Here is a 144179-nt window from a genome sequence, read left to right on the forward strand (position 1 = left end):
TCTGTTATTTCTTTGCTCATTTTCTGTCTGGTTGATCTGTCCCTTGGTGTCAATGGCATATTAAGGTCTCCTGTTACAATTGTGTTACTGATAATTTGAGTTTTCATTTCTGTTAATAATTGTTTCATATAACTTGGTGCTCTGGAGTTTGGTGCGTATATATTTAAGATAGTTATCTCTTCCTCTTGGAGTTTTCCCCTTACAAGTATGTAGTGACCTTCTTTGTCCTTTATGGTCATTGTTGGTTTAAAGTTCACGTTGTCTGCAAACAGAATGGCTACTCCTGCCTTTTTCTGGATTCCTGCTGCATGAAGAATTGTTTTCCATCCTTTGACTTTCAGTCTGTGAGTATCCTTCTGGGTTAGATGGGTTTCCTGTAAACAGCATATGGTTGGATTTTGTTTCTTGATCCATTCTGCTAGTCTGTTTCTTTTGATTGGTGCATTGAGACCATTTACATTAATGGTTATTACTGTTAAATGCTGGTTAATTGTAGGAATGTTATCTCTCTGCTGTTGCATCTTTATCTTTCTGTTCTGTTTAATTATTTGCTTTGCTTAGTGGTTTTTTCCTTTGTGTATCTAAACTGTCTTTCAATATTTTTTGCAGGGTCGGTTTGGTGTTCATGAAGTTCTTCAGCTGTTCTTTGTCATGGAAGTATCGTATTGCACCATCTATTTTGAATGATAGTTTTGCAGGATATATCAGTCTTGGTTGGAAATCATTTTGCTTTAGGATCTGGAATATTTCACTCCATGCTCTTCTTGACTATCGTTTGTGCTGAGAAGTCTGCTGTGATTCTGATAGGTTTTCCTTTATAAGTGATCTGTCTTTTCTCTCTGACAGCTTTTAGTAATCTATTCTTGTGTTGGATTTCTGGGATGGTGATTATTATATGTCTGGGTGTAGTTTTATTTTGGTTATGAGTGTTTGGAGTTCTATATGCTTCACTGATCTTGATGTCAGTTTCTGATCTCATGCTTGGGAAATTTTCAGCTATTACTTCTCTAAATATCCGCTTGACATCCTTTATGTTGTCTCCCTCTCTTTCATTAATCCCTATCATTCTTATGTTATTCTTCTTTGCATCGTCTTGCAGTTGTTGAATTGTTGTTTCCTGATTCCTTGTTATTTTCAAAAGATCTTTCCTTTCCTGTTCACTAGCTGCAATCATGTCTTCAAGGTCTGAAATTCTATCTTCACTTTCATTAAGGCGGTTTTTACAACTTTCAGTGGAGTTTTTTATTTCCTGTATATCTCTGTGCATCTGCATTATGTATTCTGTTTGTTTCTTATATTGCTCGTCTAGGGATTCTATCTTTTTGTTTAGTTCCTCCAATTTTTTTATCTGTGTTTTCTTTAGATATATTTAGAATCTCTTTCATTTCTTTTATCATTTCTTCTTTTATCTGGGAGATTATTTCGAGTTTGAATTTCTTTAAAGCTTCCTGGAGTTGTTTGTCAACTTCAGTAGCTATTATGTCCGATATATGAGGTGGATGGGATATATTTTCTTCTATATACATTGCTCCTAGGGTTTCCTGAGATGGGCTGGAGGTTTGAGGTTGTAATTTGGTCTTTCGTTTTGTCATTTTGTATATTTCTGTGTTTCAAGTGTTATTTGAAAGCTTCCTCAGGATCTGTTGAAAATCCCCTTCTATGCTTGGAGCTACTGAGCCTCTGACACCACACTACCCCAAGCCATTGGGCCTGCAGAACCAGTGTCCCTCCTCTGCCTGCTCAGAACTCCGCAGTTCCAGACAAGCTGGGCCTCAGGGACACTGTGCGCCCACCTGCCCCTTGGAAGATCCACAGCTCTTCAATTGCAGCCGGGTTAGGGTGCTCTCCACAGGCCACAGTGCCTCAGGAGCCTGTGATCCCTCCCTGCTTGCAGAGATATCCACAGTCCTCTAGGCAAAGGAAGGGACTTCTGCAGGCACTCCAGATCCGCCCAGCTCCTCCTCTGCAGGCAGATGGCTAGGAGCGGCTGGGCTCGGGGGTTAGTGTAGGGCCGCCCATCCGTCAGGAGCTCAGCAGACTTCCAAGTGTAGCCGGGGGGGGGGGGGGGGATGGGGAGGCAGCTGTAGTGGCCTCTAACCCACTGCTCCACTTCACTGCACCCAGAAGCCTGGGGGGTCCGGAACAGTCTGAGATTTGGGCAGACTGTGCTGGGCACTCACCACAGGCTGAGGTGCCTCAGGAAGCTGCGATGCCTCCCTGCTTGCAGAAGTATTCAGTCCTTCAGACAAAGGAAGGGACTTCTGCAGGCACTCCAGATCCGCCCAGCTCCTCCTCTGCAGGAGATGGCTAGGTGCGGCTGGGCTCGGGGGTTAGTGTAGGCCCGCCCATCCGTCAGGAGCTCAGCAGACTTCCAAGTGTAGCCGGGGGGGATGGGGAGGCAGCTGTAGTGGCCTCTAACCCACTGTTCCACTTCTCTGCACCCAGAAGCCTGGGGGGTCCGGAACAGTCTGAGATTTGGGCAGACTGTGCTGGGCACTCACCACAGGCTGAGGTGCCTCAGGAAGCTGTGATGCCTCTCTGCTTGCAGAAGTATTCAGTCCTTCAGACAAAGGAACGGGCTTCTCTAGAAATACGCTGCTCAGCTGTGAGAACGTCTTGAACGATTCACATCCACACTCATGCATAAGCTCAGCTGCTTGCAACTCACTGCAGACTAAGCTGGGTTTCAAACAGTGATTCAGGATCTAGGGTTTTTTTCCTTCCTGTGGCACCAACATCTTCAACGTGTCCTCCAATCCTGTGAGGTCGTTTGTCGTCTGAGGGATGGAGCACATCCGAACGACCAAGGTACCCGGGTGCAGGAGAGCATTCGCCGCTGGCTGGGGTCTCTGCATTAAACAGTTGTTAAGGAGAAAGTGTGAGGTTATTTATCACATGATAGTGGTTTTCTTTCCATAGAGTCACTGTGTTTGTTCCATTCTTCTCCTAAAGGAATGACCTCCAGGGCCTCGTAAACAAAAAACTTGATTTTGATTTAAGGTTCCCCCGAAGAATGGTGTTGACTCCAACTTAGGATACCAGCTGGTCCATCTTTCTTTACTTCTCAGAACACATTACTCATATCTTTCTCTTAGAGTAGTTATCTTCAAACTTTCTTGCTCATGGACTCCCTAAAGGAATTTTGGAGAATTGTACTGTTAATCACTGACATTAAAATTTCTTGTCTTAAAATATTGGGAAGAGATTTGATATATATATATATATATATATATATATATATAATCATTTAAGAATACGTTCTTCAAAATATATGCAACAGTATACAAAAGTGATATGATATACATATCCAGAAGAAATGAGTTGAAAATATATGAGATGCTTCGTTATATGTATACCTATTTTAGTTTTCAGGATATTGATGTAAATGATAATGTGTTTTAATTTCAATTTCCCTTTGTTCATTTTTAGGGTTATCGGTTGGATGTTGAATGACACCCAAAGGTCTGTGTGTTAAAAGGTTTGACCTCAAAAGATGTGTTATTATTGGAAGACAGGAGAACCTTGGAGAGGTAGGGCCTAGTGGGAGGTCCTTAAATTATTAGAAGTGTACCGAAAGGGGACTATGGGGCCCTGGCCACTTTATTTTTCTTTTTTGCTCTGTGGCTCATATGTAAGTGGGTTTGCTCCAAAATGCAATCCCTGCCATTGCAATCTGTCAGCACCCCTGTCAGAGGCCCAAAGCAATAGGCCACCCAATGTTGGACTAGAACTTCTAAAACTGTGAGCCAAAATAAATCTTTCCTTTTATAAGTTAAATAGCTCAAGTAAAGCTTGCTAACACAGCTAGTATGTTAATCTTACACCTCTAGCCTTACTCATTGACTAGTTCCAGAAGTTTTTGGTGGTGGTGGTGATGTGATTGATTCTTTGAGATTTTCTGCAGAGCTGAGCTTGTCATCTGCAAACAAAGATACTTTTATTTCTTTCTTTTTAATCTCTATATATTTACCTTCTTATTGTATAAGCTAGGACATTTAGTGCAATGTTGAAAAGAATTGTGAGAGAGGACAACATGGCTTTGTTCCTGATTTTAGCAATAAAGCTTCAAACTTTTGTCATTAAGTATAATAACTATAAGGTTTTCATAAGTTCTTTATGAAGTTGAGGACGTTTCCCCCTCTAATCTAAGTTTACTGAGAGCTTTTGTCATGCACGGAATTTGAATTTTGTAAAACACACTTTTTTCTGGGTCCATTGATATAAGGGTATGATTACTCTTTTTTTTAGCCTGCTAATATGATGGATTTAATTATTTGATTTTTAAATATTGAACGAGGGATAGGGAGGAGAAGGGAAGGGGATGAAAAATGAATGTATTACGTACGTGTACCAATTTACCACCACGAATGTAATCATTATGTATTGCAAACACGCACTAATAAAAAATTTTAAAAAAAGAAATCAGGTCACAGTGACACATGACTGTACTCCTAACTACTTGGAAGGTTGAAGCAGGAGGATCACTTGCATCCAGAAATTCCAGGCCAGCTTGAAATATCTGACGAGACCCAGTCTCTAGAAGAAATAAATAATACCAGCCATATGGATTCAAACAAAAAATGAGGCTTTCTATTTTTAGAAGAAACACATTTGTTTGTATAAAAAACAAGGACTCTACATAAAAGCACACAAAAAAGAACACCTTGAAATTTTTAACTGAGCACAGTATGCCAAAGGTCTCACAATAATATATTAATATGGAAACCTCAATCAGATTTCCATATTCTAAGAATGATCATGTGGGAACCGAATATTTTTAAAATACCACTTATATGTGGGCACAGTGGTCCTTGGGCGTAATACCAGCTCTCTATGAGGCTAAGGCAGGAGAATTCCAAATTTGAGCCCAGACTAGGAAACAGAACCTACCCAGACCACGTGTGAAAATGAAACAAAATCAAGATGTAGCTCAGAGTGAAGGACATAGGTCCAATGCCTGGTATACCCCTCTGCCAAAAAAAAAAAAGAGACAAAAGTACACAGAAAGACAGCAGTTTAGTACTAGTTGGTCAGGGTGGTCTTGAATTCCTGGACTGAAGCCACAAGACTTCCTAAACCTCGATAGTAGCTGGACTTGGCAGGAGTGTACCATCATGCCTGGCTATATTTGATTTTGATCTTTTTTGGTGTTTTTTAGAACCCAAGATCAAATCAAGGGGGTTGGGCATGGTTGGCAAGTGCTCTACCACTAAGCTATACCACCCAACCCTGGTTATTTATAAATGACCTTTCAAATTTATTAGAAGAGAACTCAAGGAGCCAGGTGTGTTGCTCAGGAGTACAGTGCATGCTTAACATGCGAAGCCCCAGGTTTAATCTTCAGCAACAAAAAGAAAACTAAGAATGTAGTACATGTCTACATCTACCAGGTATAATGTTATGCATTATCAAAGTTAGCTAAACACAGAATCTATCATCAATGTAATTTTGACTATGGCCATCCTACCCTGAATATGCCTGATCTCATCTGATCAATATCATTTAGGGATGTTGAGGCTACCAAACCCAGCCAATCACGGAGTAACCTCAGAAATTTGTCCCATATCTAAAAGTAGACACAACAAAAGGGACATGAAATGATGAAACATTGTTTATTATTTTATTCATAGTTTTACAAATTACATGGTAACTTAAGACTACAGGTTAATGTTTGTATACATATATACAGGAAAATCCTCCGCAGATTCTTTTCTGGGGATTAAATTTAGGTCCTCAGGAATCCTAGGAATGTGTGGTTACCTCTAGACTACACACTGCCAGCCTTTCATCAGATTTTTGACAAAGGTGTAACAAAGGCAATTCAATGGAGGAAAAGGTCTTTCAAACAGTAAAGCTAGAGCAACCGGAAATCCAGAGGCAAAACCAAACCAAACTACCTTTGGCCAAAAAACAAACACTTTATACCAATATTACCTGAACTCTCTCTCTCTCTCTCTCTCTCTCTCTCTCTCTCTCTCTCTCTCTCTCTCATATTTTGAAGTACTGCAGGCTGAAGACATGGCCTACACATTGAGCTACATCTCTAGTTGCTTTTTAGTAAATTTCTTATTCTGAGGCAGGGTCTCTAAACTGCCCTGCTGGTTGGAACTTGCATCCCTCAAGGTCAGCTTCTCAAATGCTGGCAGGGCAGGCATGTGTCACCATGCCCTGACTGAGTGTTTCCTTAACTATTTAAAATGTTCATCTCAAACCAATGGCCAGCCTCAAATTAATGGTTAGGCACATCCAATCCATCTCTTAAATTTAATAAAAAAGTCCAGGTTGGCTCCTGTCAGAACACAATACCTGCCAAAAGAGAGAGCCAATGTTAGTTAAAAATTTAGAGATTGGGACTAGAGGAGCAAATGGTAGAAAGCAAAGTACCATGTAAACTTGTGAAAAGACACATGTCCCTGCAGACTTACAGATACTCAATAAACTCGAGTTGCTGTTGTACCTGAAAAAGTTAATTTCAGAAAAAGGATTGCATTTGGCTATTTTACAAATCTGGGGACAAGTGTCCTAGCCATGTTATTCTCTATAAAGGATGTGGCAGTTATTTCAACAGGAAAAGTACCTTGTAACAGAGCAAAGACGCCAGGACACAAACCAAAAGCATCCAACAGTGACCTGAAGCCCTAATGTGATCCTTCACCCCACAGACTCCCTACCATCACCCTCAGCCCTTGTCCTTCATCCCTCGCCCTCACCGAGTGCTCTCCATTCCCACCCCACAGATCTTGGCAACTTGCCTTGCAGCCCAGTTCCCACCACTAACCAATTTTGCCATCCCTGAGACAAGCAGCTGTCCAGGCAAGTTGTCTCTGGGCCTCCTTCTGTCTAAGGTCTTCAAACTTCCTTTGCTCATCGTGGGTTGCGGAGTGACTCCTTAAGGACTCTGAGAGGAGTTCCTACACCACCTGCCTGGCCCTCCAGAAGCAGGACTGGGCCGCTTTAGGGAGGTGAGGGGGAGGGGAAGGGTGGGGCTGCTGCCATCCACCCCCCTAAGGGAGACCTGAAGAGTCAGTGGGCAGTGGGAGGAGGTGTTTTTCAGTAAGGAATAGAATGTATTAAGAAGGCACATTAACATGCCTAGGTGCAAAGTAAATAGTTAAACACATGCTACTCTCAGTGAACTGTAAAGCAAAAAATAACATGAACGAATAATTATTTTCACAAAAACTTTTCCGTTTTAGAACTATCACTTGTTTATTTGTGTATTGTAAGTTGTTAGCCTTGATATATAAACTAGTTTCTCAATCTTACATTTAAATCTTTTCGAAGTAAGTTTTAGCAATGTGAAGTTCATGACATAAAATTTGTATTGAAGTTTGGATGCAAATCACACACTTTTGCAAACCTTTCAAAACGGAAATGTGAGTGAAGATTTATATTCCCACATGCTGCTTACAGCAGCTTCCTTTTAAGAAATGAATTGCTATGGGGAAGGGAAGCAACAAAAAAGGCTCCTCGACCCCCAATCCTGAGAATCAGGCAATAGTGGACACTGCACCAATATACATTAAGCGCCATTTAGAGAGCCTCATAGACCAATTCAGGAATGAAGTTATCAATGACCTGAAGCTAGAAGTATGCAGAATAGTTAGAGAAATGCTAAGCACCACCCAGGAAAAAGCAGATGGTGGAAGGGAAGAACAGAAAAAGAGGGGAGAATTGCTTGATGGAGAAAACAGAGAAAGCATTGAGTATGTGAAGCAGGTGCAAAGGGACTATCAAGAAATCAAGAAGTCTACCCAAGACTGGCATAACAGCTTGAAAGAAACTAAGGACAGACTATCTGAATTGGAGGGCAGACTTGAAACATGGGAGAATGAAATGAAAAACTTCTTAAAAATAACAAAGAAACACACAGCAATAATACAAAGACAAGAAGATGATAAGAGGAGCCATAACTTAAGGATTAAGAACATAAAAGAAGAAGTAGGGACACAAACAAGTGAACTACAAAAGCTACTCACAGAAATAATCCAGGAGAATTTTCCTAATTTAGCAAAAGGTAAAGATACTCAAATGTATGAGGCATACAGGACCCCAGCTACCTACAACCCTAACAGAGAAACACCCAGGCATATAATAATAAAAATTCCAGAAATTCAATACAAGAACAGAATATTAAAAGCTGTAAGAGACAAGAAACAGATCACTTACAAGGGAAGACCCATCAGAATTACAGCAGATTTCTCTTCACAAACCATCAAATCACGAAGAGCATGGGGAGAAATAATTCAAGCTTTGAAAGATAATAATCTACAGCCAAGATTGAGATATCCTGCACAACTGTCCCTGGAAATTGATGGAAAAACGAGGTGCTTCCAAGATAAAGAGGAACTGGGGGAATTTGCAACCACCAATTCAACCCTACAGAAAGTATTGCAGGATATTCTAAAAAAAGAAAAATACAAAGAACCCAGAAATAGGGGAGGGGAGGCCACAACGAATGGAGCAGAGAACAAAATGAAGAAGACAAACTGACAGCTACTGACAGAAAAAGAGCTCAACAGAAATGAGACAGAGAAGATTGGATGATAGGAACAGCTTTTTTTGGAGAAAATGACATCTTAATAGGTAATGCTGATTTAGTACCATCTTGTTTTGAAGTCTCATCTAGCTTTTGTTCTTCTGTCTCCAATGGTCTAAACAGGTTGTATCTTATTGGATTTTGCTATGTACGATAGTATAAGAAAAAACCTTTTAAAGACAAGGAGATTATACAGAGACCATTGTTCATTTTCTGTTAGTCGATTCTAAATACTCTATAATGCTGTCATTCTCTTAAATGGATTTACATTGTTTTGATATACTTAATGCTACAGTATATGAAGTTGTACTCAAGGACTTCAGGGAGGGAGTCAATATGGTAACTATTTTTGGGTCAGGATTAGCTGGTGGTGAAACACTATTCTGCTTAAATGGTTATGTTTTGATCTGCCCTGTTTCGCTGTTATGCCCTCTTTTTTCTCAATCTCCACTCCATTATTTACTTTTTTATTTTTTTATCCATTTAATTAAAGGGAAAAATATAGCAGGATATAATATAGTAACCCACTTTGACTTTCTATTATCTCGATTTGAAGCCCTGTATTACTCTCACCATCTTGTTTTTGACTGAGGTTCCTATATTCTGTTTTGCTGGATAGTATCAGGTTCGAAAGTTTAGGCATCAGCTGAGAAGATAATGAGATTCATTATAACGCCCATTCTCGTTGACTTTTATCTACTTTTGAAGACCTACAATATCTCCAATGTTTTGGTTTTGTCGGTTTTATTCTTTACGGTTTTGTTCAATTGTATTACAACTAATGATATAGGCAATTCTATTAGAAATAGCGGGAGGCATTATGGTAACCATTGTTGATCACCTTGTATTATGTTTTTATATTATCTATTATGTCCACCCTTTTGACTTGACCGATTCTGTTCTGTTATGTCACATTTGGTTTTACTCTCTTCCAAAAAAGCAACAAGAACCGTTGGAGCAATGAAACCCAAAATGTGTAATAGTCACTGTACAAAAGAGAGGAAAAGAAAGTGCTCTAAACTATATAACTGCATGTATATTTAAATGTATAAGATAGAAAATGATATCACAGAGTTTTATTGGATCATTGAACAGAACTGTTTGCAGTATCATTGTTGGAATGTCCACTCTACAAGCTTTAATTTTGTGACTTGAACAATTACTTCTAAGATGGCAATATGTAATCCATTAACTAGTGATTTCCTACTGCGCATTTTTTTATTCTGTAAATCTGTATAACTTGTACCCCTTCACTGTTTTTTTTTTCTTTCTTTTCTTTTCTCCTTAAATAAAAATTAAAAAAAAAAAAAGAAATGAATTGCTGAGCTGGAGACGTAGCTCAGCAAGCGGCACAGCAAATGCCTGGTAAGCGTGAGGTCATGAGTTAGATTTCCGATACCTAAATAAATAAACAGAAAGAAAGAAAGAAACTAAACGTTGTTCGGCATGGTAGCCCATGCCTGTAACCCCAGCACTCAGGAGGCTGAAGCAGGACAATCAAGGCCATCCTGGGCTACAAAGTGAATTCAAGGCCAGTCTGAACTGCATAGTGAAACCTTGTCTCAAGAAAACCAAAATGAAAAGGAAGGAAGGAAAGAAAGAAATGTTCTTCATTACTACATGATAGAAATTAAAAAGGAAATCTTTTAGAGTAGATTTATTTTTGGAGAGTAGTACAATTTTTAGTTAATATGAGGAAGTAATTTCCATGTAAATCGTGAGCCACTAAGAATTTCAGCTGTTCAGACAGCATATTTTCTTATACCTAAAAATAAAATTCTACTAACTTCACATATTTTGATAATTAATTGCAGAAGTCTAATAAAATCACCTGAACAGTAGTAATGACAACTACTCCTTATTGGGCACCTATTCCATACTAAGAACCAAGCTAAACACTTTACAAAAATCACCTCATTTAATTTTTACAATAACTCAGTTAAGTAGATATAGAAACCCCATCGTGTAAAAAAAAACTGATATGTATAGAGGTACATCAACACTCAAATTCAACAATAACTGTGTAAATTGTAGTACCAAGACTTTAAGGCAAGTCTGTTTTACTGTGATTCCAATACCTGAGTGCTCACTCCCTGTAGCATATGCCACGCATTAGACCCCTGAACTACTGTAATAAAGGTACATGCTGAATCACTTTTCTCTTACACATTTGCAAAAGTATCATTTCATTGGCAGAATAAGAAATAAGGCCAATTCAAGTGGAACAAAAGAATACTGCTCATTTTTCATACCTTTTTCCATCATCGTTACTCTAATAAGATTATAAATACATAGGTGTCAGAGTACATGCAACACATTACACCAAGGGAGAAAAATGCACAGAACTATTAAGGAATGCACCCAAACTGTTGATACAAACTGCTTTGAAAAAGACCTTGTGAGACATTCAGACCATATTTATTTTAATATTTTCCAATAATTACCAAGGGGCACAACATTTATAAATAGCATCCAAAGTTCCCTATTTTCTTTGATAAGCCAGAATTTGCTTATTTCTACTAATCATGCGAATGAATACTCATTCCAGTGAGTAATATTAAAGTCAATTCACATAGCATCAAAATGAAATGGATGAGCTTCTCGTTTTTCTGTAGCGTCTTCTTTCTTTTTCTGCCAGCCCGGTATGTCAATTACTGCCAAGATGAAAACAGACACCAATGAGAACAATAGCAGTAAACAGATCAGTGTTTGTCGATGGAGGATATAGTTGGCACTCCAGCTTGAGGGGCATTGTTGGGGTATGGAATGCCAATTAGCTGTGAATTTGGAACAACTGCAGTTCATTCTTGTTTTTGTATAGAATTCTCTCCTGGTGTATGAGACATATGACATAAAGATGGTCAACAAAGTTCACACTTCAACCTAAACCAAGTCCGTTGTATGGTAGCTGGTGAGCTAAACGTGCTGATTAGCTTAGTTGTCCAGCTGAGCCATTCTTCAGATGGCCATTTGACTCTACTGCAGTATACATGATATAAGGTCCAGACTGATTTACTCTGAAAGGTATTGTCTTACAAGGATAGTCATTGCAACACAGACCACTAAAAACAATGACTTTCACAAAACAGGTATCTACTTCAAAGTTATTTTTTAGTATATCGATGGCAAAGGCATTCTTTGTATATCTCCTACTTAGTACAATAATGTCCAAGATTCTGTCTTTATAAATGTGAAAAGAGGTGGCAACCACAACATCTTTGATTTTATCTGAGTTCAGTAAGTCCCAGTAGACTTTAAACAGCCAATATATTCTTTTGTATGGCTAGTGTGTCTGGATAGCCATTCATGCCGTACTCCCAAGTATGAAGGTTAATTGGAATTGGTATTTCATTTGGTGGTTCTTCATGCACAGAACCCAGTGTGCCCTTAATATAAAATCTTGAAGGACTGGAACACACAATTTCATTAGAGATCTTAGTATATAAATGGTGGTTTTTTCTGGCAGTTTTTTTTTCTTCACAGTCTGGCAGTACATGATCCATTTGTCCCTATCAAAATGTGACAATGATGACTCTCCTCACAGGCCTAAGTGACTCGCTTGATTAGCTAGTGGCTGGCATGCAGAAACAGAGCTCTGCATGCCAAAGATCATAGTAGAGGCCTGTAGTGTCCTGTGACAGTGAGATGTCTCTGAAGGCAAGGTGGTGCCACAGCTGAGGACACTAAATCTCACTGAGATTTCCAGGGCAACAGCTGCCAACCTTAGAAATTGGCAGTTATTGCCCATTCTCTCATTAAGCAAAGATTTACTGTTCAGAATGTCTTTGTTCTATTTTCATAATGAATTTCTCCCTGTCGTGCCTTTTGCTTCAGCTATTCCTCTCCATACCTTCTGATATGGACACAATAAATAGTTTCAGTTCACAGAAGTCAGGGTCTTAGACATAATAGCTATGATGTTCCCAGACTCCCCTGTAACATAATTCTTTTGACTAGTGTCTTTTAACCTTCACCATACACTTTCCCAGGGGATTGGGAGACTGGCCAGCTCCTGATAGCCAACAGCACTCACAAACTTGGCAGCCATCCTGGCAGCTGGCCCCCCACCTCTGCGGCAGCCTGGAGGCCTCCATTCACAGCCCTAACCTGGAAATTACACAAATATTTTTGGGCATTAGGGATGAAGGTTTAGACAAGTGGTGGTACATTCATACTATGAAGAAATGTGCTGCAGTAACAAGGAACAAGATAAATACATAGATTTTTCTGGAATTATGTTGAGTGAAAAATCCACTCTTAAAAAATCACACACACACTTTATTTTTATAATAATCTCTAAGTAAAAAATAAATAGCCACTAGGCACTTGCAGAGACTGGGGTGGTGGGAAGCTTGGGCCTGTTTTTCTGTAAAAAGGGAGAACAAGGCAGCTTTGGGCGATGGAACCATCTTGCATCTTGAATGTCATAGTGCTTACATGTGATATAACTGAAGGAAATACATTCAGACAAGTGAGTACACAGGAAACTGTTGAAATCTGAATAAACTGTATAGATTGGACTCGTAAATTTCCTGGCTTTGCAATTGTACTATTCAGTTAGGCCACATCTTATCATTTCAGGAATCAAGGAAACAGCATACAAGACCTCTCTGTACAATGTTTGTCACTATGCAATGTGAATCTATAATTATTTTTAAATTTAAAATATCAAAATAAATAGACATTATAACTTAATACATAAAAGAGGAAACTATGAGTTCATACTAACATGAATAAAAGGAAAAAATAAATGGAATCTTAATGAAGAATGGGATATTTATATAATATCAAGTAGCTCGCCACTACATATCTTTAGATTACACAGGGAAAAATAGTCTAGAGTGGCATTCATGCTGCCACTGAAGATCAGAACCATGGAAAGCAAATGACTGGCAATACTGCAGGAAGAGGTGAAGTTCTGCAGGTTCCCACGCAGGTGGTCTGCACAGCCCTCAACAGCCACATCTTTTGGGTGGTGACCCAGTTCAGGAAGATGGTTACCCTGGAAAAAGGAAAGAGAAATTGTGATGGGGGAAATGGGAAAAGGAAAAATATAGAAAAATATAGATCTATATATAATTATCTTAACTATTATATATAGTTTCTTTTAGTTCATTGAAAAAGTTTGTGCTAATATTGTTTGGACAATATTTCATGTCTATATCTTGTGTTCTGAATAACTACTATGAAGATAACAATACACAATGTATTCATTATTGTTACTTTCCTACCAGCCTGGTTTTATTTTTGTCTTTTTTTTTGAGATGGGGTCTCAGTATGCAGTTCTGAGCTTACTTTGTAGCCCACACTAGTCTCGAACTTGCAATGATCCTCCTGCCTCAGCCTCCCGAGTGCTCGGATTACAGGCGTGAGCTACCATGCCCGAACAGGCTAACCAGCCTGTTTTGAAACTCTGTTTTATTACTTTATTTTTTTCTCTTTAAAAAAATATTCAGTTTTTTAAAGACAATATCTCACTATGTATCCAGACTGGCCTCAAATTTGTAGTGATCCCCCTGCCAATCAAGTGCTGAGATTATAAGGTAAGATTTTAATTTCAAACCAATGGCCAACATTGTATCATAGTAAGAACACAGAAGTTATGTAAGAAAGTTAGGAAAAAACACGAAGTTGGTTATTGTCAGAACCTAACACGTCCTAAAGAAAGAGCTAGTGGTAGTAAAAGAAATCAGAGACAAAAATAGAAGAGCAAATATTAGAAATGCACCATTTTTGAAAAGGCAGGCGCTCCACACACACTAAAACATCCAAATAACCTCCAGACACTGTACAGATGAAAGAAATCTTTTAAAAGTTAATGTTAAACCTGAAAAAGACAGTTAGAACGATATTTCTATAAATGTGGAGACAGGCTACCTCACCACAGTACTCTCTAGAAAGAAAAGATAGTCATATTTCAATAGGAAGTACTTTATGAGGAAATAATCCAGAAAATAACAAATCTTTATCAAACAGTGACCTGGTCTCTGATAAGATCCCTTACCCTACGGACTGTCCATCACTCGCTGCCCTTGTCCCTCACCCAGGTACTCTCCATTACTGACCCCACAGATCTCCATAACTGGGCTTACTGCCCCTGCCTCCACACACTAACCAATTCTTTATCCTTGAGACAAACAGGTGTCCAGTAATTTGCTGTTGCAAAGCACCTTTCTGCCTAGGTCTGTTCCCTTTCTTTCATCTCTCCTAATTGCCACCGACTTGCACCTTCCTTAAAGGCTGTGAAGTGTATTTGTATATAGCACATTCGGCACTGGTGAGTGCAGGGTCTTAACTTTCTGAGAAACGGTTTTCAGACCCTACTGGGCACGAAAATTGCGGTCAGACTCCAACCGTATCGCCCAGGAGAGTGTAGGCGCTAACCGGACGTCTCCCCTCATTCCACTGAACTGGCCTAGGAGAAGATTGTACCACTAGCTGAATGCGTTTCTTAGGAGAGCAGAACATATTTCCCTGTGCCTCAGATGAGACGGGAGTTTTTGTTTCAATAAACTTTATCTGGATGTATAGAATTCAGTTCCAAAGACCAGCTTTTCCTGGAAGCTTGCTTTCAGACGGTTTCTTTCGGTGGACACCCCTTTGCCCTTTTCTTTTGTGGAACAGCCCGATGTACGGAATGAGCATTATTATGGCGGCTTTCTGGGTAGAGTATAGGGAGCGGCCATGTCTTGCTGAGGACGCCATTCCCGGCCAAAGTCTCTGCGGATCCGTAACATCACCTTCTTCAGTGTGAGTATACTGCAACCTCTGTGATTGTGACTGTATGCAAAGCCAACATCAACTCGAAGGTGTCTTGTCAGGGAACTAGCACTGGCAACGGAAATGGTCCTCAGGGGCTATTTAAGTCTAGTAGGCACGCTGTGCTAAAGCTGTCCAAGAGGGTTTCTGTCCTGATAATCGCTCAGGTAATTTATAGGTGATGGCTTTGTTGGGTTTGGGGGATGATAACCTGGCAGTTTAGGATGTCAGTTGATGGTGAATGAAAGAATCCAGTGAACGAGACTGTCATGGGCAGGGGTGGCAACCTCTGAAGGAGTCAGATTTACCTTCGTGGCAGCATCTTGTCAAGTCTTAATCCTGTGTTTAGATTTTTCCTTAATCAGCCAGTATCCTCAGAGCTTGTTCATTTTATTAGTTGTTCCAAAGAGCCAACTTTTTATCTTTGTTCATCCTCTTTAATGTGCTTTTGTTTTCTATTTTGCTTAATTTCACTCTTATGTGTATTGTGTTATCTTTTTTCTAACTTCCTAAATGGGATGTTAATTCGTTAAGTTCAGTCTTCCTTTGTTAAAATTTAAGAACATAATTTTTTTTTGCCTCAGTCTCCTGAATAGTTGGGAATGTAGGTGTTTGCACGTACACCTGGAAGTGCATTGACATTTTTTTAAAATTTTATTTAAGAGAAAAAAGAGAAAAACACAAAACAAAACAAAGCGGTGTAAGGGTACATGTAATACAGAACTACAAAAAAAAAAAAAAAAACCATAATAGTAAGAAATCACCTGCTAATAGATTACATATTATCATCTTGGAAATAGTTGCTCAAAGTGCATTGACATTTAAAAACAAACAAACTCCTTTGGAAGTCCTGTAATGTTCACAATGCCTAAGTTTTATTGGTCTTGTTCTCCACTGTTTTGTCCGGCTTTATAATATCTAATGAGATGGACAATTCCTTTTAAGGAAACAAGAGACAATGTTGATAACCATTGTTGATGACCTTGTACTCTGTTCTACATCATGTGCTATGTCTATCCTTGGTTTGGACTTACAGCTTTGTTTTGCCATATTTGACTTTATTCTCTCCCCCCCAAGAGAGTAATGAGAACTGAGGAGTAATAAAATCCAAAATGTATAAATTTTGTTATAAAAAAGAGAGGGAGAGGAAAAAAAAAAAAGAGCTCTAACGGATATAACAACAAGTGTGTTTAGGGATGTTAAATAGCTGACTATATTAATGTTTTTGGATCATTGAACACAGCTGTTTGCAGTCTCTCCGTTTGAATGTCTACTTTGTATTCTTTGATACTGTGATTTGAGCAACTATTTCCAAGATGATATTATGTAATCTATTAACAGGTGATTTCTTACTGTTATGTTTTTTTTTGTAGTTATGTATTATGTGTAACCTTACACTGCTTTGTTTTGTTTTGTGTTTTTCTCTTTTTCCTCTTAAATAAAAAAAAATAAAAATAAAAATAAAAACAAACAAACTTATCCAGGTATATCATATGTCTGTGTAACTATTTTGTATTTGTCCAAAAAAATTTAGGGGTGGTTCTCACTATTCAGTCCAGGCTGCCCTTGAACTCACTATGTAGACCAGGCTGGCCTCAAAGTTGTGGCAATCCACCTGCGTGAGCCTCCTGAGTGCTGGGATTGCAGATGTACGCCACCATGCCAGGCTCACACCTATAATTTTAAGAACTTTTCCAGTCATATAAGCCCGTGTGTGTGTGTGTGTGTGTGTGTGTGTGTGTGTGTGTGTGAGCATGCATGGACGTGTGTGTGCACACATTAGTGAGGATCAAGCCCAGGGGCACTGTACTACTGAGCTACATCCCTAACCCTTTTATTTTTATTTGTGGTACTGGGGATTGAACTCAGGGCCTTCACTCTGAGGTACATCCCTAGTCCTTTCTTATTTTTTGTTTTGAAACAGGGCCTTACTAAATGGACTTGTAATTCTCTTGCCTCAGCCTCGCAACTGCTGGGATTACAGGAGTACACCATTGTGTGCCATTTAAGTAAAGCTACTTGGACAGGTACAGTCTATATTCTTGCATATTTTAATTTTTGTTATAATTACTAATGGATTTTTCCATTTCCATTTGCTCATTGCTTTTATAGGGAAAAACTATCTGCTTTTAGAATTTTATCTTGTATCCAGCCCCTTGGTAAGGTACCTTAAGAATTTTAGTGACCTTTTAACAGTGTCTGAAGAAAAAAAAAACAGCCTCTGGTAGGTTTCCTATGTCCAAAATCTTATCATTTGCAAAAAGCTACAATTTTCATTTTTCCCCAATATTTACTCTGATTATTTCATCGAGAGCTCACAAAAACAATTTTGAGTTATACTGAACATCCTTGTCTTTTTACTTATTTTTTTTCCTTTGTGATGCTGAGGATGGAACCTTGGGTCTCAGATGTTAAACATACAGTCTACCACTGAGCTGTATCCCCACCCCTTTTTGCTAATTTCAGAGGCAATAGGTCTGTCATTTTACTTTTGGGCTTGGTATTTGGCATGGCTATGTTTCATGAATGAATTTTAGAACTTTTAAGTTATTTTCTTCTTTCCTAATTTTAGCATACTTTTATTATTAATGGCTGTTGAAAAAATGACTGGTGTATTGTGTTAGATGCTTTTTCAGTATAAATTAATAGCATGTTTCTTCCCTAATTTGTTGATATAATAAATGATAGTATTAATATGAAATCATCATATAAAAAGAAGAGCCTAAAATCATCTCCATAGAAGAATTTAAGAGGGATTTTACATCTTAAAATGAAAAAATAGCAAAATATGACAGAAGAGACCATTTCTTTTCATTCAGATTACTTGGTTTCCTACCTGCAATGTCAACCATCAGGCCAGGGACAAATCCTTGCTTTCCCCAAGGAATATCACCATTCACTGCCCCAGTCTCACCCTCTCTCCAAACCTAAATCTGGTTTTGAGAGGTACACTGGTTTCACCCAAGAGTAATGAACTCCTACCTCATTAATTCAAGTCCAGATACCATGATCATTTCTATACTCTACCCTAAGTAGTAGAGTAGGGCTTTTTGAACTTTGTGGTGTGAACTGAAAATGATATTGATAACACGGATACTGCCCTTTTAGGATTTCTTGGAGTCTGTGGAGCCATTGAACCTTAGGCCTTACCGGAAGCTGCAGAATCTTCTGCATTCAGACCCCTCTACAACTTTGAAAGGGAGGCTGAAGCCTAGGGTGAACATGCCAGCTAATGGGAAATCACCCCAGAGCTTCCCTACCCTGATTCCAGGAGAACCAGGCAGATCACTTGAGGTAAGAAGGAGGAGCCTACTTGTATCTATTTATTTTTTCACTCATTTTTCTTAGTATGCTTTGATTTTTGACATCAATTCAAATGCAATGGAAGGTTTACCACATTTCCTTTAATAGTAGCATATTGTAAAATCTTGGAACAAGATCATGATCAGGATATTAACATACAGAACATTTCCATTACCACATGGATGTCTCATGTTAGCCTTTAATAGCCAAGACCACTTCCCTCCCACCCTACATCCTGCTTACCATCTAGCAACCACTAGTCTGTTCTGTAATGCAATATAATTTTGTCATTTTGAGAATATTATATAACTGGAATCATTGAGCATGTTAGCTTGTGGGATTGGATTTTTTTTTAATTTAAAGAAAAGGAAACAAAAAATACATGGAGATAAAAAAAAGGGTAGAAATAATACAAAATTACAGAAAAATAAACAGTAAGAAATCACTGGTTGATAAGTTACATATTGTCATCTTAGAAATAGCTGTTCAGGTTACAAAATTAAAGTATTTAAAATGACATTCAAAAAGTGACACTGCAAACAGTTCTGCTCAATGATCGAACTAAAACTTAGTAATATGGTTATCAGTCCTACACACTTGTTTTACATCTCAAAGAGGGTAAGATTAAACATATCAAAACAGAACAAAACAGTTAAAAAAACAATTTAAAGAATACAGATTTCAAAGCAAGTCCACTGGAGATCTTCACTGTCTATCTAACTGTCTCTAGTTTCTTACAAATAGTTGTCCCCATCTTCACCCACATTATATACATATTGCATATTATAGAACTAATCAAATCATTACAGGATGATGAAGGCTTTTTAGGTCTTCAAGATCTAACATTGGGGAAGACAATAATAACTACTATCGCATCTCTCATTCTCTTCGTGGTAGCCGTCCCCATCTTTACATATGCTGAAATTGAATTTAAGAGACTAGACTAATATCATTCTGATCAGTGAATAATAGTATTGCTAGAATTTATATCATAATGCTACAAAATTAGCATTGGGTTACTTAGTGTCTCTTCTTCAGAGTATCTGTTCATTACATCTTGCATTATTTAATCTGTTCCTGTAAATAATTTTTTTTAAAAAAAAACTCATGTGTGAATTTCTACATATATATCTATCCTCTCTGTATTATAGGGAAAAACAAGTCATAACAAGACAGCAAAACAAATTCCTAGAAAAACATGCAATGGATAAGACATATAAGACCACAATATAGGTGATCTCCCATAGTTACTATGTTTTCTCTTGTTATTTTCAATAGATTTGTCCACATCATCGGCTTAATATAGTTAAATATAGTATTACCTATTTTTATAAAAACACAACTTTGAAAGCATTTAAGATTTGAGAGCTGTTAATAATTAATACCAGTATGGATATCCTTTATATCTTGTCATCTTCAGAGTAGATGCCTCTACTTTTAGGGTTGATACTAACAAGCATACCAAATTCAAATAAAATCAGCCAAGGCAAACCCGTGGTCTTATGAATCGGATTCAATTAAGATCAGTTAGTAAGACAATGTAAGTAATACAGGATTTCAGTTTAAGTTAATAGGAAAGTAAGGATAGTTATCATGGTATAACCTGCTATTTTTGGGTCAGATGTGTGTGCCCTCAAATCTGACATGAGTGGACAGACCAGAACAAATTAAATTCAAACTAGATATGGCGATAAGACTACTGTGTCTTTTAAATCCTGATACACTATTAACAATGACCTCTGCCTTTTTTATAGTGTTTCAGAGCTGTCTATACTGAAGACTATAGCTTACCGTCTCTGCCTCATGTCTGCTACTCCACTTTTCTGCTATAATTTGTCCACCTTATTCCCTCACTCCACTGTCTGCCCCGTTCATTGAGGCCTCTCTGCCACTGTTGCTGGAATCCTGGTATCCCTTCCTCTCTTTCTCTGGATTGTCCTTCAGCACTCTCTGTAGGGTTGGATTGGTGGCCACGAACTCCCACAGTTCCTCCTTGTCTTGGAAGCATCTTATTTCTCCATTAATTTTGAGAGAGAGTTTTGACGGGTATATGAGTCTTGGTTGCATATTATTTTCTTTCAGGACTTGGAATATTTCTCCCCACTCCCTTCTTGACTTCAGAGTTTGTGTTGATAAGTCTGTTGTTATTTTGATAATTTTCCCATTGTAGGTAATCTGCTTCTTTTCTCTGGCTGCTTTTAATATTCTGTTCTTTTGGTGGATTTCTGGAATCTTGATTATTATATGTCTAGGCATAGATCTGTTTTGGTTGTAGGTAGCTGGTGCTCTGTATGCCTCTTTTATCTGGATATCATTTCTTTTTGCTATACATGGGAAATTTTGTTTTAATATATCTGTGAGTATTCTTTGTATTTCATTTTTGGTTGCTCCTGCTTCCTCACTCACATTCTTATTCTTAAGTTATGTATCCTTTTGTCATCTTCTAGCCTTTGAATTGTTTCTTTCTTTTTCCTTGTTATTTTTAAGAGGTTTTTTCTTTCACAATCATATGCCATAAATCTTTCTTCAAGTTTCAGAAGGCTGTCTTTAATTTTTGTCAAGGCATTTTGCCAGTGTTCAATGGAGTTTTTAGTTTCCTGATATTCTCTTTGGATCTGTTTCATGTATTCTAAGTTATGTTTAAATTCTTCTTCAGAAGTTTCTCTTTCTTTTCTGATTTCCTCAGTTCTTCCATCTGTGTTCTCTTGGGCGGTGCTTGTCATGTCTTTAATTAATCTCTTTATTTCTTGCCTCACTTGGATCAGGAGTACAGCTTTAAATTCATCTATGAGGTCATGGAGGTATTTTTTAATTTCAGCTGATGCTGTCTCCAGTATTGGATGGTTACTGTGCTTGTTCTCTTCAGTGTTTACTTCTCCTGGGCTTATTTTCTCATGTTGGGCAGCTGGAGATTTTTTTTTAATTTTTATCTCTTGTCATGTTTCTGGTTTCTTTCAGACTGTAGTGTCTTGGGGGTCTCTGGCCCTCTCCGTATTGCTTAGGAGCTCTTAGAAGCGTGCTGACTTGAGTTTTTGCTGTCCTCCCCAATTTGTTGTTATCTGGGGTAGGCAGGGATGCAGGGACGGTACAGGCTAGCCTCCAGCCTCTGTGCCAGTCAATCCATAAATTAGGCTGTATTTTTTGGATGTCACAGAGTTGCAACTATTTTGTATCTGCTTATTGGGCCCCAAGCATAGGCTTGGTTCAGCCCCAGCAGTTCCTGCCAATTCTCTCTGTGCCAGAAGCAGCTGAATAATGTCTCTGTGGCACAGGGTTCTGCCCAAATCCCAGCTGTTCTCTTCCAGACCTCTCTGTGCCAGTAGCACCAGGACAGCGGGTCTGCCCAATTCCAAGATGTCTTCCACTAGTTCTCTATATGACTTTGAAGCCAACACGGTGCCAGGCTCTTCCCAATTTCAAGATGTCCTCCACCAGACCTCTCTACACCTGGGGCGACTCGGTGATGTCACCGAGCCGCAGGTTCTCCCCAACTCTAAGATGTCTTCTGCCAGACTTTCTGTGTTATTGATGTTACCGTGGTGGCAGGCTCTGCCCAGTTCCAAGATGTTCTCTGGCCAGTCACAGCAGCCACGGGACCCAGTGCCCAGTACTCACCAGGGCTCGGTGCAGGTCCTCCTCTTGAGTCTACTGCTTACCACGCTGCGTGCCCTCACTCTGCTCCTGGCACAGCGTGGAATGGTCAGAAAACTGCACAGCGTTCAGCTTTGGAGCTCCAGAGCCTTTCACAATCTCCTCTGGTGCAGCCGGGCAGCCCTGGCTGCTTCGTGGGGACCCGGGTCTCAATTACCAGCAGTCACCAAAAGCCAACACAGCTTTTCCTGTTGGGTCCACTGGTCAGTTTGCCGCATTAAAGGCACGGGATTTGCAGCCTCCCGTTATCAGCCTTTGCAGTCTCAGCACGACTTTAAATCCTCTAGCCACGCTGTCTTGGTTAATAAGAATTGTTATCCATTCATCTGGCCCTCTCCATGTTGTCATATTCTAGCATCTAACATGATTTCTCCGGAGAGACTCTGCCCAATCCCCTAGCAAGCTGCCATTTTTGAAACTCTCCCAGACTCACTCTCTCCAGGATTGGATTTTTTTTGCCAAGAATAATTCTCTGCAGGTTCATCCAGGTTGCCGTGTATAACAATAATTTGCGTCTTCTTATTGCCAAGTAGTATTTCATGATGTTGATATACCACTGCCAAAAGCAAAATGAAGCAAAAAAGGACTATTATCTCTCCACTGAATGGCTTTTGCTTTTTTGTCAAAGATCTATTGACTGTATGGCTCTATTTCTGAGTTTTCTTGTCTCTTCCATTGATCTTTCTATTCTTTCACCAAAACAAACCATGGCTGTCTTGATTACACTACATTTTTATTTTATAATTTTTGGGGTACTGAGGATTTAACCCAGAACCTTTACACTGAGCTATATCTCCAGCCCTTCTTAAATTTTTATTTTGAGACAGGATCATTCTAAGTCACTAAAGTTTGCCAGTCTGGGCTCAAACTTGAAAGTTCTCTAGTTTCAGCCTCCCAGAGTGCTGACTATGGGCATGTACCAACATGCCTGGTTTATAATAAATCTTTTTCTTTATTTAAATGAGAAAAACTAAAACAAGATAATAGGAGATTAACATTGTATATTGTTATCTTCAAAGTAGTTGCTCAGATTACAAGATACAGGCATAAAAATTGATCAAACTGTAAGTGCAAAGCTTTCTTTTCAATGAACTAATAGAAATTAGTAGTATAATTATCTTAGCTACCTTGCATATGTATACATCTCTCTCTCTCTCTCTCTCTCTCTCTATATATATATATATATATATATATATATATATACTTTTCCCTTCTCTCCCCATACCAATTGTTCTTTCCTTTTAAGCAATGTCTTCCCATTTCACAATTTCTGTTGTACATTTCGGGTCTTATTTATTTATTTATTTATTTATTTTAAAGAGCAAAAAGAAAAAAAGAAACAAACAACAACAACAAAACCCCCCAAAGCAGTAGTGATATAGGATTTCAAGACAAATTGACAGGAATTTAACAATGGTTGTTATATTGCATATTGTTATCTTCAAAAGAGTTGTTCAGATTACCAGATATAGGCATGACACATTGATCAAAGAACATGAGCCCTAACTGTTACTTTCCTTGAACTAATAGAATTAGTAGTACAATTATCTTAGCTATCTTGTATATATAAGATCTTTTTAATATCTATTTATATCTTTATATATACTTTTCTTTTTCCTTTTCTTTTTTCTCCTTTCTTCCATGCCAGTTCTTCATTCTCTTCGAGCAGTTTCTTTCCATTTCACAATATCTATTGTACACTTTCAATCTTACTTTCTCTTTCAGTTTCTTACACTAGGGAGACAATATGGCATTTACACATATGAGTCTGATTTGTTTCACTTATAAGTATGGTGTTAAGTCTTGAGTCTATCTTTCTTTATAGCAGAGTAGTACTCCATTGTATAAAAATACTATGTCTTTTTTAGGCATTCCTCAGTTGATGGGCATTTGGATTATTTCCAAGATCTGACTATTACAAATTGTGCTGCTATAAACATGGGTGCACATGTATTGCTGTGGGACGTTTTCAGTTCTTCTGGGAAAAAAAAAACCCAAAAGGGAATAGCTGGGTTGAATGGGCCCTCTAATTGTTCTTTTTGGGGAACCTTCACCCTGTACCAGTCTACACTGCCCACAACAGGGAGAAGAGCTCGTTTTTTCCCACAACTCCACCAGCATTTGTTATTGGTTGATTTCTTGATGATAGCCATAATTTATGGTGTGAGGTATAATCTCAGTGTTGTTTTAATTGGCATTTCTTGAACACCAATAATGTTGAACATTTTTTCATATATTTGCCATTTGTATTTCTTTTTAAATTTTAAAATAAAAAAGGACAAAAACAATGATACAGAATTCCAAAACAACATAATAGGAGATTAACAGTGGTTAATATATTGTGTATTGTTATCTTCACATTTGTATTTCCTCATCTGAGAAGTGTGTGTTCATTTCAGATGCCCATTTTTGGATTGAGTCTTTGAATTTTTTTAAAAAAACCTTCATATGTTCTAGGTAAAAGTCCATTGTCTGAGGAAAAGTTGGCTAAATTTTTTCCCACTGTGTGGGGTGTCTTTTCACTCTGTTGGTGATTTATTTTGATGTGCAAAAACATATTAGTGAGATAAGATCCTACCTACTGATTCTTTAAAGTACTTTCCGAGCAGTTTGATCTCTGCCTTGTCATATGTCTTCAAGATTTCTACCTACTTTCTCTTCCAACAGATTTAGTGTTTCTGTTTTAATATTTAGATATTTGACCCATTTTTACTTTATTGCATGGTGATATACATGGGTCAGTTTTAGTTTTCAGCATATGGAAAGCCAGTTTTTCTAACACCATTTAATAAAGAAGCTATCTTTCTTCCAGTGAACACATTTGGCCCCTTTGTCAAAGATAAAGTAGCTGACTTTATTTGAACTTGTGTATGCATCTTCTAATCAGTTCTACTGATCCTCAGGTCTGTTTTTTTCCCAGTACTATGCTGATTTTATCACAATAGCTTTGTAGTATAATTTCAAGTCAGGGATTATAATGCCTACTGCCTTTCCTCTGTCGTCCAGGACTGCCTTTCTATTCTATGTTTTTTTTGTTTCCAAATGAATTTTTGGAGTGATTTCTCTAGATTTGTGAGGTATGCTAATGGTATTTTGATTGGGATTGCATTAAATCTGTATAACAATTTGGAGAGTATGGTCATTTTCACCCTGTTGGTTGAGCAACATGGTGAGTTATCCATGAGAAAGGGATATCTTTTCATTTTCTAATATATGCTTCAATCTTATTTTACAGAGTACTGTAATTTTCATTGTAGGAGTCTTTTACATTCTTTGTTAGATTAATTCTTAGATACTTCATTTTTTTGAGATGCTATTGTGAAAGGTGTTGTTTCCTTAAATTCTCTCTCAGTAGCTTTTTTGTTTGTGTACAGGAAGGCTACTGATGTTTGAGTGCTGACTTTGTATCTAGATATGGTACTGAACTTGTTTATTAAAAGTAGAAGTCATAAATTAGGTAAATATTTTGAAGACATAGGGGTAGGTAGAGAATTCATGAACAGGAGTCAAACCGCATGAGAAATACTTCTCAGAATCGATAACTGGGGTCACGTCTTATTAAAAAGTTTCTGCATGTCAAAAGAAATCTTCAGCATAGTGAAAAGAAAACCCACAAACTGGGAAAAAATCTTAGTGAACTGTCCCTCGGACAAAGGACTTCTGTCTAAAACATATAAAGAATTAAAAAAACTCAGACCCCCAAAATTCAAAGATCCAATCCAAAAATGGGCATCTGAGATGAATACGCAATTCTCAGATGAAGAAATGCAAATGGCAAATAAATATATGAAAACATGCTCATCATCATTAGTCATTAGAGAAATGCAAATTAAAACCACACCGAGATTCCATCTCATTCCAGAAAGAATGGACAGGATCAAAAAAAATCTAGCAACAACAAATGCTGAGAGGCTGTGGGAAAAAAGGGACTCTTCTACACTGTTGCTGGGAGTATAGACTGGTACAACCACTGTGGAGGTCGGTCTGGAGATTCCTCAGAAAATTGGGATTGGAAGTCCCATTCGACCCAGCTATTTCACTTCTGGCCATATTCCCAGAAGAACTGAAAACATCATACCCAGTGATATATGTGCACCCATGTTTATAGCAGCACAATTTGTAATCGCCAGATCTTGGAAACAACCTAAGTGTCTATCGACTGAAGAATGGATAAAAAAGTTGTGGTATTTTTATACAATGGAGTACTACTCAGCTATAAAGAATGATCATATTGAGATATTAATAAGTAAATGGACGCAACTTGAGACCATACTCATAAGCAAAATAAATCAAACTCACATTTATAAATACCATATAGTTTCCCTAGTGTAAGAAATGGTAAGAGTACATAAGAGTTTATGGTAATCATGATTCCCCATTACATTGCTTTGAAGCCTTATCATGTTTGCATTCATTAGTTGGAATGGTTTTATCCTGGTTTGATTTTGTTATCTGTGAGAGTATGAACAGCTATTTTGAAGAAAACAAGACACCATAATAGCCAGTGCTGATTTAATATCATTTTACACTGAAGTCCTACCATGCTTTTGTTCTTCTGTTACCATTGGTTCTATCATACTGTGTCTTACTGGATTTTATTATGTGTGATAGTATAAACAAATTTTCTATGGAAAATGAGATAATATAGTAGCCATTGTTTGTTCTCTGTTATTTGGTTCTGAATTTCCTGTAATACCTTCACTCTCTTGAATGGTTTTGTACTATTTTGTTATGTTTGATACTACTGTATATGAAGTTATGGTCAACTATTTCAAAGAAAGAGACATTATGGTAGTTACTGTTAATTATGGGTTGTCTTGTGGTAAAATACTGTGTTGCTTACATTGTTCTGATCTAATCTGCTTTGTTATGTCCTCTTTTGTCTTAATCTCTTTAAAATAAAAAAAATTAAAAAGTAGAAGTCATTTGATGAAGTTTTGGGATCTTCTATATAGTGTATCATGTCATCAGATAATGATAATTTAACTTCTTCCTTTTCTATCCTTATTCTTTTTATTTGTGTCACTTGTCTAATTGCTCTTGCTAACATTTCCAGAACTGTATTACATAGGAGTGGCACAGTGGACATCTTTGTCTTGTTCCTGATTTTTAGAGTGAAATATTTCAATTTTTATCCATTTATTATTATGTTGGCTGTTGGTTTGTCATAGATGGGTTTTATCAGATTGAGGTAAAGACATTCTATTCCAATTTTCTGTAGCTTTTTTTTTTAAATTATGAATGAGTGTAAGAATTTATCAAAAGCTTTTTTGCATCTATTAAGATGATCATGTGACTTTTGTCTTTGGCTCAGTTAATATGGTGTATTATGTTTGTTGATTTATGTATGTTGAACCATCCCTGAATTTCTGGGATGAATCCTACTTTGTCATGGTTTATGATCTTGTTGATTTGCTACATTATATTTGCTAGTATCTTACTGAGGGTTTTTTATATTTATGTTTATTATGAAGATTGGCCTGTATTTTTCTTTTTGGTTTCGTCTTTCTCTTATTTTGGCTTCATGGTAGTACTTGCCTCCAGGAATGAGTTAGGGAGAATCACTTCCCTTTCAATTTCATTAAATCTTTAAGGAATATTGGCATTAAATTTTCTCTAAATTTGTTGTAGAGTTGACCTGCAATCCATCAGGACCCAGGCTTTTCTTTGTTTGTAAGTTTTTAATTACATTTTCAATTTCATTAACTGGATATTGGGTTATTAGAATTTTTATATCTTGATTCAGCTTTGGTAATTCATATGTTTCTAAGAAATTGTCCATTTCTTCTGTGTTTTCCATCCTATGCAAGTAAAGATTTTTGAAGTAAGTATTGCTGATCTTCTGAATTTCCACAGGATTTGAGGCATTTTCACCCCTTTCATTTATTATTGCATGAATTTGAGTTTTTTTCTTTTATTTTTTGATAATTCGGCTAGGAGCTTATCAATTTTATTTATTCTTTCAAAGAACCAACTATTTAATTCATTCATTCTTTGTATTATTTTCTTAGTTTCAATTGCAGTAATTTCTATTCTGCTCTTTGATTTCCTCTATTGTATGGCTTTGGGCTTGACTTGCTTGTCTTTTTCTAGAGGCTTGAAGTATAGCATCATGTTTATTTGCACTCATTCTGTTCTTCTGATGTGAGAATTAACCACTATTAATTTCCCTCTTAGGACCGCTTTCATTGCATCCCAAATGTTCCAGTATGTTATATATGCATTTTTGTTTGATTATGGATATTGTTTAATGTCTTCTTTCATTTCATGTGTGACCCATTGGTTGTTCAGGAGGGTGTTGTTTAAATTCCACGGGTTTATGGAGTTTTTGTGGTTTCTTTTGCCATTAATTTCCAATTTCATTGCACCATATTCAGATTAATTTATATGGGATAAATTTTTTGTGTCTTTTTGAGACAGGGTCTTGCTATGCAGTTCAGGCTGGCCTTGAGCTCACTTTGTAGCCCAGGCTGGTCTCAAACTCGCAATAATCCTCCTGCTTCAGCCTCCTGAGTGCTGGGATTACAGGCATGAGCCACCACGCCCAGCTTATATGGGATAATTTTAATTCCTTTGCACTTACTTAAGCATGTTCTATGGACTAGTATAAGGTCTATTATAGAGAATGTCCCATGTACAGCAGGAAGAATCTATATTCTGATACTGGTGGGTGGAATACTCTGTAAATGTCTACTAAGTCCATTTATGCACAGCTTTAGTTTTGTTCTGTTATTTCTTTGTTGATTTTTTTGTCTGGTTGATCTATCTCTATGTGACAGTGCAGTATTAGTGTCCCTTGTTACAATTGTGTCATTGCTTATCTGATTTTTGTTGTCTATTAATATTTATCTTATATAGTTGGATACGCCCATTTGGTACATATATATTTGTGATTGTTATCTCTTCTTCGTGAATTTTCCCTACTAAGGATATAGTGACCTTCATCTCTTTTGACCATTCTTGGTTTGAAGTTCACATTGTCTGCAAACAGAAGCTTTGAGAATATGGCCATTTTCACAATGTTAGCTCTTCCTAATCAAGAGCAAGGAATATCCTTCCATTGTCTAATATCCTTTTCAATCTCCTTTTTTAGAATAGTATAATTTTCAGCACATAGATCTTTTACATTCTTGGTTAGGTTGATTCCTAAGTATCTCATTTTTAAGCTGCTATTGTGAAAGGTGACATTTCCATAATTTCTCTCTCAGTGAGACTTTTGTTTGTATACAAGCATGTTATTGAATTTTGAGTGCTGACTTTATATCCAGCTACACTGATCAATTTATTACTTCTAGTAGGCTTTTAATGGAGTTTTTTGTCATCTTCTATATAGAGTATCATGTCATGTGCAAATACTGATAATTTAACTTCTTCCTTTCCTATCTTTATTCCTTTTGTTTCTCTATCTTGTCTGATTGCTCTGGCTAATATTTCTAGAACTATATTGAATAGGAGTGTGATACTGGACATCCTTGTCTTGTTACTGATTTTAGAGAGCTTTCATTTTTTTGTCCATTTAGTAAATATTTGCTGTTGGTTTGTGATAGATAGCCTGTATCAGATTGAGGTAGATACCATCTATTCTGAGTTTCTATAACTTTTTAAATCATGAACAAGTGCTGGACTGTATCTAAAGCTTTTCATGTGTCTATCAAGATGATCATGTGGTATTTGTTTTTGGCTCTGTTGTTCCAGGTCACCAGATCTCCTTGTCCATAGTTTTTTGTCTTGGCTGTGACTTTACTTTGTCACTGGGTGTCTCATAAGCCATTTTAGTTTTCTCCAGGTTGGGGAAGGCCTTATTGGCACCTTTCTAAACCCACCTGGTATTCTCTGTGTGCAGGAAGGACTCTCCCACACTCTTGCCAAGCTCTCTAAGGTCCCATAGCTGGGAGGAGCTTCTCTACTGCTTCTATTTACCCACTGAAGACCTATTTTAGGGGCAAAGTCACCATACTGACAGAAGCCTGATGAAGTCTTCTGTTTGGGTGAGGGGTTACTGAGACTCCCATCAACACAGCAAGGTTAATCCACTGCAGTTCATAGTTCTGGGAGAAAGAGTGGGCGCCAAAATTCAAGAGCAATACTAGGTCCCGGAGGTGAGCAGGCATCCCCGAGGGTAGTGGGAAGGTGGGGATGCAGGAGCAGCGTGGCCAGACCTGGCCCTGCATGCTGGTGGAGGCCCAAGGGGTCTGAGGGAAGCAGCATTGTGGGGGCACCTAGATACTGTTTCTTGATCTGTTCTGCCATTCTGTTTCTTTTGATTGGTGAATTTAGACCATTTCAATTGATAGTTATAACTGATATGTATTGTTTTATCTTTGTTATGTTATTTTCCTGTTGTTGTTTCCCTGTTTCCCCTCTTGTTTAGTTGATTGCCCTGCATAGTGGTTTATTCTTGATGTTGTTCTTGGAATTGTGGTCATTTTAATCTTCACCTAGATTATTATTCATTACTCTTTGTAAGGTTGGTTTAGTGGTTATAAATTTCTTCAGTTCTTTGTCATGGATATATTTTATTTCTCCATTAATTTTGAAAGATGCTTTCCTACGGTACATCAATTTAGGTTGGAAGCTGTTTTCTTTCAGGACTCGAAATACTTCACTCCAAGCTATTCTTTTTTTTTTTAAAGGAAAAAGAGAAAAAAAAACCAGAACAAATAAAAACAGTATAAGGGTACAAGTAATACAGAACTACAAAAAAACCCCAGTAAGATATCACCAGTTAATAGATTACACACTATCATCTTAGAGACAGTGGTTCAGGTCACAGGATTAAAGCATACAAAGTGAACATTCAAACAGTGAGACTGCAAACAGTTATGTTCAATGATCCATTCAAAAACATTAATATGGTCATCTATTTAACACACCTAAACACACTTGCTGTTGTATCCTTTAGGGCACTTTTTTTTCTCTTTTAATTACAACAGAATTTACACAATAAACCCAAAGGTTTTATTGCTCCCATAGATCTTACTACGTTTTTTTTTTTTGGAAGAGAATAAAATCAAACATGATAAAACAAAGCTGTCAGTCAAAACCAAGGACAGACATAGCACATGATGTAAATAAAAAGAGTACAAGGTTATCAACAATGGTTACCATAATGCCTCTTGCTTCCTTAAGAAGAATTGTCTATCTCATTAGGTATTATAAAGTTGAACAAAACAGTAGAGAACAAGACAAATAAAACCTAAATATTGTAAACATTACAGAACTTTGAAAGAGGATAATAGTCAAACCAGAATGGGCATCATAGTGAATCTTATTGCCTTCAAAGTAGTTGCCTATACTCTGATACGTGATACTATCATACAGAGTCTAATCAGTCAAAATAAGTTAGTGGGAGTATTATAGGACTTCAAATCAAGTTAATAGGAAATCAAAAAAGTTAGTATATTATATCCTGCTAGTTTTTTAAAAATTTTCCCCTTAGTTTAAAAAAATATATAAAAATAATTAAATAATTTTTTAATGAATAGGGGAGAGATTGAGATAAAACAGGGTATATCAACATAACAATACAGGTTAAAGCATGACAGTTTCAGCAACCTAGTGCTTCACCACCAACTAACCCGACTAAATACTAGTTACCATAGTGTCTTTTTCCTTGAAATATTTGAATATAATTTTGTATACTATAGCATCAAACATATCAAGACAGTGTAAAACCATTCAAGTGGATGAAAGCATTGTAGAGTATTTAGAACCAGCTAACAGAAAAACGAACAATTGTTTCTATATTATCTCTTTGCCTATAACAATTTTTGTTTATACTGTCACAGATAATAAAATCTAGCAAGATACAACATGATAAAACCAATGGAGACAGAAGAGCCATAGTTTGGTGGTACTTTAAAACAAGATGATATTAAATCAGCACGAGCTATTATGATGTCTTGTTTTCTTCAAAATAGCTGGTCATTGCATCACAGGCAATAATATCAAACAGCCCAGAATAAAGCCATTCCAATTAAGAAGTGAAAACTTTATAAGTCTTCAAGGCCACATAATGGGGAATCATGGTTACCACATACTTTTATATATTTGAATCATTTCCTACACTAGGGAAACTATTTGATATTCACAGATGCGAATTTGATTTATTTCACTTATGAGTATGGTTTCAAGCTGTGCCCATTTATTGATAAATATCTCAATTTGATCCTTCTTTATAGCTGCATAGTACTCCATTGCATAGAAATACCACTACTTTTTTATCCATTCCTCAGTTGATGGACACTTGGGTTGTTTCCAAGATCTGACGATTACAAATTGTGCTGCTATAAACATAGGTGCACATATATCACTGTGGTATGATGCTTTCAGTTCTTCTGGGAATATGCCTAGAAGTGGTATAGCTGGGTCATATGGGGCTTCCAGTCCTAGTTTTCTGAGAAATCTCCAGACTGACCCCCACAATGGTATCACTACTCTACACTCCCTCCAACAGTGCAAGAGAGTTCCTTTTTCCCCACAGCCTCTCCAGCATTTGTTGGTGGTGGTTTTCTTGATCTTGGCCATTCTTTCAGGAGTGAGATGAAATCTCAGTGTGGTTGTAATTTGCATTTCTCTAATGACCAATGATGACGAACATTTTTTCATGTATTTATTTGCCATTTGTATTTCTTCATCTGAGAAGTGTGTATTCATCTCAGATGCCTATTTTTGGATTGGGTCTTTGAATTTTGGGGGTCTGAGTTTTTTTAAATTTTTTATATGTTTTAAACAAAAGTCCCTTGTCTGAGGGGGAGTTCACTAAGATTTTTTCCCAGTTTGTGGGTTTTCTTTTCACTATGCTGGAGATTTTTTTTGACTTGCAAAAAGTTTTTAATAAGAGGTGGTCTCAGTTATTGATTCTGGGAAGTATTTCCCATTCAGTTTGCGTCCTGTTCATGAATTCTCTACCTACCCCTATGTCTTCAAGGTTTCTACCTAATTTGTCTTCCAATAGATTTAGTGTTTCTGTTTTAATATTCAGATCTTTGATCCATTTAGATTTTAATTTAGTACATGGTGTTAGGCTTCACTCCAAGCTATTCTTGATCTGGAGGTTCATCTTGAGAAGTCTGCCATGACTGTATTGGGCTTGCTTTTATAGTTGATCTGTTGCTTTTCTCTAACAACTTTTAGTCATCTGTCTTTGTGCTGAATTTCTGGGATCTTGATAATTATATGTCTGAGTATAGATTTAGTTTGATTAGGGGTAGTGGAGTCCTATATGCCTTGTTTATCTGGGTGTCATATCCTGTTCCCATTCTTGTTACATTTTTGCTTTTACTTCTGCAAATATTTTTATGTGTTGTTTCATTTTTGTTGACACCTATCATTATTATGTGGATTTTCTTTGGATCATCTTGCAGCTGTTGAATTATTCCTGGTACCTTGTTATTTTCAAAATCTTTCCTTTTGTGGTCGCTAGCCATGATCTTATCTTCAGAGCCCGAAAGTCCATCTTCAGTTTTATTCGTGCAGTTTTGCCATCTTTCAATGGAAGTTTTTAAATTTATTTATTGGTATGGATGATTGAATTCACAACCTCGTGCTTCCCAGGCAGACGCTTATGCCACTGTGCTAAATCCCCAGCCGTCAATAGAAGTTTTAATTTCCTGGATATCTCTTTAAATCTGTTTCATGCATTCTTTTTCTTTCCTATATTGTTCATTCAAAGTTTTCTTAATTTTCCTCTGCTCCTCTGTTTGTTTAATGTATGTCTTCTTTAGATAATGCTGAGTAATCCCTTCATTATGGTTGGTGTTTCTTTTTTTCTTTTTTTTTTTTTGCCTGACAGATCATTTTTGAACCAGTTTTCTGTATAGACTCATGGAGCTGTTCGTTGACTTTAGTTGCTATAATTTCAGAAATTTGAGGTGTGTATGATCCAATGGAATGTTGATGTCTCCTGGACTTGTTCTGGGTAGGCTGAAGGTTTGAGATTGCATTTTGTTTCTGTGTCTTGTCACTTTTTATATTTCAAAGTATTTTATTTTGTTTTCTGGGTTGATCCTGGTGAGTTTTATAGTAGGTAGCTGTATCACTAGTATCTAGGCCTCTCTAGGAAAAGTCTGTTTTTCAGGGATATCTTCAGTGTGTAGGAGATTCTTGGTTTGTGTCTGTCATGAGATCCTATCTTTGCAATTAAGCAGGGATATTGGTGTCTGTTTGGCTCAGTCTCTATACTCTGGTTAGATTATTACCTCAGAGCTTCCCAGTACTTTTTCAGAAGGGAGAATAGAGGGAACTTCACAGTTTCTGGGTGCATTAGACCAGTGCGGCGAGTCTTGAGTGGGCCTGCAACTGCCTCCCCGCTTCAGGCCATGCTTGGTGGACTCCGGTGTTCTAAGCAAATGGGCGCCATCAGTTTTAGAGGCAGGGCTGCCTGGGATGAGTGCCCCCTGCACCTTTCCCAGAGCCCAGCTAGTTTGGGACCCTCGCTCGGCCCCGGACAGGGAAGTTCGCAGCTTCCAGGTGCACTGGACCAATGTAGCAGATCTTGAGCCGGGCTGCCTCACCCCCAGTGACTGTCTCTCAATCCAACAGAGTCCCAGGAGCTGAGGGCATAGAAGAGGATTTCCCACAGACCCTGGGAAAGTCTTGGAATAACACTTGAAACACAGAAATATAGGAAAATGACAAAATGAAGACCAAATTACAATCTCAAACCTCCAGCCCATCCCAAGAAACCTAAAGAGCTATGTACATAGAAGAAAATATATACCATACACCTGAAATATCAGACATAATAGAAACTGAAGTAAAGAAGCAACTCCAGGAAGCTTTAAAAGAATTCAAACTAGAAATAATCTCCCAGGTAAAAGAAGTAATAATAAAAGAAATGAAGGAGATGCTGAACAACTCTAAAGAAGACACAGTTAAAAATTGGAGGAACTGAACAAAAAGATAGAATCCCTGGATGAACAATATAAGAAGCAAACAGAATACATAAAGCAGATGCAAAGAGATATACAAGAAATCAAAAATTCCATTGAAAGCTGTAAAAAACCACCTCAATGAAAGTGAAGATAGAAGTTCAGACCTCGAAGACAAGATTGCAGCTAGTGAACAGAAAAGGAAAGATCTTTTAAAAATAACAAGGAATCAGGAAATAACAATTCAACAGCTGCAAGATAATGCAAAGAAAACCAACATAAGGTTGATAGGGATAAATGAAAAAGAAGGGGACAACATAAAGGATGTCAAGAGGATATTTAGAGAAGTAATAGCTGAAAATTTCCCAAACATGATACTGGAAACCAACATCAGCATGAGTGAAGCCTATAGAACTCCAAATAGTCATAACCAAAATAAAACTATACCCAGACATATAATAATCATCATCCAGAAATCCAACATAAGAATAGAATATTAAAAGCTGTCAGAGAGAAAAGACAGATCACTTATGAAGAAAACCTATCAGAATCACAGCAGACTTCTCAGCACAAACAATAAAGTCAAGAAGAGCATGGAGCAAAGTATCCCAGATCCTAAAGCAAAATGATTTCCAACCTAGACTGATATACACTGCAAAACTGTCCTTCAAAAATTGATGGAGAAATAAGATACTTCCATGACAAAGAACAGCTGAAGAACTTCATGATCCCCAAGCCAACGCTGCAAAGAATACTGAAAGACAATTTAGATACACTTAGGAAAAAAACCACTAAGCAAAGCAGACAATTAAATAGAACAGAAAGATACAGATGCAACAGCAGAAAGATAACATGTCAACAATAAGCCAACATATAACAGTTATAACCATTAATGTAAATGGTCTCAATACACCAATTAAAAGAAACAGACTGGCAGAATGGATCAAGAAACAAAATCCAACCATATGCTGTCTACAAGAAATGCATCTAACCCAAAAGGATACTCACAGACTGAAAGTCAAAGGATGGAAAACAATACTTCATGCAAAAGGAACCCCCCAAAAAGTGGGGGAGCTATTCTGTTTGCAGACAATGTGAACTGTAAACCAATAATGATCAGAAGAGATAAAGAACATCACTACATACCGGTTAGGGGAAAACTCCAGGAGGAAGAGATAACTATCTCAAATATATATGCACCAAATTCCAGAGTATTGAATTATACAAAACAAGTATTAACGGAAATGAAAAACCAAATTATCAGTAACACAATTATAACAGGAGACCTTAACACACCATTGACACCAAGAGCCAGATGAGCGAGACAGAAAATCTGCAAAAAAATAACAGAACTGAATCACACCTGTGAACAAATGGACCTGATAGACATATACAGAGTGTTCCATCCAACAACATCAGAATACACATTCTTCTCAGCAGTACATGGGTCATTCTCTAAAATAGACCATATATTAGCTCACATAACATATTTAAGTAAATGCAAAAGAGTTGAAATTATCCTTTGCATGTTATCAGATCATAGCACTATGAAATTAGAAATTAATGATAAAAGATATTGCAAAAATCCCACAGACACATGGAAACTGAATAACACACTCTTGAGTAGTCAGTGGGTCACAGGGGAAATTAAAGAAGTAATTAAAAAATACCTCCAAGCAAATGAAAATACAAATACAATTTACCAGAATCTGTGGGACGCAATGAAAGCTGTTTTCAGAGGAAAATTTATTGCACTGAGTTCCCACATCAAGAAAACAGAACAAATACAAATAAATAACCTGATGTTACACCTCAAACGTCTAGAAAAAAGAAGAGCAAGTCAAGCCTAAAGCCAAAAGAAGAGAGGAAATTATAAAAAATCAGAACAGAAATCAATGCAATAGAGACTAAGAAAACAGGCCAAAGAATCAATGAATCAAAGAGTTGGTTCTTTGAAAGAATCAATAAAATTGATAAGCCCCTAGCCAAACTTATTTTAAAAAGGGAAGAAAAAGATCAAATTCATGCAATAAGGAATGAAAAAGTTGAAATCACTACAGACTCTATAGAAATACAGAAGGTTATCAACACCTATTTCGAAAACCTCTACTTTCAAAGGTTTGATAACACAGAAGAAATAGACAGTTTCTTAGAAGCATATGCAATACCAAAGCTAGGTCAAGAACATGTAAAACTAAAAGTAATAAGAACTATGGGAGTAATAAAACCCAAAATGTGTAAATGTTATTTTAAAAAAAGAGAGGAAAAGAAGGTGCTCTAAAGGATACTACTGCAAGTGTGTTTAGGTGTGTAAGACAGATTACCATGTTACTGAGTTTTTGTTGGATCACTTAACAAACTGTTTGCAGTCTTACTGTTTGAATGTCCACTTTATATGCTTTAGTCTTTTAGCTTGAACAACTATTTCTAAGGGAACAATATCTAATCTACTCACTAGTGATTTCTTACTGATTTTTTAAAAATAATGTATTACTTATACCCTTATACTGTTTTAGGTTTTTTTTCCTTTAAATAAAATTAAAAAAGAATATGTAAAACTGTGGAATAACCTAATTTCTATTAATGAAATTTAAAATGTAATTAAGTCGTTACCTACAAAGAAGAGCCCAGACCCAGACAGATTCACTGCAGAATTCTACAAGAAGTACAAAGAAGACTTAATGCTGACACTCCTCAAACTATGCAATGAAATTGAAAGGGAAGCAATCCTTCCTAAGTCATGCCTAAAAGCAAATATTACTCTAGTACCAAAACCCGAGAATGACCCAACTAAAAAAGAGAACTACAGACCATTCTCCCTAATGAACACAAATGCAAAAATCCTCAATAATATATTAGCAAATAGGATGCAGCAAATCATCAAGATTATACACCATGACCAAGTGGGATTCATCCGAGGCATGCAGGGATGGTTCAACAAACATAGATCAATAAATGTAATCCACCATATCAATAAAGCCAAATGTAAGAATCACATGATCATTTCTATAGATGCATAAAAAGCTTTTGGTAAGGTCCAACATTCATTTATGATAAGAAACATACAGAAAATTGCAATAGATGTTCTTTATCTCAATATAATAAAGGCCACCTATGACAAACCAATAGCCAGTATCATACCAAATGGCCAAAAACTGAAGGCCTTTACCTTAAAATCAGGCACAAGACAAGGATGTCCCTTATCATTTCTCCTATTTAATATAGTACTGGAAATACTAGCCAGAGCAATTAGACAAGAGAGAAATAAAAGGGGTAAAGATAGAAAAGAAGAAGTTAAATTATCATTATTTGCAAATGACATGATACTCTACATAGAAGACCCCTAAATCTCCATTGGAAGACTCTTAGACATAATAAATAAATTCAGCAATATAGCTGGATACAAAATCAATACTCAAAAATCAATAGCATTCCCCCTTATGTTTCATGTTCTCTTGAGAAAGCGAAATGGTGGGGTGTGTATCTAACCTAATGGTGTGCAACCTGGCCTATAGTGGGAAACTGGAAGAGTTAAAGGAGAGCATCCAGGCCAACAAGTCCTTGGCTACTAGAACTGACCAAGACAGCCGAACTGCATTGCATTGGGCTTGTTCAGCAGGACATACTGAGATTGTTGAGTTCTTGCTCCAGCTGGGAGTAGCAGTGAATGATAAAGATGATGCTGGTTGGTCTCCTCTTCATATTGCTGCTTCTGCTGGGTGAGATGAGATTGTAAAGGCCCTTCTGGGAAAAGGTGCACAAGTGAATGCTGTCAATCAAAATGGATGTACTCCTTTCCATTATGCTGCTTCCAAAAACAGGCATGAGATTGCTGTTATGTTACTAGAAAATGGAGCTAATCCAGATGCTAAGGACCATTATGAGGCTACAGCAATGCACCAGGCAGCAGCCAAGGGTAACTTGAAGATGATTCATATCCTTCTGTACTACAAAGCATCCCCAAACATCCAAGACACTGAGGGTAACACTCCTCTACACTTAGCCTGTGATGAGGAGAGAGTAGAAGAAGCAAAACTGCTGGCATCCCATGGAGCAAGTATTTACATTGAAAATAAAGAAGAAAAACATCCTTGCAAGTGGCCAAAAGTGGCTTGGGTTCAATACTCAAGAGAATAGTGGAAAGTTAAAGCAACTTGGATTTATTCTTGCTTTATTTGTTTGGTTGTCCTCAATGGCCTGGAAACTAATATACTTGAGCACAAAGCATCGTCTACAATGGATGAAGTTTTCTTAACTTCAGAATCTTACTAATATGTTGTATTGCTCCTGCTGAGATGATTAGATTGTTCTAAACTTGCCATACAATCTGCTTTCCAGGCATTGAATAATTATTGATATTGTTCTGTTGTCAAATATTGTTTTCTAATATTGAATTTTGGTTAATTTTGAGCGTTTGTGTGACTGTTGAGTCTTCAGCACCTTCCTGTGTACCTTCTTTCTTCTGAAGCACAGTCACCCCAGTAGCAACAGGCATGTTGCTCTGTTGGGTGATTCCAGGTAGAACGTGTATCATCATATAGTTAAAACACATCCTAATACTCAGAGACCTGTACCAAATGTTTCCTTTTTTTCCCAACTATCAGTATTTTGTTCTAAGATAAATATATATATATATATATATATATATATATATATATATATGACCAAATTTTAAGTTGGAGGATACGTTCTAAAATAATGGAGTACTGGGACTTCTGGGAGAACATGGCAGACAGATAGCAGCAGCTATGGAGGCTCTCTGAAAGACTCGGCTTAGAATTCAGGAATGGTGCGGAATAAGGAGTCATAAGCAGGTGGAGATATGTTCTGCTGACCCAGGAACGAACTGGGCTGAGAGAAACCAACTTGGAATGCAGTCCTGGTGCTAGAACAGGTACAGAGGGGCAGAAGCCGCAATTTGGGTTTCCCGCCTCGTGGCGGCTGCGTCTACATCGGCTCGGCAGGGAGAGAGACACGCGGGAGCTCTGAGAACGGGAATCGGCGAACGGAGTTGAAAACAGGACGGGCGGGGAGCTGTTCATTGACTTGCGGTGAGGTGAGTGAGAGAAACTGACACTCTTCCCATGGTTTGGGAGACTCCAACAGAGGACATTCTGAGACTGGGCAGACTTGCGGGTGCGGGGCACTGCAGCGACTTCAGCCACATATCTCCCTCTCAAGCGGGATTGGTGAGAAGTGCCTAGCTTACGTGACGCTGCTGGTGGAAACCCAGTAGGCTAACACAACCCAGATCCCAGAGCCTGAGGGTGGCCTGGAGGGGCGGGCCCCCCATAGGCTGCCTGGTCTACAATTTCCTGCTGTGCTGCGGTGGGCGGAAACACCTAGCCGGCGCAATTCGATCAGGCTGTGGCTGACAGGGAGGGAAGCTGGGACTTCTATATAAGCTTGCATATATAATGAACAAAGAATATGGGAAGAAGCAGCAACAAGAAAGGCTCCTCGGCCCCCAATCCTGAGAAACAGGCAATAACAGACACCACACCAATAGACATAAAGCGCCATCTAGAGAGCCTCATAGATCAGTTCAGGAATGAAGTTATTAATGACCTGAAGCTAGAAATAAACAGAATAGTTAGAGAAATGCTAAGCACCACCCAAGAAAAAACAGATGGTGGAATGGAAGAACAGAAAAAGAGGGGGGAGAATTGTTTGATGGAGAAAATAGAGAAAGCATAGAATACGTGAAGCAGGTTCAAAGAGACTACAAGGAAACTAAAAACTCTATCAAAAACTGGCAAAACAGCTTGAAAGAAACTAAGGACAGACTATCTGAACTGGAGGGCAGATTTGTAATATGGGAAGATTAGATGAAAAACTTCTTAAAAGTAACAAAGAAACAATCAGCAATAATACAAAGACTAGAAGATGATAAGAGGATCCATAACTTAAGAATTAAGAACATAAAAGAAGTAGGGACATGTAGCCTCATGTTGCTCTGTTGGGTGATTCCAGGTAGAACGTGTATCATCATATAGTTAAAACACATCCTAATACTCAGAAACCTGTACCAAATGTTTCCTTTTTTTTCCAACTATCAGTATTTTGTTCTAAGATATATATATATATATATATATATATATATATATATATATATGTATATATATATATATAAAACCAAATTTTAAGTTGGAGGATATGTTCTAAAATAATGGAGTACAAATGAGCTACAAAAGCTACTCACAGAAATAATCCAGGAGAATTTTCCTAATTTAGCAAAAGGTAAAGATACTCAGATGTATGAGGCATACAGGACCCCAGCCACCTACAACCCAAACAGAGCAACACCCAGGCATATAATAATAAAAATTCCAGAAGTTCAATACAAGAACAGAATATTAAAAGCTGTCAGAGAAAAGAAACAGACCACTTACAAGGGAGCACCCATCAGAATTACAGCAGATTTCTCTGCACAAACCATCAAATCACGAAGACAGTGGGGGGAAGTAATTCAAGCTTGGAAAGATAATAATCTCCAGCCAAGATTGATATATCCTGCACAACTATCCCTGGAAATTGATGGAAAAACAAGGGGCTTCCAGGATAAAGAGGAACTAGGGGAATTTGCAACCACCAATTCAACTGTACAGAGAATACTGCAGGATATTCTAAAAAAGAAAAATACAAAGAATCCAGAAATAGTGGCAGAGAGGCCACAATGAATGGAGCAGAAAACTAAATGAAGAAGACAAACTGACAACTAATGACAGAAAAAGAGCTCAACAGAAAAGAGGCAGAGAAGATTGGATGATAGGAACAGCTATTTTGGAAAAAATGACGTCTTAATAGGTAATACTGATTTAGTATCATCTTGTTTTGAAGTCTCATCAAGCTTTTGTTCTTCTGTCTCCATTGGTCTAAACAGGTTGTATCTTATTGGATTTTATTATGTACGATAGTATAAGCAAAAACTTTTAAAGACAAGGAGATTATATAGAAACCATTGTTCATTTTCTGTTAGTTGATTCTAAATCAACAACTGTAATACTGACATTCTCTTAAATGTTTTTACATTGTTTTAATATATTTGATGCTACAGTATATGAAGTTATACTCAAAGATTTCAAGGAAAGAGACAATATGGTAACTACTTTTACGTCAGGATTATCTTGTGGTGAAACACTATTCTGCTTAAATGGTTATGTTTTGATCTGTGCTATTTTGCTGTTATGCCCTCTTTTATCCCAATGTCTACTTCATTATTTACTTTTTTATTTTTATCCTTTTAATTAAAGGAAAAAATAAATAAAAATAGCAGGATATATTATAGTAACCCACTTTGACTTTCCATTATCTTGATTTAAAGCCCTGTATAGCTCTCACCATCTTGTTTTTGACAGATGTCCCCCTATTCTGTTTTGCTTCATAGTACCAGGTTCGAAAGTTTAGGCAACAGCTGTGAAGATAGTGAGATTCATTATGATGCCCATTCTTGATGACTTTTATCTACTTTTGAAGACCTATAATGTCTCCAATGTTTTGGTTTTGTCAGTTTTGTTCTTTACTGTTTTGTTCAATTTTATTGTGACTGATGATATAGGCAATTCTATTAGAGATAGCGGGAGGCATTATGGTACCCATTATTGATCACCTTGTCTTATGCTTTTACATTATCTATTATGTCCACCCTTTTGATTTGATTGACTCTGTTCTGTTAGGTCACATTTGGTTCTACTCCCTTCCAAAAAAGTAATAAGAACTGTGGGAGCAACAAAACCCAAAATGTGTAATTGTCATTGTACAAAAGAGAGGAAAAGAAAGTGCTCTAAATGGTATAACTGCATGTATATTTAAGTGTATAAGATAGAAAATGATATCACTGAGTTTTATTGGATCATTGAACGGAACTGTTTGCAGTCTCACTGTTGGAATGTCCACTTTACAAGCTTTAATTTTGTGACTTGAGCAATTATTTCTAGGATGACAATATGTAATCCATTAACTAGTGATTTCCTACTCTTTATTTTTTTCTGTAAATCTGTATAACTTGTACCCGTTCTATGCTTTTTTTTTCTCCTTAAATAAAATTTAAAAAAAATAATGGAGTGCGGTAGCCTGTGTACTCATGTGTCTCTTTGATGAGCTGTTTTCCCCTCAAAACAAGATGTTTTGTTTTTAAAAAGAAAATTTTGAAGTACCTATATTGACTCACCTTGTATAGAAAATAATGTCTAGGTTATTAAAGTGATTGTAACAAAAAGGTATTTTGATTTGTATTTCCAAATTTAAGAAAAATGTTAGAATAAAGCCCATTTTTTTCAATTCAGACATTGACTTAAGGTTTAAAATTCTGAGTAAAAACATCTCTCAGCTGTGGGTAGCTCTAAAATCAATAACATTAGTACAGCTTGAACTGCAACTAAAATCTTAGAATTGGTAACTAAGTATAGAGCAAAAGAAAATAAGTGCACATTCAAACTCAATTTAGGGAAGCATCTTAAATGATTGTTATAAAATCTAACATACTCAAAGTGACTTCAAATTCTTTTTGGATTTGAATGTTAGACTGCAAATATTGTTTGAAATAACTGATCCAAGTGAGCCCACAAACCTGTGTTAATTTGAGGTCAAAGGCTTAATGACCAATAATTTGTTTTGTAAATATGAACTTTGTTGTTTATAAACAAAACTGTTTTGCATAAGTTTATTTTTGTAGTCCTAAAGATTGAAACCAGGGATATTAGGCAAGTGCTTTACCATTAAGATATGCCCCCAGCCCAGGGAAGCATATTCTTATGGAATAAAAATGTTGCTTTACTGAATGCTAGAGATAGAATAAGGTGATAGGGAAAATTAATTTTAATTCCAATACTTTCAATGTGATTAAACAGTAAAGTTTTGTCTAATAGGATCTGTTAAGACTAAAGGCCTTTAAAGGATTTAAAAGAAACTCATTTTAATTCCTTGTATGAGTTCCTTAGTGAGTAATACAGATGGGATAAAGACTGGGGTAATTTGTAGACTTAAGTAACTTGTTAATATTTGAATCACTGATTTGTATAAACTAAGGCCTCAGATCCTAACCAAATTGTTACCTGTGGGAAATCTGACACAGATGAAGCTGATTCAAGATCAGCAGCATGTTTTAATTACTTCCAAAGCAAACTAAAAAAAGACAGTACGATTTTAAAGTTTAACTGAAATTCTTGGTGTTAATATTTTTCTTTGAAATTCTATATTACTTTTACCTTTTTTCCTGTTATGTCTTGTTTTTCTTTTTTCTTTAAATAAAAAAAAGTAAATAAAGTTTAACTGAAAGTATAACTTGAAAGAAATGAGTCAATAAATACTGGAAAATTTACATTCTTAAGTACCGTTTATAGAGAATTCCCAATTTAAATGAGATTCTATGAGATTCAAGGTAAACCTGCATTCTGCTCTATAATCTTTGTCTTAACAGTTTAAATCTGTGACCCTAGTGTTTTGATTTACCATTTCTCAGTTACACCACTGACAAAAGAATTTTTTTTATGCAGCTCTACCTCCAGTTTTCTGCTTCCATATTCTGCTATGGAATATTAGTCTGTTAGCAAAACTGATATATAATATGGGGCTCTTTATTGTGAGTTATATGGATTTAGTTTCAGAGGGCTATTGACTGCCTAAAATTGAATGAAGAATGTCTTATGTGCATTTTTCTGGAAAGAAAGCTCATAGATTTTTGTGAAGTTCTCAGAAGGATCTGTGATTGCTCAGAAAATTAAGAATCACTGGGTAAGAGAAAAAAGGATACTGAATCAATTGTCAGGAGGTTGAGTTCTAGAACATTGTAATTTACCACACTTGATAAACTTTACATATATTCTTATTTTTGCTTTCAAAAAGACAAAAGTCATCTCCATTTTACACATGAGAAAATACTCAATAACAAAATACAGTTATCTTGGATTCTAATACATTTTTTCTGTCTATACTTAAAAACTCTGAACCAAATGTAAGGTACTCTGGCATTGATAATAATCTGTTCTAACACCTACCCTGTGCTTTTCTTCAGATTGGCTATGACATAATAAATATATATTTGGTTTCAGTTCTGAGTTAAAAAAAATCAATAGAATTACTATACACTAACAACAAAATCACAGAGAGGGAAGTAAGACAAACCACACCCTTCACACTAGCAAGCAAAAAAATGAAATATTTAGGAATTACTCTCACGAAAGAAGTGAAAGACCTATGCAGGGAAAATTATAATACACTGAAAAAAGAAATTGAAAATGATCACAGAAAATGGAAAGACATCCCTTGCTCATGGATATGAAGAATAAATGTTGTGAAAATGGCCATTCTCCCAAATCTGTTATACAGATTCAAAGCAATCCCAATGAAAATACTATCAACATACCTCATAGATCTCCAGAAATCACTCCTAAAATTCATCTGGAGTGAGAAGAGATCTAGAATAGCAAAGACAATTCTAAGCAGTAAAGGCAAGGCAGGAGGCATCACAATCCCTGACTTGAAGTTATACTACAAAGCAACCGTAGTAAAATCAACATGGTACTGGAATCAAAACAGAGCCGAAGATCAATGGAATAGATTAGAAGATACAACCACACCTACAAATGCACTCAACCACCTTATTTTTGATAAAGGAGCCAAGCAGGTTCACTGGAAGAACGACAGTCTCTTTAATAAATGGTGCTGGAAAAACTGGCTCTCCATTTGCCGAAAACTAAAACTAGACCCATGTCTATCACCATGTACTAAATTAAAATCTAAATGGGTCAAAGATCTGAATATTAAAACAAAAACACTAAATCTATTGGAAGACAAATTGGGTAGAAACCTTGAAGATGTAGGGGCAGGTAGAGAATTCACGAACAGGACTCAAATCGCATGGGAAATACTTCCCAGAATGAATAACTGGCATCATCTCTTATTAAAACGTTTCTGCATGTCAAATGAAATCTCCAGCATAGTGAAAAGAAAAGCCACAAACTGGGAAAAAAATCTTAGTGAACTGTCCCTCAGACAAAGGACTTCTGTCTAAAACACATAAAGAATTAACAAAGAATGAGACTACCAAAATTCAAAGATCCAGTCCAAAAATGGACATCTGAGTGGAATACACAATTCTCAGATGAAGAAATACAAATGGCAAATAAATACTTGAAAACATGTTCATCACCATTACTCATTTGAGAAATGCAAATTAAAACCACACTGAGATTTCATCTCACTCCTCAAAAAATGGCCAGGATCATAAAAAACCAACAACAATAAATGCTGGAGAGGATTTGGGGAAAAAGGAATTCTTCTGCACTGTTGGTGGGAGTGTAGACTGGTGCTACTACTGTGGGGGTCAGTCTGGAGATTTCTCAAAAACCTGGGATTGGAAGTACCATTTTACCGAGCTATTCCACTTCTGCTTATATTCCCAGAAGAACTGAAACATCATACCACAATGATATATGTGTACCCATGTTTATAGCAGCACAACTTGTAATAGTGAGATCTTGGAAACAACCTAAGTGTCCATCAACTTAGGAATGGATAAAAAAGTTGTGGTATTTGTATACAATGGAGTACTACTCAGCTATAAAGAAGGTTCACATTGAGATATTTATAAACAAATGGGCGCAGCTTGAGACCATACTCATAAGTGAAATAAATCAAACTCACATGTATGAATACTGAATAGTTTCCCTAGTGTAAGAAATGGTAAGAATATATAAAAGTATGTGGTAATCATGATTCCCCATTATATTACTTTGAAGCCTTATAAAGTTTTCACTCATTAATTGGAATGCTTTTATTCTGGGCTGTTTGACTTTATTGTCTGTGATGGTATGAACAGCTATTTTAAAGAAAAAAAGACATCATAATAGCTAGGGCTGATTTAATATCATCTTGTTTTGAAGTCCCATCGAACTGTTGTTCTTCTGTCTCCCTTGGTTTTATCATGTTGTATCTTATTGGATTTCATTATACTAGGCAAAGAGATAATATAGAAACCATTGTTCGTTTTCTGTTAGCTGGTTCTAAATACCTTGTAATACTTGCATCCTCTTGAATGGTTTTACACTGTCTTGATATGTTTGATGCTATAGTATAAGAAGTTATCCTCAAATATTTCAAGGAAAGAGACACTATGGTTACTACTATTAGATCGGATTATCCTGTGGTGAAACACGACATTGCTAAAATTGTTCTGTTCTGACCTGTGTTTTTATGTTGTTATATGCTCTTTTATCTCAATCTCCCCCTTTTTAAAAATTAATTATTTTTTTATTATTTTTTAATTAAGGGAGAAATAAATTAAAAATTAGCAGGATATATTATAATAACTTTTTTGATTTCATATTAACTTGATATTAAGCCCTGTATTGCTCGCACCATCTGGTTTTGACTGATTTTACTCTATTCTGTTTTGTTTGATAGTATCAAGTTTGAGGGTATAGGCAACTACTTTGAAGGCAATAAGATTCACTATGATGCCCATTGTGGTTTGAGTATTACCTTCTTTTGAAGCCCTTTAATATCTCCAATGTTTCAGTTTTATTGGTTTTGTTCTGTACTGTTTTGTACAATTTTATTATATCTAATGATATAGGCAATTCTTTTTAAGGTAGCAAGAGCCATTGTTGATTACCTTGTATTCTGTTTTTACATCATGTACTATGTCCATCCTTTGTTTTGACTGAGTGCTTTGTTTTGTCATATTTGGTTTTATTCTCTTCTTAAAAAAATGTAATAAGAACAATGGGAGTAATAAAACCCAAAATGTGTACATTTTGTTGTAAAAAAAAAAAGAGAGGAAAAAAATGTGCTCTAAAAGATACAACTGCAAGTGTGTTAAGATAGATGACCATATTACTGAGTTTTTGTTGGATCATTGAACAGAAGTGTTTGCAGTCTCACTGTTTGAATGTCCACTTTGTATGCCTTAATTTTGTAACTTGAACAATTATTTCTAAGATGACAATATGTAATCTATTAACTAATGATTTCCTACTGTTTATTTTTTTGAAATTCTGTATTATTTGTACCCTTTTTTAAAAAGGAAGGGAGAATAACTGATTAAACATATATGATATCATATCTAAAGCAGTATAATTAGCAATAACAGTGGTATCAAGTGCAGTTTGGAAACTGACAAGCTGTGGTAGAGACTGATTTTGTACTTTAGACCATAGGAGCAAAGTTCATAGCTATATAACAGAACCAATCATAAATTAGGAGTTTGTATACAAAATTTTTCCCCTTGCTAGAATGGTTTTACCCTGTGGTGGGGAAATTTAGGGAGGATGGTGTATAAAATAAAGATAACTGGTAAAGAAGTAGAAGCAAGACTGGAGGACAAAGGATGATGAAGCAAGGTTTAGGAAACTAGAGAAAAGGATGGAGAAGAAAACTGAGACAGTGTTTGAGGGATTATCTGAAGTTGGCCTCTGGGTTTGGGGGATGGGATTAGATTTCTAGATCTAGAGTGCTCCCCAGCCATTTAGAAAAGAAAGAAGAAAGATAAAGAGGAAAAAATCAAAAGAAAAAAGGCAAAAGGAAAGAAAGTAAGATAAAAGCAAAAATAAGATAAATTTAAATTAAATTAAAATTTTTAAAAGGGGAAACACTCCCCCACTGACCCGTTTCTTTGTCCCTAAAGTACTATGCTGGTTTACCATCTGTTGGCTCTTATTTCAGACTTTTCCGTCCTGCCCATCTTGCCTGTACATTGTGTGTGTGCTAGTCATGGTCCTACTATATGGCTGCCATTCCCCCAGTTTCCAGGTTCCACTGATACAGGAGGAGGGGCTAAGAACCTAGATTCCTCCATTGGTGCTGGTTGCCAAGTCCTTGATTGTTCCAGGGCTGATTGCTGGTCCTGCGATGTAGGGGGAAGGGCCAGTTACTTGGGTTCCTTAGATAGGGCCAGTTTCCAAGCCCTGGATTCTTCCCAGGCTTGTTGCTGATCTGGCAGTCTATGTATGGTAAGTCTTAATGCCAACTAGTATTTATTACTATGACTCACAGAAACATGTAGTTTGGGAATTAAAAGACTGAAAATAGTAGGGTTTAGGAATCTTAGATTCCCAGATGGTGTCATGGAAAACTTGCTAGACCCTGGTTGAAAACAGCAAGGAGAACTTTATTCAAGACATTTGGAATAGGAGAGAAATTGAATTCAATCCTATATACAATAGAAGTATTTTATACCCACTGGGCATAAATGGCAAAAGGTACCAGTGAAATTCAATGATAGATCCAATTCCTGAAGAGTTCAATCACTGGATTCATAAGTAAATGTAAACCAATGAGAAAAAAACTAAAAAATGTACAGACTCTTAGTTCTTGTTATCTAAATAGCTAAAATGAATGTAAGAGTGGTAGGTCAGATTTTGTTGCTGGGCTAGGTAACATTAGATTTTGGTTAGTTAGAATTTCTTCTTAGTACTGGGGATTGTACTGTGACCAGCACAGCTCTTGAAGTTGGGGAGGGGGGCAGGGCAGGACAAGTAGAGTACGTGAAAATTAAAGTTGAGATCAAGTGGAGCCCTCTCTAGGGATAGGAGCAAAGGAACTGCTCAACCACTGTAGTGTTTATTTATACATTAGCAGTTTAGTGTCATGTGACACCTGTTGCCTGTAATCTGAATCCATGACAACCTAAGGGAACACCTGTCTGACTGGGGCACTCCTTGTTTTCCAACTGTGCTTGCTTCACCCCAGCATGTGTGATTAATCCCCAGCTTCAGCCACTCCATACAGGATTGAACACAGGGCCTTCACATTTCCCCAGCTACATCCCCAAACCCTTTTTTACTTTTTATTTCAAGAACAGGATCTATATAAGTTGCTGAGGCTGGGCTCAAACTTGTGATCCCCTGCCTCAGCCTTCCAAAGTGCTAGGATTACAGGAGTATGCCACTATGTTCAGGCTCATTAATTGGAGCTTTGACTACTTGCTCCTCTCCCTTTTTACATTCTTTTTGTCATTCTTGTTTTCTTTTAATAGGTAACATTTCTTTTCCAGTTTTCCTCTCCAATTCCTTTTGATGATACGGGTATGGCTCAGTGATAGAGAGTGCATGTTCATGTTCTAGGTTTAGTTCCCAGTGCACAAAAAAATCATTCTTAATTTCTCTTTGTTCTTTCTTTGTTATTCCTCTCTTCAGTGTTTTAGTTAGTCTGTTCACCATGATGGTGATATTCTCTGTAAATCCTTGATTTGGATTTATATTAGGTCTCAAAGAGGGATAACTAATATGGTCTGAACTGTCCCCTCCGTACCTCACCCAACTGAAGTATCTTACTTGCTCTCAGGAGAGGGATAATGTATTTAAAAACTACATTATTGGGCTTAGAGTTTTCAGAAGTGTTGTTGGGTTCCAACAAGGGGTGAAGCAGAGATCAAACTTTGTAACTGGCTTCCATTGGCAACCAACTTTAGCAAGTATACGTTGATACTGATTTTAGTAACAGTAGTGTAGGAGGTTGCTTCTGTCATTTTCTCATCTTCCCAACTTATAGCCATCTGTGTAGAATGCTCATCATCATGTGCCATGAACACCACGCTGTTCTTGGGCACTGTGATAGTAACCTGAATGGTGCCCTATCACCATAGCACCATTCCCTTGTCTTCTGTCCGTTAAAAGGGCACTTGTCTTTGGATTTAGGGCCCACTCAGATAATCTAGGATGATCTCAACTCAAGACCTTTGATTGCATGTCCAAAGATCCTTTTTTTAAATAACATGACATTTATAGAGTCTAGATGTTAGATTTATAGACACGTCTCTTGTCTCTCTCTTTTTGTGGTCCTTGGATTACTCAGTCATGCCCTACCACTAAGCTATACTCCCAAACCATTTTTAAAAGAGTCTTTCTGGCCCTGAACCTAAAACCATGCTGCCTCAACCCCTCAAGTAGCTAGGATTACTGACATCCACCACTGTGCCCAGCTAGCCATAACTTTTAATGAGACACTTTTCAACCCACAGGTGTTCATCTTTTCCTCTCCAAGTTTATATCCATTTCACATATAAAATACATTTGCCCCCATCCTGACATTTGTGAAAGGCTTAACCCATTGCAGCATAAATTTTCATTGTGGATCTATGAAAATAGAAAACAAGTTATCTCCTTCCAAAAATGGTGGGAGAGATATAGAACAGACTCCCATTATAAAAGAAAGAAATTAGAAGACTTTAAGGAGTTACTTATCACAGGAAAGTTCTAAATCTAGTGGAAAAAATTCTGTTAGGTATCAAGGCCTGAAAATAATACTCTGTGACTTGTTGCAGATAAATTATTTGGTAACTTAGCAAGACCCTGTCTCAAAGTAAACAATAAAGAAAGGCCTGAGGTTATAGATCACTGTGAGGGCCCTAGATTCAGTCTTCAATTCTACCAAAAAAGGGGGTCCTCTTTCTACCCAATATGATATGATTATCATGTGTACAACTGAAAAATGCCCTTTCTTCAGAAAAGTATAGAAGTCATTGGATACTATTCATACTTCTCTATGGTAACCCGTAGCTTAAGTAAATACTGTGGTGTAAAGTTCATCATCATTGATAGATGTAATGTGAGAGGATAAGAGAGGGAGCAAAACAAAAATTGTTTGTTACATGTATGTTCACACATATTCATGACAAGATAAGGAATAAATACTTATAACATTATAATTCTGGTTTCTGCATTATAGTTCTAGGTCCCTTGGTCATAACTAACATTCCTAACTAACTACTTCTACTACCTCATACACCCTTTGCCCTCAGCAAGCACCTTAACTGTTTGTGTACTTTACCTTGGAGTGTGTGAGGGCGTGACCCAAAAGTCCATGGCTACAGAGTTGGCTTTATTGTTAGTCTTGCCTGAATTGGATTACTGTAGCTTTCCACCAACTTTATTCACAAGGCCTGGTAAGTCCTTTAAGTCACCTTCCTTATTGTAGACATACCTTTTCTTACTTCAGTTGTGGAGTAGTGTCAAATCTTCCCTTGGGCAGTTATTCCTTTTCTTATTGATGCAGAGGCATGAGTAGATCAAAGTGGCTGGATGACAGTATTGACTGAGTGGCAGTGGGTCACTTTGTTTCTCTTGGTAGAAATATTCCTCCCATTGGAACCCAGACCTCTATAGCAACAGAGCATAATGTCGTAGTGACAGGAAACAAAAAAATTGTTAATGGGTCAGTAGGGATAAGAATTCTGGATATGGGGAAAATAACACAGTGTTTCAGATGCTGAGAGGATATGCGCCCTCCTGGAGGATTTTTTCCCTAGTTCTTCAAGGTATTACCACCTAACTGGGACTGGACTGAGTCTTCAAAAGACTATTTCACTGTTCTATCGAGTCAGCTACTTTAGGAAAACATGGCACGCCCAGGGAATTTCTTGAACCTGGGTCTACAGTTTGCTTCCTTGGCTGCAAAATGTGTTCCTCATCAGATGTGATGCTTTAGATGGATGAAGTACAGATGGTAGTTTTGGCAGAAGCATTGTGCACAGGGAAGGCAAATTCATATCTGGTAACTGAGAGTAACTGTCTCTTCCAGTAAAGATAATGTGCTACTCCTTCCATGATGGAAGTGGTCTGGTGTAATCGAACTGCCACCAAGTAGCTGACTGATCACTTTGCAGAATGGTACTATGTTGGAAACTCAGTGTTGAACTGTGGTGCTGGAAGTGTGGACACTCTGTCGTGGGCATAGCTGGGTCAGCTTTGGTGAGTGGAGGGGGCATGTTGCTGAGCCCATGCATAACCTCCATCTTCTAGAAGCACTTGTGGTACCAAAACCTGTGTCTAGGGTTCTATTAGACAGAATTAATAAGGGACATTTGTTTCCCAGAGAACTCAGACCCACTGTGTGGTGCCTTCTACTTGAATCCCATTAGAAATACACTGCCCTTTTCTATTCTGCTTAATCTCTTTCCACAAAAGAAGGGTGATACAGTATGTGTTTGTACACAGCACAATACAATATGTGGATTATGTGAGAAGAATATATTTCATCAATGACAGATATGACCAATGACATTTCTAAGTGTTCTGTCATCAAGGTTTATAGTTGTGGGGAGTCGTATACCACAGGGCCAAATGATCACGTAAGGAGTAGTTCCTGGAGGTTCCTTCCTAGTTGAAATCCTCCATAGATCTAACCTGAAAAATCAGATCCAAAAGATATTGATATCTTACTAGCATTCTGTTTAGTCAACAATCTTTGCTGGGCAGGTAGCTCAGTGGTAAAACACTTACCAAGAATGTACAAGGCCTTGGATTCAATTCCCAGCACTATCGAAACAAACAAAACAAAAACAAACAAACAAAAAAAAACCAATTAACCTTAACAAATACCATCAAAAACCTCCAGGAAACCTCCCACTGATCCAATTCTTCATTATATCATATAACAAACATGTCTCTCCGAAATGATGTCACACATGTTTGCAGTTTTTCATTTGACCTTGTCAGATTCCCAAAGTAGAAGTCTCCATAGTAAACCTCACCTTCAGGCATCTGGTGTAGCTAAAAGCCACTGTCACTCTCTTGCTTTTCACCTCTCTTGAGGCACTATTACGTTGCATTTCCATTGCTGTACAATCCATCTATTCATTACTTTATCCTCAACTAGTATATTTCCCCTTCTATTCATTTGTTGTTTCTTTTTTGTGAATTATTTGTGGGGGGTGTTTGAGGCAGGGTCTCGGGTTTAGGCTGGCCTTGAACTTGCAGTGATATTCCTACCTCAGCCTCCTGAGTGCTACGATTACATGTGTGCACCACAATGACCAACTGTTGTTGATTTTACCCAAACTTTTGCACCATTAGAAGAAGGAATCTTACCATAGATTTAGATATTTTTCTGATCCAGGTTAACTGGCAGAAAAATCAGTCTATCAGGTTCTTCCCATTTGGCTCATTTCTTTTCAACAAAATATAATTACACTGCATCAGAACCAAACCAAAGGGCTATATCAACCACTAGCTATGCAGTTGTGGTCACATTCAACTCATTTTAACTTAGAGAGTGAGGGTACATCCACTACATTAGGAATTCTGGCACACACTGGGTATGTGTATTCTGGGGATTGAACCCAGGCCCTAATGCATGCTAGGTGAGAACTCTACCACTAAGCTACACCTCAGCCTTCCTTAGCCGTCCTTATCTTAACATAAGATTTAAAAACACAGTTACAGTTTTCTTGCTTAGGAAGTATCCCTGTTTCCAGCATTGTAGTTGTAGATGGTTATAACAAAATCACTCCATCAGGCTGGGGGGGGGGAATTGAGTTGATATGGAAAAGAAAGAAAAAAATCTAATCATGCTGAGTGTTTTGACATATGCCAGTAGTCTCAGCTACCAGGAGGTCAAAGCAAGAAGATGTAAGTACAGGGCCAGCTTGGAAAATTTAGCGAGACGCTGTCTCAAAATAGACAAAAAAAAGGCAAGGCTGAAAATGTAGCTTGATACATGCTGGGTTCAATTCCCAATACTAAGGGAAAAAAACCACAAACAAATACCTCCTCCAAAAACACTATAATTATTACACCAGCATGCTCCTGTCTTGGGAAGAATTGTATAGTCACTCCAGCATCCTCTCCCAAGGCTGCTCCTCCAGATCCACCAGAAAAATAAAGGATTGAAGGGGTTATTCCTTTAGTCTCCTCATGATGAGTGCAAGCAGACACTCCTAAGCACATGTAACCCTACCCTCCATACTTTATCTCCCCTTTCAGAGAACCAGTATTTTAATTGGCCATTCCACTTCTGTATAAAACTATTACTGTGAAGAGTCTGGCTCGCTTGCTGTCTCCTCCTCTCTCCCTTCTTCCCCTCTCCCCTTTCTCAACTGCTGGATGTTTTGGGCTGTTAATTGTGTTCATTGGTCTAAAGAAAAGTGTTAGCCATTCAAAACTGTGTACTACCTTTTGCTTTATTTTGTTTCCTTTTGCTTTGCAGTACTGGTAATTGAATGCAAGATCTTTGTATTGAGGTACACACCCAGGTACATTGCCCAAGCTGGGCTCAAACCTGCAATCCTCCTGTCTCAGGCTCTCAGAGTACTGGGATTACAGGCATGAACCACCATGCTCAGCTCAGTGTTTTATGTTCTGGTTTTTCTCTAGCACTGTAAGGATTTGTACCATTTGCTGACTAAGCAAAGCCCAGTCTAGACTTAGCGTTTTTCTGTCAAAAACTATTAGCAGCCCTTAAAGCTACTGGCCTTTCCATCTGGGACGTTATCTCTTGGCCATCTGAAGTTGATCTCTTTCGCAGGGAGACAGAAGTTTGTTTTTGTTTTTTGTTTTGTTGTTGTTGTTTATGTTACTCTGGATGGAACCCAGCAGTGCTTTATGATGGAGCTATATCTCCAACCCTTTTTATTTTTTATTTTTGAGACAGATTTTTTTTTAAATTTAAAGAAAAGGAAACAAAAAATACATGGAGATAAAAAAAAGGATAGAAATAATACAAACTTACAGAAAAACAAACGGTAAGAAATTGCTGGTTGATAAGTTACACATTGTCATCTTAGAAATAGCTGTTCATGTTATAGAATTAAAGTATTTAGAATGACATTCAAAAAGTGACACTACAAACCGTTCTGCTCTATGATCGAACAAAAGCTCAGGAATATGGTTATCGGTCCTACACATTTGTTTTACATCTCAAAGAGGGTAAGATTAAGCATATCAAAACAGAACAAAGCAGTTTAAAAAACAATTTAAAGAAATACAGATTTCGAAGCAAGTCCACTGGAGAGCTTCATTGTCTATCTAACTGTCTCTAGTTTCTTACAAATAGTTGTCCCCATCTTCACCCACTTTATATACTTATTGCATATTATAGAACTAATCAAATCATTGGAGGCTTTTTAGGTCCTTAAGTTCCAAATTAGGGAAGACAATAGTAACTACCATCGCATCTCTCATTCTCTTTGTGATAGCTATCCCCATCTCTACATATGCTGAAACTGAACTCAAGAAACCAGTCCAAAGTTATTCTAATCAGCGAACAATAGTATTGCTAGAATTTATATCATAATGCTACAAAATTAGCCTCAGGTTTCTTAGCGTCTCTTCCTCAGAGTATCTGTTCATTACATCTTGCATTATATAATCTGTTCCTGTAAATAATTAAAAAGCAGAAAAAAAAACCCATGTGTGACTTTCTACATATACGTCTATCCTCTCTGTATTATAGGGATTACCAAGTCATAGCAAGACAGCAAAACAATTTCCTAGAAAAACATGCAATGGATAAGACATATAAGACCACAATATAGATGATCTTCCGTAGTTACTATGTTTTCTCTTGTTATTTTCAATAGATTTGACCACCACACTGGCTTATTATAGTTAAATATAGTATCACCTATTTTTATAAAAACTTAACTTTGACAGCATTGTAGGATTTGAGAGCTGTTACTAATTAATACCAGTATGGATATCCTTTACATCTTGTCATCCTCAGAGTAGTTGCCTCTACTTTTAGGGTTGATACTAACAAGCATACCAATTTCAAATAAAATCAGCCATGGCCAACCCATAGTCTTATGATTCAGATTCAATTAAGATCAGTCACAGTAAGACAATGTAAGTATTGCAGGATTTCAGTTTAAGGTAATAGGAAAGTAAGGATAGTTACCATGGTATAACCTGCTATTTTTGGGTCAAGACCAGTATATATTAAATTCAAACTAAATATGTCAACAAGACTACTATGTCTTTTAAATCCTTATACACCATTAACAATAACCTCTGCCTTTTTCTTTCTTTTTTAATAGAGTTTCAGAGCTATCTATACTAAAGACTATAGCTTACCGTCCCTGCCTCATGTCTGCTACTCCACTTTTCTGCTATAATTTGTCCACCTTATTCCCTCATTCCACTGTCTGCCCTGTTCATTGAGGCCTCTCTTCCACTGTTGCTGGAATCCTGGTATCTCTTCCTCTCTTTCTCTGTAATGTCCTTCAGCACTCTCTGTAGGGTTGGATTGGTGGCCATGAACTCCCACAGTTCCTCCTTGTCTTGAAAATATCTTATTTCCCCATTAATTTTGAGAGAGAGTTTTGACGGGTATATGAGCTTTGGTTGCATATCATTTTCTTTCAGGACTTGGAATATTTCTCCCCACTCCCTTCTTGACTTAAGAGTTTGTGTTGATAAGTCTGCTGTTATTTTGATAGTTTTCCCGTTGTAGGTAATCTGTGTCTTTTCTTTGGCTGCTTTTAATATTCTGTTCTTTTGGTGGATTTCTGGAATCTTTATTATTATATGTCTAGGTGTAGATCTGTTTTGGTTGTAGGTAGCTGGTGTTCTGTGTGCCTCTTTTATCTGGATATCATTTCTTTTTGCTAAATATGGGAAATTTTGCTTTAATATATCTGTGAATATTCTTTTATTCCATTTTTGGTTGCTCCTGCTTCCTCATTCACATTCTTTATTCTTAAGTTATGTATCTTTTTGTCATCTTCTAGTTTTTGAATTGCTTCTTTCTGGTTCCTTGTTATTTTTAAGAGGCTTTTTCCTTCACGATCATATGCCATAAATCTCTCTTCAAGTTTCAGAAGGCTGTCTTTAGTTTCTGTCAAGGCACTTTGACAGTGTTCAGTGGAGTTTTTGATTTCCTGGTAATCTCTTTGGATCTGTTTCATGCATTCTAAGTTATGTTTAAATTCTTCTTCAGAAGTTTCTCTTTCTTTTCTGATTTCCTCAGTTCTTCCATCTGCGTTCTCTTGGACGGGGCTTGTCATTTCTTTAATTAATCTCTTTATATCTTGCCTCACTTGAATCAGGAGTACAGCTTTAAATTCATCTATGAGATCATGAAGGTACTTTTTAATTTTGGCGGATGCTGTGTTGAGCAATGGATGGTTACTGTGCTTGTTCTCTTCAGTGTTTACTTCTCCTGGGCTTATTTTCTCATGTTGGGCGGCTGGAGATTTTTTTTTTTAATTTTTATCTCTTTTCTTGTTTCTGGTTTCTTTCAGACTGTCCTGGGGTTCTCTGGCCCTCTCTGAATCGCTTAGGGCCTTTCAGAAGTGTGCTGACTTGAGTTTTTGCTGTCCTCCCCAATTTGCTGTTATCTGGGGTAGGCTGGGATGCAGGGGCAGTACAGGCTAGTCTCCAGCCTCTGCGCCAGTCAATCTGTAAATTAGGCTGTACTTTCTGGATGTCACTGAGTTGTGACTATTTTGTATCTGCTTATTGGGCCCCAAGCAGAGGCTTGGTTTAGCCCCAGTAGCTCCTGCCGGTTCTCTTTGTATCAAAAGCAGCTGGCTAGTGTCACTATTGCACAGGGTTCTGCCCAAATCCCAGCTGTTCTCTTCCAGACCTCTCTGTGACAGGAGCACCAGAACAGCAGATCTGCCCAAATCCAAGATGTCTCCCACTAGTTCTCTGTATGACGCTGAAGCCAGCAGGTACTGAGGCTCTGCCCAATTTCAAGATGTCTTCCACCAGCCCTCCCTACAGGGGGACTCAGTGATGTCACCAAGCTGTAGGTTCTGCCCAACTCTAAGATGTCTGCCACCAGACTCTGTGTTATTGATGTCCCCGTGGTGGCGGGCACTGCCCAGTTCCAAGATGTTCTCTGGCCAACCCCAGCAGCCGTGGGGTCCCCAGTACTCACCAGGGTCCAGCGCAGGTCCTCCTCCTGGGTCCACCACACACCACGCCATCCACCTTTCCCGCGCTCCCGGCACAGCGCAGAATGGTCAGAAATCTGCTCAGCATTCAGCTTTGGAGCTCCAGAGCCTTTCATGATCTCCTCTGGTGCAGCAGGACAGTCCTGGGGCTGCTTCTTGGGGTCCCAGGTCTCAGTTTCCAGCAGTCACCAAAAGCCAACACAGCTTTTCCTGTTGGGTCCACGGGTCAGTTTGTTGATTTAAAGGCATGGGATTTGCAGCCTCCCATTATCAGCCTTCACAGTCTCAGCATGACTTTAAATCCTCCAGCTGCACTGTCTTGGTTAATAAGAATCGTTATCCATTTGTCTGGCCCTCTCCATGTTGTCATATTCTATCTTCTAATATGATTTCTCCAGAGAGACTCTCCGCCCGATCCCCTAGCAAGCCGCCATTTTCTCCCTCCCTTTTGAGACAGAATCTAATTAAGTTTCCAAGGCTGGTCTTGAGCTTGTGATCCTCTTCCCTCACAATCCCAAGTATCTAGGATTACAGGTACATGCCACTATTCCCAGTGACAGGACAGTTTTTGTGGGTTTTTGTGCCTGAGAGAGTTAAGAGAAATGTGTTTAGATCTAGCCACCTAGCACTGCTGTACCTCCCCCATGTCCACCTCATGCAAGCACAGGAAAATTCTGCTTGTCTATTTCAGTCACCTTTTGAGCCTGGAAAGTAGTTCTTCTGATGGACACTGTCATGCCTTACTTAAATGCATCCCTCAAGTTCTATAGAGCCATGCCCTTCATGGCCACTTTTTCCTAGAGCAGGTTTCCATTGCCCTCCTACTTGAGTATTTGACTAGGCCACTGGCCATTTCCCATGAATGAGGAAAAACATAAACACAGAGGCTTTCTCCTGTTTAGCTCTGTCTTTCTAGACAAACAACCTGTAGTTAAATACACTGAGCTGACTGCTTTTACCTTCTTCAGTCACTTTCCAAATAGGATATTGTTCATTCAGCGTGGATCTTCCATCCATGAATGCTGCAGTTCTATACTTGTCCATTGACAGGTGATTATAGGGTGCTACTGAAGAACCCATCAGCGTCTTGTGTAGTTTAGAGTCAATCCTAGGGAAGAGGAGGACCCTGCTTGTGATACTGTGAGTGCTTCTGTTACTATGGACAGGGTCTTCTGATCCAGGGGCAACAGAAACAAAACAGGCCAAGAAATATGAACACTCAGGTAAACCTTTAATTTGATGGTGGGGGCAGTTACTGTAAGGAAAAAGGGGGCAGTATCGATAGCAAGATCAAGTTGCCCTGTGGACAAAAAGAAAGGGCAGACGTTTTTCAGGTTTCTGGGCTAGAATCTGGTTGATAATTACCTCATTTCTGGTTCTGTGGGGGTAGCTCCAGAGATAGACTTACCGGCTGAGAGGGCAAACTGGTTCACCTGAGATGACTGCTTCTGTCTAGGAGGATCATGGCAGGATCTGTCTGTGAGGCTCTGCTGTTGCTAGAATCCAAGTTGACTGCAAGTTTAGGGCAATGACTGGAGACTTCTAGGTACCACTGGATGGGGGGGGTCTGGAACAGGACAAAAAGGCTGGTGACAGGATGTCCCTGCAAATCTTGAAAATGCCTTACTGGTGTCTTTATTCTTGAAGGTAGTAGTTCCAATTTTAGAACTGTTACCCCTTTATAGCCAGTTTTTAGACACATACTCCTTATGCAGTTAGTATCCCTACCTGTAGAGCTGAGCAAGGATCTAACCCTAAGTTTAAGGTAATAAAGGAAACAGATACAAGCCAAAGACAGAGATGCCAACCTTTATCCTACCTTTAGTTACCCTAGTGGGCATATGTAGACCCAAGTGAAGAGTTGATGCTTTTAGGAAAAGCAGCCACTCAATCCCTACTATATCTCCTTGTACTATAGAAAACTAAATTAGATAGAAATTAATATGGAGTTAGAGAGTGTTGTAGTCAGGCTTTTCAGGGAAATAGGTTAAATACAGGATACAAAATTTATAGGGTTATTTTATAATATTCACCTAAAAAGTCAAATGTGGAGAAGAACAGTAGATCTGTCCACACACTACAGACCCACAGAATCCAGCTGAGGGCCTGGATCCCATGGCAGTGTCTTGCACGAGTTCAGCTGGAGGTCCAGAGCCTACAACACTGTCTCACGCAAGTCTGTATAAAGGATTTGCACTGATAAGGCCCAAAGGTCAGTGTTGAAGCTAGAAAGTCTGCACCAGCAAGATGAAGGATCTGCACTGAAGTCAGGAAGTGATGCTTAAGGTAAAGACCAGAGCTTCCCTAAAGAGACCAGCCAGCCATCCTCAGCGACAGCAAGGACCTGAGCCCCTCCAATGATAAGAACACCCCAGTTCATTTCAGGAAAACCAGTGTGACAAGCTTCTGCAGGAGGATTAACAGCACATCATCTTTACTTCCATTTCTCCTTTAAATTGACCATTAGTTAATCCACCACGGAGAGGTATTGGGCCCTCAAGGAAGACAGCACAAAAAATACAGGCATCAAAATTGTGACTGGAGGTGAATCTGGAGAGAGCCAGGCCTCAGAATGGGGATGCAGTAGTCAGGCTTGTGAGCCCTGTTAGGGATAAACAATAGCTTGACATTATACTGTAATTGGCTCTACTTGGTCCAGTGGAATTTAAAAGGTTTTAAAATATGAATTCGTTTTTTTATTTTTATTTTGTGATACTGGGAATTGAACCCAAGGCCTTAACACTGAACTACATCCTTAACCCTATATTATTTTTACTTTGAGACAGGATCTAAGACACTAAATTGTCCAGGATGGACTTGAACTTGCAGTCCGCCTGCCTCAGCCTCCCACAGGGCTGAAATAATAGGCTTCTGCCACCACATTCTGCTGTATTCAGTTTTTTAAATGGATACTTTAAAAAATCTATTTCTTCTTGATTAAATGTTGGTATTTTGTGGATTCCTTGGAATTAGTCCATTTTATCTAAGTTGTTGAGTTTATGTGAATAAAGGTGTTCATTCCTTTTTCTTTTTTCAGTGTGTGTGGAGTATACAATGATATTGCTTTTGCTACTTCTGATATTTGATAACATTTCTTTTGTTTTTTTTTCTTCTTTGTTGTCTGGCTAGTTTATCAATCATCAATCTTTTTCAAAATGAATTTTTGGTGACATCTATTTATTATTTTACCTATTTTTAACTTCACTTGTCTCTTTTTTTATTATTTCTTTTTTTCTATTTGCTTTAAATTTTTCTCTTAATTCTAGTTTACAAAATATAAGGTTAGATTGTAGATCTCAGACCTTTTTTTTTCTTAAGTATTTGTTGGTATAAATTTCAACCTCAGTAATACATTAGCAGTATCTCACAAATATGGATATGTTGTGTTTTCATTTTCTTTTTTTTAAATTTTATTTAAAAGGAAAAAGAGAAAAAAACAAAACAAAACAAAGCATTGTAAGGGTACAAGTCATACAGAACTACAAAAAAAAAACAGTAAGAAATCACCAGTTAATAGATTACATATTTTTATCTTAGAAATACTTGCTCAAGTCACAGTATCAAAGGATACAAAGTGGACATTCAAACACTGAGACTGCAAACAGTTGTGTCCAATGATCCAACCAAAAACATTAATATGGTCAGCTATTTAACACCCCTAAACACACCTGCTGTTGTATCTTTTAGAGCACTTGTTTCCCTCCCTTTATATAACAAAATTTACACATTTTGGGTTTTATTACTCCTTAGTTCTTATTACTTTTTGGGGGGGGAGAGAATAAAGTCAAATATGGCAAAACAAAGCTGTCAGTCAAAACCAAGGATAGACATAGCACATGATGTAAAAACAGAGTACAGGGTTATCAACAATGGTTACCATAATGTCTCTTGTTTCCTTAAAAAGAATAGTCTATCTCATTAGGTATTATAAAGTTGAACAAAACAGTAGAGAACAAGACCAATAAACCTTAAGCATTGTAAACATTACAGGACTTCCAAAGGAGACAACAGTCAAACCAGAATGGGCATCTTAGTGAATCTTACTGCCTTCAAAGTAGTTGCCTATACCATCAAACTTGATACTATAATACAGAATGGAACAGAGTCTAATCAGTCAAAACAAGATACTGGGAGTATTACAGGACTTCAAATCAAGTTAATAGGAAATCAAAAAAAGTTACTATTATATATCCTGCTAATTTTTTAAACTTTTCCCCTTAATTAAAAAAAACATAAAAATAACTAAATAATTTTTTTAATGAATAAGGGAGAGATTGAGATAAAAGAGGCCATGACAATATAACAATACAGGTCAAAGTATGACTGTTTCATCAACCTAGTGCTTTACCACCAAATAACCCAACTTAACTGTAGTTACCACAGTGTCTGTCTTTTTCCTTGAAATATTTGAATATAACTTCATATACAACAGCTTCAAATATTTCCATATCAAGAAGCCCAGAATAAAGCCTTTCCAATTAATAAGTGAAAACTTTACAAGGCTTCAAGGCCACCTAATGGGGAATCATGATTACCACATATTTTTATATATTTGAATCATTATTTACATTAGGGAAACTATTCGGTATTCACACGTGCGAGATTGATTTATTTCACTTATGAGTATGGTCTCAAGCTGCGCCCATTTATTGATAAATATCTCAATGTGATCCTTTATAGCTCAGTAATACTGCATTGTATAGAAATACCACAACTTTTTTATCCATTCCTCAGTTGATGGACATGGGTTGTTTCCAAGATCTGGCGATTACAAATTGTGCTGCTATAAACATGGGTGCACATAGATCACTGTGGTATGATGCTTTCAGTTCTTCTGGGAATATGCCTAGAAGTGGAATAGCTGGAATAAATGTAACTTCCAATCCCAGCTTTTTGAGAAATCTCCAGACTGACGTCCACAATGGTTGTACCAGTCTACACTCCCACCAACAGTGTAGGAGAGTTCCTTTTCCCCCACAGCCTCTCCAGCATTTGTTGTTGTTGGTTTTCTTGATCCTGGCCATTCTTTCAGGAGTGAGATGGCATCTCAGTGTGGTTTTAATTTGCATTTCTCTAATGACCAATGATGATGAACATTTTTTCATGTATTTATTTGCCATTTTTATTTCTTCATCTAAGAAGTGCGTATTCATCTCAGATGCCCATTTTTGGATTGGATCTTTGAATTTTGGGGTCTGAGTTTTTTTAATTCTTTATATGTTTTAGACAAGAGTCCCTTGTCTGAGAGAGAGTTCAATAAAATCTTTTCCCAGTTTGTGGCTTTTCTTTTCAGCAGGCTGGAGATTTCTTTTCACGTGCAGAAATGTTTTAATAAGAAGTGGTCCCAGTTATTGATTCTGGGAAGTATTTCCCATGCGGTTTGAGTCCTGTTCATGAATTCTCTACCTACGCCTATGTCTTCAAGGTTTCTACCCAATTTGTCTTCCAATAGATTTAGTGTTTCTGTTTTAATATTCAGATCGTTGACCCATTTAGATTTTAATTCAGTACATGGTGATAGGCATGGGTCTAGCTTTAGTTTTCGGCAAATGGAGAGCCAGTTTTTCCAGCACCATTTATTAAAGAGACTGTCATTTTTCCAGTGAATCTGCTTGGCTCCTTTATCAAAGATAAGGTGGTTGAGTGTGTTTGTAGTTGTGGTTGTATCTCCTAATCTATTCCATTGATCTTCGGCTCTGTTTTGATTCCAATACCATGTTGATTTTACTACTGTTGCTTTGTAGTATAACTTCAAGTCAGGGATTGTGATGCCTCCGGCCTTGCCTTTGCTGCTTAGAATTGCCTTTGCTATTCTAGGTCTCCTCTGGTTCCAGATGAATTTTAGGAGTGATTTCTCTAGATCTATAAGGTATGTTGACAGTATTTTTATTGGGATTGCATTGAATCTGTATAACAGTTTTGGGAGAATGGCCGTTTTCACAATGTTTATTCTTCCTATCCATGAGCAAGGGACATTTTTCCATTTTCTGAGATCATATTCAATTTCTTTTTGTAGTGTATTATAATTTTCCTTGTATAGGACTTTCACTTCTTTTGTAAGAGTAATTCCTAAATATTTCATTTTTTTGCTTGCTAATGTGAAGAGTGCAGTTTCTCTTATTTCCCTCTCTGTGATTTTGTTGTTCATATATAGGAATGCTATTGATTTCTGAGTATTGATTTTGTATCTGGCTACATTACTGAATTTATTTATTGTATCTAAGAGTCTTTTAATGGGGTTTAGGGGGTCTTCTATGTAGAGTATCATGTCATCTGCAAACATGATAATTTAACTTCTTCTTTTCCTTTCTTTACCCCTTTTATTTCTCTCTCTTGCCTAATTGCCCTGGCTAGTACTTCCAGTACTACATTAAATAGGAGTGGTGATAAAGGACATCCTTGTCTTATGCCTGATTTTAAAGTAAAATCTTTCAAGTTTTGGCCATTTAGTATAATGCTGGCTGTTGGTTTGTCATAAATGGCCTTTATTATATTGAGTTAAAGACCATCTATTCCGATTTTCTGTAAAGTTCTTATCATGAATGAATGTTGGACCTTATCGAAGGCTTTTTCTGCATCTGTAGAAATGATCATGTGATTCTTACTTTTGGCTTTATTGATATGGTGGATTACATTTATTGATTTATGTATGTTGAACCATCCTTGCATTCCTGGGATGAATCCCACTTGGTCATGATGTATAATCTTCTTGATGATGCTGCATTCTATTTGCCAATATTTTATTGAGGATTTTTGCATCTGTGTTCATTAGGGAGATAAGTCTATAGTTCTCTTTTTAGTTGGGCCTTTCTCAGATTTTGGTACTAGAGTAATATTTGCTTCCAGGAATGACTTAGGAAGGACTGCTACCTTTTCAATTTCATTGAATAATTTGAGGAGTGTCGGCATTAGGTCTTCTTTGTATTTCTTGTAGAATTCTGCAGTGAATCCATCTGGGCCTGGGCTCTTTGTAGATAAGGACTTAATTAAATTTTCAATTTCATTAAGAGAGATTGGGTTATTCAACAGTTTTACATCCTCTTGATCTAGCTTTGGTACTTCATATGTTTCTAAGAATCTGTCTATTTCTTCTGTGTTATCAAACCTCTGAGAGTAGAGGTTTTTGAAATAGGTGTTGATGATCTTCTGTATTTCTATTGGGTCTGTAGTGATTTCACCTTTTTCATTTCTTATTGCATGAATTTGAGCTTTTTCTTCCCTTTTTAAAATACGGTTGGCTAGGGATTTATCAATTTTATTTATTCTTTCAAAGAATCAACTCTTTGATTCGTTGATTCTTTGGATTGTTTTCTTAGTCTCTATTGCATTGATTTCTGCTCTGATTTTTATAATTTCCTCTCTTGTTTTGGCTTTGGGCTTGACTTGCTCTTCTTTTTCTAGCTGTTTGAGGTGTGACATCAAGTTATTTATTTGTATTCGTTCTAATTTCCTGATGTGGGAACTCGGTGCAATAAATTTTCCTCTGAGGACGCCTTTCATTGCATCCCACAAATTCCAGTAAGTTGTATCTGCATTTTCATTTTCTTTTAGGTATTGTTTAATTTCTTCTGTGACCCACTGATTACTCAAGAGTGTGTTATTCAGTTTCCATGTGTTTGCAGGATTTTTGCAGTATCTTTTATCATTAATTTCTAATTTCAGAGCGCTATAATCCGATAACACGCAAGGGATGATTTCAACTCTTTTGCATTTGTTTAAATATGTTCTGTGAGCTAATATATGGTCTATTTTAGCGAATGATCCATGTACTGCTGAGAAGAATGTGTATTCTGATGTTGTTGGGTGAAACATTCTGTTTATGTCTATCAAATCCATTTGTTCGCAGGTGTGATTCAGTTCTGTTATTTCTTTGCTCATTTTCTGTCTGGTTGATCTTTCCCTTGGTGTCAATGGCGTATTAAGGTCTCCTGTTACAATTGTGTTACTGATAATTTGAGTTTTCATTTCTGTTAATAGTTGTTTTATATAACCTGGTGCTCTGGAGTTTGGTGCGTATATATTTAAGATAGTTATCTCTTCCTCTTGGAGTTTTCCCCTTACGAGTATGTAGTGACCTTCTTTGTCCTTTATGGTCATTGTTGGTTTAAAGTTCACATTGTCTGCAAACAGAATGGCTACTCCTGCTTTTTTTTTTTTTTTTTTTTTGGAATCTTGCTGCATGAAGTATTGCTTTCCATCCTTTGACTTTCAGTCTGTGAGTATCCTTCTGGGTTAGATGGGTTTCCTGTAAACAGCATATGGTTGGATTTTGTTTCTTGATCCATTCTGCTAGTCTGTTTCTTTTGATTGGTGCATTGAGACCATTTACATTAATGGTTATTACTGTGAAATGCTGGTTTATTGTAGGAATGTTATCTCTCTGCTGTTGCATCTTTATCTTTCTGTTCTGTTTAATTATTTGCTTTGCTTAGTGGTTTTTTTCCTTTGTGTATCTAAACTGTCTTTCAGTATTTTTTGCAGGGTTGGTTTGGTGTTCATGAAGTTCTTCAGCTGTTCTTTGTCATGGAAGTATCGTATTTCACCATCAATTTTGAATGATAGCTTTGCAGGATATATCAGTCTAGGTTGGAAATCATTTTGCTTTAGGATCTGGAATACTTCACTCCATGCTCTTCTTGACTTTATTGTTTGTGCTGAGAAGTTTGCTCTGATTCTGATAGGTTTTCCTTTATAAGTGATCTGTCTTTTCTCTCTGACAGCTTTTAATAATCTATTCTTGTGTTGGATTTCTGGGATGATGATTATTGTATGTCTGGGTGTAGTTTTATTTTGGTTATGACTATTTAGAGTTCTATATGCTTCACTGATCCTGATGTCAGTTTCTGATCTCATGCTTGGGAAATTTTCAGCTATTACTTCTCTAAATATCCTCTTGACATCCTTTATGTTGTCCCTTTCTTTTTCATTAATCCCTATCATTCTTATGTTATTTTTCTTTGCATCATCTTGCAGTTGTTGAATTGTTGTTTCCTGATTCCTTGTTATTTCTAAAAGATCTTTCCTTTCCTGTTCACTAGCTGCAATCCTGTCTTCAAGGTCTGAAATTCTATCTTCACTTTCATTGAGGCAGTTTTTACAACTTTCAGTGGAGTTTTTATTTCCTATATATCTCTCTGCATCTGCATTATGTATTCTGTTTGTTTCTTATATTGCTCATCTAGGGATTCTATCTTTTTGTTTAGTTTCTCCAATTTTTTAACTGTGTTTTCTTTAGATATATTCAGAATCTCTTTCATTTCTTTTATCATTTCTTCTTTTACCTAGGAGATTATTTCGAGTTTGAATTTCTTTAAAGCTTCCTGGATTTGCTTGTTAATTTCAGTAGCTATTGTGTCTGATATTTGAGGTGAATGGCATATGTTTTCTTCTATATACATTGCTCCTAGGGTTTCTTGAGGTGGGCTGGATGTTTGAAGTTGTAATTTTGTCTTTCGTTTTGTCATTTTCCTATATATCTGTGTTTCAAGTGTTATTTGTAAGCTTCCTCAAGGTCTGTTGGAAATCCCCTTCTATGTTCGCAGCTCCTGAGACTCTGGCACCCCGTTACCCCAAGCCACTGGGCCTGTAGAACCAATGGCCCTCTTCTGCCTGTTTAGAACTCCATAGTTCCAGATGAGCTGGGCTTCAGGGACACTGTGCGCCCCCCTGCTTGTTGGAATCTCCACAGTTCTCCAAGCGCAGCTGGGATGGGGAGGCAGATGTAGATGCCTCAAACCACTTATTTACTTCATTACACCCGGAAGCCTGGAGGGTCCCGAACAGTCTGGGCTTTGGGCAGTGTGCTCTGAGCACTTACAACAGGCCGCGGGGCCTCTGGAACCTGCAATGCTCCTCTGCTTGCCGAGATATCCAAGTCCTCCAGACACACAGGGAGGCAGATGTAGGTGCCCCCGATCCGCCCAGCTCCTCCTGTGCACCCCGATGGTGAGGTGCAGGAGTCCCAAATAGGCTGGGCTCCGGGGATAGCGTGTGCCTGCCTACTTGTTGGAAGCTCCACAGTTCTCCAAGCGCAGCTGGGATGGGGAGGCGGATATAGATGCCTCAAACCACTTATCCACTTCACTGCATCCGGAAGCCTGGAGGGTCCCGAACAGTCTGGGCTTTGGGTAGAGTGTGCTGAGCACTTACCACAGGCCGCGGGGCCTCTGGAACCTGTGATGCTCCCCTGCTTGCTGAGATATCCTCAGTCCTCCAGACACATGGGGAGGCAGATGTAGGTCCGCCCAGCCCCTCCTGTGCACCCTGATGGTGAGGTGCAGGAGTCCCAAATAGGCTGGGCTCCGGGGATAGCGTGTGCCCGCCTACTTGTTGGAAGCTCCATAGTTCTCCAAGCACAGCCAGGATGGGGAGCTTCATTTTCTTTCTTTTCAAAATATTTCTAATTTACTTTTAAACTTCCTTTTTGAACCATGCATTATTTAGAACTGTGTTCTGTGTTTGTTTATTTTGATAAGTGGAATCTTGCTCTACTTTCCAGGTTTGCCTCAAACTTTGGAGCACAGTCAACCCTCCTGCCTCAGCCTCTGCAGTAGCTTGGTACAAGTGTATTCTCTAGTCCTGAATATTTAGGGATTTTTGAGACATTTTTTATTATAGATTTCTAATTTAATTCCATTAGGATCAAAGAATACATTTTTAATATTTTTAATTCTTTTCAGTTTCTTGAAGATAGTTTTATAATCCAAGGTATGGTTTGCTTGGGTGATTTCCAGGTGGTCTTGAAGAACTTATCTTCTTTTCTGTTCCAAGAGGAGTATTCTATGAAACCATTTCGTTGATTAGGGTCTCAGTTTTCCTCTATCTTTGCTGATTTTCTGTCTACTAGCTTGTTTTGTTTCTGGAGATTTGAAGTTTCCAGTCATTGTTGTGGATTTGTCAATTTCTGCTTGCAGTTGTTTCCATTTTGCTTCACATATTGTGAAGCTCAGTTGTGAGTGCAGTGACCCTTCCCACTCTACCTCCAGCTGTGAGGGGCTTCCCTAACCTCCAGTGCGATTTCCAAGTGCTGACCGGACAGATAGGGGTTCAGTCTTTACTACAGCACTCATGGTTTCCCAAGTAGATTTGCCTTCAGAACCAACTATTACCAGGCTAGGGGAAAAGCACTGGAGTCCTCCCCGTCATATTCAACATATTATTCCTCTGATCAGAGCAAAGGATGCCTCTTTCTTTGGGTATGAGGTCTCTGCTACTGTAGGACTGCATGAGAAAAGCAAAACAGGTTTTCTGCTGTTCCCTTTGTCCCACAGCCACCAACTTTTTGCTCCTGAGGCCAAAAAATGAAGGTGTTCTTTTGGCTTCTAGAGATAAGGGAGGTAAGTGGTTATGTTCTTTTCTACTACCTTAACTTGGAAATAGTGCAGTTACTTAAAGTTTTCTCTTCTCTTATGTTTCAAAACTACACTTTTCTGGCTCTATTCCTGATCTTCAAATATTTGCTTTTTAATCTTCATAGCATATTGGTGTCTCTTCAGACTCTGTACTTGCTGCCTCTCTCAAACCCATCCATGTTGTCTCTTAGCTGCCCAGTGCGTTCTGGTGGCTTCAGCTAGTAGTGAAATGATGCAGCTTCCCGAACCTTCATCTGTCTCAGCTTTCTCTTCTGAACTCCAGCAGGATAGTTCCATCACACTGTCCCATAACTCCCCCAGCTCAGCCCCAGGATCTATCTCAGTTTTACCCCCATAAGTCCATCATCTCTCTTGCTTTTCTCATGTCAGTATACAGACCCAGCCTCAACCCAGCTGCTTGTGCAATTTTCCTGGGAATGGTATACTCCCTTCTCCCATTTGGCAGCACAGCTATGTCACTGATAAATATGAATGAATTGTGGGATGGTCAGAAAGTACGCAGGAGGTATAAGGAATCAAGTAATTTGAAGGCTGATGATCTATACAAAACAAAAGTTGAAAACTGTATCCACTATAGAATGTCTGTAGCCCTTTGTCTCATCATGGCCTGTAGTATAATTTTTTGTCATATTTGTGGTATATGCTGTTCCCTAAACAACTTACCATGCATGGTTCATGCCTTACTGCTTTTTTTGTATGTGTTGTTATTCCACATTCCTGTGGGAAATGGTATTATTTCCATTTGTGATTCTGGGAATTGAACACAGGGCCTAAAGAACACTATGAAAGTTCTCTATCACTGGGCTATATCCCCGGCCCCTTTAAAAATTTAATTTAAGTATTTTTTATGATGTGCTAGATAAATTTCAGGACCTGTGCATGCCAAGGACTATTATTTAAATCATATATGTGGGTACCATGCGATATTATATGTACTGTATGTAGTGATCATCACTGGTTGAATAGATAAAGAAAATCTGGCATATTTTCAGAATGGAATATTATTCAGCTGTAAAAATGATGTCTTTCTCTGAATCCTGTGGAGATTGGGAGTCTGTGCCCAGCAACCAGCAGTTATCTAGGAACCAACAGTGAGGCCCACAGGGACTAGTGAGCTGTGCCCACTGACCTACCCACATCCAAGAATTGTAGGTGAGGCTCCTGGGGATTGGAAAGCTGCACCCAGAGATCCATCCACACCCAGGAAGCATCTCTGAGGCCCACAGGGACTGGAAATCTGCACCCAGTGACCCACCTGCACCAGGGAGCTACAGGTAGGGCTTTTGGGGACTGGGAAGCTGCACCCTGCAATCCATTTACATACAAAAAACCATCCCTGAGGCCAGTGGGGTCCTAGAATCTAGGCCTAGCAAGCCATGGTCATCTGAGAATGCTCATTGAGGCCTGTGGGGATTGGAGTCTGCATCCAACAACCCACTCCCATCCAGGAACCATCTCTGAGGCTACAGAGACTGAGAATCTGTGTTCAGTGACCTGCAGGAATTTGAGAACCCACAGTGAGGCCTTCTGGGACTGGTAAGCTGTGTCCAATGACCCACCCACACCCAGGAACTGCTAGAACACTGCACCCAGTGAACTGCACACACCTGGGAACTGTCTCTGAGGTTTCCAAGGACTGAAATCTGGGCCCAGTGACCTGCAGTCATCTGAGATTCCTTGGTGGGGCCCATCGGGCTGGGATGCCATATCCAGTGACCTGCAGTCACTGAGAAACCACTGGTAAGGCCTGCAGGGAATGTGAGTCCACTCCCTGCATCCGTCCCACATCCAAGGACCATCTCTGAAGCCTGCAGGGATCAGGAGTCCATATCCAGAGACCTGTAAACATTAGCAACCCTCAGTGAGGCCTGCTGCTTGATAGACTGCCAGCATAGGAAGCAACTAGGACTTGGCATTTGACTGATTCAGAGGAACACAAGAAAATGCCAAATGAAAGAACAATCTCAAATTTCCAGGCAATTCACATCTAGTACAGGAGACATAGACATGGATAGTTAGAAATCACACACCTAAAATTTCTGAAATTATAACAATGAAAGTAAAGAAACAACTCCAGGAAGCAGTAAAGTACATCAGATCAGAAATAATCTCTCAGGCAAAAACAGAAATGATAAACATATTGAAAGAATTGGCAAGTATATCCAAAGGAAACATAGACAAAAAAATAGAGGAGCATAGAAACTTGATGGAAACCTTGAGTGATGAACAATACAGGAAACAATTAAAATACATGGAACAGATTCAAGGAGATACCCAGGAAATCAAAAATTCCATTTAAAGCTACCAAAACTGCATAAATGAAATTGAAGAGAGACTCTCAGACCTTGAAGTTAGGATTGCAGCTAGTGATCATGAAAGGAAAGATCTCCTAAAAATAACAAAGAATCAGAAATTGACAATTGAACAGGTGAAAGGTAATGCAAAGAAAAATATTATAAGGCTGATAGATGTCAATGAAAAAGGAGAAAATGCACATGACATAAAAAGACTATTTACAGAAGTAATAGCAGAAAATTCCCCAAACATGAGAAAAGGACCAAACATTAAGATAAACAAGACAAATAGAACTCAAATTATCCATAACCAAAATGAATTTATACCTCTACATATAAGAATCAAGATCCTAGAAATTCAGCATAAGAACAGATTAAAAGCTGCTAGAGAAAATAAACAAATCACCAACAAAGAAAAACCTATCATAATCACAGCAGGCTTCTCAACACAAACCATCAAGTGAAGAACATGGAGTGAAGCATTTTAAGTACTGAAAGAAAACAACTTCCAACCCAGACCGATGTACCCTGAAAAACTATCTTTCAAAGTCAATGGCGAAATAAGATACTTCCATGACAAAGACCAACTGAAGAACTTCATGACCACCCAACCAATCCTATGAAGAGTACTGAAAGACATTCTAAAAGACAAAAATGACCATAATTCCAAGAAAAACAACAGAAAGAAACCAACAAGCAGGACAACCAATTAAAACCAGGGGAAATGTAAGGAACCAACAGCAGGAAGATAACATGATAAAGATAAGCCAATAGGTATCAGTTATAACCATTAACATAAATGGCCTCAAATCACCAATTCACAGAAATGAACTGGCAGAGTGGATCAAGACACATAATCCAACAATACATTGTGTACAAGAAACACATTTAACTGAAAGTTAAAGGATGGAAAACAGTACTTGGTGTGACAGGAACCCAGAAAAAAGCAGCAGTAGCTATTCTGTTTGCAGACAATGTGAATTCCAAACCAAGAATGATCAAAAGAGATAAAGAAGATCACTATATACTTGTTAAGGGAGAACTTCAAGAGGAAGAGGTAACAATCATGAATATATATGCACTAAATATGAGAGCATCCAAATATGTAAGACAAATATTAATGAACATGAGAAATCAAGTAAGCCATAATACAGTTATAGTGCGGATCTTAACACCCCATTGTCACAAAGAGACAGATCAAGTAGACAAAAAATCAGCAAAGAAATAACATACTTGTGAAAAATCAAACTTGTGAAAAAAAATGGAGTTAGTAAGTGTGTACAGAGTGTTCCACCCAACCACATCAAAATACACATTCTTCTCAGATGCACATGGGACATTCTCTAAAATAGAGCATATAATAACCCATAGAATATGATTAAGTAAATCCAAAGGAGTTAAAATTATCCCATGCATATTATCTGATCATAGTGCAATGAAATTGGAAATTAATGACAAAAGTAACCACGAAACCATCATAAACACGTTAAAATTAAATAGCACTCTGCTGAACAACTAATGAGTGACAGAAGAAATTAAGAAAGAAATTAAACAATATATAAAATCAAACAAAATGCAAATACAACTTACTGGAACCTGTAGGACACAATGAAAGCAGTCCTCAGAGGGAAGTTTATAGTGGTGAATTCTCACCAGGAAGAGAGAATGAGTATACATAAACAACCATTAGGTTGCATTAGCTGCACTTCAAATTCCTAGAAAAAGAACATCAAAGCCAAAATCCAAAGAAGAGAGGAAATTATAAAGATCAGAGCAAAAATTAACACAATTACAATTGAGAACAAGAAAACAATACAAACAATTAATCAACCGAAAAGTTAGTTCTTGGCATGGCCCACTGCCCTCAAATAGACCTCCCCATTGGCCCATCCCACCTGCGCTGGCGTGCTTCCCATGCCCCACCACACAGCCGGCCGCTGGCATGCTACCCTTTGGAAACCCCCCTCCCGACTTCCAGACCTAGTACTGCTGTTGAACTTTGGCTCCCACCCCTTATCCCAGAACCTTGGACTACAGTGGATGTGGGTTGATGCTGGGTTGTGCTGGGTTGATGGGAGACTCAATAACCCTTTACCCAAACAGAAGACCTCAGCAGGCTCCAGTCAGTGTGGTGACTTTGTACCTAAAATAGAGGTCTTCAATGGGCAAATAGGAGCAGTAATGAAGCTCCTTTGAACTGTAAGACCTTGGTGACCTTGGCAAGAGTGTGGGTGATGCCCTCCTCCACACAGAGAACATCAGACAAGTTGACTAGTGTGCCAACAAGAGCTCGCCCAACTTGGAGAAAATTAAAAGGGCTTATGAGACACCTAGTGACACAGTACAGTCCCAGCCAAGACAAGCACTATAGACAGGGAGATCTGGTGACCTGGAATAACTTGAACACATAGTAACAGCAGGAACTAAGGGTTGACCTACACCAATACTCCTAGGCTAGTCAGCCTAGGAAAAATATAGGACTTACCCAATAGGCCATACAGGAGGAATTCAGGTGACTGGCCCTCCTCTACACTGTGGTACTCAACAATTAGACAAACATCAACCACACAGTAAGACCCTAAGATACACACTACCGACATTTGAGACTAGTGGGATTGAAAGACCAAATATAAGGTGAAAATGACAAAACAAAAAAGCAAAGTGCAATCTCAAACATCTAATCCATCAGGAGCAAGTATAAGCAACACTGAAATAGAGGACTTTAAAAGTCATACACAAGAAATCTCTGAAAAGATAGCAAATGAAATAAATCCATTAGGCTACAGAGGAGATCAAATTAGAAATAACTTCTCATGTAAGTACAGAAATAACCACTTTAGCAAAGGAGTTGCTCAGCATAGCCAGAGAAGAAATAGATAAAAAAAAACACAGGAGCATGAGAAATTGATTGAAATGGTGAATGAACAATGCAGAAAACAAGCAGAATCCATGAAACAAATTCAAAGAGATATCCAAGAAAAAATTCTACTGAAAGCTGGAAAAAAACATTTAAAGGAAGCTGAGGATAGAATTTCAGACCTTGAGAATAGGATCCCAGTTACTCATCATGGAAGGGTAGAACTCTTTTAAAGCAACAAAGCAGCATGAAATGATAATCCAGCTGCTTTAAGATGACACCAAGAGAAACAATATAAGGCTGATAGGCATTAATGAAGAAGCAGCAGTCAACGGAAACAACATAGGTAAACTATTAACAGAAGTAATAGAAAATTTGCCAAACATAGGGGGAAAAATCTCATATGCAGATAAATGGGGCATATAGAACACCAAGCAGTCACAACCAATATAAACCTACACACAGACATATAATAATTAAGATCCCAGACATACAACATAAATACAGAATACTAAAAGCTGTTGGAGAAAAGACACAATTCACCGACCAAAGAATGCCCATCAGAATCATGGCAGACTTTTCAGCACAAACTCTCAAGTTAAGACAAGATTGGAGTGAAGCATTTCAAGCCCTGAAAGAAAACAACTTTCAACGCAGACTGATGTACCCAGAAAAACTATCCTTCAAATTTAATGGAGAAACAAGATATTTACATGAAAAAGAACAACTGAAGAAATTCATGTCCACCAAACTAACCCTACAAAGAGTACTGAAAGACATGATAGAAATAAAAATGACCACAATCTCCAGAACAACAGAAAGAAACCACCAGGCAGGGCAAACAGTTAAACAAGAGGGAAAAGCAGAAAACAAACAACAGGAACATAACATGACAAAGCTGAGCTAGTACATATCAGTATGTATCCATCAATGTAAGTGGCGTCAATTCATGTATTAAAAGAATTAAGCTGATAGAATGGATTAAGAAACAGGATCATACCAAGAAACACATCTTACTCTAAAGGAAACTCATAGATTAAGAGTCAAAGCATAGAAAACAGTATTCCATGCAACAGGAACCCAGAAAAAAACAGGAGTAGCTATTCTTTTTGCAGACAATGTGAACTTCAAACCTAAAATGATTAAAAGAGATAAAGAAGGTCACCACATACTTGTTAGTGGAAAACTTCAAGAGAAAGAACTAACAATTACAAATATATATGCACCAAGTACAGGAGTACCTATATATGTAAGACAAATATTAATGGACATAAAAAGCCAAACACACAAGAACACAATTGTAATAGGGCACCTTAATACCCTACTGTCACAAAGAGATACATCAATTAGACAAAAAGTCAGTGAAAAAATGATAGAACAGAATCAGACCTGTGAGCAAATGGACTTAGTAGAAGTTTACAGAGTGTTCCACCCAAACACATCAGAATATACATTCTTCTCAACTGCACATGGGACATTCTCCAAATAGACCATATATTAGCCCATAAAACATTCTAAAGTAAATGCAAAGGGATTGAAATTATCCCATGCTTAATATCTGACCATAGTGCACTGAAATTGGAAATTAATGGCAAAAGAAATTGCAAAATCTGTATAAATATATGGAAATTAAATACCAACCTTCTGAAAAATCAATGGGTTACAGATGAAATTAAAGAAAAAATAATGCAATACCTAAAATTCAATGAAAATGCAGATGCAACGTACCATTAGCAGTGAGATGCATTGAAAGTGGTCCTAAGTGGGAAATATATAGCAATAAATTGTCACATCAAGAAAACAGAATGAGCCAGGCATGGTGGCTCACACCTGTAATCCCAGCACTTAGGAGGCTGAGGCACCAGGATCATTGCAAGTTCGAGACCAGCCTAGCCTACAAAGTGACCTCAAGGCCAGCAGGAACTGCATAGAGAGACCCTGTCTCAAAAAGACAAGACAAAAAAAAATGAAAAGAAAACAAAACGAACACAAATAAACAACCTAATGTTACATATTAAGCTTCTAGAGAAGGAAGAGCAAACCAAACACAAAGCTTATAGAAGAGAGGAAATTGTGAAGATCAGAGCAGAAAATAATGCAATTGAAACTAAAAAGACAATACAAAAATTAGTGAATCAAAGAGCTGATTTTTTGTCAGAACAAACAACCTTGATAAACCTCTAGCAAACCTTATAAAGGAAAGAAAAAACTCAAATTCATGCAATAAGGACTTTTAAAGAGAGAAATAAATATAGATCCCATGGAATTCAAAAGATCATCAATACCTACTTTGAAAACCTCTACGCGCATAGAGTGGAAACAGAGGAAATGGAGACATTTGTAGAAACATGGGAACTACCAAAGCTCAAATAAGAAGATATAACAATTTTGAATAACCCAATATCAGCTACTGAAATTGAAAATGTGATTAAAAACTTACCAACACTGCTTCCGGGAGAACATGGCAGATAGATAACAGCAGCTACGGAGGCTCTCTGAGACATGCAGCTTAGAATCCAGGAATGGTGTGGTGTGAGGAGTCCTAAGCAAGGGGAGATATACCCTGCCAACCCAGGAATAAACTAAGCTGAGAGAAACCAACTGAAAATGCAACCGGTGCTATAACTGAAACAGATAAAATCTCAGCGCACAAACTGTGCCTCTGGAAACCGTGATTTGAATTTCCTGCTGCCGCTACTGTGTCTGAATTGGCACAGCATGGAGAGAGACGCACGAAAGCTCTGAGAGTGGGAATTGGCCAACGGAGTTGAGAGCGGGACTGGTGGGGAGCCCTGCATTGACCTGCGGTGAGTGAGAGGAATGGGGACCCCTCCATAGACTAGCAGGCTCCAACAGAGGACATTCTGAGACCAGGCAGACTAGCCGGAACAGGACACTGTGGTGACTTTAGTCACATATTCCCCTCTCAAGCGGGAGTGGTGGGAGTGCTTGGCCTGGATGATGCTGTGGACTAAGACCCAGTAGGCTAGCCCAAACCGGGTCCCAGTGCCTGGCAGTGCACCCGAGCAGTGAAACCTTCAGTAGGATGACCTAGAGGGATAGGTGCAGCAGAGGCTGCCCAGGTCTGTGTCTCCCTAGTACACTGCAGTGGGTGGGAACTCCTAGCCAGCAGATTCAAACAAACTATAACCAACAAAGAAAGAAACTGAGCCTCCTATATACGCTTGTATGGAAGGAACAGAAAGTATGAGAAAAGGGAGCAACAAGAAAGGGTCCTCAGTCCCCAATACTGAGAACACTGATCCAGGAAAGGTAAATGCAAAGGAGAATGAGGACAGAAAACATGCAATATCAGACACGGCACCAATAGACATAAAGCGATATCTCCGGAGCCTCATAGACGAGTTCAAAAGTGAAGTATTTGATGAAGTAAGGCGATATAAGTAGAATAGTTAGAAAAATGCTAAGCACCACCCAAGAAAAAACAGATGGTGGAATGGAAGAACAGAAAAAAAGGGGAGAATTGCTTGATGGAGAAAATGGAGAAAACAGAATATGTGAAGCAGGTTCAAAGAGATTACCAGGAAACTAAAAACTCTATTGAAAACTGGCATAACAGCTTGAAAGAAACTAAGGATAGATTATCTGAACTGGAGGACAGATTTGTAAAGTGGCAGCATGAAAGGAAAAACTTCTTAAAAATAACAAGGAAAATAGCAGTAACAACACAAAGGCTAGAAGATAATAAGAGGATCTATAACTTAAGAATTAAGAACATAACAGAAGAAGTAGGGATACAAACAAATAAACTACAAAGGCTATTCACAGAAATAATCCAGGAGAATTTCCTAATTTAGAAAAAGGTAAACATACTCAGATGTATGAGGCATACAGGATCCCAGCCACCTACAACCAAAACAGACCTACACCCAGGCATAGTCAAAATTCCAGAAATCCAATATAAAAACAGAATATTAAAAGCCATCAGAGACAAGAAACAGATCACTTACAAGGGAACACCCATCAGAATTACAGCAGACTTCTCGACACAAACCATCAAATCACGAAGAGTATGGGGGGAAATAATTCAAGCTTTGAAAGATAATAACCTCCAGCCAATATTGATATATCCTGTACAACTGTCCCTAGAAATTGATGGAAAAACAAGGTGCTTTCAGGATAAAGAGGAACTAGGGGAATTTGCAACCACCAATTCAACTTTACAGAGATTACTGCAGGATATTCTAAAAAAGAAAAATACCAAGATTCCAGAAACAGTGGCAGAGAGGCCACAATGAATGGAGCAGAAAGCAAAATGAAGACGAGACAATATAAAAACACAGCAGATGAAAAAGATATGGTATTTTTATACAGTGGAATATTGCTCTGGCATAAAAATGGATGATCTTGAGGCTTTGATAGGTAAATGGAGACAACTCATAGGTGAAATAAATGAGACTCATATTTGTAAATATCACATTGTCTTTCTAGTGCAAAAAATAATAAAAACTGAAAGAGTAATAGGATCCAAAATGTATAATAGATACTGTAGAAGTCAAAGGAAAGGAAAGCACTCTAAAGGACATAACTGTATGTGTAAGTCTCTAAGGCAGATGACCATATTACTAAGTTTTCCTTGGATCATTGAACAGAATGGCTTGCACTGTCAATGTCTGAATGTCTAGCCACTTTGATTTGATTTTCTAACTTGAACAACTATCTCTAAGAGGACAATACGTAATTTATCAACTAGTGATTTATGCTAATATTTTTTAAAAATTCTGTATTATTTCTATCCTTTTTTCTGTTTTGGTTTTTTTCTTTTTTCTTTAAATAAAAAAAGAAAAGAAACAGTGAGAAAGTGCTCAAAAGGAAAGAACAACTTGTAGGTATACACGTATAACTATATGCGTGCTTAAGTGTGCAAAATAGACAACCATGCTACTGAGTTTCTTAAAGTTCATCAAACAGAATGGTTTCTTCTGTCACTGTTTGATTGTTCATTTTTTATGTTTTGATTTTGTAACTTGAACAACTACTAAGATAACAATATGTGATATATCAGCTAGTGATGATTTCTTAATGCTTTTATTTTTGAAATTCTGTATCATTTCTACCTTTTTGTTTTGCTTTTTTAATTTTTTAAACAAAAAAAGAAAAGAAAAAAGAAAAGTTGGTTCTTTGAAAGAATAAATAAAATTGATAAACCCTTAGCCAACTTTATCAAAAAAAGAAAATCTCATATTCATGTAATAAGGAATGAAAAGGGCAAAATCACTACTGATCCTGTGGACATTTAGAAGATCATCAGTACCTACTTAGTAAACCTTTATGCTCATAAGATCAAAAATACAGAACAAATGGACAGATTCCTACATACATATGAACTACCAAGATATGGATGATATATAAATTCTGTATAATCCAGGATCAGTTAATAAAATTGAAAACATGATTAAAAACTTACCAACAAAAGAAGTCCAGTCCAGATGAATTCACAGCTAAATCCTATAAAAAATTTAGAAATGATTTAATACCAGTACTCCTCATATTCTTTAGTGAAATTGAACAGGAATCAATTCTCCCTAATTCATTCTAGGAGGCAAATATTACCCTCATACCTAAATCATAGAAAGACCCAACCAGAAAATAAAGGTACAGGCCAATCTCTATAATTAACATAGATGCAAAAATCCTCAATAAAATGCTAGCAAACAGAATGCAGCAAACCATCAAGAAGATTATACACCATAACCAACTGGGATTCATCCCAGGAGTGCAGGGAAGGCTCAACATATGCAAATCAATAAATGTAATACACCATGTTAACAGAGCAAAAGACAAAAATCACATGATCGTCTCAATAAATGTAGAAAATGCTTTTGATAAAGTCCAACACTCATTCATGGTACAAACCCTACAGAAAATCAGAATAGATGGTCTTTACCTCAATTTGATAAATGCCATGAACCAATCAAGAGCCAACATCATACTAAATGGACATAAACTGAAAGCTTTTGCTCTAAAATCAGGAACAAGACAAGGTTGTCCACTGTCACTACCCCTATTCAATGTAATTCTGGAAGCAATAGAGCAACAAGAGACACAAAAGGAATAAATATAGGAAAGGGAAATTTAAATTATCCATTATTCATAGATGACATGATACTGTACATAGAAAACCCCAAAAACTCCACCAACAGATGTCTAGACCCAATAAGCAAATTCAGAAGCATAGTGGGTACAAAGTTAATACTCAAATTCAATAATATTCCTATATACAAACAAAAAACTCACAAAAAGAAATTAGGGAAACCACACCTTTCATGATAGCATTTTAAAAAACAAAATACTTAGAAATCAATCTAACAAAGGAAGTAAAAGATTTATACATTGAAAATTACAGTACTCTGAAAAAAGAAATTGAAGAGGATGTCAGAAAGTAGAAAGATCTCCCTTGCTCTTGAATAGGAAGAATCAACATTGTGGAAATGTCCATGCCCATAAAACTGTTATACAGATTTAATGCAAAATACCATTTGCATATCTCACCATTGCATATCTCCTAAAATTCATTTGGAACCATAAGAGTCCTAGAATAGCAAAGGCAATCCTGGGCAACAGAGGCAAGGCAGAAGGCATCACAATCCCTGATTTGAAATTATACCAGAGAGCTGCTATAAGATCAGTATAGTACTGACAAAAAACAACAGACCTGAGGATCAGTGGAACCAAACAGAAGATCAGACACAACTACAAAGACACTCTCTACTTTGCTTTTTTTTCAATCAAATGAATTATAAAATTATTTGTGAAAATAAAACAATCCATGAATTTCTATGTAATTTTGGGATTCACTTTGACCAGACATTGTCTTGGGTGACAAGGACTTCAGTGCTGCAGGCATCTCATAGTGGGCTTATTGTTACTGCCTCAGAGAGTTCTCTTCTGTCTCACAAAGAGTAGCTTAGCCTGCCACTGGGTCCCATATTTTTAATCACAAAATTATAATTGACTTTTTTCATATTCATTACTTGATTTTAAAGTTTAAATGCATTACAATATAAAACTATTCACAAAAATAATTTACTTTCTTGTCTAGAGGATGGAAATTTCACAGGAGCTGGTATGTATCCTATGCAGTTTATGGCTGTATCTTTTTAAAATTTTTAAATTATTTTTAAGATAGTGAAATACAACAGAACAAGACAGAACAAAGCCAATTGAGACAGTTCAGTGAAATTGGTACAGATCACAACAGGTTATCAGGATAACTGTAATAGGTACCATAGTATATTTTGTTATCTTCACAATAGTTGTTCTTTCAATCAGGTATAGCAAAATCAAACCAAATACAGAACATTATAGAACTTATCAAAACAGAATATTGAATAAAGCAATACAGTTAATCAGAACGAAGCAAAACAGTGATAACATTATTTGCCTTCAAAGAGATGGTAGAAGGAAATCCCCCCTATTTGCTATATTGCATACAGTCAACCTCCCAAGAGATGCTCAGACCTCTGGCTCCCATTTGCTAATGAGGAGGTGGGGATGGGATGTTTGATTTTTAGACTGCGTACCGGTAGGCTCATGGCTGCTTACCAGGCAGGCGAGAGGGTTGCTTTGTTTCCCATTGCCCTACGTTCCAACATGGCATAGATCTTGGGAGACTTTGGCTGGTTCTTTTCCTGGGGCAGGCGCTGCTTGCCTGAGCCACGGCTGCTTACCAGGGAGGCCAGCAGGTTGTTTGATTTCCCAGTGCCCTAAATTTTAACATGGCACAGATCTCTGGAGATGCTGGCTAGTTCCTTCCCTGGAGCAGCTGCTGCTTGTCTGAGCCTTGGCTGCTTACCAGAGAGGCGAGCAGGTTGCTTTGTTTCCTAGTGCCCTAAGTTCCAACATAGCCTCCACCTTACCTTTGACAAATGGGCTAAACATGTTCACTGGAAGAATGGCAGCCTCTTTAATATGTAGTGTTAGAAAAACTGGCTTTCTACATGCCAAAGGCTGAAACAAGACCTATGCCTATCACCATGAACTAAACTAAAGTCAAAATGGATTAAAGATCTAAACATAAAGACAGAAACACTAAACCTAGTGGAAGAGAAAGTAAGTAGAAATCTCAAGGCTAAAGGGGTAGGCCAAGATTTCATGAAAAAAATCAAAGTCCTCTGAAAGTACTTCAAAGAATCAACAATGGGGATCTCCTCTTATTAAAATTTTTTGCACATTGAAAGAAATCAATAGCAGAGCCAAAAGGAAACTCACAGATTGGGAAGACTTTTTACCAACTGTCCCTCACACAAGGGATTTTTATCTAGAACATATAAAGAATTGAAAAAAATCAGGAACTCCAAATTTAAAGACCCCATTCATAAATGGGCATCTGAGATAAATACACACTTCTCAGATGAAGAAATACAAACAGCAAATAAATATATGAAAAAGTGTTCCACATCCTTGGTCATTCAAGAAATGCAAATTAAAGCAACACTGAGATTCCCTCTCCAGAAAAATGGCTAACATCAAGAAATTAACCAACAACAAATGCTGGCAGGGCTGTGGGGGATAAGGAACCCTTCTCTATTGTTGGTGGAATATAGACTGATACAACCACTGTGGAAATCAATATAGAAATTCCTCAAAAAACTGGGATTAGAGATTCCACTCAACCCAGCTATTCTCCTTCTGTGTCAATGGTCCCAGAAGAATTGGAAACATTATGTCACAGCAATATATATGTACCCATATTTATAACAGCATCATTTCTAATAGCTAAATCTTAGAAATAACCCAAATGTTCATCAACCGAGGAATTAATAAAAAAAGATGCGGTGGGTTTTTTTAATAGAATACTACTCAGCCATAACTAATGATAAACTTGAGGCTTTTGTAGGTAAATGAATGCAACTAGAAACCATACTCATAAGTGAAATAAATTAGACTTACATGTGTAAACACTGTATTGTCTCACTAGTATAAAAACTGAAAGAGCAAATAAGATCCAGATGTTAACAATAGACACAGTAAAAGGGAAAGAAATTTCTCAAAGGGAAATTACATTGTTTGATAAGTCTTACATGCCTGTATCTGATAGCCTGAGCAATTACTTTGAGGGTAACAATAGACAATATAACAACCACTGTTAAATTCCTATCATCTTATTTTGAAAGCCCATATTTCCATTGCTTTCTGTTGTTGTTGTCATTGTCATTTTGCTTTTGTTGTTGTTTTTCAATTGTTTGCTTTTTGTTTTTTCTTTAAAATAAAAAAATCAAACAAAAAGTGATATCCTATCATTTGCAGCAAAATGGATACAATTGGAGAACATCGTGTGACATACAGTGAGTCAGACCCAGAAAGAAATTCCATATGCTCTCTCTCATATGAAGATATTGTAAAAATGTTGCTCAGCATGTAAATTAGTGATGACTAGAGACTTGAAAGGGGATAACAAGAGAGGATAGTGGAAAGTTAGATTATGAGTACTCAAATACATTTAAGTGGAAATTGTATTCTTGTTAAGGATTCACAGCTCTGCTTCCCAGCAAAGTTGTTGTCTGGTAACATCAAGTAGGAATCTTTCCCATTTCTTATGAGAGGCAGTGTCCCTTTCCTCATGTCTAGCATTTCTCTTCTACATATGCGCTCCTTGAATATAGGTACTGTGGTGTCATTTCCCTAGAAATGTGCACAGATCTAGGCATGTAGTCTTAACTCAGTCATCTAGTAATCTTTTCTTCATGAATTATTTTCTCCATAATACATCAATGCAGGGACACTCCTCAAAAGTATAAGACCAGCTAAAACACAGTCATATGTCCAATATGACTCTTTACAGTTGGCTGTCAGTAGGGCTCCATATTGACCATTTGTGGTCACACAGATTTTCCATGCATCCCATTCTGATCATTGCAGATTGTTGTTACAGGGATCCGTGTCATTTGAGGATGTGGCTGTGGATTTCAGCCAACAGGAGTGGTACCAATTGGACCCTGCACAGAGAACCATGCACAAGGATGTGATGCTAGAGACCTACAGCAACCTGGCGTCTGTGGGTGAGGATGCTTATCTGTGTGATTGTGGGGAATGTGGTTGCTCTAACATGTACAGCTTCTGCAGAGTTCTGCATTTTAGTTTCAGTTACAAGGATCACAGTTGACTGATTAGTTTAGGGCACCAGGAAGAATATGTATGTTCTGACCTCCTCAATGAAAGGTTTAAATAGGCCTTCCTCATGCAGCTCACAAAGATGCACCTTCCTCCTCCATCAGAGGCCCTAAAGTTCAGACATCTTGGCCAACATGCTATGCCATTTTCCTTTCACAGGCCTCTGCATGGTCAAACCAGAGATGATCTTCAAGTTGGAGCGAGGAGAAGAGCTGTGGATATTAGAAGAGGAATCCTCAGGCCATGGTTATGCTGGTAAGTGAGCAAGAATGACACGTGAATCACAGGGAAAATAAGATCCCAGGTATTCAGGTCAAAAGTTAGCCTCATATTTTCCAAGAATCTCTTTTTAGAGGCCTAAGCTCTTTGCAAATAAGGACAGAAAGTCTACATATTTCAGACCCTAAATTGCAAATCCCAGTATTATACATCAGTACTGTTTTATTGTGTTTTTAGTAAAGTTAGTCACTACTCTTTCTGATCTCTGCCTCTTCCTAGACATTTATTTTTCCTCTTCTCTATTGCCTTGGGGGCCTTCTTATATCAGGTATTCATTCATACATACATTTATTTAACCATTCACTAAACCTTAAGTGAGTACCAAGTACATGCTCATCACATTTTAGGTGTGGAGAACAGCAGTGAAAAAAAAATTTCTTTTCTTGGAGCTTATAAGCTAGTGAGGGAAAGCAACCAGAAACAAATACATAATATGTTTGGTGGTAAAAAGAAAGTTAATGCAAGGTAAGAAAGCTAGCCACTATTGTGTACATTTAGGGAACATGATCAAGGAAGGCTTTGTGGTGAGGTTAACATTAGTGTACAAACATCAGTGAACAAGATAGAGTCATGTAGGCTTTAAGTATTCTGTGCATTTAATTGTGAGTGTCAAGCCTAGACAGAGTGACATATCCTAGGATTAGCAAAGAGACCAGGCTAAGAGAGGGAGAGACTGTTAAAAAGTGGCATCAGTGAGTTAGCAGAGGGCCAAATGATACCTAGCTCTAATAGCTAAGTTAAGGAGCTTAATTTTATAATGTGATTGGCTCTTTGTGGGGGGGATTATGTCAAAGAGTGACATGCTCTGATTTGTTTTTAAAGAATCCCTCTCAGTGCTGTGTGGCAACACTTCAGTTGGGGACAATGCCTTCAATATTCTTCGGCATCAGAAGATTCAAACTTTGAATGAAAATGTTGACTATAACAGATGTGACAAAGGTTTCCATGAGGAAACAGCCTTTGTCAGATGTAAAAGGACACATGCAGGAAATAAAAACTTTGAATGTCATGAATGTGGGAAAGCATATTGCAGGAAATCAAACCTTGTTGAACATCTGAGAATACACACAGGGGAGAGGCCCTATAGATGTGGTGAGTGTGCAAAAACCTTCAGTGCAAAATCCTACCTCATTGCTCATCAGAAAACCCATACAGGAGAGAAGCCCTTTGAATGTCATGAATGTGGGAAATCTTTTGGCAGGAAGTCACAACTCATTCTGCATCAGAGAACACACACAGGAGAGAGACCCTATGAATGTATGGCATGTGGGAAAACCTTTTCTGAGAAGGCAACTCTCACAATTCATCAGAGAACCCACACAGGGGAGAAACCCTACAAGTGTGGGGAATGTGGAAAAACATTTCGTGTCAAGATATCCCTTACCCAACACCAGAGAACTCACACGGGGGAGAAACCCTATGAATGTAGGGACTGTGGGAAAAACTTTCGGGCCAAGAAATCTCTAAATCAACATCAGAGAATTCACACTGGGGAAAAACCCTATGAATGTGGAGAATGTGGGAAATTCTTCCGAATGAAAATGACTCTTAATAACCATCAGAGAACCCATACAGGTGAAAAACCCTATCAGTGTAATGAATGTGGGAAATCTTTCAGAGTGCACTCATCTCTCGGGATCCATCAGAGAATTCACACAGGAGAGAAACCTTATGAATGTAATGAATGTGGTAATGCCTTCTATGTAAAAGCTCGCCTCATTGAACACCAGAGGATGCATTCAGGAGAGAAACCATACCAGTGTAGTGAATGTGGGAAAATCTTTAGTATGAAAAAATCCCTTTGTCAGCACCAGAGAACTCACACAGGAGACAAACCTTATGAATGTAGCAAGTGTGGAAATGCCTTCTATGTGAAAGTGCGCCTCATTGAACATCAGCGAATTCACACGGGAGAGAGACCCTTTGAGTGTCAGGAATGTGGCAAGGCTTTCTGCCGCAAAGCACACCTCACAGAACATCAGAGGACTCATATGGGCCACCCCTGGCCTTGTGCTGTAGAGAAAGGTCCTCTTTGAGCCCCTCCACCACATCATATCAAGGCCTTTAGAGCATTTGATCACCAGAGCATAAGAGTAACTCTGTCATGATGTGGCACCTAAATTGGTGTGAACCAGGTCCTGGTCCCCTTGGAATGCAGCACATTATTGTTTTCATTTGTATTTCCCTATTTAGTGATAAGGTTAAACATGTTACCTGTCCATTGGCCATTTGGATGTTTTCTCCAGTACAGTGACTCTTCCTGTCTTTTGCCCACTGACTTGTAATGGGCTGTTCATCTTTTGTTTCCTGGTTTAAATGTCACTGTTTTAATTTATGAAGTTATAAAACTCTTTTCATTTGTATATGTTTAATATCTTCTTCCAGATTGACTTATTGATTAATTCTGTTAAAAATGTTACATTTTACTATCATCAGTTTCAAAGTAATGATATTTACCTATACTTCCTTCTGAAGTCAAAGGGGGTTTTTTAACATTTAGAATTTAAATTTATTATGAGACTTTTTTTCTTTGTCCTCAGGACTGAACCCAAGGCCTTGCAGTGAGCTACAACCCAGCACCTCGCTGAGTTGCATGGGCTGGGCTCAAACTTGCAATCCTCGCACCTCAGCCTCCCAATGTGCTGGGATTACAGGCATGTGCCACTTCACCTGTGAACTTTTTGTAGAGTATGAGGTCTGTAGTATATACTACTATACTGTCTGATTAGGTTTTTTCACAGCTAATATCACAGTAGTTAAAATTCAGCAGCTGGTGTTTTTCCATGTGATGTTACCTTCCCAAGACCTATATATGTTGATAAATGCAGGTCTGGTTTACTCATTACTCTCTCCAATCTCCTAGTGGAATATGTATTGCTTCTATGTTTTATGTCTAAGCCTAGAAATGGGACTGCTGGATCACAGGGCCAGTTATTAGGCTTCTGTGCTCCAGCTCCAAAGTCATCCTTCTAGAGTGTGCTTTGTGACTCTACAGACTGCATTCCGTCTTGACAGCTCCTCTCTGTGAGACTATCCCAATGAGAGATACCAGATCTAAACTTGGGACTGGAGACAGAAGGTACTTTTTGCCTCTTTCCCTGCTTCCTGGAATATGCACCTGCCACAGTTTTTTATTTATTTAAAGAGAAAAAAAGAAATAAAATTAAAAAACAAAGCAGTAAAAGGGTACAAATAATACAGAATTTCAAGGAAAAAATACAGTAGGATATCACTAGTTAATAGGTTACATATTGTCATCTTTGAAATAGTTGTCCAAATTATAAAATTAAAGCATGTAAAGTGAACATTCATACAATGAGATTGCAGGCAGTGCCGATCAATGATCCAACAAAAGTTCAGTAATATGGATTTCCATCCTACACACAGCAGTTTTGCCTAGTTGGCAGTTTTCCAGCACTCTCAAAGATAGCTTGTGGAACCCACCCTTTCTGGGACAAGCATCAGCTGGCTGGTGCTACATATGTAGAGGTATGAGTTCCAGCCACAAGGGTACCCTCCTCCACCTTACTCATTTTTTGAAGTACTGGTGATGGGCCCCAGAAATGCTTTACTACTGAGCTACATTCCCAGCTCCTTTTTTAGTTTCCTGGGCTGGACTTGAACTTGTGACACTTTTACCTCGACCTATAAATTATAGTTGGACTTATAGTTCTGTGCTACCATGCCTGACACTCCTAATTTTTAATAATTGCAACTTTATCCCTTCAATACTACCCTATCATGGCTGCTTTTTCTCATTGCTATTTTCTTGATAACTTAAATGCTCTTTTTGTCTCTTCAGTTATGTAATTAACACTTCATAACTAGTGAAAAATTATTTCAAATAATTTTTCTCAGTTAAGGAGCCAGGCATGATGGCACTTGCCTGTAATTCCAGCACTCAGGAGACTGAAACAGGAAGATCACTGTGAGTTTGAGACCAGCCTAAAGTGCATAATGAGACCGTGTCTAAAAAACACAAAACAAGGTCAGGGATTTATCTCAGTGGTATAAGCACCTGCCTGGAAAGCACAAGGTCATGAGTTTGATTCCAAGCACAAAAAAATTCTTTCTGTTAAAATAACAAGTGTGCTTTCTGTTCCATGACTGCTCTCTGATAGATATAGAAGTTTGTTAACTTTATTAAGCATTGAGTTTTCCCCTCCAAATTGTATTAGTGTACTCTCAGGAGCAGTTTTTAAGTTTCCATTTTTCTATAACTGCCAGCTCTTACTATCAGTCCTCTAAATTTTTAATAGCAACTTTGATCATCTGCATATATATATATACATATATATATATATATATATATATATACATACATACATACATACATACATGTTTTGCCTATGTGTTATATTTCAAAATATGTGTTATGGAGTGCAGATATATGTGTGTAAAAACACACATCTCTACACAAAACATTTTGTCTTGTTTAGGCAATATTCTTTTGATTTTACAAACATATTCACCATCTTGGTTGCTCTTGATGATTTTATACATTCCATTGAGGATCATTTTCCCATTTGTTTGAAAAATCTTTTTTGATCAGTAAGAGTGACTCCTACCCTCGTGTGGTGGTATATGTCTATATTCTCATTTACTTGGTAGACTAGACCAGGAGAATTGCAAGTTCAAGGTCAGTTTGAGCAACTTAGTGAGACCCTTACTCAAAATAGAGCTAGGGGTATAAATTAGTGGCACAGCACTTACCTAGAATGTGACAGGGCCCTAGGGGAGTTTAATCTCTGGTACTAGAAGAAAAAAGAGTGAGTCTTTTATTTTTAGGAGTTGATGGCACTATGCCACAGTAAATAGATACTCTGTTGAAATACTTTTTCCTTTTTCTTCTTGAATGTCTAGTGACTATGATGACCCAGGTTATTTGAATTGATCTTCAGATGCATCATAATATAGCATCAAATTGAATTTACATATTACACTTTCTAAATTACCTATATCCCTCTTTTTTGGAGGTATTAGGGATTGTCACAGCAATGTATTTGCTAACTGTATCCTAGCTACCATCACTCTTGTCTGCTGATCCTCAATTAATCATAAGAGCAGAGACTTTAACTTCTATGAGCTCCCGGTGTCTTCTGAGTCCACACTGGCCTCTCCTTCCGAGTTACTCAGTGTCTTTGACTCTTATAAAACACAATCACAGTGTTTGTTGATCCTACATTGATCTCTATCACTGAAGCCACTGCCCAGTGTCCAGATGCAATGATGCCCCTGTATGGCACCAACACCCCACCTCCAAGCCCATCCTCATTAGGCTCAACCCCACAACTGCTGACCACTCACCATTCTTGTTGAATCCATCTCATGTTTCTCGGTCACAATAGCTGCCCACCCTTTGGCAGTATAACCACATGTCTGCTAAACTTGATCACAAATACAGGGCAGGGTCTTTGATGTTCATAAAGAATCAGCCCACTGTTCGCTGACTCCACATTATCTTTAAGCACTTTGCTGATTAGCCACTTAACACCTCTAAAGTAGTTTTGCTTCTATCATAGTATTGGCCCATTCATTGTCCCCACCCACATGGAGGCTGATTCCTCACTTCTCACCTAGTGTGGTATAAGTGAGCCCCTGAAACCAAATATAGTACCAAATCCTACATATACAGTGTTTTTCCTATGCATACATACCTATGATACAGTTTAATTTATAAATTAGGTCCATAAAGAGATTAACATATACTGTAATAAAAGCTGGACAGTGTAAGATTCCATCATGATGCTCAGAATAGCACGCAATTTAGACCATGAATTATTTTGGGGTTTCTGTTTAATATTTTCAGACTGTGGTTCACTGCAGGTAAGTGACACCACAATAAGAAAAGTCATGAATTGGAGGACGGTGCTGTATACCCTAGATACTGCTGGGGACATTAATCAACAAGTTGGAATTGCAGGCTGCAGAGGGAGCATCTTCTTTCCAGTTCAATGTCTGTGACTGATCTGCCACAGGAAAGCAACCCTTACAGAAAACTCCGGCTTCCAAGCCCTGATGTGCTTGGAAGCCTCTTGAAGGGAGATCGGTGCCCTTAAAGTCACTATGTTTCCTGTCATTACTCTTCTAGAAAATCTACAAAAGTAAATATTCGCCAGCATTGAGTATGTCTGTATGAGACTCTGAAGAGACTTTGCCACTGAGAGAAAGCATGTGGGGTAACAGCCATGTGAGGTGTGCACCATGGGAAGCAGCTCAGTGGTTGACCTGAGGACCAGCCCTTCTTTCACCTGAGTCCTAGTCTTGTCCCTAAAATGTGGACATTCCAGTCCCTACTCATAATCTTCCAAAGGTTTGTGCTAAGTTTGAGGGTTCTTTGCACCATGGATATTTTTCAAGCCAAAACACAAAACATTCATAATAATAACTTAACATGGAATATTACTAATAGTGATTTAATTTATAGACTGGCAGTATTGTATAATGGTTAAGAACATGAATGCTGGAGCCAGATCTCTATTCAAATTCTACCCCTAAATGATAGCAAAAGTATACTCTATAAACACAAAGTAAATACATTGGATTGAATCACATTTAAAATTTTTTGCTACAAATATACTACAAAAAAAGTAAAAAGTCAATCCACAGAATGGAATAAGATATTTGTAGAGTATATCTCTGCTTAGAGATTTGTATCCAGTATATATAAAGAATTCTCACACTTTGATAATAAAAACAAACCAACTAAACATGGGCAAGTGATCTGAGTAGATATTTCTTCAAAAGGCAATAAGATTCACTAAGATGCTCACTCTGGTTTGACTATTGTCTTTTTTGGAAGTCCTGTAATGTTTACAATGCCTAAGTTTTATTGGTCTTGTTCTCTACTGTTTTGTCCAACTTTATAATATCTAATGAGATAGACAATTCTTTTTAAGGAAACAAAAGACAACGTTGATAACCATTGTTGATAACCTTGTACTCTGTTCTACACCATGTGCTATGTCTATCCTTGGTTTTGACTGACAGCTTTGTTTTGCCATATTTGACTGTATTCTCTCCCCCCCAAAAAAGTAATAAGCACTAAGGAGTAATAAAATCCAAAATGTGTAAATTTTGTTGTAAAAAAGAGAGGGAAAAAAAGAGCTCTAGCGGATATAACAGCAAGTGTGTTTAGGGGTGTTAAATAGCTGACTATATCAATGTTTTTGGATCATTGAACACGGCTGTTTGCAGTCTCCCTGTTTGAATGTCCACCTTGTATTCTTTGATACTGTGATTTGAGCAACTATTTTCAAGATGATAATATGGAATCTATTAACAGGTGATTTCTTACTGTTATGTTTTTTTTTTTGTAGTTCTGTATTACGTGTACCCTTACACCACTTTGTTTTGTTTTGTGTTTTTCTCTTTTTCCTCTTAAATAAAATTTTTTAAAAAAAGATATTTCTTGAAAGAACATATGAGTGCCCAGTAAGCAGCCAGATAGATTTGCAACATAATTAGTCATCAGGAAGATGGAAATCAAGAACATAGTAAAGGCTGGGGCTGGAGCTTAATGCAGGAGCACTTGCCTGGTGTGTGAAACCCTGAGTTCCATCCCCAGCATGGATTGTGGGGACAGAGACCATGTTACACACTAGAATGGCTAGAGTGAAAAAAAAGACAGTAACAAGTGTTACTAAGGATGTGGAGAAATTGGAACGCTCTCAGGTTGCTAGAGGGGTGTTACAGATGCAGCCATTTTGGAAAACAGTTTAACAGTTTTTCAAAAGGTTAAACATAGTATTTCCATGTGGTCTAGCAGTTCAACTCTTGGATACCTACCGGGGAGAAATGAAAACATGCCCACATAAAAACTTGTACACAGATATTCACAGCAGTATTATTCATAATTGCCCAAAGTGGAAATAAATGTTCATCAGCATATGAATAGAACATAAAATGTATTTGTATACAATGGAATATTAATTTCATTAAGGAATGATGTACTGATACATGCTATGGTGTAGATACACTTTGAAAACATGTTAACTGAAATAATCTATCCAGGAAAAAACCCATATTGTATGATTACCTTTACATATAATGTCCAAATTCACAAAACTATAGAGACAGAAAGTAGCTTTGTGGGGATGGGTATCAAAATGGAAAGTGACTACTATAAATAGGGAGCTTTTTTTCAGGAATAATGAAAATATTGTAAAATTCTATTGTGATGTTTACACAACTCAATATAATAAAACTGTGTTAAACAGGCGAATTTAATCATGTGAATCATATCAATAAACTTGTTTTAAAAGAGAAAAATTATAAAGATGTGAACTAGGTCAGTGTTTTAGTTACTTTTCTCTCATTGCTGGGACAAAATACCCAACACCCAAAATGAAGGAAGAAAAGGTTTATTTAACTCACAGTTTATGGAGGTTCCAGTACATAATCAGCTGGTTCCAAGACAGGGTGACACATGGCAGGAGGACAACCATTCATGGTGATAGAAGATACTGAAATCAACAAGAGTAGAAGGGAGAAACAAGCTTCTTTCTTCCCCTTTTATTTTATCCAGACTGCTGGGATGAGAGCAGTGCCAATCTAATCATTAGACCGATCCAGCAGTCACTCATCCTGAATCCCAGCATTAAACAATGAACCAATCACAAACACTAGATTCAACCACTTCTGAAAAGCCCACCCCTCATGACCATACATGTCTTTGGGGAAACAACCAGACATGAACCATAACATTCCAACCCTTGGCCCTCAAAGACTCATGTACATTCGCTTATGCAAAAGGCATTTAATCCATCCCTAAGAGTTGCCTAAGTGCTAACAGTTTCAACATTAATGAAAAGTCCAAGTCCCAAGTCTGCTCTGAGATCTAAAGCAAACTCTTATCTGTGAGCCACTGTGCAAATGAAAGTTAAATACTTCCAACATTCAATGAACAAAATAAACAGTTCCATTTCAAAAGTTACAAATGACAATACAAAGGAATGGGATCACAGCAGGTCCAAAATCCATCAGGGCAATTTATTAAGTCCTGTAGTTCTATGTGTTGCATCCAAGGCAGTCTGTGACAAGTTGTAAATTCCAAAGGGCTTGGGTGACTATGCCCCTATGGCACTTCTGGTGGTTATAGCTACCAAAGCTTCTCTTTGAGGCTTGTTTTTCTACCTCCTTGTAGTTTTCCTTAGTTGATCCACATTCCTGAATTTTCCAAACTTCTGGGTTCTCCACTGCATCTTTGGCTTCACCCTCATTCACACATTGCCCTCTCAGAGGCACACTCTGGCCTCCTAGGCCTTCTAAAATCTGGGTGGAAAGCTTCTTAACCCCACAACTTGAAATTTCTTCTGCAAGATTTATTAATCTGCTGCCCTTAACCTAGTCTCAGGCAGTCTCTGGTCACAAACAAAATGTAGACAAACTTTCTGCCAAGCCATAACATAACATCATCTGGAGTCCAACAGCCAATGCAGTACTTCCCAGCAGAAACCAACTGAACCTGTCCTCTACTGGAAGGATTTCTATCAGCCTTCCAGTCTTCTGAGCTCTAACCAAGATCTCCCATACAGAACAACTTATGATATTCCCCTCAACTCTTTCAGGCAACATCTCAAAACTTTTCCAAACTCTTCCCACAAGCCAGTCACAAAGACTGTAGAACTACATGGTCAGGTATAGTCTCAGCAATGACTCCTCTAATGATACCAAATTTTGTCTTAGTTACTTAGACCACATGAGTCTTTGGAGGATATCCAGAAATGAACCATAACAATATTTTTTAAATGCAAATCTTTATAAGAATTGCATTTGTTTCAGTAGTCCTAGGGATTGAATTTAGGGACTCACACTTGCTAGGAAAGCACTGTATCATTGACCTACATTCTCAATCCTTTTTATATTTTTACTGTAAGACAGGGCCTCACTAAGTTTGTGCAGCTAGTTTGAACATGTGGTCCTCCTACCTCAGTCTCCTCAGTATCTAGGATAACAGGCATATGAATTCCCTTTTAAAATTTTAAGAAAATTTTTATTAGTGTCTGATTAAAATTTGTTTTTTATTTTGAAGAGAATAAAGCAAAATAACAAAGCAGATCAGAACAGAACAATGTAAGCAGCACAAGACTTCAAGACAACAGGAAATCAACAGTGGCTACCATAATGTCTCTTGTTTTCTTCAAAATAGTTGTCCATACTTTCACATACAATAAATTCAAACAAAACAAAATAGTATAAAACCAGTCAAAACAAAAGAATGCAAGAATATGGGCCTTCAAAACCAAACAACAGGAAATCAACAATGACTATCATAATGTCTTTTGTTTTCTTCAAAATAGCTGTCTATATCTTCATACATATTGAAATCAAATAATAGAAAACAGACTAAAACCAATCAAAACCAAGAATAAAGCATTATTGGACTTCAAAAAAAGATGATGGGAAATCAGCAATGGCTACCATAATGTCTTGTTTTCTTCAAAGTAGCTGTTCATAACACACACATAATAAAAATCAATTCTTGTAAACTAAAATTTGAGGGGAAGAAATCTCACTCATGTTTTGTTCTAGCTGTATGTCCTTGGTAAAATCATATAACCTCTCTATGCCTCAGTTTCTGCATCTGTAAAATGGTGATTAAAATAATGTCTAACTCATGGAAACATGTGAATATTAAATGAGACCAGATGTAAAGTACTTTGTAGAATAGAACTACATATATAATCAGCTCTCTATAAGTCTGATTGGTAGTAATAACTAATTTATTACTTAGTAGTAGTAAATCTTAATAATGCTTATTTGCAATATAGCAATGTTTAATAGTAAAATGATAATTTACAGTATTAGAAAAATACATTAGCAATAATTTCATGTACCCTGACAAATTTAATTCATGATTCTGATCATCCCTTATCACAATGATATTACAAACAGAATATGATCTGACTATTTGCAATTTTTTACTGTGTTACATGTACACTAATTTCTAGTGTACAAATTTCTCCCTATCACTGGCAAATAGTAACATTTCAAAGACTTCTGAAAACAGTCTTCTCCCTTGTAATAATGTTTTTCTTTCTGATTTCAAGTAAGGCCTTGGGGTTAGGAGTTCAGTACACTTTTGGGGTATCACATTCAGTTTGTTACAAAGTCCTCATTGGTCAGAGCATATCACTGCATTTATAAAGCTCTACTGTGGCCAAGATGATAAATCCTCAAGCACTTGGTGACTAATTCCCTTCAAAAATCCCATGTAGCATATGTGCTCTTTTACAAATAACCATTAAGTACTATGTATTCATTTTCTATTGATGTATATGTTTAACAAATTACCATGAATTTAGTAACTTAAAACACATTCATTTTTATTTTAAATCTCACAATTCTGTAGTTCAGAAATCCAAGCAGGCTTGGCTGGGTTCTCTGCTTAAGATCTCACATTTTCCCACCTCTCTCACTTCCTTTTCTGCCATTAGCAGGAAGGAATTCTTCTGAAGGGCTTGTGTGCTTAGATTAGGCTCACTTGAATAATCTCCCTATTTAAAATGAACTTTAGTTAGATCTGCAAGACCACTTTAGGTATATAATGTAGTATCACAGAATGATATCATGTTCACAGGTTTTACTCATATTCAAGGAGGTTTTAGAAAGAGGATACTGGGATTCATTCTTAGAATTCTGCCTACTGCAAATACTTTTGAACCACCACTTTATTCATGAATATTCCACTGACATTTACCTTTTGATATTGACTTTCATTTTCATAGATACCTACTCACTGGGAAGTTTTATTCATGAATGTGTTTAGGGGAGAGAACACTTTGCTCAAAAATACCCATCTAAACATCCCATTCATGATCTCTCTGGTCAAATTTTCCCATTTAAAGATAATCAACATTAACTTATCACCTGTGTGGATGTTTTATATGAAAAACCTTTGTGTGTGGGGGGGGTTACTGGAAACTAAACACAGAGCCATTAAATACATCTCCAACCTTTATTATTTTTATTTTGGAACAGGTACTTGCCAAATCACTAAATTGTCCAGGACGATGCAAGCATGGGATCCTCCTGCATCAGTTTCCCAGAGTGCTGTGATTACAGACGTGTAACCATGCCCAGCCTATGAATCTTTTGTTAAGAAATACTCACTGGCATATTTCTTTCAATATCCTATTGGAAAATCTCTTTTAGAAATACCCCATAAAGTATTGTGTTTTTCTGATCAAGCTGCTATAACAAAATATCATCATTTGAGTGACTTATAAACAGCCAACTTTACTTCTCACAGCTCTACAGTGTGGGAAATCCAAGATCAAGCCTCCAGCAGATCTCTTGTCTAGTGGGAGCCTAATTCCCTGTTCATAGATGGCGTCTTCTGTGTTCTCACATGGTATATCTCTGGGAGTCTCTAAAGGGCACTAATTTCCTTCATGAAGCCGATGCTCTGGTGATCTAATGACTTAGCAAAGGCCCCACCTCCCTGAACCATCACCTTGTAGATTAGACATCAACATGACTTTTGAGGGGATACAAATATTCAGATTGTAGCAAATATATACTCCATTCTTTTCCCACTGAAAAATTCCTATGTTTTTGAATACCTACCTGATGGTGTAGCCCATTTATGACCTTTGATGACAAACTGTCTTATTTTAAAAAACCTGTCTACTGACATATCTGCTATTCCCAGCTCAAATGGCAATTATACTTGTCATAAATACCTCTGTTGGCATATATCCCATTAACAACATTTATTGTACATCTCCCCATTCATGTATCTGCTTATCAGTATGCCTTTGGTAGGTGGCTCATACTGACTAGTATCTATATTCATAAATACCTCCTACCCCAGCACAACTCTATTGATGGTGTTGGTAAAAAATCTCTATTACTGACAGCCCAATTTACAAATTTCCTGATTTGCAAGCACCGATCCATTAAATTATATATTGCAGAATCCCAGATCCAGTGAATAAGATGGCTGGGGACACACTGTAATGTTTGTATTTGACAGAAATTACCATATCAGGATCAATGTGTGATATGTAGCCTTGTTTTGATGGAAGATGAAACTCTTTGACCATTTTGCAGACTTTTTTTCTACACATAGTTTCTTGAATGCTCTAACAAGCTCTTATAATATTCAGAGTTCACAACAATATTCCTACATTAAACTCAGCTTGAATAACTCCATCAAGGTTGAAAACACAACCAACATCACTTTGATGTTGGATTTTGATTGGTACATTTATTTTGCACAAGGAGAACTGGGTATTTTCCTTTGAAAATTCAACCTTAGTCTCAGAATCATAACCATAGCCCAACTTTATGGTATTTATTAAAAAGCTGGAATATGAACTCCACTAAAATTGACAAAATTTCTTGTTAATATGTTGTTTGTGATGAGTGATTTATGACACACTTCAAAAAATACTTTCAACCATAGCTCACAACAGACTGCACTGAATGTGTTGAAACTTTTCACACAGTTTTACTAAGGTTTACTGTGATGCTTCTCATATTGAAGTTACCTGACTTTCTGTTGGATATCTTTTGGCATTTTTATTGTAATATATATATATATATATATATATATATATATATATATCTGTTATTAATGGCATCACTCGCAATCTCGATATGTATAACCTCCTGCCTGTTACTTCTTCCAACTGAAATAGAGTTACAAAGACATTTTATATGACCTCCCCAGAACAAAAACTCAGAAAAACTATAAGGAAAAAATGGTTTCCAAGATACTGGGTTTCAGGCAAAGAATGGTGAAACAAATGAAGAAAAGAAAGGAAAACAAATGAGGGGAACCCTATTAATGCTCCAGTGTTTCCTTGAGAGAACTTCCAAGTATTTTCTGTAAAAGGGGAAACTAGGAAGAGACTGATGAATTTCTTAAGTCAAGGAGATGTAGCTAAGGGCCTCAGGAAAACAGGCAGCTAGAATCCATAGGATGCACTGCCAGAGAGGAGCAAAGCACAGAGAATAGAGCCAAATGATCGATTTGTCAAGGGTCCTCCTAGAGTAGTCAGTAAAGTACTGATTAGTACATGTGTGTGACTAGAGATAGGACCATCTGAAAGGATAAGAGGAAATGGTGCTCAGTGCTCACACTGCTTTTTCAATCATTCAGAAAAACAGGGAACTAAGTAAAAATCTCAGGAAAGTATGGCTTCAGTGGAGGGGAATAATTAGCACTAGGCTGAGTACAGCTTCCAATATACCTAAAAGAAATAGCAAACATAAGAGGACTCTTAAAGGTAAAGAAGGTGGACATGGCCAGGAGTCCAGGAACTGAAAGTAGAACACAGTGGGAAGTCCTCTGGGTTTTCTTTTTGTCTCAAATGTATTCCACACTATGTGCTAGAGAAATGGGCAATCCATTGAGACAAGTTGGGGGAAAAAGTTGTACATGGGAAAAAGTTCTACATGTTGTTGCATGCCTGTAATCCCCTTACTTGGGGAAGCTGAGGCAAGAGGATATCAAGTTCAATGCCAGTCTGGGCAACTTCCTCTACATCTCGCTTTAGCCTCAGGATAGTGTGACTGGAGGCCTTGTGGAGAGCAGTAAGGAGACCCTGCCATTCTTGCTACCAAGGAAATACACATGGAGGCCTCCTGGGCTGCAGAAGTTCCAGCCCCTGCCAATATGGTAAGAAGTTTCCCCACTCTGTTCTCAACAGAGGTTGAGTGGCATTCCTGGGCATTTCCGCACATCCATTGTTAGCACAGCTGCACTTCCTCCCCCTTTCCTACTGGATCTTTGTCAGACAAAGTTAGCCAGAGGAAGGCTTAACACAAGTGTGGTGGTCTTGCCTGTAGTCTCAGCTACTGGGGAGGCTGAGGCAGGAGGATTGCTTGTACCCAGGAGTTCAAGACCAGCCTGGGAAGTGTAGCAAGATGTGTCTTTAAAAGGGGGAAGGGATAAAAGCAAGAAGGCTTAAATAAGAACCTGAGTCATATCATAATATCTAAAATGCTCAGCTTTCAACTGAAAGTCAGTGGATCAAGTGCCAAACCAGGATCATTCTAAACTGTATTAAAAAGGATGATACCTGTGAACACCACAATAACAGAGATGTTAGAATAATCTAACAAAGCAATCATAATAATGCTTCAGTAATCTATTATGAACACAGTTTAAAAAACAACTATATAGAATCTTGGCAAAAACTAAACCATACTTGGGCCTCAGTCTCAAGACTCAGAAAAAACACAGAAGATAATAAATAAAGACTAAATGGAAATTTAGAGCTGAAAAACATTAACTCGATGTACGCCAGTAGTTTCAGCTGCTCAGGACCTTGGGGCAGGAGTATTGCATGAGGTCAGGAGTTGAAGCTAGTTTGAGCAACAAAGTGAGACCCTGTCTCAAAAACCAAGCTAACAAAACTTCAAGAAGCTAAGTGTTTAGTGTTTATGTCAAAATGTGTTTTATTTGTCTTAGTTACTTTTCTAAGTAACTAAGTGTTGTCACTAAGTGTAACTACATGTTACATTTTTGGTTACTGAGATAAAAATACCAAAGTTAAAGGGAAAAAGGTTTATTTAGCTTACAGTTTGTAGAGGTTTAAGTCGTTAATAGGCTGGCTCCAAGATAGAATGGCATATGGCAGAATGGCAACAGTTCATGGTGGCAGAAGATAGGAAAAACAACAAGAGAAGAAGGACACAGAGAGAGGACAAGCCTCTTTCTGTCCCTTATATTGTATGCAGGCTACCCCCACCATAGAGTAGGTGTAGCATCCATACCTTTAATCCTAGCATTAGACTATAATCAATCACAAAATCTAGATTCACCCAACTCTAAAAAACCTGCCCCCCATGACCACATGAGGCTTTGGGAGTACATCCACACACAAACCATAACATTTCTCCCTTTTTTTGTTGTACTGAGAACTCAAATCATGATTCCTCTGTGACCAAGTTATACTCCTAGTCCTTTTTAAAATACATTTTTATTTTTTATTTTTGAGACAGGGTCTCGCTAAGTTGCCCATGATGAATTCAAACTTCTGATCCTCCTGCTTCAGTTTCCCAGAGTGCTAGAATTACAGGCATGCACTGCCACTCCTGCCCCTTCATTCTTTGATGTGTGTGCATATACATGTGGAGGGGGTGCCATTATACTCTTCAAAAGACACTGTTAAAACAATGAAAAGACAATCCAGTGATTTAGAGAAAAATCTCTGCAAGGATAATGGATTGATATATAAACAACTCAATGCTCAACAACAACAACAAAACAAACAATGCCAGGTGTGGTATTGGATGTGGATGTAGCTCAGAGATACAATATCTTTGGATTGGATCCTAAAAACCACACACACACACACACCAAAGGCAAAATATTTGAAAAAAACATTTCACGAGATTCTTAGAAAAACATAATCAACATCATTAACCACTAGAGCAATATAAATTAATAAGACCATATTACTTTGCATGCTTTAGAATAGGTACACTAAGAAACATTGATATGGGCTGGAAGGTAGCTCAGTGGTAGAGTACTTGCTAGGCATGTGCAGTTTTCATCCTCAGCACCACAGTGAAAAAATGATTAATAAAAGTAGCAATTGGTGAGAATATGGAGAGACTAGAACTCTCCTATACCAGTGGAAATAATATAAAATGTTGTGGATTGGGGATTTAGCTCAGCCACATAAGTGCCTCCCTTGCAAGTGCGTGGTTGTGAGTTTGATCCCTGGTACAAAAAAAGAAATATATATATATATATATATATATATATATATATATAGTGTTGTAACTATGTGCAGAACATACCTGGGTCTCAGCTTCACATCTCAGATATAACTAGTATATCCTGTGGAGATACCACAATGGTTTTTGAACAAAATGAAATAACATATCAAACCACAATGAGATATCACTATACACCCACAACAATGGGTACAATAAAAATGACAGAAAATACTAAGTTTTGGCCAAGATGTGAAGCACCTAGAACTCAGACTGTGTTGATGGGAACGTATATTGATAGTCACAATGGAGAACGGTTTTGAAAAAATTCCATAACAAACAGTTCAATATACAACCCCCAGCCAACTCCAGGCCCATTTATTCTACACTCTGGGCACAGCTTCTGGCCAACTCTGAACCTGCTTTGCATTTTGTTTCCCATCAGCACGGGCAGCAGATGTGACAACCAGCCAACTGAAATGATAGCAGATGAGGTGTATGCCCAGGGAGAGGAAATAAGCATGGAATTTTACGCTGAAAGTGGCTTCAACATGGCAAGGAGAAGGAATACAGTTAAGCACCTGCTGTGTTTGAGAGAGATCAATCAGGAACCACGTGGGGAAGGGTTTGATATTTAAGACTGAGACACAGAACAACTATAAAACAATTTCACTTCAGGGTTTCCAGTGTTACCTTAGAACAATTACTGAATGAAACACAACCACAAGAGACAATTATGGAGTCATGTGGAGCATATACCTGTAATCCCAGCACTTGGGAGGCTGAAGCAGGAGGATAACTATGAGTTCGAAGCCAGCCAGCCATAAGTGAGTTCAAGTCCAACCTGACCTGCATGGTGAAACACTGTCCTTAAAAGACAAGAGAGAGAGAGAGAGAGAGAGAGAGAGAGAGAGAGAGAGAGAGAGAGAGAATCATGGGGAGGATGCAGACTCGATATTGACCCCTTGAGAAGTTTAAACTCAGACTGAGAAGGACATGGGACTCTATCCTCCGTGGTGAGAAACCAGATGTGTCTTTCAGAGGCAGCACGTTCTGAAAGTTCTGTCATTAAATCCAGTGATCTGTTTGATCCCCCACCATGCTACCTATATCTAGCACAGAGATCAGTGGTCTAATTGCTTTCCACATCTACCAAGATGAGCAAGAGAATGCCTCAGTTTTCAAGTCTAGCTTCTTTCATTTTCCTATTCCTTGCCCTCTCTTTCTTTGCTAGTATAACCATTAAGTTTTATTATTAACCTTTAGATATTTAGTTAACTCTATGCTATTACTGTTGAACTTTCTTCTATTTTAGTGGTACAGTTGTTGCATTTAGTAGATTTTTACTGTCAAGCAGTACAGCTATGCCTCAGTTCAAAAACTTAATTCATTCCACAATTCTGGAAAAGATGGCCGTGTTCATGTTTGTGCAGGAAAGACCAACAGTCATGTTGGTCACCTGATGCAAAGTTCACAAACAAAAGCAAAAATTTGTCAAAGTCTTCTGTTTGTGAACACAATTGTTCTCAAACAAAAGTGTTTGTGAACTTAGGTACCACAGTATTTGATTTGTCTTAGTGTTCATACTATAGTTATAGATCTCTTTAGCATGGATCAGTGTGGTAAATTACTGGTTCTTAAGTATGTCACTACCTCGATTGTCTTTAATACCAATATCATTGCTGATTTTGTTACAATTACCAATGTGGCATACTTTTTGCTGTTAATTTGTTTTCTTTGTATGCCAATACCTGGAATGTTTTGGCTCATTAACAGCACTGTGGCCCACTTAATGAGAATTAGGTATGAGGAGAATATACTGCAACCTCCTCTCTGAAATTAACAGAAATAGTTGTATCTTGTGACAAAGGAAAACACCTACAGTTAGCCATGCCAAGAGCATATCACTGAAAAAGTCACTAACTAAAGAGATTTCCACACCTAAAATCTCTGAAAGGCAACTGAAGTAAAGAAACAACTTCATGAGGCTGTAAAAGTAATTGGATCAGAGATATTATCTCAGGTAAAAGAAAAAATCACAAACATAATGAAAGAGTTGCCAAGAATATATAAAGAAGACATAGAAAAAAAAAGAGAAGCAGAGGAAAATGATGTAAACCTTGAACGGACAATATAGAAACGAGATACAATGCATGAAACAGATTCAAACAGATAGCCAGGAAATTAAAAACTCCATTGAAAGCTTGCAAAACCACTTGAAAGAGATTGAAGATAGAGTTTCAGACCTTGAAGACAGGGTTGCAGCTAGCAATTGCAAAAGGAAAGCCCTGTTAAAAATAATAAGGCACCAGAAAATAATAATTCAGTGGCTGCAAGATGACACAAAGAAAAATAATTTAAGATTGATATCTCTCAGCAAAAAAGTTGAGGGGGATGGTCAACACTAATGACATAAAAGATGCTTTGCAGAAGTAATAAGACAAAAATTCTCAAGCATGGAAAAAGGACATGGCATACAGATAAGAAAGGCATATAAGACTCCAAATACCCATGACCATAATAAGTCTATACCCAGACATATAGAAATCAAGATACCAGAAATTCAGCACAAAAACTGAATATTAAAGGCTGCTAGAGAAATGAAACAGATCACTTTTAAAGGAAAACTCATCAAAATCATCACAGACTTCTCAAAACAATGTCCAGAAGAGATTGGAGTAAAGTGTTTCAAACCCTCAACAAAAACAACTTTCAACTCAGATTGATGTACCCTGTAAAACTACCTTTCAAGTTGCACTGGAACAGCTAAGTGGGTTAGAGGCGCCTGCATCTGCCTCACTGTTCCGGCTGTGCTTGGAGAACTGTGGAGTTCTAAGCAAGCAGGCGGGTGCCCACTTTCCCCGGAGCCCAGCTTATTTGGGACTGTGGAGTTCTAAGTAAGCAGGCAAGCGCCACCAGTTCAAGAGGCCCAACAGCCTGGGGAACTGGGTGCTAGAGTCTCAGGATCTGAGGGCATGGAAGTGGATTTCCAAAAGACCCCGAGGAAGCTTTCAAATAACACTTGAAACACTTGAAACACAGAAATAGAGGAAAATGACAAAACGAAAGACCAAATTACAATCTCAAAGCTCCAGCCCAACCCAAGAAACCATAGCAGTGATGTATACAGAAGAAAATATATGGCATACACCTCAAATATCAGACATAATAGCAACTGAAATAAACAAGCAACTCTGGGAAGCTTTAAAGGAATTCAAACTAGAAATAATCTCCCAAGTAAAAAAAGAAATGATAAAAGAGATGAAAGAGATGCTGAACATATCTAAAGAAAACACAGTTAAAAATTGGAGGAACTAAACAAAAAGATAGAATCCCAAGATGAGCAATATAAGAAACAAACAGAATACATAAAGTAGATGCACAGAGATATACAGGAAATGAAAAACTCCACTGAAAGCTGTAAAAGTCACCTCAATGAAAGTGAAGATAGAATTTTAGACCTTGAAGACAAGATTGCAGCTAGTGAACAGGAAAGAAAAGATCTTTTAAAAATAACAAGGAATCAGGAAATAGCAATTCAACAACTGGAAGATGATGCAAAGAAAAACAACATAAGATTGATAGGGATTAATAAAAAAGAAGGGGATGACATAAAAGACATCAAGAGGATATTTAGAGAAGTAATGGCTGAAAATTTCCCAAGCATGAGATCGGAAACCGACATCAGGTTCAGTGAAGCATATAGAACTCCAAATAGTCATAACCAAAATAAAACTACACCCAGACATAAATAATCACCATCCCAGAAATCCAAGGCAAGAATAGATTATTAAAAGCTGTCAGAGGGAAAAAAAGATCATTTATAAAGGAAAACCTATCAGAATCACAGCAGACTGCTCAGCACAAACAACAAAACTCAAGAAGAGCATGGAGTGAAGTATTCCAGATCCTAAAGGAAAATGATTTCTAATCTAGACTGACGTATCCTGCAAAACTGGTCATGCAAAATCGATGGAGAAATAAGATACTTGCATGACAAAGAACAGCTGAAAAACTACATGATCACCAAGCCAACCCTGCAAAGAATACTGAAAGACAGCCTAGACACATTTAGGAAAAAAACACTAAACAAAGCAGACAATTAAACAGAACAGAAAGATAAAGATGCAAGAGCAGAAATATAACATGTCAATAATAAACCAACATATAACAGTTATAACCATTAATGTAAATGGTCTCAATGCACCAATTAAAAGAAACAGACTGGCAAAATGGATCAATGAACAAAATCCAACCATATGCTGTCTATAAGAAACCCATCTAATCCAGAAGGCTACTCACAGACTGAAAGTCAAAGGATGGAAAACAATACTTCATGCAACAGGAACCCCCCCAAAAAAGCAGGAGTAGCCATTCAGTTTGCAGACACTGTGAGCTTTAAACCAATAATGATCAGAAGAGACAAAGAAGGTCACTACATACTCGTTAAGGGAAAACTTCAAGAGGAAGAGATAACTATCTTAAATATATATGCACCAAATTCCAGAGCACCCAGTTAAATAAAACAAGTATTAGCAGAAATGAAAAACCAAATTGTTAGTAACACAATTATAACAGGAGACCTTAACACACCATTGACACCAAGAGACAGATGAGCCAGACAGAAAATCTGCAAAGAAATAACAGAACTGAATCACACCTGTGGACAAATGGACTTCATAGACATATACAGAGTGTTCCATCCAACAACATCAGAATACACATTCTTCTCAGCAGTACATAGGTCATTCTATAAAATAGACCATATATTAGCTCACATAACATATTTAAATAAATGCAAAAGAGTTGAAATTATCCCTTGCATGTTATTGGATCATAGCGCTTTGAAATTAGAAATTAATGATAAAAGATACTGCAGAAATCTCACAAACACATGGAAGTTGAATAACACACTCTTGAGTAATCAGTGGACCACAGGGGAAGGAAATTAAAGAAGAAATTAAACAATACTTACAAGAAAACGAAAATAAAATACAACTTACTGGAAATCTGTGGGATGCAATGAAAGCCGTCTTCAGAGAAAATTTATTGCATTGTGTTCCCACATTAGGAAAACCGAATGAATACAAATAAATAACCCGATGCTACACCTCACACAGCTAGAAAAAATAGAGCAAGTGAAACACAAAGCCAAAAGAAGAGAAGAAATTATAAAAATCAGAGCAGAAATCAATGCAATAGAGACTAAGAAAACAATCCAAAGAATCAAGGAATCAAAGAGATGGTTCTTTGAAAGAATAAATAAAATTGATAAGCCCCTAGCCAACCTTATTTTTAAAAAGGGAAGAAAAAGCTTAAATTCATGCAATAAGAAATGAAAAAGGTGAAATCACTGCAGACTCTATAGAAATACAGAGGATTATAAACACCTATTTTGAAAACCTCTACTCTCAAAGGTTTGACAACGCAGAAGAAATAGACAGATTCCTAGAAACATATGAAGTACCAAAGCTAGGTCAAGTGGATGTAAACCTGCTGAATAACCCAATTTCTATTAACAAAATTGAAAACGTAATTAAGTCCTTACCTACAAAGTAGAGCCCAGGCCCAGATGGATTCACTGCAGAATTCTACAAGAAATACAAAGAAGATCTAATGCGGACACGTCTCAAACTCTTCAGTGAAATTAAAAGGGAAGCAATCTTTCCTAAGTCATCCCTGGAAGCAAATATTATTCTAGTACCAAACCCTGAGAAAGACCCCCCCCCAAAAAAAAGAGAACTATAGACCAATCTCCCTAATGAACACAGATGCAAAAATCCTCAATAAAATATTGGCAAATAGGATGCAGCAAATCATCAAGAAGATTATACACCATGACCAAGTGAGAGTCATCCCAGGCATGCAGGGATGGTTCATACGTAAATCAATAAATGTAATCCACCATATCAATAAAGTGAAAAGTAAGAATCACATGATTATTTCTATAGATGCAGAAAAAGCTTTTGATAAGGCCCAACATTCATTTATGATAAGAACCTTACAGAAAATTAGAATAGATGGTCTTTACCTCAATATAATAAAGGCCATCTATGACAAACCCACAGACAGTATCATACTAAATGGCCAAAAACTGAAGGCCTTTACTTTAAAATCAGGCACAAGACAAAGATGTGCCTTATCACTGCTCCTATTTAATATACTACGGGAAATACTAGCCAGAGCAATTAGGCAAGAAAGAGAAATAAAAGGGGTAAAGATAGGAAAAGAAGAAGTTAAATTATTATTGTTTGCAGATGACATGATACTCTACATAGAAGACTCCCAAAACTCCATTGGAAGACTCTTAGATATAATAAATAAATTCAGTAATGTAGCTGGATACAAAATCAATACTCAGAAATCAATAGCATTCCTATACACTAACAACAAAATCACTGACATAGAAATAAGAGAAGCCACATCCCTTCACACTAACAACCAAAAAAATGAAATATTTAGGAGAAGTGAAAGACCTGTAGAGGGAAAATTATAATACACTAAAAAAAATTGAAGATGACCTCAGAAAATGGAAAGACATCCCTTGCTCATGGATATGAAAAATAAATATTGTGAAATTGGACATTCTCCCAAAACTGTTATACAGATTAAATGCAATCCCAATATAAATACCATCAACATACTTCATAAATCTAGAGAAATCACTCCTAAAAGTCATCTGGAGTGAGAAGAGACCTAGAATAGCAAGGACAGTTCTAAGCAACAAAGGCAAGGCAGGAGGCATCACAATCCCTGACTTGAAGTTATACTACAAAGCAACTGTAGTAAAGTCAACATGGTACTGGAATCAAAACAGAGCTGAAGATCAATGGAATAGATTAGAAGATACAACCACAACTACAAACACACTCAACCACTTTATCTTTGATAAAGGAGCCACACAGGTTTACTGGAAGAACGACAGTCTCTTTAATAAATCGTGTTGGAAAAACTGGCTCTCCATCTTGCCGAAAACTAAAACTAGACCCACGCCTATCGCCATGTACTAAATTAAAATCTAAATGGGTCAAAGATCTGAATATTAAAACAGAAACACTAAATCTATTGGAAGACAAATTGGGAAAAACCTTGAAGACATAGGGGTAGGTAGAGAATTCATGAATGGGAATCAAACCACATGGGAAATACTATCCAGAATCAATAACTGGGATCATGTCTTATTAAAAAGTTTCTACATGTCAAAAGAAATCTCCAGCATAGTGAAAAGGAAACCCACAAACTGGGAAAAAATTTTAGTGAACCCTCCTTCAAAGGACTTCTGTCTGAAACATATAAAGAATTTTAAAAAAATAAGATCCCCAAAATTCAAAGATCCAATCCAAAAATGGGCATCTGATATGAATACACACTTCTCAGATGAAGAAATACAAATGGCAAATAAATACATGAAAAAATATTCATCATCATTAGTCATTAGAGAAATGCAAATTAAAACCACACTGAAATTTCATCTCACTCTTGAAATAATGGTTAAGATCAAGAAAACCATCAACAACAAATGCTGGAGAGACTGTGGGGAAAAATGAACTCTCCTGCACTGTTGGTGGGACTGTAGACTGGTGCAACCATTGTGGACGTCAGTCTGGAGATTTCTCAAAAAGCTGAGACTGGAAGTCCCATTTGTTCCAGCTATTCTACTTGTAGGCATATTCCCAGAAGAACTGAAAGCATCATACCACAGTGATATATGTGTACCTGTGTTTATAGCAGCACAATTTGTATATGCCAGATCTTGGAAACAACCCAAATGTCCATCAACTGAGGAATGGATAAAAAAGTTGTGGTACTTTTATAAAATGGAGTACTACTCAGCTATAAAGAAGGATCACATTGAGATATTTATAAATAAATGGATGCAGTTTGAGACCATACTCATAAGTGAAATAAATCAAACTCACATGTATGAATACCGAAGTTTCCCTATTGTAAGAAATGATTCAAATGTATAAAAGTATGTAGTAATCATGATTCCCCATTATGTGGCTTTGAAGCCTTATAAAGTTTTCACTCATTGATTGGAATGGCTTTATTCTGGCCTGTTTGATATTATTGCCTGTGATGAAATGAACAGCTGTTTTGAAGAAAACAAGACATCATAATAGCTAGTGCTGATTTAATACCATCTTGTTTTGAAGCCCCACCAAACTGTTGCTCTTCTGTTTCCACTGGTTTTATCATATTGTATCTTACTGGATTTCATTATATGTGATAGTATAAACAAACACTTTATAGACAAAGAGATAATGTAGAAACCCTTGCTCATTTTCTGTTAGCTGGTTCTAAATACCCTGTAATATTTTCATCCACTTGAATGGTTTCACACTGTCTTGATATGTTTGATGCCATAGTATACAAAGTTATATTCAAATATTTCAAGGAAAGTGACACTATGGTAAGTACTATTAAGTCAGGTTATTTGGTGGTGAAGCACTAGGCTGCTGAAATTCTCATGCTTTGACCTGTATTGTTATGTTGCTATGTTTTCTTTTATCTCAATCTCTCTCTTATTCATTAAAAAATTATTGTTATTTTTTATGGTTTTTTTAATTAAGGGAAAAAATTTTAAAAATTAGCAGGATATATAATAGTAACTTTTTTTGATTTCCTATTAACTTGATTTGAAGTCCTGTAATACTCCCACTATCTTGTTTTGACTGATTTTACTCTGTTCTGTTCTGTTTGACAGTATCAAGTTTGAGGGTATAGGCAACTACTTTGAAGGCAATAAGATTCACTATAATACCCATTCTGGTTTGACTATCATTTTCTTTTGAAGTCCTGTAATGTTTCCAATCTTTAAGTTTTATTGGCCTTATTCTGTACTGTTTTGTTCAATTTTATTATTCCTAATTATATAGGCAATTCTTTTTAAGGAAGCAAGAGGCATTATGGTAACCACTGTTGATCACCTTGTACTCTGTTTTTACATCATGTGCTATGTATATCCTTTGTTTTGACTGACTGCTCTATTTTGTCATATTTGGTTTTATTCTCTTCCAAAAAATTAATAAGAACTATGGAAGTAATAAAACCCAAAATGTGTACATTTTGTTTTAAAAAGAAAGGAAAAAAGTGTTCTAAAAGATAAAACTGCAAGTATGTTAAGATAGATGACCATATTACTGAGTTTTTGTTGGATCATTGAACACAACAGTTTTCAGTCTCACTGTTTGAATGTTCACTTTGTATGCTTTAATCCTGTAACTTGAACCACTATTTCTAAGATGACAATATGTAATCTATTAACTAGTGATTTCTTACCGTTTTTTTTTTAAATTATGTGTTACTTGTACCCTTATACTCTTTTGGGTTTTTTTTCCTTTAAATAAAAAAAAGCTGTTTACTAACATAATGGCAGAAAACATTCCTGGCAGGTAAAAAGAATTTGACATATAGACATAAGTAACTCCAATTAGCCATGATAACAACAAACTACAGCCAGACATATCATAGTCAAGATTTCAGAAATTCAATGCAAGAATAAAATATTAAAAGCTCTTAGGCAAAAGAAATAAATGAGATCATATCAAATTAAAAGACTTCTGCACAGCAAAGGAAAGTACCAATAGAGTAGAGAAACAACCTACAGAATGGGAAAATATTTCTGCCATTTATTATTCAGACAGAGAACTAGTATGCAAAATATATAGACTTTTAAAGAGTTAGACTCCTCCAAAATAAAAGACCCAATCCAAAAATAATCAACTGAAATGAACAAATACTTTTTATAGGAAGTACAAATCAGCAATACATACATGAAAAAAAATGCTCAATTTAGGAAAATGTAACTTAAAAGAACACTGAGATTTGATCTTATTCCAGAAAGAATGCCTATCATCAAAAAAAAAAAAACAAAAAACAAGTAATAACAAATGTTGATGAGGCTGCAGGGAAAAGGGAACCCTTGTATGATATTAGTGGTAATGTAAATTTAGTACAACCACTATGGAAATCATTATGGAAATTCCTTAGAAAACTAAAACTGGAAACTCAATTCAACTCAGATATTTCCCTTCTATGTATCTTCCTAAAAGTATTAAAGGCATCATATTACAGTGACACCTACATACCCATGTTTATAACAACACAATTTATAATAGCTAAATCTTTTTTTTATTATCAGTACTGGGGATTGAACTCATGACCATGCACTTGCAAGGCAGGCGCTTATGACGCTGAGCTAAATCCCCAGCCCATATAATAGCTAAATCTTGAAAGCAAGTCCATCAACAGATGATTAGAGAAAATGTGGTATTTATACACAGTGAAGTACTACTCTGCCATACAGAAGGACAAACTTGAGTCTTTTGTAGGAAAAATCAATGAACCTTCAGATAATAATGTGAAATGAAATAATCATACACACAAATATTGCATGCTTTTTATATGAAAAATGCTAAATGTAAATAAAGAGCAAAATAAAAGAGAAACAATAAGATGTAGGGAGAGAAGTCCTTTGCAAATCAGAATAGGACCAATAGAGTGAGAGGGGAAAAAGATGGGAGGGGAAGGGGATAAAGAAAAAGTTAAGATGTGTTATGTACACATATCAACTGCCCAAGAGGAAGGTGATCATTACCTACTTCAAATAGGTACAATACTAATAAAAAATAAAAATTGAAAAAATATAAATAATAAATTATTTGTAAAATAATGAAACTTTAAAATCTTGTAATATATAGATGAAACTTAGTTTGGCAGCTCTCACTTGTTATTCAACTCATCTAAGCTACTTGGGAATCTGAGGAAGTAGGATCAGGAATTCAAAACCATCATGGGCAACTTGGTAAAACCCTGTCTCAGAAAAAATTGAGGAGAGTCTGGAGTGTAACTCAGTGACCAAGAATTTCCCTTCTATTTGCAAGACTCGATTTAATCTCATTACTAGAAAAAATAACAATAACAAGGTAATATAAGCAAATATTGTTTTAGGTGTGACACAGGTGAGGATTTCCTAAACAAGACAGATGATGCACTAAATAGCAAAGAAACACTCTAATGACCATATTGAAATTAAGAACCCACATGAAGTATGGTGGGACATGCCTGTAAGATCAGCACTGAGAGAAGAAGGCAGAAGGGTCACAATTTTGAGCCCAGCCTCAGCAGTTTAGTGACTTAGTAATAATTTAAACTCAAAAAGTACAAAAAGGGCTGGGGTTGTAGCTCAGTGCAAAAGCCCTAGTTCAACCACCAGTACTGAAAAAACGAAAAAGAATTTTTTCCCTTTTTTTTAGCTTTGGAAACGTTTAAGGAGTAGTAGTAGCATTCTTGTACGATTTCTATCTTTGCCTGGCACTTGGGAAGGGTAGCTTACAAGTTTCATGTCATTTCTTCATTGGTAGATGGTGTACTCAATTTTTTCTCTTCCTTAATAGCCAGTTTCTAGAATTTATGCCTTCCTTTAAAAAACATTTTGATTTAGATTTCCACGTGTATTTGGATTGTTGAACAAAGTAGTTCCTGTAATTATTAGCTTCTGTAATTATTTCTCTTCTAACTCTTACTTTATGTATTTGGAAAGTTAGTTGACTAAGCCAGATGTGGCCCATACCTGTAATCCTAGTGATCTGGGAGGCCGAGGCACTAGGATAGCAATTTTAAGCCCAGCCTGGTGATTTAGCAGGTATTGAGACCCTGTTTCAAATTATAAAAGGAGAAAGACTCAGGTGTAGCTTAGTATGAAGGCACTGAGTTCAATCCCCAGTATAACACAAAAAATACTTCACTAATGGCTTATTTTTATTTATTCATATGACTATATTTAAATCCATTTTTTTCTCTTATGGAGCACAATTTTTATTAAATCTAAGAACACTGCCAAGTCTTTGATCCCAAAGACCATTCTCCCACTTTTTTCCTAAAATGTATGGTTGACATTTTTCAGTTGAGTCAATTTTGGTTTGGCTTTGTTTGGTTGTGTTGGGTCAGCTTTGATTTTCCTTATGGATTTCCACTTGCTCTAGCTCCATTTGTTTGAGAATCTCTTTTCTCTCTCAAGTTGCATTTATACCTTTGTCAAAAATTAATTGAGGGTCTGGGAGGGATCCCAAGCAATTTGCAATTCTATGAATGAAGTTATAAGCAATGTCTCATCATTTCTGATTTCCTTTGGTTATGTCTATTTCTAGGTATGTCACAAAATTCTCATATTAATACATGGTTGTCTTGGTTTGATAGACTTATTTTATTTTCCTGAATTATTTTGATAATAGTTGTGTTTTGCTAAACATTTTATGATGTAATAGTATATATATATATATATATATATATATATATACTTCTTTCTTTAATAATATATATTGAGCCCAGGCTCTCAAACATACTAAGCATGTGCTCTATCACTGAGTAATGCTCCCAGCCCCTAGAATTCTCTTGTAATAAAAGTAGGAAGATCCTTTTTTAAAACTCAGACCTGGGTGGGATATCAGTGTTAGGAAAGAAAGAAAACTCAAAGTAAGACAGATGGGTAGGATGGTGCACTCCTATGACTCCAGCTACTTGAGAAGCTGAGGAAAAAGCATTGATTGAGCCCAGGACTTAAAGATCAGCCTTGCCAACACAGTTAATTGATGTCTAAATCTGCCTGTGTGGCTCTCTCTGTGCTTCTTTGAGGAGAGTACTAGGCATTAAACCCACAAACTTCAAAATGAAGTACATTCTCAGCTTTGTTTAAAGTTATATTTTTTATTTTCAGACAGGGTCTGGCTAAACCATTAATTTGCCTATGCTGGGCGTGGACTCAGAATCTGCCTCCTCAAGTTCACAGAGTGCTCAGATTACAGGTGTGGGGCACCATGTTCTGCTCTGAATTATGCTTTTTAAAGTTTCAGTTTAACATCATACCACAGCTTTATATGCATACCCATATTTATAGAAGCACAGTTTGTAATAGCTAAATCTTGGAAACAGCCCAAATACTCATCAATGATGATGATGAATGCACAAAGGTGGTTTTTATACAGTGGGATACTACTCTGCCATAAAGAAGGATAAACTTGAGCCATTTCTAGGTAAATGGATGCACCTTGAGACTACTCAAGTGAAATAAACTGTACACACAGTTTAAATATAGCATTGTCTTTGTGCTGTGAGAAAGGACAAATAGGGGTGAAATTGTATAACAGATATTGGGAAAAGAGAAGAAAATTTTCAAATGGGAAGAGAAATGGGGTGGGGGAAAGAAGGGGGAAAAACAAAAAGGGGTAAAAAATAGAAACAAAGCTTTTGTAAATAAGGAAGGAAAAAGGGGTTGAAGGGAAGGGGAGGGGGGAATGCGAAAAAAGTAAGAAAAAGTTATATGACGTACAGGTACAAATTTCCTATAATGAATGTGATCATTATGTATATTTTAATTCTATCAATAAAATTAATTTTTTAAAATAAGTATTCAGCACCACTTGTGGAACAGGTTTAGAGAGAAGAAGGCCACACAAGGAAGCAAGCCCAGCCTAGGAGCCGGCACCATGAGTAAGTCACCATTGGACTAGATCAGCCAGACCTTAGCCTCTTCTGGCATGTTGACTGGCAAATAACAAGTACCACCCCCACCACCACCATAAGTGGCCACTTATCTGAAGAAACACAGGCTGTGATGATAGCTATTGAAGTGAAATACAATTGGATACCTGTGGTGCTTTGGTGTTCACTAGCATTGCAGGTCTATGGCCAGTGGTCTGAGCAGAAGATAGCAGTACATGGTATTGCATCTAGGGGGATCTCCTTCTGAGGGTTGCAGCCATTGTTGATTTCCTATGGTATTGTTTTGAGGTCCTATATCATTTCTATTGTTTTGTTGGGTTGGGTCTTATTTTCTTTTGTTTTGCTTGATTATCTCAAATCTGATGGCAGGAGCAGCTATTTTTCAAAGGTAGCAAGATACATTATGGTGGCAGTTTTGAATTTACTACTGGCTTGTTTTGAAGTCCTTTATTGCATTAATTGTTTTGTTTTTATTGTTTGTGTTCTATTTTGTTGTGTTTGATTTTTACTATGTCTGAAGTTATGTGCAGCTATTTTGAAGGAATCAAAATGTAACTACTGTTGATTTCATGTTTTGAAGTCCTACATTTCTTACACTGGTTTGTTTTGATTGGTTTTATTCTGTTTTATCATCTTTAAAATAAATAAATAAAATTTAGGTTTGTACATGATCTATAAGCTATTGAAATGTTTGAATGTTAGTATGTTTCCTTAGATCTATGTACTCAGTTATGAATATTAGATTTTTTCTTTTTTGTAAGTTTTTGGGATTTCCATCACAAAAATTATTTCATCTAAAGGTGAAATAATTTCCTTTCATTTTTCTGAATCCATATGACCTATATTATTTCTTCTTTTGTTTATTTTAGAGGCAAAGTTTCATTAGATCATGCAGGCTAGACTGGCACTGCTGTGGTCAAGTGAATCTGAGCAACTTGCCTGATTCCTGCCTGCATCAGCGAAGCAGCTGAGACTAAGGTATGTGTCTCAGCGCCAAGCTTCTCATATTTCTTGTCTAGCATTTTAGGGACAGTGAAAACTTTGAAAAATTAGACTTGTGAAAGTAGACATCATTGCCTTTTCACCAATTTTAGGAGGAAATCATTTAGTTTTTTACCATTAAATATGATGTTAATTGTATATTTTTGTCTTCTTTGGAATGTGAAATTTCCCCCACTTTATTCTTTGCTGAGTCATTTAAATATGAACTGGTGCTGGATTCTGTCAAATGGTTTTTCTGCATTGATAATGTGTTTGTTCTGTAGTCTTGTTTTTTATTTTTTTTTTCTGTGTGTGCATTTTTTTCTTTGGTTTGTTTGGGGGTTTTTGTTTGTTTAAGATGTGGCCTTTATGTGTATATCCCAGACTGCCCAGAAACTCCCTGACTTCTTCCCTTAGTCTCCAGAATGCAGGGATTACTGGCATTTGGCACCACAATCTTGCTCTAATCTTGTCTTTCCCTTGCTTGATTTCTTTTTCTTTCTTTCTTTCTCTTTCTTTCTTTCTTTCTTTCTTTCTTTCTTTCTTTCTTTCTTTCTTTCTTTCTTCTTTCATACACAGAAAGGTAAATACAAATCTTCTGGCAGCAATATGATATTCTCAATTTTGTTGAATTTGCCATAGTTTTTTTCTTTTGTGAGTATTGATCTTAATTTCATATATTTGTAATTCTTTCATATTGCTTTTCATTTTAGACTTCATCATTAAGAAGTAACCCCTCCTTTGTTTCATACAAGTTTATCTGATTCAATTATTTTCCACATTTTTTGTATTTTTTAAAGAAAATGTCTCATCATATAGACCAGTTTTCCCCCTTAAACTTGAGACTTTCCTACCTCAGCCTCCCTCGGAGTTGGGGGTGCGTGTTATATATGTGACTTCCACCAATTAAATAAGCCCTAATACAATTGTATTGGGAGACCTCAATACTCTACTATCAAAAAAAAAAAAACAGATGAACTGGAAAAAAACAGTAATGAAATATTAGAACTAAATCAAACTTTTGAGCAAATAGAATTAGAAGATGTCTATACAGTGTTCCACCCCCACAACATCAGAAATACACATTCTTCTAAGCTGCGTGTGAGACATTCTCCAAAATAGACCATATACTGGATCATGGAACATGCTTAAGCAAATATAAAGAAATTCAGATTATCTCATGCATACTGTAAGACCGCAGTGCAATGAAATTGGAAATCCATGCCAAAGGAAACCACAAGCTCTTGAACACATTGAACTTAAATAGCAACCTACTGAATGACCAATGGTTCACAGAAAAAAACTAAGGAACAAATTAGACAGTTTTTACAGTAGAATGATAATGACAGTACAACATACCAGACCTTGTGGAACACAGTGAAAACAGTCTTAAAGAGAGAAATTTATGGCAGTAAACACCCATATCAGGAAAACACTGCAAGCACATATAAACCACTTAATGTTAAACCTTAAACTTCCAGAAAAAGAAGAGCAGAATAAACCAAAAGCTCATACAAGAGAGGAAATTATCAAGATCAGAGCACAAATTAGAACACTGGAGACCAAAAAAACAAACAAACAAAAAAATACAGAGTCCGGGGAGCTGAAGACACAGGAGGAGAGTTCCAGTGTGCTTGCACTCAGGGAGAGCTTTGGACTGTCGCTCCCAGCAGTTAGGACTCTTCCCAGATTACTGAACCACTGGAGGAGGCACAGAAGGTCCTGCGGGCCTGACTGGGCTGCACCTAGCCACCTCCATTGAGCCCTGGGAGCTGAGAGCGCTTGAGGTGATTTCTAGTGCTCTTGTGCTTGCAGAGAGCTTTGGACCATTGCTTCCAGAAGTTAGGACCCTGCCTAGCATAATAAACCACTGGAGGACACATGGGAAGTCCCATGTGCCTGACTGGGTCATGCCCAGTGACCTCTATTCAGTCCAGGAGCCACGGGTGCATGAGGTGATTTCCAGCACGCCCAATGGAAGCTTTGGAACATCACTCCAAACCTGGAAATACAGGAAAATGACAAAATGAAAGATGCAATCTCAAACCTCCAGTCAATCCCAAGCAAGCCCAGGAGCCATGTACACAGAAATAAATATAAGCCATACACCTGAAATGCCTGAAATGATAACAACTGAAATAAAGAAACAACTCTGGGGAGCTATAAAAGAACTCAAATAAGAAATAATCTCCCAGGTAAAAGAAGAAATGATAAATGTAATGAAGGAAATGCTAAACACATCTAAAGAAGACATAGTTAATAAATTAAAGGAACAATGCAAAAAAGTGAAAACCCTGCATGAATAATATAAGAAACAAACAGAATGCATGAAGCACATTCAAAGAGATATATAGCAAATCAAAAATTCCATAAAAAGTTGGCAAAACCGCCCCAAGAGTAAAGATACAATTTCAGACCTCAAACACAAGATTGCAGCTAGTGAACAGGAAGGAAAAGATCTTTTAAAACAAGAAGGAATCAGGAAATAACAATTCAAGAGCTGCAAGATGATGCAAAGAAAAATAACATAAGATTGATAGAGATAAATGAAAAAGAAGGGAAGAACACAAATGATATCAAGAAACTATTTAGAGAAGTAATAGCTAAAATTTCCCAAACATGAGAATGGAAACTGTCATACGGATCAGTGAAGTATATGGAACTCCAAATAGCAATAATCAAAATAAAAATACACCCAGATATATAATAACATCCCAGACACCCAACATAAGAACAGAATATTAAAAGCTGTTAGAGAGAAAAGACAGATCACCTATAAAGGAAAACCTGTCAGAATCACAGCAGACTTCTCAACACAAATAATGAAGTCAAGAAGAGCATGGAGTGAAGTATTTCAGATCCTAAAGGAAAATGACTTCCAACCTATACTGATGTACCCTGCAAAACTGTTCTTCAAAATGGATGGAGAAATAAGATACATTCATGACAAAGAAGAGCTGAAGAACTTCATGATCACCAAACCAACCCTGCAGAGAATATTGAAAGACATTTTAGATAGACATAGGAAAAAAACCACTAAGCAAGGCAGACAATTAAACAGAGTGGAAAGGCAAAGAAGCAACAACAGAAAGATAACATCAAAAGTAAACCAATATATATGAATTATAACCATTAATGTAAATGGCCTCAATTCACCAATTAAAAGAAACAGACTGGCAGAATGGATCAAAAAACAGCACCCAACCATATGCTGTGTACAAGAAACACATCTACCCCAAAACAAAACTCATACACTGAAATTCAAAGGATGTAAAACAATGCTTCATGCAACAGGAACCCCACCCCCAAAAAAGCAGGGGTAACTATTCTGTTTGAAAACAATGTGAACTTCAAACCAGGAATGATTCAAAGAGATAAAGAATGTCACCACATACTAGTTAGGGGAGCACTTCAAAAGGAAGAGATAACAAACATAAATATATATGCACCAAGTTTGGGAGCACACAGTCATACAAAGCAAATATTAGCAGAAATAGAAAATCAAATGAGGAAAAACACAACTATAACAGGAGACCTTAACATTCCATTGACACAAAAGGACAGATCAATCAGACAGAAAATAAGCAAAGAAATAACAGAACTGAATCATATCTGTGAACAAATGGACTTGATAGATGTATACAGAGTGTTCCACCCAACAACATCAGAATATATATTCTACTCTGCAGTACATGGGACATTCTCTGAAATAGACCATATAATAGCTCACAGAACACACTTAGGTTGAAAGAACTGACATTATCCCATGGATGTTATTGGATCATAGCACCATGAAATTAGAAATTAATACAAAAGAAATTGCGAAAGCCCCCCAAAAAACACATAGAAATTGAATAATACACTCCTGAGAAATCAGTGGGTCACAGAGGAAATTAAAGAAGAAATTAAACAATATCCACAAGCAAACAAAAATACAAATGCAACTTGCTGGAATCTGTGGGATGCAATGAAAGCAGTCCTTAGAGGAAAATTTATTGTGGTGAATTCCCATATCAGGAAAACAGAATAAACACAAATAAACAATCTGTTAGTAAACCTCAAACATAGAGAAAAAAAGAGCAAGTCAAGCCCAAATTCAAAAGAAAGGAAGAAATTATAAATATGAGAACAGAAATCAATGCAACAGAGACTAAGAAAACAATACAAAGACTCAATGATTCAAAGAGTTGGTTCTTTGACACAATAAAAAAATTGATAAGCCCCTAGACAACCTTATTTTAAAAAGTAAATTAAAAGCTCAAATTCAAGCAATAAGGCATGGAAAGGGTTAAATCACTACAGACTCTGTTGAAATGTAGATCATCAATACCTATTTTGAAAACCTCTACTCTCATAGGTTCGATAACACAGAAGAAATGCAGATTCCTAAAAACATATGAAATACCAAAGCTGGATGAAAAAGATGTAAAAATACTGAACAACCCAATTTTAATTAATGAAGTCAATAATGTAAATAACTCCTTACCAACAAAGAAAAAGCCCAGGTCCAGACAGATTCACTGCAGAATTCTACAAGACATTGAAAGAAGACTTAATGCTGACATTCCTCAAACTCTTCAATGCAATTTAAAGGGAAGCAATTTGTCCTCATTCCAGAAAGCAAATATTATTCTAATACTAAAACCAGAGAAAGACTCAACTAAAAAAGAGAACTACACGCCAATCTCCCTAATGAATATAGCTGCAAAAATCCTCAATTAAATATTGGCAAACAGAATGCAGCAAATCATCAAAAAGATTATACACCATGACCAACTGGGATTCATCCCAGGAATGCAGGGATGGTTCAACATATGCAAATCAATAAATGTAATCCACCATATCAACATAGCCAAAAGTAGCAATCACATGATCATTTCTATAGATGAAAAAAAGCTTTTGATAAGGTCCAACACTTATTAATAAAAATAACCTTACAGAGAATTGGAATAGATGGTCTTTACTTCAATATGATAAAAGCCATCTGTGACAAACCAACACCCTATTAAATGGCCAAAAACTGAGTCTTTACCCTAAAAATCAGGCAGAAGACAAGGATGTCCATTATAACCACTCCTATTCAACATAGTGCTGGAAATATCAGCCAGAGTAATTAGACAAGAGAGAGAAAAGAAGTAAGAATAGGAAAAGAGGAGCTTAAATTTTCATTAATTGCAGATAGCATTATAGTCTACATGAAAGACCGCCAAAACTCCATGGAAAAACTCCTAGGTATAATAAATAAATTCAGTAATGTAGCTGGATACAAAGTCAACACTCAAAAATCAATAGCATTCTTGTAGACTAACAACAAAATCACTGACAGAGAAATAAGAGAAGTGAAACCCTTCGCAATAGCATTCAAAAAATGAAATATTTAGGAATTAATCTAAAAATAATCAAAAGATCTATTCAGGAAAAATTATACTACCCTGAAAAAGAAATTGAAGAGGATCTCACACAATGGAAAGACATTCCTTGTTCATGGATAGAAAGAACAAACATTGTGAAAATGGCAATTCTCCCAAAACTGTTATACAGTTTTAATGCAATCCCAATCAAATTAACACTAGCATAACTCTTAGAACTAGAGAAATGACTCCTAAAAGTCATCTGGAACCAGAAGAGACCTAGAACAGCAAAGGCAATTCTAAGCAACAAAGACAAGGCAGGAGGCATCACAATCCCTGACTTGAAGATATAATACAAGCTACTGTATAAAATCAACATGGTACTGGAATAAAAATGGATCTGAAGATCACTGGAAAAGATTAGAATATACAATTACAGCTATAAATACACTCAGCCACCTTATCTTTGATAAAGGAGCCAAACACATTCACTGGAAGAAAAATAGTCTCTTTAATAAATGGTGCTAGAAAAATTGGCCCTCCATATGTGAAATTAAAACTAGGCCTATTCCTATCATCATGTACTAAAATAAGATCAAAGATCTAAATGTTAAAACAGAAACAGTAAATCTGTTGGAAGAAAAAGTTGGTAGAAATCTTGAAGACATAGTGGTAGGTCTCTACCTACCATTATTGTTCATTGATTAATGAACAATAATCAAACCGCACATGAAATACTTCCCAGGATCAAGAACTCAGATGACATCTTATTAAAGAGTTTCTGCATGTCAAAAGAAATCTTCAACATAGGGAAATAAAATGTACAAATTGGGAGAAAAAGTCTTAGTGAACTGTCCCTCAAATAAAGGACTTCTGTGTAGAATATATATAGAATTTTAAAAAATCAGACCCCCATAATTCAAAGACCCAATCCAAAAATGGGCATTTGAGATGAACACACAGTTCTGAGGTGAAGAAATACAAATGACAAATAAACACATGAAAAAATGTTTGGCATCGTTAGTCATTACAGAAATGCAAATTAAAACCACACTGAGATTCCATCCCACTCCAGAAATAATGGCCAGGATCAAGAAAGCTACTAACAACAAATGCTGGAGAGGCTGCAGGGAAAAAGAAACACTCCTGCACTATTGGTAGAGTGCAGACTGGTGCAACCACTGTGGAGGTCACTTTGGAGATTCCTCAAAAAGCTGGGATTGGAAGTCCCATTTGACCCAGCTATTCCACTTCTGGGCATACTCCCAGAAGAACTGAAAACATCGTAACAGAGTGATATATGTGCACCCATGTTTATAGCAGCACAATTCGTAATAGTCAGACCTTGAAAACAACCTAAGCGTCCATCAGCTGAGGAATGGATAAAAAAGATGAGGTATTTTTACACAATGGAGTACTACTCAGCTATAAAAACAATCATCACACTGAGATATTTATTAATAAATGGAGACCATACTCGTAAGTGAAAACAATCAAACTCACATGTGTAAATACTGTATTAGTCTCCCTAGTGTAACATGGTAACATGTAAATGGTAACAGTGCATAGGATTTTTTTAAAACTTTATTTTGAAAGTGGAAAATACAACAGAACAAGACAGAATAAATCCAAATAAGATCATACAGTGAAATTGGTACAGAACTTCACAGCAGGTTACTGGAATGACAGTAATAGGTATCACAGTATATTTTATTATCTTTACAATAGTTGTTCTTTCAATCATGTATATCAGAATAAAATGAAATACAGAACATTATAGAACTTGTCAAAACAGAATATTGAATAGAGCAGTACCATTAATCAGAACAGAGCTAAACAGTAATAAAAATATTTGCCTTCAAACTGATGGTAGATGGAAATCCTCCTTATTTGCTATGGTCAACCTCCCATGAGATGCTTAGATTTCTGGTTCCCGATCCCCAGAGCCCAGCCTGTTTCGGACTGCTGCCGTTAGCCATCGATGTGCAGAGGAGGGGCTGGGCAGATCTGGGGCACCTGCATCGGCCTCTCCATGTGTCTGGAGGACTGTGGACATCTCAGCAAGCAGGGAGGGATTGCAGGTTCCTGAGGCACCGCGGCCTGTGGTGAGTGCTTAGCACACTCTGCCCAAATCTCAGACTGTTCCAGACCCTTCAGGCTTCCGGGTGCAGTGAAGTGGACAAGGGGGTTTGAGGCCTCTACATCTGCCTCCCCATCCCGGCTGCACTTGGAGAACTGCTGAGCTTCGGACGGGTGGGCAGGCCCACACTATCCCCGGAGCCCAGCCTGTTTCGGACTGCCGCGCCTAGCCATCAGTGTACAGAGGAGGGGCTGGGCGGATCTGGGGTGCCTGCATTGGCCTCCCTGTGTGTCTGGAGGACTGTGGATGTCTCGGCGGGTGGTGGAGCATCGCGGGTTCCAGAGGCCCTACAGCCTGTGGTGAGTGCTCAGCACACTCTGCCCGGGCTGCGATTGGAGAGCTGTGGAGCTTCCAAGGGGCAGGTGGGCGCACAGTGTCCCTGAGGCCAGGCTTGTCTGGAACTGCAGAGTTCTGAACAGGCAGAGGAGGGCCATTGGTTCTGCAGGCCCAGTGGCTTGGGGTAGCGTGGTGCCATAGTCTCAGTACGTGCAAACATAGAAGGAGATTTTCAACAGATCCTGAGGAAGCTTTCAAATAACACTTGAAACACAGAAATATAGGAAAATGACAAACAAAAGACCAAATTACAACCTCAAGCCTCCAGCCCATCTCAAGAAACACTAGGAGCAAAGTATATAGAAGAAAATATATGCCATTCCCCTCACATATCGGACACAATAGCTACTGAAATTGACAAACAACTCCAGGAAGCTTTAAAGAAATTCAAACTTGAAATAATCTCCCAGATAAAAGAAGAAATGATAAAAGAAATGAAAGAGAGTCTGAATATATCTAAAGAAAACACAGATAAAAAATTGGAGGAACTAAACAAAAAGATAGAATCCCTAGAAGAGCAATATAAGAAACAAACAGAATACATAATGAAGATGCACAGAGATATACAGGAAATAAAAAACTCCACTGAAAGTTGTAAAACCCGCCTTAATGAAAGTAAAGATAGAATTTCAGATCTTGAAGACAGGATTGCACCTAGTGAACAGGAAAGGAAAGGTCTTTTAAAAATGACAAGGAATCAGGAAACAACAATTCAACAACTGCAAGATGATGCAAAGAAGAATAACATAACAATGATAGGGATTAATGAAAAAGAAGGAGACAACATAAAGGATGTCAAGAGGATATTTAGAGAAGTAATAGCTGAAAATTTCCCAAGCATGAGATCAGAAACCAACATCAGGATCAGTGAAGCATATAGAACTCCAAATAGTCATAATCAAAATAAAACTACACCCAGACATATAATAATCACCATCCCAGAAATCCAACACAAGAAGAGATTATTAAAAGCTGTCAGAGAGAAAAGACAGATCACTTATAAAGGAAAACCTATCAGAATCACAGCAGACTTCTCAGCACAAACACTAAAGTCAAGAAGAGCATGGAGTGAAGTATTCCAGATACTAAAGCAAAATGATTTCCAACCTAGACTGATATATCCTGCAAAACTATCATTCAAAATTGATGGTGAAATATGATACTTCCATGACAAAGAACAGCTGAAGAACTTCATGAACACCAAACCAACCCTGCAAAAAATACTGAAAGACAGTTTAGATACACAAAGGAAAAAACCACTAAGCAAAACAAATAATTAAACACAACAGAAAGATAAAGATGCAACAGTAGACAGATAACATGTCAACAATAAACCACTCCAGGAGAACATGGCGGACAGACAACAGCAACTACCGAAGGCTCTCTGAAAGGCTCGGCTCAGAGGCCAGGAATGATGCGGACTAAGGACACACGAACCAGTAGAGATATGCTCTGCTGACTCAGGAACGAACTGGGCTGAGAGAAACCTACTTAGAATACAGTCCTGGCACTAAAATAGGAACAGAAAAGACTCGGTGTAGAGGCTCGACCCCGCGCCACTGGAAACCGCGATTTGGGTTTCCCGCCGCCCGGCGGCTGGCTGCCTCCACAGCGGCGCGGCAAGGAGAGACGCGCCGAGCTCTGGGAACGGGAGTCTGCGAACGGAGTCGAAAACAGGACGGACAAGGAGGCATACATGAAAACTGACTGGTGGCGAGGTGAGTGAGAAACTGACCCCCTACCACAGTTTGACTCCAGCGGAGGTCTTTCTGGGCTCAGGCAGTTCTGTAAGAGCAGGGCGCGGTGGCAACTCCAGCCACACATTCCCCTCTCAGACGGGATTGGTGAAAAGTGCCTGGCCTGAGTGACGCTGCTGGCGGACTCCCTAGGCTGGCCTAACCCAGATCCCAGAGCCTGACGGTGGCCCAGAGGAGCGACTGACTCCCGCGTAGGCTGCCTCCTCCGCAACTCCCTGGTGCGCAGCGGTGGGCGGGAACAACTAGCCAGTGCAATTTGATCAGGCTGTGGCTGACAGGTAGGGAAGCTGGGCCTCCTATGTAAGCTTGCATTTTATAAGGAACAGAAAATATGGGGAAGGGAAGCAACAAAAAAGGCTCCTCAGCCCCCAATCCTGAGAAACAGGCAATAGTGAACACCGCACAAATATACATTAAGCGCCATCTAGAGAGCCTCATAGACCAATTCAGGAATGAAGTTATCAATGACCTGAAGCTAGAAGTATGCAGAATAGTTAGAGAAATGCTAAGCACCACCCAGGAAAAAACAGATGGTGGAATGGAAGAACAGAAAAAGAGGGGAGAATTGCTTGATGGAGAAAACAGAGAAAGCATTGAGTATGTGAAGCAGGTTCAAAGGGACTATCAAGAAATTAAGAAGTCCATCCAAGACTGGCATAACAGCTTGAAAGAAACTAAGGACAGACTATCTGAACTGGAGGGCAGACTTGAAATACGGGAGAATGAAATGGAAAACTTCTTAAAAATAACAAAGAAACAAACAGCAATAATACAAAGACAAGAAGATGATAAGAGGAGCCATAACTTAAGGATTAATAACATAAAAGAAGAAGTAGAGACACAAACAAGTGAACTACAAAAGCTACTCACAGAAATAATCCAGGAGAATTTTCCTAATTTAGCAAAAGGTAGAGATACTCAGATGTATGAGGCATACAGGACCCCAGCTACCTACAACCCTAACAGAGAAACACCCAGGCATATAATAATAAAAATTCCAGAAATTCAATACAAGAACAGAATATTAAAAGCTGTAAGAGACAAGAAACAGACCACTTACAAGGGAACACCCATCAGAATTACAGCAGATTTCTCTTCACAAATCATCAAATCACGAAGAGCATGGGGGGAAATAATTCAAGCTTTGAAAGATAATAATCTCCAGCCAAGATTGAGATATCCTGCACAACTGTCCCTGGAAATTGATGGAAAAACGAGGTGCTTCCAGGATAAAGAGGAACTGGGGGAATTTGCAACCACCAATTCAACCCTACAGAAAGTATTGCAAGATATTCTAAAAAAAGAAAAATACAAAGAACCCAGAAATAGTGGCGGGGAGGCCACAACGAATGGAGCAGAGAACAAAATGAAGAAGACAAACTGACAGCTACTGACAGAAAAAGAGCTCAACAGAAATGAGACAGAGAAGATTTGATGATAGGAACAGCTATTTTGGAGAAAATGACATCTTAATAGGTAATGCTGATTTAGTACCATCTTGTTTTGAAGTCTCATCTAGCTTTTGTTCTTCTGTCTCCAATGGTCTAAACAGGTTGTATCTTATTGGATTTCGTTATGTACGATAGTATAAGCAAAAACCTTTTAAAGACAAGGAGATTATACAGAGACCATTGTTCATTTTCTGTTAGTTGATTCTAAATACTCTATAATGCTGTCATTCTCTTAAATGGTTTTACATTGTTTTGATATACTTAATGCTACAGTACATGAAGTTGTACTCAAGGACTTCAGGGAGAGAGTCAATATGGTAACTATTTTTGGGTCGGAAATATCTGGTGGTGAAACACTATTCTGCTTAAATGGTTATGTTTTGATCTGCCCTGTTTCACTGTTATGCCCTCTTTTTTCTCAATCTCCACTCCATTATTTACTTTTTTATTTTCATCCATTTAATTAAAGGGAAAAATATAGCAGGATATAATATAGTAACCCACTTTGACTTTCTATTATCTCGATTTGAAGCCCTGTATTACTCTCACCATCTTGTTTTTGACTGAGGTTCCTCTATTCTGTTTTGCTGGATAGTATCAGGTTCGAAAGTTTAGGCATCAGCTGAGAAGATAATGAGATTCATTATAATGCCCACTCTCGTTGACTTTTATCTACTTTTGAAGACCTACAATATCTCCAATGTTTTGGTTTTGTCGGTTTTATTCTTTACGGTTTTGTTCAATTGTATTACAACTAATGATATAGGCAATTCTATTAGAAATAACGGGAGGCATTATGGTAACCATTGTTGATCACCTTGTATTATGTTTTTAAATTATCTATTATATCCACCCTTTTGACTTGACCGATTCTGTTCTGTTATGTCACATTTGGTTTTACTCTCTTCCAAAAAAGCAACAAGAACCGTGGGAGCAATGAAACCCAAAATGTGTAATAGTCACTGTACAAAAGAGAGGAAAAGAAAGTGCTCTAAACTATATAACTGCATGTATATTTAAATGTATAAGATAGAAAATGATATCACAGAGTTTTATTGGATCATTGAACAGAACTGTTTGCAGTATCATTGTTGGAATGTCCACTCTACAAGCTTTAATTTTGTGACTTGAACAATTACTTCTAAGATGGCAATATGTAATCCATTAACTAGTGATTTCCTACTGCGCATTTTTTCTTCTGTAAATCTGTATAACTTGTACCCCCTCACTGTTTTTTTTTCTTTCTTTTCTTTTCTCCTTAAATAAAATTTTAAAAAAACAATAAACCAGCATTTAACAGTAATAACCATTAATGTAAATGGTCTCAATGCACCAATCAAAAGAAACAGACTAACAGAATGGATCAAGAAACAAAATCCAAACATATGCTATTTACCGGAAAACCATCTAACCCAGAAGGATACTCACAGACTGGAAGTCAAAAGATGGAAAACAATACTTCATACAGCAGGAATCCCAAAAAAGGCAGGAGTAGCCATTCTGTTTACAGACAACGTGAACTTTAAACCAACAATGAACATAAAGGACAAAGAAGGTCACTACATACTCGTTAGGGGAAAACTCCAAGAGGAAGAGATAACTATCTTAAATCTATACGCACCGAACTCCAGAGCACCCAGTTATATAAAACAACTATTAACAGAAATGAAAACTCAAATTATCAGTAACACAATTGTAACAGGAGACTTTAATACGACATTGACACCAAGGGACAGATCAATCAGACAGAAAATGAGCAATGAAATAACAGAACAGAATCACACCTGTGAACAAATGGGTTTGATAGACATATGCAGAATGATCCACCCAACAACATCAGAATACACATTCTTCTCAGCAGTCCATGGATCATTCTCTAAAATAGACCATATATTAGCTCACAGAACATATTTAAACAAATGCAAAAGAGTTGAAATCATCCCTTGCATGTTATCAGATCATAGCACTCTGAAATTAGAAATTAATGATAAAAGATACTTCAAAAATCCTGCAAACACATGGAAACTGAATAACACACTCTTGAGTAATCAGTGGGTCACAGAAGAAATTAAAGAAGAAATTATACAATACCTAAAAGAAAATGAAAATGAAAATACAACGTACCGGAATCTGTGGGATGCAATGAAAGCCATCCTGAGAGGAAAATTTATTGCACTGAGTTCCCACATCAGGAAAACAGAACGAATACAAATAAATAACTTGATGCTACACCTCAAACAGCTAGAAAAAGAAGAGCAAGTCAAGCCCAAAGCCAAAACAAGAGAGGAAATTATGAAAATCAGAGCAGAAATCAATGCAATAGAGACTAAGAAAACAATCCAAAGAATCAACAAATCAAAGAGTTGGTTCTTTGAAAGAATAAATAAAATCGATAAGCCCCTAGCCAACCTTATTTTAAAAAGGGAAGAAAAAGCTCAAATTCATGCAATAAGAAATGAAAAAGGAGAAATCACTACAGACCCAATAGAAATACAGAAGATCATCAACACCTCGAAAACCTCTACTCTCAAAAGTTTGATAACACAGAAGAAATAGACAGATTCTTAGAAACATATGAAGTACCAAAGCTAGATCAAGAGGATGTAAAACTGTTGAACAACCCAATTTCTGTTAACAAAATTGAAAATGTAATTAAGTCCTTACCCACCAAGAAGAGCCCAGGCCCAGATGGATTCACTGCAGAATTCTACAAAAAATACAAAGAAGACCTAATGCCGACACTCCTCAAACTATTCAATGAAATTGAAAGGGAAGCAATCCTTCCTAAGTCATTCCTGGAAGCAAATATTACTCTAGTACCAAAACTTGAGAAAGACCCAACTAAACAAGAGAACTATAGACCGATCTCCCTAATGAACACAGATGCAAAAATCCTCAATAAAATATTGGCAAATAGGATCCAGCAAATCATCAAGAAGATTATACACCATGACCAAGTGGGATTCATCCCAGGAATGCAAGGATGGTTCAACATATGCAAATCAATAAATGTAATCCACCATATCAATAAAGCCAAAAATAAGAATCACATGATCATTTCTATAGATGCAGAAAAAGCCTTCGATAAGGTGCAACATTTATTCATGATAAGAACTTTACAGAAAATTGGAATAGATGGTCTTTACCTCAATATAATAAAGGCCATTTATGAAAAATCAATAGCCAGCATCATACTAAATAGCCAAAAATTGAAAGCCTTTACTTTAAAATCAGGCACAAGACAAAGATGTCCTTTATCACCACTCCTATTTAATATAGTACTGGAAGTACTAGCCAGAGCAATTAGGCAAGAGAGAGAAATAAAAGGGGGAAAGATAGAAAAAGAAGAAGTTAAATTATCATTGTTTGCAGATGACATGATACTCTACATAGAAGACCCCCTAAACTCCATTGAAAGACTCGTAGATACAATAAATAAATTCAGTAATGTGGCTGGATACAAAATCAATACTCAGAAATCAATAGCATTCCTATACATGAACAACAAAATCACAGAGAGGGAAATAAGAGAAACTGCACTCTTCACATTAGCAAGCAAAAAAATGAAATACTTAGGAACTACTCTTACGAAAGAAGTGAAAGACTTATACAGTGAAAATTATAATACACTGAAAAAGGAAATTGAGGATGATCTCAGAAAATGGGAAGACATCCCTTGCTCATGGATAGGAAGAACAAACATTGTGAAGATGGCCATTCTCCCAAAACTGTTATACAGATTCAATGCAATCCCAATAGAAATACCATCAACATACCTTATAGATCTAGAGAAATCACTCCTAAATTTCATCTGGAACCAGAAGAGACCTAGAATAGCAAAGGCAATTCTAAGCCGCAAAGACAAAGCAGGAGGCATCACAATCCCTGACTTGAAGTTATACTACAAAGCAACAGTAGTAAAATCAACATGGTATTGGAATCAAAACAGAGCCGAAGATCAATGGAACAGATTAGAAGATACAACCACAACTACAAACACACTCAACCACTTTATCTTTGATAAAGGAGCAAAGCAGGTTCACTGGAAGAACGACAGTCTCTTTAATAAATGGTGCTGGAAAAACTGGCTCTCCATTTGTCGAAAATTAAAGCTAGACCCATGTCTATCACCATGTACTAAATTAAAATCTAAATGGGTCAAAGATCTGAATATTAAAACAGAAACACTAAATCTATTGGAAGACAAATTAGGTAGAAACCTTGAAGACATAGGAGTAGGTAGAGAATTCATGAACAGGACTCAAACCGCACAGGAAATACTTCCCAGAATCAATAACTGGGACCACTTCTTATTAAAAAGTTTCTGCATGTCAAAAGAAATCTCCAGCATAGTGAAAAGAAAACCCACAAACTGGGAAAAGATTTTAGTGAACTCTCTCTCAGACAAGGGACTCTTGTCTAAAACATATAAAGAATTAAAAAAACTCAGACCCCCAAAATTCAAAGATCCAATCCAAAAATGGGCATCTAAGATGAATACACACTTCTCAGATGAAGAAATGAAAATGGCAAACAAATACATGAAAAAATGTTCATCATCATTGGTCATTAGAGAAATGCAAATTAAAACCACACTGAGATACCATCTCCCTCCTGAAAGAATGGCCAGGATCAAGAAAACCAACAACAACAAATGCTGGAGAGGCTGTGGGGAAAAAGGAACTCTCCTGACTGTTGGTGGGAGTGTAGACTGGTGCAGCCTTTGTGGAGGTCTCTCTGGAGTTTTCTCAAAAAGTTGGGATTGGAAATCCCATTTATTCCAGCTATTCCACTTCTAGGCATATTCCCAGAAGAACTGAAAGCATCATACCACAGTGATATATGTGCACCTATGTTTATAGCAGCACAATTTGTAATCGCCAGATCTTGGAAACAACCCAAGTGTCCATCAACTGAGGAATGGATAAAAAAAGTTGTGGTATTTCTATACAATGGAGTATTATTCAGCTATAAAGAAGGATCACATTGAGATATTTATCAATAAATGGGCGCAGCTTGAGACCATACTCATAAGTGAAATAAATCAATCTCGCATGTGTGAATACCGAATAGTTTCCCTAATATAAGCAATGATTCAAATATATAAAAATATGTGGTAATCATGATTCCCCATAATGTGGCCTTGAAGCCTTATAAAGTTTTCACTTATTAATTGGAAAGGCTTTATTCTGGACTTCTTGATATGGAAATATTTGAAGCTATAGTATATGAAGTTTTATCCAAATATTTCAAGGAAAAAGACAACACTATGGTAACTACTATTAAGTCGGGTTATTTGGTGGTGAAGTACTAGGTTTCTGAAACAGTCATGCTTTGACCTGTATTGTTATATTGTTATGTCCTCTTTTATCTCAATCTCTCCCTTATTCTTTAAAAAAATTATTTAGTCATTTCTTATGTTTGTTTTAAATAAGGGGAAAAATTTAAAAAATTTAGCAGGATATATAATAGTAACTCTTTTTGATTTCCTATTAACTTGTTTTGAAGTCCTGTAATACTCCCACTATCTTGTTTTGCCTGATTAGACTCTGTTCCATTCTGTATGATAGTATCAAGTTTGAGGGTATAGGCAACTACTTTGAAGGCAATAAGATTCACTAAGATGCCCATTCTGGTTTGACTATTGTCTCCTTTGGAAGTCCTGTAATGTTTACAATGCTTAAGTTTTATTGGTCTTGTTCTCTACTATTTTGTTCAACTTTATAATATCTAATGAGATAGACAATTCTTTTTAAGGAAACAAGAGACATCGTTGATAACCATTGTTGATAACTTTGTACTCTGTTTTACATCATGTGCTATGTCTATCCTTGGTTTTGACTGACAGCTTTGTTTTGCCATATTTGACTTTATTCTCTCCCCCCAAAAGATAAGAAGAACTAAGGAGTAATAAACCCAAAATGTGTAAAATTTGTTGTAAAAAAGAGAGGAAAAAAAGAGCTCTAAAGGATACCACAGCAAGTGTGTTTAGAGGTGTTAAATAGCTGACCATATGAATGTTTTTGGTTGGATCATTGAACACATCTGTTTGCAGTCTCACTGTTTGAATGTCCACTTTGTATGCTTTGATACTGTGATTTGAGCAACTATCTCTAAGATGATAATATGTAATCTATTAACTGGTGATTTCTTACTGTTTTTTTTTTTGTAGTTCTGTATTACTTGTACCCTTACACCGCTTTGTTTTGTTTTGTTTTGTTTTTTCTCTTTTTACTTTTAAATAAAATTAAAAAATTTTTTTAAAAAGAAAGACAAAGCAAAATAGAAAATGGGCAGAAATAGTACATACTTTCAAAGAAAAGAAATAGTAATAAATCACTAGCTGATTTATACATATTGTCTCCCTATAAATAGTTGTTCAAGGTACACAAATGGAACATATAAATGGGATTTCAACCAGGGAGACTGCAAACAGTTCTGTTCAACTATCCAACAAAAACTAAGTATTATGTCTATCAATCCTATACACTTAGACATGTACGCATTTATCTATATCTTCATTTATGTTGAGACCTAACACAGCTTATTAGATTAAAATCCTTCTGAACAAAGATTAATAATATTGCTGGATGTCACATCATAACACTCCAGAATCAGGATTGGGTACTGCAGTGCCACTTTCTTTCCTTCAAAGTTTTTGTTCATTTCATCATGTGTCATCAGATCAGTTCTCATAAACTGTTTATAGGTTTTACGTAAGCATGAGTCTTAACATGTATTTCTATCCTTTCTATATTAGAGGGAGAAACATAACAGAGCAGGACAGAACTAAACTTTTTCCTATAGACATGTAAAACTAAAAAGATATATAAATCTACTGTATAAGGAGTTCTACACTGGTCACTGTGCTGTTTCTTGTTATCATCAACAGAATTGGCTATATCATCAGATAAAGTATAATTGAGCATATCAGTACATAACAGAGTTAACAGAAATACAACTTTGTGGATAGTGTAGAGCTACAAAAACAGGAAGTAATCAAATCAGATTGGATATCGTAGTGAATCATTGTCATTTTCAGTATAGGTGTCTATAATCAACTTGTTACCATCAACCTTACAGTTTTGAATAAAATCTGTCAATAATAAGCAGCAATCAAACAAGTCAGATTTAACTAAGATCAATCATGATACAACAATATAAGTCACACATGAATTCTGATTGAGTTAATAGGGAATTAAATATGTCCCCTATGCTATGGACAGCGGTCTGTGCTCCTCAGATCCAGTCCTGGTATACAAACTAGGACAGAAAAAGTTCCAACCAAGCAGAGTAGTGCAAGTAATAGAGGTTTTAATTCCTGATACTCTATTAGCTATATCTTCTGCTGTTTTTTTTTTTTGAGAACCATTCCTCCCCTTTACTCCCCCAGAATGAACTGTGTATTTTGGGGCCTCCCAAACACTCATGGTTTTGTATTGGGGGGCAATCTGCTATTTACCTAAGTTTTTCTGAACTTTCTCACTCTTGGGCTGGATTTCTAGTTATATTTCTTCATTTATTAAAGTCTGTCTGTTCAACCTATCCATAAATACTGGTCTAGTTAGCCCTATTTCTCTCTGGTTCCCTATCACATTGAGTTCCGTTTTCTCATGTTTGATTTTGATCCATATAACCTTCTTCAGGCTAATTATATTTCCTACAAAGAGCCTCTCGGTGGACCTTATCTCTTGATCCACTCTGCCTGAAATTCTATCTTTTTTCCCTTAAGTCAGTGTATCGAGGCCATGTATATTTAGAAATTATATCCAACCTTCTCTGCCTCATTTCTGTTGAGTTCTTTTTCTGTTATTAGCTTTCAGTTTGTCTTCTTTATTTTGCTTTCTGCTCCATTCATTGCGGCCTCTCTGCCACTGTTTCTGGAATCTTGGTATTTTTCTCTTTTAGAATGTCTTGCAGTATTCTCTGTAGAGTTGAATTGGTGGTTGCAAATTCGCCTAGTTCCTCTTTATCCTAGAAGCACATTGTTTCTCCACTGATTTCTAGGGAGAGTTGTGCAGGATATATCAATCTTGGCTGGAGGGTATTGTCTTTCAAAGCCTGGATTATTTCACCCCACGCTCTTTGTGATTTGATGGTTTGTGCAGAGAAGTCTGCTGTAATTCTGATGGGTGTTCCCTTGTAAGTGATCTTTTTCTTGTCTCTGATGGCTTTTAATATTCCATTCTTATATTGGATTCCTAGAATTTTGATTATTATATGCTTGGGTGTAGTTCTGTTTGGGTTGTAGGTGGCTGGGCTCCTGTATGCCTCATATATCTGAGTATCTTTACCATTTCCCAGATTAGGGAAGTTCTCCTTGATTATTTCTGTGAATAGTCTTTGTAGTTGATTTGTTTGTTTCCCTGCTTCTTCCTTTACATTCTTAATTCTTAAGTTATAGATCCTCTTATCATCTTCTAGCCTTTGTGTTGTTACTGCTATTTTCCTTGTTATTTTTAAGTTTTTCCTTTCATGCTCCCACATTACAAATCTGCCCTCCAGTTCAGATAATCTATCCTTAGTTTCTTTCAAGCTGTTATGCCAGCTTTCAATAGAGTTTTTAGTTTCCGGGTAATCTCTTTGAACCTGCTTCATGTATTCTACATTTTCTCTATTTTCTCCATCAAAGAATTCTCCCCTTTTTTTCTGTTCTTCCATTCCACAATCTGTTTTTTCTTGGGAGGTGCTTAGCTTTCTTTAACTATTGTACTTTTATCTTGCTTTACTTGCTTAAATACTTCACTTTTGAACTCATCTATGAGGTCCCAGAGATATTGCTTTATGTCTGTTGGTGCCATGTTTGATATTGCATATTTTGTGTCCTCATTCTCCTTTGCATTTACCTTTCCTGGATCAGTGTTCTCAGGATTGGGGACCAAGGACCCTTTCTTGTTGCCTCCTCTTCTCATATTTTTTGTTCCTTCCATACAGGTGTATATAGGGGCCCCAGTTTCTTTCTGTGTGGGTTACAGTTTGTTTTAATCATGCTGGCTAGGTGTTCCTGCCCACTGCAGTGTACTAGGGAGACACAGACCGGGGCAGCCTATGCTGGGTCTGGCCCTCCAGGTCAGTCAACCTACTGAAGGCTTCACTGCATTAGAGTGTACTTCCAGGCACAGGGACCTGGTTTGGGTTAGTCTACTGGGTCTTAGTCCACGGCATCAACCAGGTCAAGCACTACCCACCAATTCTGCTTGAGAGGGGAATATGTGGCTGAAATCACTGCAGTGTGCTATTCCAGCTAGTCTGCCCATCCCAGACTGCCCTCTGTTGGAGCCTCCTTATCTATGGAAGGGTCCCTGTTCCTCTCCCTCACAGCAGGTCAATGCAGGGCTCCCCATCAGCTCTGCTCTCAATTTGGTTCGCTGATTCCCACTCTCAGAGCTTTTGCATCTCTATCCCTGCTGCGCCAATTCAGATGCAGTAGTGGTGGCAGGGAATTCAAGCCTCAGTTTCCAGAGGTGTGGGTTCCAGCTTCGGCACTGAGACTTCAGCTGTTCCAGTCATAGCACCAGGATTGCATTTCCAGTTGGTTTCTCTCAGCTTAGTTTGTTCCTGGGTCATCAGGGTATAACTCCCCGTGAGGACTCTCCACATAGCACTATTATTGGAATCTAAGCTGGCTATCTCAGAGAGTCACTGTAGCTGCTGTTATGTATCTGGCATGTTCTCTGCTCTCCAAAAATTTGACAGATTTAATAAGCATATTCAATAGTATAGATGGATACAAAATACTCAAAAGTCAATAGCTTTCCTGTACATGAATACCAAACTCACCAAGAGAGAATTCAGGAAAACAGCACCTTTCACAATAGCATCCAAAAAAATGAAATACTTGGGAATCAATCTAACAAAGGTTGTAAAAGACTTATTATTCAACATAGTTCTGGAAACTTTAGATGGAGCAATTAGACAAGAGAAAGAAATAAAAGGAATAAAGCTAGGAAAGGAAGAATTTAAACTATCATTGTTTGCAGATGATGTAATTCTCTACTTAGAAGACTGCAAAAACTTCACAAAAAGACTTCTAGACTTAATAAGCAAATTCAATATCATAGCTGGTTACAAAGTCAACACTCAAAAATCAATATCCTCCCTGTACATGAATAACAAACTCACTGAGACAGAAATCTGGGTAACTGGGCCCAGGATTTAGCTCAGTGGCACAAAGCACCTGTCTGGCAAGCGCAAGGTTGTGAGTTTGATCCCCAGTACCAAAAACAAAAAAAAAGGAAATCTGGAAAACAATACTTTTAAAAATAGCATCCAAAAATGAAATACCTAGGAATCAATCTAACAAAGGTTGTAAAAGACCTCTACATTGAAAACTACCGTACTCTGAAAAGGGAGATTGAAAAGGATATTAGAAAATGAAGAGCTATCCCTTGCTCTTGTGTAGGAGGACCCAACATAGTAAAAATGGCCACACTTCCAAAACTGTTATACAGATTCAGTGCAATCCCAATCAAAATTCCCATAGCATATCTCCCAGAATTAGAGAAAAAATTCTAAAATTCATCTGGAACTAAAAGAGCTAGAATCTCAATGGCAATCCTGAGCAACAAAAATAAGATAAACAGCATCACAGTTCCTTACTTGAAATTATACTATAAATCTTCTGTGATAAAAACAGTGTGGTACTGGCAAAAAAAAAGACTCGAAGATCAGTGGAATAGATTAGAAGATGCAGAAGCAACTGCAGACACACTAAGCCACCTTATCCACATATTCACTGGAAGAAAGATAACCTCTTTAATAAATGATGCTCAAAAAACTGGCTCTACACATGCCAAAGATTAAAACTGAACCCATATCTTTTACCATGAACAAAGCTAAAATCAGAGTGGATCAAAGATCTTAATACTAAAACAGAAACATTAAATCTGCTGGAAGATAGAGTAGATAAAATTCTTGAAGATATTAGTGCAGGCAAAGACTTTATGAACAAAACCCAGTTTGCACAGAAACTATCAAAAAGAAACAAATGGGATCTCACCTTACTAAAAAGCTTTTGCACAGCAAGAGAAATCACCAACAGAGTGAAGAGACAACCCACAACGTGAGAGGAAATGTTTGCCAGCTGTTCCTCAAAGAATTACTATTGAGAAAGTGCAAAGAACTACAAAAAATCAGTCCTCCCAGGTTTAAAGACCCAATCAAAAAATGGGCACACTTCTCTGATGGAGAAATACAAACAGCAAATAAATACATGAAAAAATGTTCAACATCGTTGGTCCTTCGAGAGATGCAAATTAAACCAATACTGAGATTTGGTCTCACCCTAAAAAGAATGACAATTACCAAGAAATCAACCAATGACGAATGCTGTAAGAGCTGTGAAGAAAAAGGAAACCTTCTCCACTGTTGGTGGAAATGCTGACTATTGCAACCACTGTGGAAATTAGTGTGGACATTCCTCAAAAAACTAGGATTGGAGGTTCCATTCAACCTACCTATTCCACTTCTAAGTATCTTCCCAAAAGTTTTAAAAAATCATATCACAGTGATATATGTGCACCCATGTTTATAACAGCTCAAGTTATAATGGCCAGGTGTTGGAAACAACCTAAATGCCCATCAATTGCAGGATGGAAAAAAAAGTTGTGGTATTTTTGTACAATATAGTATTACTAAGCCCTAAAGAAGGATAAACTGGACACTTTTATAGGTAAATGGATGCACCTTAAGAACATACTCATTATTAAATAAAAAAGACACACATGTGTAAACACCATATTGTTTCATTAGTGTGACAAGCTGAAAGAAAAAATATATGTATATGTGTATATATATGTATATAAAATAGTTAAGATAGTTATACTATTGATTTCTCTGAGTTCACTGAAGAGAAATATTTGTACTGGTATTGTTTGGACAATTGCAGGCAGATGTCTCATGCTCTGGGTGAATGGTTTGGGGATCACAATGTGCAATGTATGTATCATTGTTACCCCCTGATAGATGTGCTTTGAAATTTTATTGTAGTTTTTGTTTCTTCTTTTTTTCTTTCTTTCTATGTTTGAATAAAATGAATTTGGAAAAAAAAAGAAAAAGAAAAAGAAATAAAAGCATCATACCACAGGTGTATGTGCATACCTATGTTTACAGTAACAGTTTATAATAGCTAAATCTTGGAAACAGCCCAAATGCCCATAAAGAAAATGTGTTTTGAAGGCCACATCAGCAAGCAAGCTCAGTCTGGGAACCAGTGCCATGTGTGGACTCCCACTGGACTGGAACATCCAGACCCCATCCCCTTCTGGCACATGGGCAAACAAGAAGTACCACCCCTCACTTCCCCACTGTGTAAGTGACTGTCTTATCCAAGAAACACAGGCTGTAATGTTAGCTATGGTGGTGAAATGCAATTGGATGCCTGAGTGCTTTGGTGTTTCACCAACTTTGCAGGTCTAGGGCCAGTGGTATGATCATAAGTTCAGAGGATAATGGTACACAGTGTGACATCTAAGGGGATCTCCTTCTGAGAATTGCCATTGCTGATTCCCTAGGGTCTTGTTTTGGAAGTCCTATATCATTTCCATTGTTTTGTTGTATTGGGTTTTGTTCTCTTTTATTTTGTTTGATTATGTCAAATCTGATAGCAGGAGCAGCTATTTCAAAGACAACAAAATATATTATATTAGCAATTTTGGATTTACTATTGGCTTGTTTTGAAGTCCTTTATTGCATTCTTTGTTTTATTTTTATTGTTTTTATTCTGTTCTGTTCTGTTCTGTTTGATTTTTACTATGTCCAAAGCTATCTGCAGCTATTTTGAAGACAACAAAAGGTGTTATGGTAGCTATCATTGATTTCATAATGTTTTGAAGCCCTATATCTCTTACACTGGTTTGTTTTGATTGATTTTATTCTGTTTTATCCTCTTTAAAATAAAAAAAAATTAAATTTGTTTTTTATGCAATGTAGTACTGGTCTGCTATAAAGAAGGATCAGTTTGAGACATTTCTGTTAGTCTAAACTGAGGTGCAACTGACACCACTGAGGCAGGCAAAATTGAAGAAGAAATGTGAGGACTTTATTGCCGACTGGGTGCTGTTGGGCCAAAGACAAAAAGAACATTGACACTGTGCAAGGAGTGACGGAAAGTTTTTATAGGGGAGTTAAGGTAGGGGAGGGAGGTATTGCTGAGGGAGGTGCAAAATTTGGGGTCTCTGAGTAGGGAGTCTAAGGCTAGATGTTGGGTACAAGGGATGCTGGCAGGCTCAGCATGTCTCTTGTGGTTTTTCGTGGAACCAGCTCTTTGCAAGTTGAGCTATGTGGGGACAGCTGCTGGCTTCCTGTTGAAAGCCATGCCCCCCCAGGTGTGAATAACAGAACTGTGTTTGGGGGATTTTTTTTCTCCCTAGTTGGAGGGTGTCTAAATTCAGAGACCTAAAAATTTCTAGCTAAATGGATGCACTTTGAGGACACACTTTTTATGTGGAATAAATAAGACACATATGCATAAATATTTTGTTGTTTCTCTTGTGTGAGAAACTGAAAGTGTAAGGACCAAAATGTATGATAGATATTGTAAAATAGGAAGAAAATGTTCAAAATGGGAAAGGGAACTGTGGATGGGGGAGGGGGAAAAAAGGGAAAATAAAACGATGAGAAACAAACTAAAATATGGGAACAAAGCTTTGGTAAATGGGGAGGGAAAGGGCGATTGAAAGGAGGGTAATAGAATGGGGAAAAAGCATCAAATTGTGTCATTTACAGGTATAAATTTCCTATGATAAGTGGAATCTTATGTATACCTAAAATGTACCAATAAACATAATTAATTTTTTAGAAAGTCACATACAGCTATATGATTTCATTTATACAATAATCTCAAAGTAAAACGTAGTCATCTGGCACTTCCAGTGACTGGGGTGCTGGGAAATGTGGGCCTGTTTTGTTGTAAAGGGGAAAACAAGGGAACTTTGGGTGATGGAACCATCTTGCATCTTGAATGTCACAGTGCTTATATGTGACATAACTGAAGGGAATAAATTCAAACAAGCGACTACACAGGAAACTGTTGAAATCTGAGTAAATTCTGTAGCTTGAACCCATGTGAATTTCCTGGTGTTGATAGACCAGATGTTACTATTTGAAGAATTCAGAAAAGAGTACACAGGACCTCCCCACACAATGTTTAGTACCTGTGAATTATACACAATTAGTACCTGTGAATCTATAACTACTTGTTTTAAATTCAAAAATCAAAGTAAGTAATGAAAATGTGAACAATAATCAGTTAAGTAAAAGAAGAAACCATAAGTCCATAGTGATACAAATTTTAAAATATTGAAAATATGATGAAGAATAAGATATTTACATAGTTTCAATACCTCACCACTGTAAAGCTATTGATTCCAAGGGAAAAATAATAACTCCAAAGTAGAGAAAGTGTGCGAGTGTATAAGCTCAGTATCAGACCACTTGCCTAGTATGTTGGAAGCCATGGATCCCGTCACCAGCACCTATGAAAAGAAAATCTTAGGAAGAAAAACAAACAAATAAATAAACAAAACTATTCAATTCAATAAATTAAGGAGAAAATAAATAAATACAAGCAGAGATAAAAGGAAAAAATGGAAAAGTAATAGAGCAGATATATTGTTTCAAATAATTTTTTTTTTGGAAAACAAATTTCTAGCCAGGTACACTGGCCCAATCCTATAATCCCAACTACTTGGGAAGCTAAAACAAGAGTATTAAAAGTTGAAGATCAGCCTGGATGCCAGGTGTGGTAGTACACAGCTATAATCCCAGCACTCAGGAGGCTGAGGCAGTAGGATCCCTGTGAGTTGGAGGCCAACCTGGGCTACATAGTGCGTTCAATGCCAGCCTGAAATATAAAGCAAGATTCTGTCTCAAAAAACAAAACAGAAAAAGATCAGCAGAGGAACTTTAGGGAGACAGTGTTTCAAAATAGAAAAGAAAGTCATTAGTGAACTAACTTCTAAAACAGAAAGTAAGAAGTACAAGACAAAATAACTGCAATTACAAAAGGTAATACTAGTAAGCAAACACAGAAGCTGCTATGTTCAATATCATCCGAATCAACTTATTTTACAGGACATAAATTTGCAAAACTGATTCAAGGAAAGAAGAAAAATTTAATATACTATTTAGCATTGAAGAAATAAGATGAAAATCAAAAATTATCCTCCCAAAATGCCAGGTACAAAGAGAATCATATAGAAATTTGACAGAACTTTTTAAACATTCCCAAAACTAAAAAAAAAGGAAGCACTACAACTGCCAAAATATAAACAAATAAGCAGCAATTTAATTCATCTATATTAGTAACTGAATAAGAAATTAAGATTAAAACCCAGTCATGCAATACTATAAAAATAAAACACCAAATGAAAATCATTAAAAATATATGATATCTTAAGGGACTAATTTGTCAAAATATATGAAAGACCTATGCACTGAAACTATAAAATATTACTGTGAAAAAGTAAAAAATTGGAAAGAAATGGAGAGGTATACCTTATTTATGAGTCACAAATGTCAATATTGTTAAGATATCACTCCTATTCAAATTTGTCTACAGATTCAAACCTATCCCAGTAAAAACCATAGTAGCTTTTAAAAAAGAAATATATAAACTTATTTTACAATTCATATGAAAATGCAACATGAAAAGAGGGAAAATTTTAAAAAAGAGAGAGAAAAGAAGGAAAAATGGAAACAAAGCTTTTGTGAATGGGGATGGGAAAGAGGTTTGAAGGGAAAGTAGGTGAAAGGGAAAAAATGAAGTTATATCATATACAGATATAAATTCTTTGATGAATGTGATCATCATGTATATCTAAAATGTACCAATGAAACCGGATTTTAAAAATGAAACAATGCAACAACTAATTCATAGTTCTATATACAATTGCCTTTTCTGAACATTTAATGTAAAGAAAATATGCAAATCTACTTCTGTTCTTTGTGTCTCATTTCTTTCATTTAGCATACATACTTCTGATATTCCTCCATGTTGTGGTATTTATCAGTATGTTGTTCCTTTTTTATTGATGAATATACGAGCTTTTGATTAGCATTCACTGCCTGATGCATATTTGTATTATCTCTACTTTTTTGCTATCATGAATAATGTTGTTATGAATATTCAAGCAAAAGTGTTTATGTGACTGAATGTTATATTTTTATGGGGTAGAAACCTAGGAGTGGTACTGCTGGGACATAGGGTGTGTTAGCTTTCTGTTTCTGTGACAAAACACTCAAGCAGTTATAAGGAGGAAAAATTTATTTTGGCTCATGATTTCAGAGGTTTCAATTCATGGTTGCTTGG

The 144179-nt window shown here is 37.2% G+C and overlaps 1 protein-coding gene and 2 pseudogenes across 2 annotated transcripts; 2 read left to right on the forward strand and 1 right to left on the reverse strand.

Annotated features, from left to right (window-relative positions):
• Window positions 1–10921: 10921 nt before the first annotated feature.
• Window positions 10922–12233, reverse strand: LOC100714074 (T-cell immunomodulatory protein-like; annotated as a pseudogene).
• Window positions 12234–18417: 6184 nt separating this feature from the next.
• On the forward strand, window positions 18418–93079 carry Znf157 (zinc finger protein 157). Of its 2 annotated transcripts, XM_063245781.1 has the most exons (4): window positions 18418–18592; window positions 85157–85283; window positions 85555–85650; window positions 86497–93079. In XM_063245781.1, the coding sequence occupies exons 1-4, from the start codon at window positions 18521–18523 to the stop codon at window positions 87708–87710; spliced, it is 1509 nt and encodes a 502-aa protein (XP_063101851.1). In that variant the 5' UTR covers window positions 18418–18520; the 3' UTR covers window positions 87711–93079. The 2 variants fall into 2 exon arrangements, with proteins under 2 accessions (XP_063101851.1, XP_023417614.1); XM_023561846.2 differs by lacking the exon at window positions 85157–85283 and having other exon boundaries at window positions 18427–18592.
• Window positions 18459–41229, forward strand: LOC134475423 (26S proteasome non-ATPase regulatory subunit 10-like; annotated as a pseudogene).
• Window positions 93080–144179: the final 51100 nt, after the last annotated feature.

The sequence above is a fragment of the Cavia porcellus genome, unplaced genomic scaffold (genome assembly GCF_034190915.1).
Source record: "Cavia porcellus strain 051 isolate PalLab524CR breed Dunkin Hartley unplaced genomic scaffold, mCavPor4.1 scaffold_3, whole genome shotgun sequence".
NCBI classification, from domain to species: domain Eukaryota; kingdom Metazoa; phylum Chordata; class Mammalia; order Rodentia; family Caviidae; genus Cavia; species Cavia porcellus.

Bases quoted from the DNA above. Each gene is read 5' to 3' on its own strand.
- Znf157 (XM_063245781.1), top strand. From the start codon at position 18,521: ATGCCAGCTAATGGGAAATCACCCCAGAGCTTCCCTACCCTGATTCCA. The intron at 85,284-85,554 runs GTGAGGATGCTT...TTCCTTTCACAG, and splicing joins CAGCAACCTGGCGTCTGTGG to GCCTCTGCATGGTCAAACCA. The intron at 85,651-86,496 runs GTAAGTGAGCAA...TTGTTTTTAAAG, and splicing joins CTCAGGCCATGGTTATGCTG to AATCCCTCTCAGTGCTGTGT.